The sequence below is a fragment of the Hydra viridissima genome, unplaced genomic scaffold (genome assembly GCF_058129835.1).
Source record: "Hydra viridissima isolate aposymbiotic clone 2 unplaced genomic scaffold, HvirCarnegie_v1 scaffold_7, whole genome shotgun sequence".
Lineage (NCBI taxonomy): Eukaryota > Metazoa > Cnidaria > Hydrozoa > Anthoathecata > Hydridae > Hydra > Hydra viridissima.
In genome coordinates, this window is record NW_028324306.1 from 18,445,700 (window position 1) to 18,589,878 (window position 144,179).

Genomic DNA, 144,179 nt, shown 5'->3' on the forward strand with positions numbered 1-144,179 from the left:
TAAAAAATAAAGAATTGCTTTTGCTGATATAAAGTATTCCCCATGAAATAGTGACCTACCAAAACATGTTAGATATGGACTTCTAGCTTTTTTCCATAAAAAGTCAGCAAAAAGAGGAAGTTAATTTAACAAAACAAACTGTTGAATAATTGATTAATTGAATAAATGGGTTCTTGTTAAATGCCAGTGCGGCAATTGATCAAATGTGGGTGAACATTTTATGTGCTAAAAGGCAGTGATATAGAAAATGTAGATATGTGCGTATCTGCGATTTACGGCACCGATTTTAAAGATAAAATCTGTGACCGTTTTTTCACCGCGTGCTCGAGGTAGGTGTCGTATGGATGGATTTTTCTCGTCTTTTTTTTAGAGTTTTATATTGACTTAGAAAATATTTTAAAACTAGAGTGCTGTAAGTTTACTGCAGTTTATTTTTTTCATTGCACTAACTAACTTTTATAGTGATTTCATTGCTATTGAAAACTTCATTCCTGTTCTGGAAGTGAATTGACATTGAAGGGATGATGGGTTTTTTTTCTAACTTTTGAATCAATTTTCTATATCTATTTTCTATGTACCTGCCAAATTTCATTAAAAATAATGACACGCTCATATTCTATTTTTGCACGCAGTAAAGGTACCAAATATTCTTCTGTTGTAGAGGTTGGGGGGGATTCACAATTATGAGCATTTTGTGTATTTGACTTTTTTATTCATTAAAAAATTGTTTTTATTTAGAAAAATGAAACTTTATTTAAAATATTGGTGATTTTTTAAAGTATTCAAAACGTGATTTACACACAAACACACAAAAAAAAACCACATTCTGTTATTAGTTGAATAAAAATATAACCGAGGCAAAGTAATGCGCTATAAACTAAACAATGAAGTTCAATTATAAAACCACCGTAAGCCGAACGCTAATTTTTTTGGTTTGTTGCAGTTTTCTTAAGCATTCCTTATAATGAATTTTTGTCACTTAAATGGGCATAACTTTTAGTAGAATCATTAGTTTTTTATGAAATTTTCACCATCGTAATACTGATTTAAAGCTCTTTATAAAGATGTATAATAATTAAATATTTGAATAGTTTAAAAATTTTGCACACATACCTAGAAAATGACAAACTCTTCGTTAAGTTGCAATTTTTGCAAAAATGTAAAAAAGATCATACTGCGAAAATATATTCGCGATTATAAAAGAAAATCGCAAATTCTTAACCGACACCTTTGATTTTTAGATAGTTGTTTAACAAATTTGTGTCAACTTTGATTTTATTTTGTGAATTACGAGAGAAATTTCTCGTAAACGAGTACGTATTTGTTTTATAACATCAACCTCTAGATATAAAAAAAATTCTAATAAAGTTATGCAAGCGCAAACCGTCCGCTTTTATTTAATTTTTTAGAAATTGATAAGTTTTCTTGAATAAAAGATTTTGCAGAAAACCCAGAAAAAACAACCTTTTATACAAATTGCGATCGACTAGAATGAATTCGTAAATGCAGAAGCGAAGCTATTAAAGGTAGAAACGAAGTATTCTCATATTCAATAGCATGTCATTAAAATGTCATTAAATTTTCTGAAATAACTAACAAAATACCACGTGAATATTTTTTACAGAACATGAAATCATATTCACCTCATGTTACTGAGACGAATATAAAAATTTTTTGAATTTGATAAGAAATACTGAGTTTTAAAAAGTAAGTATGTGTTTGATGCTCGTTTCGATTTCAACTATATAGCATTAAAGATTCAAATATGATTCCGGAATATTATTCAAATATGATTCCGAAATATGATTTAAATATGATTGCGAAAAGGTTTGGAAAAGAAAATACAATCGCGTTACGTTTTTTTTATGACGTTAAGTATTTTTTACTATAATTTATTAAGTATATTTTACGTATATTTTATTATTACGTATATTTTACTAAAATACATTACGTATTTTTTACTATAATTTCAGTATTTTTACTACAATTGCTTTCCTCAATCTCAATAGGAAAAAAAAAAAAGTCAAGTCATGTTTACAAGAAGTTGAAAAACGTTTAATAGTTATTTTTAAAAACACTTTGGTGAGCTTTCGGTGAGTTTTTTTTACATTTAATGTTAAATGCCGAGCACGTTCAAGCTACTCGAAGCCTCAAATGTTTCTTAATATCCCTAATCAAGCTTCTGATTGCTTATTTAAGGCTTTTAAAAGTCGAGGAAAATAAAATTTAAAGTTTTTTATTATTTAAACAAATCTATTTGATGCTCCTATTTATTCATTTTCAAGATATTATAAGGACTAGATTTAAGACTGCAAATTGCTTTAATCTGAAATGATTTTTCGATAAACAAAATTATTAGCAGTTGCAGATTTTATGTGGTATTTTAGGCAAGAAGTCGGTCGTTTTTATCTATTTATGGAAAAGAGTATTTCAAAGTTTTTTATTTAACGTTAATTTTGAAAAATAAAACATCAAAAAAAATCTTTATGGTTATGATAATTCTAATGGTTTTCATTGTTAGCTTTATTTTCAAGAATATTTTTCATCCGTCGTGTTTTCGTGTGTGTTATCGTGTTTTAGAAATGAAGCAGATTTAGGATTTCCGTTTTGAAATAACGATGCAAAAACTATTTTTCATTTTTTGTAGTTTGCAATCAACTATTGCATAAAATCTGTTATCACTGATTAATTTGATATTTATATAATAAATACTTTTACAAATTTATATGAACCATAGTCATCTTCAAAGTCCTATTAAACAAAAAAAAAATCCGCTTAAGGTCAATAAAATTTTTAAATACGTTTATCAAAAGTAACAAAAGTACATCTTAAGTACTGATCAACATGCGGTCGGAATTAGATGAAAATGACTCTTCAAAGAATTTTAAGTTAAAATACTTCTTGTCTTCAAAAATAAAATACTTCATGTCTCCAAAGTTTTGTTTCATTTGATCATTTGATCAGTTTGTTGTTTCATTTGATCAGTTTGTTCTTTAGTAAATAATTTGATCAGTTTGTTGTTTAATAAATCATTTGATCAGTTTGTTGTTTAATAAACATTTTCTTGTAAGCAAATCGCAAACGAAAGAAGCCATGTTAAAAGAAGGTCAAAAAGGTGGTCAGCGGCGTAGCTAGCTAAAGTTAAACAAATATGGAGTGTAGAGTTAGTTACAAGCTAAAATATATCCGTAAGTTTAAAGAAAAACCCATTAACACGAATTTTTACGAAAATTAAAATTTTACACAGGATTAATTATTTTGATGTCTAGCTCTTGAGGTCATTTGGTTAAATAACCAACCCTTGTTTGTTTTTTTTAAATAATTATATTTTCTCACTCAGTCAAAAGATGTAGCTAAACTAATGTTTGTTAAAACATCTATTCATTTCAGAAATGTATTGCTAACATCAAAATGAAATTCAAACATTTGTATCATTTTGTCTGCTTAAAACAAAAAGACAGCAAAAATAGAAACAAACAAACCAGCTTAAAATTGATTACAATTTCGAAATCCATGTTATGTCAAAACAGATATTTTTGACTTAATGAGTTACCGCCAAGGCATATTACGTTTTGTTACAACACTCCGTCTCAGATAACCTTTTAGTTATGCCATTGAAGGTTGAAACGCTTTCTCATATTTTGCCGTGTTAATTACACGTATAATTTGAGTACCTTACTCTAGCCTAATCGCGACCCCAACCCCAAGTTAAACAAAATATTTTACTTTAAATCGCTAAAAACATTTTACTTTAAATCGTTTTATTTACACTGTAATAAATTACATTGACAATTTATAGTAAAGGTCCTTCTTCGGAAATGATGAAAGGGTCTGTTAACTATTCGTAAGTTCTGGATAGAGCATCCCGCCATCGGAAATTGCGTAAATGCGTAAATTCTGATGTGAGAAATAGTTTATAAAGGTGACATCGGAGTCACCTTTATAAACTATTTCTCACATCGGAATTTACGCATTTACGCAATTTCCTATCATTCCTTCAAATACAAATGCCGTTACGAAGACCGCTAAGATGGTCAACAATCTTGATATCATTTTGCTGCGTTTTATTTGATTTTATATAACGAGAGGTTTTCTTTATCTGTGAGTAATGTTATAAAGTTTTTCTTTAAAGATTACGTATTTAAACCATGAAAGTCCGAGACGTGATCAAAAAGCTGTTCTACAGCGAAGGATCGACTCCATTGCCGATAGGAATTTGTTTAATTTTGTTTATTCTTAATGTAAGTGCCTTTTTATTTGAAAATGTTAGCTATGCAATAGATGTTTACTTGTCTACTCGATTTCTTTTAGTATAGAATAACTTTTTTTGTAAAGTAAAAACAAATGACGTCAAGTTTGAATAAATTATAAGATTGAATACCAAGTTTCAATGGCTTTCATCATGGACGTGTAAGAGATGGACGTGCAACTCATTGTTTTTTCATCAAAGAGGCCGCAGAAATCAGCGAGCCATGCGAATTTCCAACAAACTCTAAGGGTGGAATGCGAAAACCGTACTTGATTCAAGTTCGACTTGAAATCTCAAGTTCGACTTTGTCAAGCGAGACTTGAAAAATTGACTTGAGCGAATGTGTAAACGAGACTTGAAAATTTCAAGTTCGTGCTTGAGAAAGTTGAACTTAAAAAATAGTCGAGGCGTTTAATTCAGGGCGCTTATCGGAAAATATACTTTGCATCCAATAGCGATAATGCATTTTTTTTTACGGGAATAACCTTTTACTGAAACAAATTCGCAGGAACGGATCCAGGGTATTTTGCCACTTTGTCCGGATTTTAAAGACATGCCTTTCAAAATCTACATAATAAATACTCTAATATTCATAAAGAATTTGCTTGAGAGCCGCGACATTGAACCTTGAGTCTCTTTAGCCCACAGCGTCCTTCAACAAAACTCCTTTAATTATTTAGGTAGCACACTTATTAAAAAATTATTTGCACTCAAAAACTCATTTCAAATTTAATCTATTGATAAACCTTATTCATTAAAAATCAATAAATCAATAAACACTCCCAATTTTATGCCAAAATTTTAAAACATCTTAATCATTGGGAGGAAAGAGGAGGGGGGAGGGGAATCAAGTATTAGCACAAGCTTATTGTAAACACTCGTATATTGAAAATATTCCCGAACGTCTACCTCATTACTTTAATCTAATGCTATTTTTTCATCTAACTTTTCGAAAAAATCCAAACTTTGCGCTTATTTTAAAGAACAGATATTTTTCATTGCTGTTATAATTCTCAGCACTGATTTTTCATATCTTTGTTTAAGGAGTGTTACGCTTATGTAACTAAGAATAGATATAGGGTAAAGTAGGGTAAATTCGGCAAAGAGATAATTTCGACACCCCTTCAAAAGACACCTAAAAGTATTTATTTATTGGAATACTAGAATTATAGTTGGGTATTGTAGCAAGATAAACAATTTTCCTAAAAATATTCGTTTAAACTTTTATTTTTACATTACAGATACGTTAATTTATGATATAATATAAATGTAAATATATAAATCAAATGCTGTTTTCTTGTTTTACCAAGAAAAATGAGTCTAACGACAGTAGATGTTACAAAACAAAACAGTCTTTTTTCATTAAAGTTTTAGTTTGTTTTTAAAATTATTTACAGAAGTTGCATTAATAACATCTTGATCTAGGATATTCCAAGCTTCTACAACACGGTTGGTGAAGAAATTATGCCTAGAAAGTGAGTGTCTTACATATTGTCTTCTTAATTTCTGATCATGCCCTCTCGTAGTATTAGTTATTCTTTCAGGTTCGCTACGCCAGTTTATAATATTGTTCTAAACATCTAATTAATTAAATCTAAACATCTGAATTAGATCACCTCGTAACCTTCTATTAAGCAATTTTGAAAGTTCCATATTTTGTAACCTTTGTTCATAGTTTATATCTTTTGGGAAACAAATTTTATTTGCTCGTTTTTGGACTCTTTCTTTAAGATTAATATCTTTAGCATGGGTTCCATATTTGAAATGCATACTCTATTTGAGGTCATACGAGTGATATGTATAATAGTTTCATAGTATTTTTGTCGTTATAGTTGAACGCGTGTTTTCAACTTACTATTAGCTTTGTTAACAATATACTCAATGTAATTGTTCCCAATATAAATCATTTGAAATATATACACCTAAGTCTGGTTCTAAAGATGTCTCTTTAAGAATTTTTCTAGAGGTTCCTAATTCTTCAATATTGCATTTTAATGTGTATTTGTTTTTTGGGTTATCATGACTTATGTGCATTATCTTGCATTTATCACTATTAAAGCTTACATTATTATAGCTTGATTATTAACTTTTTCTTAAAATTTTTACCTTTTTGAAAATGTGGGATAAATGATTTTTTCTCGGAAAATTTTACCAAAAGTTGTTATTTATTTTATTCAAAAATATAAACTAAATAAAATGTGAGCAACAATAAGATGAAACTCAAAGTATGTTACAAGATATAAAAGTTTCCCCAAGGAATGCTCTGAAGAGATAATTTCGGTTGATAGTTTTTAATTTCGGCAGTGCCGAATTTGCCGACCTTTGCTTTCTCTGAAACCAAAATGGAAATAAACGTTTGAAATGTTATGTGTAGAAAAAGTTGATTTTGGTAATTCAGATAGTTATAAAATAATAGTGACTCTGTGAAACTTAAAAAAATAATTGTTCCCCACAATATAAATTAAATTTATGTCATATATGTGTGTGCGTGTGTGTGTGTGTGTGTGTGTGTGTGTGTGTGTGTGTGTGTGTGTGTGTGCATCATATAATGGGTCCAAAATGTGTAAAATATGGTAATTGGTCAAATAAATAGTTTAAACTAGCAGTAAATGCAGTTTTGATGGTTACTCAAAATATTCTGCTGCTAAACAATAACAAATACCAAGGCAAGCACTACATGACTATATAAAACGAGCGTCTGTTGATAACTCTGTTAAAAAGTTAAGTGCAGGACACCCAACAACACTCTCAGCTTTTCAAAAAAAAGAGCTTGTAGAAGTTCTTCTGACCATGTCACAGAAATTATTTGGTCTGTCTCCAAAAGATGTGAAACAAATGGGTTCCAGTATTGTGAAGAAAATGGGGTTATTCACAAGTTTAGTTGTCCAACTAAGTCAGCAGGAAAAGAATGGTTTAGGGCTTTTTTAAAATGTCATGATAAACTCTCTGTGAGAGTTGCTGAATCAACCTCATTGCATCGAGCCATTGGTTTTAATAGAGTAAAAGTTAATCATTTTTATGATGAACTAGAAAAAATAATGTTCAACATAGACGAATCTGGATTGTCTATATGCCATAAACCAGGAAAGTTGTTACCCTTAAGGGAAAACATAGTGTTGGTGGCTTAACATGCTCCGAAAGAGGAAATACAATCGCAGTAGTTTGTTTTCGATCAGCAAGAGGTTTTTTTGTCCCTCCAATATTAATTTATCCACGTATTCGAGTGAGACCTGAATTTTTAGATAAGGTTCCAATCGGTTCTATTTCTGGTGGCAGCAAAAATGGGTGGATAACAACTGATTTGTTTGAAAAATGGTTTGTCAAGAAACCAACCGGTGCTTCTAATTTTAGATGGACATTCAAGTTATAAAAAAAAACTTAGTGTTATTATAAAAGCTCGCGAGACAAATGTTGTTATATTATTACTTCCGTCCTACTGCACGTACACACTGCAACCACTTGATGTTTCACTTTTTAAAAGCAACAAATTATTCTATGATCAAGAAGTTAGTACTTAGCTTCGTCACCATCAGTTACAGGTTGTCCTGTAACTAAATTAGAGTGTTTGAGTTTTTTAGAGAGTTAGTGAATTATTTGGAATAGCTTATGGCAAAGCTGCAACTGTTCAGTTAGTGAATTATTTGGAATAGCTTATGGCAAAGCTGCAACAGGGTATAAAAAATTTGGAAATATTTCCATTTGATAGAAATGTGTTTTCTAAAGAAGACTTAGCTGCAGCTAAGACTACTGATTACTTGTATGGTGTATCAAAAATTTCAAAACCAAATATTACCTCTGAAATGCACCCTATTCTCCACAATGGGTCAGACTCTGCAAAAGATTCAGATCATATTGATTTTGTCACAGAATGTGTAATTGCTTCTCAGAAAGGTAAATCACTTTAAAAGATGTATTATTTTTTACCATCTTCCACCATTTACTTAAAAGACAAACGCTATTTTTTTAAATTCAAGCAAAATTATAACTTATCTGTTGCTTTATTAATCTAAAAAAAAGTTTCTTAGAAAAATAGTTCAAATTTTTTTAAAACATTTTAACAATTTACATGTTGCCTAATTTTATTCACCTTATTTAGTGAAATATTTTTATTTAGAATCTGCTTCACCAAATTCATCATTTACACTTCAGAAGTCATTAGAATTAGCCACCTCAGATGAAACCTCAAAACCTCATGGTCTTTCATTTAGATCACTAGCTGGACTTGATATTAAAAATACAAAACGAACAAGTATAAATAGGAGGGTAAATCATGCTGAAAAAATTTCTGGATCACCATATAAATCTCAGCTAGAGGAATCTTTAACTTTGAAGTATAAGAACAGGCAGCCACGCTAAAGCTGCATTTAAAAAAATATATGTACACATCAAAAGACGTGTTTAAATAACCTTGATGCTAAAGGTGCGATTGATAAACAACATTGTGCAATGTGTCAATACAGTTAATGTAATCCTATCGATCTGTATTTAAAGGATAATTGGGATAAATGCCAATAATGCTGTAGATGGTGGCATGAAACATGTGCTGTTATATGTGGTGTTTATGCTAAATGAGTATTTACTTGTGATGATTGTAAGAAACACTGATTCTTTAAAAAAAAGTTATATGTCATATATTGATAAACCGTTTTTTAACTTTCTTCAATAAATCTCTTTTTATAAAGTTTTGTTTGAATTCTGTATTTAAATTTTTTATGTATAACTATTGAAGTTACGTAAACTATTATTTTATGAACTACTTATGAGCTTATAAACATGAATTCTTATTTAAACAGAATTTAGAAATAATCATCGAAATCACAGAAATTACTAATCATTTTATTTACAATTTTACTTAGAAAGCACATTTTTCTAAAAAGGTTTCTGTTTTGAGTGATATATTCATATTTTACTAAACTTGGTGGTTCAAAAATTGTTAATCTTTGCAATTGCAAAGCTCTTAATTAAATGCCAAAAAGGTGTCACAAATTCCATTTAAGAGAAAATTAATTTATAAAATGCAGATTTACAGCTGTTTATAATATTTCAATTATATTAATGCGTTTTTACCGAACGTCTTAATTTTCTTAAGTATGCCGAATTTACCGTATCATTGTGCCGAAATTACCATACTAGGTCGCTAATTTTATCATTTTTGAGTATTTTGTAAAACAAATTTTACATTAAAACTTTGTAAGTTTGAAACAATTTTATAACTATTATTTAATAGATATATATGCAGGACATCGATATGCATGATATTTTCACGTTATTCAAGTAACCATTGTTTATAAAGAACAAAATTGCTTAATACGCCGAAATTACCCTAATTTACCCTACTTAAGCTTGTACTTAAGATTGTACATTGAAAGAGGAAATTGTTTGCGAGAGAATGTTTAACGGAACTTATCTTTGCAAATAAATGTTTGCTTAAGTCTACTTTTATCGAGGTTTGCAGAAAAATGTAATGCTTTGAAATATATTTTTATGCATACAAGTACATTCTTGTTAACTCCTATAATAAGACTACACCCACCCAACATAACATGTCTTTAAGACGACTTTAAGACGTCTGGACGACTTAAAGATAAGTTAAACACGTATTAAAAGTCGTCATTTGTTGGGTGGGTAATAATTATATAGTTTAATTGACAAAAAAATTTCAATGTAATATAGAATAACATTTAGGCCAAGTATCACCTATCAATTAAGAAAATAAGTTGTCAAAAATGGAAATCATAATGGTTTTATATATCTACTCTTCCAGGATGCGAAGGTTGTTTTCAAAGTTGCATCTTTTCTCGAACAAATGATTTCTTTGTAATTGAACTTTTTTTTTTCTTTAACTGCTGATAATTTGATCTGAGGAACAAAGAAGTCTTTTATTAACACATCCATGTTAGTTTTTGCTCATGAACATTTACCTTAAAATATCATCAAAGTTTCTTGAAATCCTTGTAACAAGATTCTTGAGGGTCATTTTTATTAGATGACTGTTTCTAAATAGATTGATCTTCTGCTTCATCAAAACCAATTGTATAGCGCACTTTTTTTTTATAGACTTTTGCCGGTTAAAGAGGATAAACAGAATATTAGGCATGGTGCGATAAAAAATTAGGTATGTCTTTTGGCTCGTATAGATGATTAATAGAAGATGACACCAGATGATTCAAAATCAAATTTATATTGTTAAAATACATATTGACATAGGTACTCCTGAAGTCAAAGTATGGGATCAATTTGAACCAAAAAAGTATTCAATTATATATATAAAATTTTATTCAAAAATTTTATCTTAAATACATCATCATTTAAAATTTATCTATGTGACTTAATTTACTTGCAAAAAAGTGTTGCAATGGCTCATTTAAAAGATAATAGCTATTTTAGTAATCTATAAAATACTCATAAATGACTTATTGGTAACGTAAAAAATGTTCTTAAGTTAAAAGTAGTAAAGAAAAAGCTATTTCAAAAATAGACTTTTATCAACAACTTGCTATATGAGCGACACAATATACATGAGATAATGTGGATTTTTTCTAAAAGCTAGATTTTCTTTTGATTTTTGTCCAGCTGCTGGTTGACTGTGCAAATTTCAAAGCACCCACAACAAGGTATATGGCATAATAATGATATAAATATTTTATTAAGACACCATTAGAAACATGAAAAACCCCTATGTTTGTGAAATTAGAAAACTCACCAAATAAAATATTCATCATTTGCACATTATTAGTGACCTTTACATGTAAAACAATAATTATCACCAAGATAAATAAAAGAAAAAAAAGTTAGTGATAATTTTACTTACCAAACGTCTCACAAACTTAGCTTATATTGCCAGTTACTGTGAAACAAAGCTTATATATGCAGAACTTGTGGGTTCCAAAAAAGTTTTATTTAAAAACACTGCACAGCTTCATTCACTGAAAAATTTACTAAACTTATGACAGCTAGTTTAGCTCTATTAGCAAAGCTCTTTTGGTTGTTAGTAATTGCACTTCTTGGCGGTTTCTTTAGATACAGCAGACAAATAATTTTTAAACGGAATGAGTTTACACCGTTTCAAAAGACTATAAACAGAACTCTTAGCTCTTTGTAAAAAAAATTGCAAGTAATATCAGGAGCTCATATATAAAAAAGAAAATGAAAAACCATTAACAATTCTGTAAATCATTCTTTACTCTGTACAGAACTATGGAAAATTTATTGGCATTTTTTAAAAACACAAAATTCAGATTCATTTTTAAGGGATAGACTGTAAGAATAAATGAAAGTGATTTTACAAACTCATTTTTTGAATTTGCTAACTCACTTTGATTTATTTCTACAGTCTATCCCATATCGCTTGGTCTTTTTTTAAAACTAAAATTTCTCAGGCAAGTTGTTTATATTATAATATATTAATTGTGCTTTATTGTTTTTTAAATTTTGAATAAAATATCACTATCAACAAAGTTTGTAACATTGAAAGTGAATTTTTTTTTTTAGTTTTTTAATGCTGTGGTAATGACATCAGTTTTTTCATATGTTCCTCATCTTGTCAAGGTATTTTAAATTTATTTATATTTTTTTGTACAAATATATTCACACATGTATTCATATGCCAAGCACATTCATTTTTATCTAAGTTGGTAATGTGATAAATAAAATTGTTAGGTTATATATTTATCCTAAAAATAGGGGTTCAAGATCAGTTACGTTCATTTTTGTTATTAAAATTGTCAATCAAAAACAATGATCAATTCTGAGACAAAAAAATTGTTAAAATTAAATAGTCGCTTACAGCAAGTTTTCTAATTTTGTAATTTGACTAAATCAACTTATAAATGTATTATTTAAAATCACAATAAAAAAAAAAAGGGCTGGACCAGTGTTCAATTGCAACTCTTAATTTCCATAATGATTCTACTCGCATGTCTGTGTTGATAGTAATTTAATATTACGATTTTATTTGTAAAAAGAGGGTTTGACAAAATGGGGTACCATTTAATTAGGTCAAACATAATAAATCAAAGATCAAGATCAGTATTTAAACTCACAAGGTAATAATCAGTGGTTAAGATTTAAGGAATAAGATCAAAGTTGTTTATTTAGTTTCTTGTAATGCCCATTCTACAACATGGGCAATATTCTATATATTATATACTTGGACACTATCCCGAATGAAAACAATACTGGAATCAGCATCATTTCCTAGTAAAGTTTCTTATTGAAATTGAATTAATGAGATTCATTATGTTTAATTGATTACTGGCATTTTTTTGTCCTATGATAATAATGAAAAAGATTTATGTCTTTAATAAAGTTCTTGTAAGGTTAATCTTTTTGCTAGGTGTTTTAATGTATTTTTAAAGTAAAAGTCAGTGATGTATTTTAAGTATTATCTGTAATGTTATTGCTGATGCTATTGATTGAGTTTTATACTGTTGTAACTTGTGGTTAATGTTATCATTTTTATTGATACTATTTTCATGCTGATTTTATCAAGTTTACTTTAACTAAATGATAATTAGAACTAAAATTACTTCTCATGGAAACTCCGTTAACATTTTTTGCTGTTTTAATATTATGAGTATTATCTTATTATTGCTCTGTATCTTCTTATTATTCTGTATTTAAGTGATATGAAACAAGGTTGTTATTTTCAGGACTATGGAACCACTGAAGTGGATACTGGTAAAGGGGTTTGAAAATAACTTCATTTCTTGTTAGCTAGTGAAATTTTCTATCACATTATTTAAAGAATTTTACTGTTGACTAAGATTTTTTTCTATTTATAATTTGCATGCAGTGAAACTATTTTTTTTTTTGTAAATAAATACAACTCTGATAATTTATAAAATAGATTTTAAAAATAAATTGTTTTTGGTTTTAGGAAGAAAGACAGGAATACTTGCATCAGCCATGTTTGTTGCCAGAATATTCAGCAGGTAATTTTTTTTAAAGGTTTTTAAAAACTTTTGAAAATTGGAAAAAATATTTTAACTACCCACCAAACTATAAGTAATAAATTTAAAGTAATTTGCAAAAAAAAAAAAAAGATTGCAATTACTAAGAAAATGCAAAATATTTTTTCTTTTAAATAGATGCATTTTTATTTACAAATCAAATTATAGTAATTGTAACATTCATTTGAATTTCTTCAACTCTCAGTTTTGTGCAGTTAATCCATATTCGAATGCATTAACTGCTGAAAAACAGGAAATGTGTACTGTTTACCCTCTAAAAGACTTTAAATGGTCATACCTTTTAAACAAGAAAATTTTTTGAAATAAAATTTGCAATCTTTCAATGAATTTTGATCTAGTTTGATGTAACAAATTAAAATTGAAAAGAACTCATTAGAAACAACATCCAATGGGTGACTATCAGAGTCTAAGTAGGGTTTGGTATAATCTTTTTCACATTGTAAAAATGACTTGCTGGTTTTTATAATTAGATTATTATTACTGAAATTTTATAATACAAATGTAAAACTTCAATTATAATAATCTTTTCATAAAATTAAAGTTTGTTCAATAATAATAATCTTATCATAAAATTTAAAGTTTGTTCATAGGGGGTTTAATATTTAGTTTTTACAGTTACTTTAGAGCATACAAAGTGTGGACTTCGCATTCATATATACATGCACACCCATATTCATACATTCATAAACATACACACATACATACATATATAAAAAGAGCTTTCTGAGTTTTATTATAAGATTATTATTATTGAAATTTTACATAGCTTCAGTTTCCAACTCATTCGCCAAAATTGATTGAAGTCCTGATAAATGTATTTCAGAGCTTGTTTAATCCAGTAACATAAGCCTAAAGAATATAAATAGTAAAAAAGAAGTTCCAATCTATTTTAAGAAAAGTTATTGAAGTTTATTCCAGTTTCATAGATTTACTGAAATAGGCTTTGATGATGCAGTTTGTTTTCAAACCATATGAAACAAAATCTTTTGATCTTCAGATACTGTTTAATCTAATTTGGAATAAATTGAACATTTTTTTAATACTTCTTTAGTAAAGTCAAAAGGGCCATTACAATAGTTTTGTGGATGCTAGAATCTTTGAACTTTTTTCATACATCTGTCATCCTTGCTCAATTTCTGTGGAAATTTTTTTAACTCAGGTCTTGGAGTAATTGTGAGCAACTTTAAGAACCACTTTCTTCCAGCTGCATTTAGTTTTATATCAGGCTCATTTGTTTCTTGATTTTTTTAATGAAGCACCATTGTTTCAAACTCTTCAATGTCATCGCACTACATAATAGGAGTATCTTTTTCTGTCCACAATGCATACATAAAAAATGAAAATGAATGATACATAATGCAATTTAGTTATCTAAACAAATTTCGAGCAAAAGGTTACTTACCTCATAACTTATTTCATTTAGTTCTAATAGCAATGGAAATTCTTCAATATTGAAGAATTTTCCAATCACCTTGTTGCTGTCAATCAGTTTAACGTTGAAACCAGATTTCATATTTCCAACTTCCTTCACTTCTCAGAAATTGTGCAACTTTAATTCTATTGAGATTACTTATAACTAATTACAAAATTGTAAATTGTCTTTAAACTTGTTAGAAGATTATTTTTTAACTATTATTTTGCAGCAAAATATTACCTGATGTGTAGTTTTAATTAAAGTTCGTTCAATATATCCAAAGAAAAGAAAAGTTTCTTAAACTAATTATGGCAATAAGTTGCTTCGGACCAAAAGTTTTTAAAGCTAAGCTGTGCTCTATTCATATTTGCTCAAATATTTGATAGAAGTGGACAGAACTTTTCCTTAGATTATTGGTTTTACAATGGCTTAATTGTTTGTTTTAAAACTTTACGCAGGAATGTTGAGTTCTTTGTCCTGTTTGAGCAATCTTAACATTTATGGTTTTCTGAAAGTTTTCTTGAAACATCTTCAACTTTTAAACTTTAAATGGTCATAAATGGTCTAAGATTTTTTGATTAAATTTAAAATATGTTAGTGAACTTTAATCAAAGTTGATTGAACAAAAAAACAAAGTTATACGATTTTAGGTGAAATACTAGGAAGGGTTTGGTTAGTTCTAACTACGCTAACATTTTGCAACTTATCTTCATTTGGCACCGTTACCAACATACAAGATATTGTTCCATGCCTTTTAGTTACCTATTTTAAACAAAAAAAGTTGTGATTTACAAAATATGTGAGTTCTCTCCAGGTGCATATTGAAATAAATTGGTTTTAACATTTTTGAAATGATAAAAAGTTTTCTGATGATAATAGTAATATAAAAAAATTTTAGTAATTTGTTACAAGTTCTTAGAGCATGTTTCTAATCATATTGTCTTATATGCTATTAGGATTGTCTTATTTCACTTCTTATTTGCTTTTTAATGATTTTAAACATTACTGATAAAATGGTGTTAAACATTATTGATAAAATGGTGTTACTGATAAAATGGTGTAATACTGATTCAACTGATAAAATGGTGTTAAAAGTATTACTTAAGTATAAACTCTGCTAAAACTTGATGCGTTGTCTCAATTGAGACTAACAAAAAAAATTGTCTTGTAGTTTGTTTTGTAGGGTGCTGTGGAGTAGCATAACAGTAGGGCTACCACCACTTGTGTCAGATGTCATCTAATCCAATCAAGGCTCACCGTTCACTGAATGAGAAAGAAGTTTCTACTGGCACCCTAATGTCTCCAGGTGATCAAAGATCATCTATATTATACTGCTGCTGATTATAGAAAAATGATATGTGTGACATAAGTCATAGTTTTTACTGTTACTATTATTTTTTTGGTCAAAAATAATGAAACCTGACTCAATCAGATAGCGCCTGACTTAACTGTTAAAAACCTTGATATTATCCTGTGATATATAAACCTTGATATAAAACTGTTTGACTCTTTTGCTTATTGTTCAGTAGCAGTTTTTGCTGCATTCCACAAACAAAACTCTATTGGTATAAAAAAATACAGAACCAAATTTCTGTTTTTCATAATACAATTAGCTATTCTGAGATGATGTCAGTCCCATAAAAAAAATTATTTAAAGATTTAGAATGGAACATTTAAAAGGTAAATGTCATAAAACTGCAAGGTATACAAATACTGTCCTATTGTAGAAAAAATAACTCTGCAAACAAAAATAAAACATATTACAATGGTGTATCTTCAGACTTTCAACACATTTGTACAGTAGATAGAAAAACAGACCAACTTTCCTTAAAATCTCAAAACCTTTGCTAAATTGGTTAAAATAGCAAAGTTTTTATAATTTTCTACAAATACAAACATACATTAGCTAACTAAATACTGTTGCTAACTTGATCTAAATGAAAATTTAAAAATAACATCATGCATCAACCAAGGAAATCAATCAAATTTAAAGGTGATTCTAATATTTTTCTTACGACTGTACAAATGTAAAAAAATTTTTAAAACAACATAATCTGAACAAAATGTAAAATAAGTATTTTTAAAAAAATTTCATTGCTTGACTGTTTTTTTTTTAATCACTATTTTTTTCTGTAGTTTTACATGGGGATATATTAGTGATAAATGTGGAAGAAAGTTATCTCTCCTATTGGCCGGAAGTTGTCTTGCAGTTACAACACTGATGTTTGCTTTTTCTTTCAATTACACCTGGGCTGTGGTGACAAGATTTTTGCAGGGTTTGAGCATGGGTGACAAAATATTACTAGTTATTTTAGCAAATATCCCATTGCTTGGTTTTGGAAAGACTATATTTATTTTTAAACTGAAATGTTATTTGTTTCTGTCTGATACTCTTTATCTGCTTTGTCATTATGATATAGGTAATTGTATCAGAATTAGGAAAAAGAGTAATTCTTTTTATATCCTAATTGATATAAAAACTGAATATACATTCTTTGAAGAAATTATAATTTGTGTAAGAAATGCTAAAGTGACAAAATCAAGATTCTGTTAAAAATATTTTTATTCAAATTTTGCATTTCCTCTTATTTCACAAGAATGATTTTTATAGTAGCTTTTCCATGAATATCATAAAAATCCATTATTTTTATAAAGCATTAAGTGTTCAAAATAATTTTAAAGAATATTTAAAAGCATTTTAAAGTTGAAACAAAATTTAAATACAAAAAAGAGTTCCAAATATAATATGTTGTTGTTCTAAAAATAAATTTAAAACAGATAGAGATTCAATGAAGAGCAATAACTCTAAGTAAATTAATATAATATAAAAACTCTTCTTTAAACATAGGATTATAAAATTTTTCTTTTTTTCAGCTGTTTCTTTTAATCTAATTTTTCAGAGTGTGAAAAATGTAAACATTTTCTTATTCTCAATTCATTCCTTTATGGTACGTGGCTGAAATTTTAAATGGTGCATTTCTTTTCAGGAGTTCTTGTGATTGCAAAAGCTTACATGTCAGATATTGCTGATGACACAAACCTTGCAACTGGAATTGGTTTAATATTTTCAGGATACAATATTGGGTTAATTGTTGGTCCCAGTATGGCTGGTAAGAATGTTTACAGTTTTAATTGCGTTTTTAAAACTTAAAAACTACATTTACAGGCTTTATCTACAGATTGTATTTACAGATTATAAAAAAAAACTTTACTATGTTCAAAAAAATTGAAGAGTGTCCATTTCATATCATTGAAGATGCAATTATGATGACTTTGAAACTATACTTTTTGAGGCATAGATTGCATTTGACTGGTTGTATTGTATAATCTGATTGCATACAATGTAATCTGATTACAAAATACAAGCATTTATATGCAATCTTTCTAAAAACAGCATAAAATTTTAGGAGAAGTTAAAAAGTTTTTTATAAAATTGTTTTAAATTATTCTTTCAGGATTTCTAGCCTTCCCTGCTGAGCAATACCAAAAGGTTTTTAGGAAAGGTAAAATTTTTATTATCTTTTTAAGATAAATGAATACTAGTTTAATAAAAGATTGAAAAGGACTTTTTTTGATATCTTTTTTATTATCATTTTAAAAAACTTTAACCTATTTAAAAAGTCTATAAAAACACCACATTCATTTAATTATCTCAGCATATTTTATTTTAAATGAAAATGCATTAAAGCTTGATAAAACTTTTAGTTATCAGATGCTTCACTAAAATTTTTTAAATTTGGTTGTTTTAAAAAGTTATAAGGAAAGTTATTTTATCCAGTTGAAAATAACTACAACATTTTAGATCGTTGTATCAGATCCTGATGTTTTTAGGAGGTTTTTAGATTTGGAGTCAGTAAAAATGTACTGACTCCAATTTTGAGGTAGATGCTTATGCTTAGCATTCATTTTTGATATTGCAGCAATTTTTAGCAATTTAAACAATTTTCAGTTAAATTAAAGGCAAATTTGTCATCTTAATTGTGTATTTATTTTACTATGACTTGTATCTACAAAAATAGGCTTGCTTTCTAACTTAATTAAGGCTACCTAGGCATGTCTCATTTGAAAAAGTTACTGTGACATACGGCACAACAATGTGGTATTGTCTTAATCAATTAATGCAATGAGGTGGAATTTCATTCATTCTTCAGTCAACGATTTGAATAATATAGCTTTTTTTGAATATCTATGCTTTCCAACTTGATGATCTAGCGTTTTCCATAAGTGCTCTATTGGGTTCCAGTCCAGCGACTGACATTACCAGCTTAAAACTCTGGCATTTAAAGCAGAAAAGCATTATTTTAATAACTTGGATGTGTGTTTGGGCCGATTATCAAGCTGAAATCTCCAAAATTTTGCAATTGTTTTTCCAGCATATGATAGCAAATTGTTTTCTAAAATTTCCTCGTAAATAACATTCAACAAATAGACTGACTACTTGTGCAGAGATAGTCCCCAAACCACGCTTCTTTTTTGGAATTTGGAATTTGGTGCCAAATTTCATTTCTTATTCCAATAGGTTGTCGTAGAAGTTATTTATCTTTAAAAATTAAATTTGTTTGATAAAGCTACTTTTTTTCAATCTTTCCAATTTTGTCAAATATATACAATCAATGAAAGCCATTTAGTAAAAAATATTCAAATTGAAATGAGAAGTAAATTTAATTTTTAGGAGTTTTATTGATTTTAGGATGACATCATTATAACATCTCTTAAAATTCTCTGAAGTTAACACATAGTTATGTGCGAAGAATGAAAATTAGTTTATGTTTTTTTTATTTTTCAGATCTTACCTGCAAGTCTATGAGCTTTTTTAGTATTTCATGTAACACTTTCTGTTTACCCTTCTACAACTTAGATAATTTTTAATAAGTTTTTCTTATTCCTTTTTATGAATTTTTTTAATATTTATACAACTAAAAAATCCCATTTCATTAAGTCTTTTTGTCACTTTACTGCGAATAAAATAGCTAGGTGTCCATCCTTTTTGCTTGAACGCAATATTGGCAGCAGTTTTTTTGACATGTATTTACATCAATATTTTTCACAATTCGTTTATCTATCTGTAGTAGTGAAGCAGTTTCAAAAGATTTTTCTTTTTTTTTTAAAATTATTTTACTCTAACATGAATTTCAATATGCATATGTCAGTCTATGTTTACTCTCTCATGACCTTTCATGAACTAAATGTAAGTATTTGATATGTTTTTATTTGTATTTGAACATTCTATTGTGTCAATGTATTTGATTTGGTTGGAAACATTTGCACATATATTGATATACTTTTTGTTGCAATGGTTATATTGTTAAACATAACCATTGCAACAACAAATATGTTAACAAACGTAAATAATACATATTTTCTCCGTACTATTTTTTATTTCTATATCTCATACAAACATCTCATAAAACTATAACCCCTTTTTGTAAAAATGATAGAATACAGAATGTCACTGACTAGAAAATTTTTCATGCCAGTTTATGTGATGACTATAACTGTTATACTTTATAAATCCCTTCATTTTTTCATATTCTTGAAATGTTCTTCATATTCTTTATGTTCATCTTATTCTTCACATGAATTTTCTTCATACATTCTTCGTATTTTTCACAAACTTATATCCTTCATATATAATCTTCATGTCTTGCACTATACAATGTTTTAAGTCGAAATATTTTAGCATTTAAATACTGTAAAATGTAATATTTTCATTCTTACATAAAAAGTTTTTCTAACAAAAATGTGTTTCTTATGTAATGCATAAGTTTGAAAGTTTTAATCTAAATTTTATTTAAATTTAAAAACAGGTTTATTTAGAATAAAAAGTTAGACAATTTTATTTAACTTTGTATTTACTTTTGTTTGTGTTTCATCTCTACAAACTATAATCTGATTTTAGGCTCATTCTTTGACCATTTCAAAATATTTATCCCAAACATAGTTATAGTTGTTGGGACAACATTGGGATTGTTTAGTGCTTTCTTTGTTCTTCCAAAGAGGTAAAAATTTATTTTCTATGAACTTTTTTTGCCTGAACATTTAAACTTAAATATTCACACACAAAAAAACCATAACAAGCAAATAAAATAATTTCAATTTTTTTTCAAAAATTTTACATTTTTAGTGAAGAAAAAGTGGTAAAAAGTATTTTTTCAGTTTATTCTTTTATCTTTTCAATTATTTTTTCAGTTTATTCTTCTATCTTTCCAATTATTTTTTCAGTTTATTCTTCTATCTTTCCAATTATTTTTTCAGTTTATTCTTCTATCTTTCCAATTATTTTTAAAAGTAATGCCAACTCAAATATTTTCTATTTCAGATTATTTTTAATGGAATATTTAGAAATTTATGCAACAACTCCTAAATAAAAAAAAATTGAGATAAATGTTTGTACTTCACCAAAGATGTTGTACCTGGGATTTTTGTGTGCATTTCACATTTTTCCCTAATTCCGATTCAGAAAATGTTGAATTTTTTTAAATGGTTGACTTACTAAAAGTCGCACTCTTTTAAAAGTTTAAACTTGGTGTTTTTGAAAAAAACTAAGTATTTGCTTTCAAATGGTAATTTAAAATATCAAAATGTCATTTTTTGAAAAGAAGTCAATCTTTTTTAAAACACAACCTCTAAAAATGTCCGACTTTTTCATGAGTCAATATAATATCTTTTAAAAAATTTTTTTTCCTAACTCTGACTTTGGATTTTTAGGAATGGTTGAACTTTTTAAAGTTTTGACTTACAAAAAGTTTTTATTTTAAAATAAACACTTTCGAAAAAAACTCTTTTAATATAAAATACATTTATATATAATTTAAAATACTCTAAGTTTTAAATAATAAAAAAAATCTTAAGGTTTGTTTTTCGGTTTTTAATAAATATTAATGAGTAATAATGAACTACTTCATCAGTCTTAAATAAACTGAATTTTTCCAAAACAGATTAAAATATAACTCAATATGCATTCAAAATGGCGAAGCATTTAGTGAGACAAGTTTATTATCATTACCTATGATTTTTATTATTTAAAACTGATAAAAATTAGTTTTTATTTAAATAACTTATAAAGTTAGGGATTTAATTGATTAGCAATTCTGTGAAATCTCTTGAAAAAAAATTAATGGCTTTTTAAAAAAGTGCAGCATTTAAAAACCTTTGGAAGTCAAAACTATAAAAAGATTAATCTTTTTCCAAAAACATGACATCAAAGTTTGAGTTCTTTTTAAGGGAAAACCTTTTTTAAAATAAATAACTAAAAAAATTGTTTATGGCAGTAATTTCAATAATTGTCCAATGTTTATTGATTACTTTTTACTGTTACTTATTAAAGATTTTTAATTTTATTTCTGACCAGACAATCTGTTTAATGTCTCTTTAAAAACATCAGCTTTATTTTCCAAAATGTTCTTTTAATTGATTCATATTCAGAAATACTTTTGGTTTAGTAAATAAAGTTGTGCTTGTATGTTTTGTTTTTATAAATGAATTTGCTTATAGATTTAGGTTAAGTTAATCATTTTTTGTAATACTTTGGCATGGAGTAGCACTGATATTTTAATTGATCAGATATTTGGGGTTTAGTTATCTATGTAAAAGAATTAAATGTTTAGTTTTATTGTAAAAAGAATTACTTAAACTCAGTTGAGATCAGCAATTTAATTAATCATATTAGCTGGCAAGAGTATTTTGTATCATTTTTTGGACAATATTTTATAAACAGAAAATGTCCACCATTTTTTTAACGGTAAACCATTTTTTTGTTTGTGAAATGCACATCCATGTTTCGATTGGTAGATGTTCTTATGTTTTGTAAATAACTGCTAACAATTCGTAATTTTTTTTATTTTTAAAAAAAGATATCAAAATTAATATAAATCTTAAAATTTTAATTATTTTTGTAAGTCTTTTTCATTTACATACAATTTCTTTATACAAACTAACTAAGGATACTGATTCAACCTCTAGAAAGGCTATGTCACCAAATGCTGATTAAGATAATTATAAACTTCATAAATTTTCTTTACTATCTTCATTTTTTCATTTTTTTTAAAAATATTTTTGAATGTAAAACACATTTAAGCTTGAAAATTTTGTTTGGTCATATTCTTGAAACTAAAAAGGGTTGAAAATCAAAATGCAAAATAATAAGATGTTTTAAGTTAAAACAGTAAAGTTGTTAAATTTTATGACCTGAAAATTTTTATTTGGTCCTAGAAAGCCTCGTGTATCAGTTAAGTTGATAAATTTTATTGTTTGTTTACAGAGTTTCCCATGATGAGGTATCATTAATTATTCAAGACAAAAAAGAAAGTTTTGAGGACACTATGGATTTGGATGCTTATCTTAATTGTTCTATTGATAGTACATTGCTTAGAAAAAATAATCAACAAATCTCTGAATTATCAAGCTTGATTGATCCCAAGCCATCAAAAGTTAAAGCATACTGGATATGGTTGCAGAATAGCAGCTTTGGAAAACTTTTAAGGTATTAGTGCAATAAAAAAGAAATTATGTATAAAAAAAAAAGTAAATGTAAACTTAAAAAAAAATCCATAGCTTTAGAAGTTGCATCAAAAAATTGAGTTGTCCAATAAAGTAGTTGAATTTTATTTTTGATGTCTTATCAAGTATAGTTTTAAGAATTTGTGTGTTGGTGAATAAATTGCTTGTCAAACCTATTGAATTTTAGACAATAGATCAAATGATGCTTAAAATTGACTGCATTAGTTATACACTACAATAAAATAGTTTTACAATGCAGTTATACACTTATGCAATTTAATTAATGAATTATATAAATTAGATCAAAAGATTTTTGAAAGTTTTTTGCAATAAACATAAAAATATATTCATATAGGGAATTTATGGTAGAACAGTTTATAAAAATAATATAAAAAAAGTGCTTAAAAGTATTTTCAAAATCTAGTATAAATTCGTATTATCTATAAATTTTACTTTTAAGAAAATTTGTGAAACTACATTTATGAAAATTTGTAAGCAATCAGTGTTTCTGTCTAAGATTATTCTAAAATCTTAAATTGTTTTTACAACTAAATATTTTCTTATTTCAATATACAGTTCTGTAAAAACTAACAACTATTACAATTAGATATTTTGTGTAAACGGAGAAAATTAAACAATCAAACTTGAAACAAAACTGAAAATAAAAAAAAAAAAGTTTCATTCTTTCCATTAACAAAGCCTCACTGTTGATTTGAAAAATCAAAGAAAATCATACCATCATATCCTAAATGACAGGAACTATTCTTACCAAAGCATTCTAAATTACTACAAACTTTTGTCTGATTTCAAAAAATTGGATTGGAAATAATAAAATTTTAACAGCTACAGAAGCTTTTAAAGTTAAGAAAGATTCCAACATCACAGTGACACCTCAAACAATCAGAATTCATTTCAGAGAAAAAATTTGTAGAGATATAGTAAGTTGAAAGAAACCTTTCTTAACTGCAAAAGAAATGACACATCAATTGGAATTTGCAAAGAAGTACAAAAAAGCCCTGGTATCATATTGAAAAAAAGATTTGTAGTCAAAATACAACCTTTTCTCATGAGATGGAGTCTAGAAAATGTGCTGAAAAAAAGGAGATGCATATAAATTGAGTTATTTGCAAGGTAATTTAAAACAGCAGGAGAAGATGTGATGATTTGGAGTAGTATGAGTTGGAAAAAAGTGGGAAAATTGACATTTATTGATGACAAATTGGTTGTTTCAGTTTAGTGTGAAACTCTTAAGGCCAACTTGCAACCATCTACTAAAAAATTGAGAATGGAGAACAATTTCATATTCCAGCAGGATAATAATCCAAAGCATAAGAAAATGAAGTTATACTTTGATACAAACAATCTCAAAGTCTTGACAGATAATTTATGGTATATTTTGGACAAAAACATTTGCGACCTGAAAGAAGCTATAATGAGTGCATTGGATAATACAACAACAGAAAAGACTCAAAATTTGGTTAAGTTGATCTCAATAGGTTTAGCTGAGTTCATCATGGCTAAAGACAACCCCAATTTTCAAAGTTAGGTAATTTTCATAAATTCTGACTGGTACCAATATTTTTTTCATAAAAACAAAAGTTAAGACTTTAGTGGACAGTTTTTTAATTTAAGTATAGGCCTTTTTTAAGATTACTAAATAAATTTGATGGTAAAGCATTAGTTTGTTAATGTAATAACTACGTACAGGTCCTGTGTTACAGATAATATTATCCTGCTAACATATTTATAGATGTTAATCAACGCAAGACATCAAATAGAATTCTATACTTAAAGTTTTTTTTATTCACATCTTTTGGCTATTTCAAAATGTTTATTGTTTGTTTGTTGTGACAGAATTTACTGATTACTTCTTTGGATAATTTTTCTTATTTTTTGTTATGTTTTTTTATTGACTTTTTTCTAATTTTTTATTTTAACTTTAGAAATAAAGACTTTCTAATTTCTGCTTTTCTGTATGGTTTATACACTGTGTTTACCATTGGTCATGAAGAACTGTTCCCTGTATTTGCTGCTACTTCAGTTCAGTATGGTAAGTCTTTCTAGTCGCTATACATGTTTTCATATACTATTTGATTGTTCACTCTTTGGATAAGTTTTTGTTTGAATTTGGCTTTGATTGTTTTCATTTATTTCAGGGGGTTTTGGAATGTCACCATCTGAAATTGGTTTACTGTATCTACTCGTTTCAATTGCTATGTTTATTGCTCAAATTGTTTTAATCAACAAGGTAAGATCTTCTTGATGTTTAAACTTTGAAAAATGAAATGTTTGCTGAACATTGCGAAGTTGGTAAAGATTTTCCAAAAAAGTTCTAAATACTTGTTCACTGTTAATAACTATTATTTAATGCTAAATTACGGGATCCTAATTACAACCAATTTATATTCAAATTCATATACAAATGCATATACAAATATATATATTCCGGTATAAATACAAGTATTTAAATGCTAAAAAAAAAAAAAGCAAAAAAAAAAAAAATGCTGTAGTATCCTGTTAAAAAATTTTGTCTGCAGTATAAAAAATATGTAAAAAGTAAATAAAAAATTTGTTTAATTTCATTTTTAATTAATATTTAATCATTTTTAAAATTTATTTTGTTCAATTTTTCAATTTATTTCTGCTTTAGATTTTGTTAAATAAAAAAGGAATTGAATATGCATACAGCATTTGGTAGTTTTAACGTTATAAACATGCAATACTCTTTAACTGGGTATTTGTATGTGTATGAGTGTGTGTGTGTAACACTGGGTATTTAGTATTGTACAGATAATGTTGTACTGTTATCCTTTTTTCTAAAACTATAAACAGTAAAAAGTAAAACAGTTTATGGTTTGAATAACAATCGGGATTGAAAATTATGAACTTGAACTTTGATTGTAGGTTTCATTCCCAAAGTTTATGTTGTGTTTTCACTAAAACAAATATTCAAAAACTTATTTATGATATTGTTAGTTTTATTGTTAAAAATATTATTTATCAATCATCATTGTTAATAACTTTAAAGTTGCTACAAATGCAATTCTCTATTCTTTATTGCAGTTGATGCATTGGTGCGTATATGCTATAGATTTTTATGTGATTATAGATGATTGACCGGTTTGGTTCAAAAAAGGTAAGTTATTTAAGAACTTCAAAGATTTCAAATGTAATACATTTCCGCCTCTTGCTAAGATATCTAAACCTTTTTATGTCTGCAGATACTATTGGCGTCGTCTTTACTTTTTGGTGCATTAATGCCATCGATACCTTTAATTGGTCTCATAAAAAAAAAGTAAGTAATGGGTAATTCCACATCAAATCACCCAGTCCATTGAACCATGTGTCTTCCTTTTGTGTTACATTTTGACACATTATTCCTTATTATAAAAAAATATTACATGCAAAATTTCAGCTAAAAATGTTGAGCGGTTGACAAGATACTGCAATTTTAATATTGACCTGGATTCCCAAAATGACCCGGTTTTCATAACATTCTGAAAAAACATTTTTCTTATAAAAATAAGAAATAAAAATGGCAAAAATATGAAAATAAACATATATAATGTTTTTTTGATGCTGAATTCAATAAAAGTACTTAAAATGCTCAAATATAAAAGGAACATGCTTAAAAGTTAATAAAACAACTAGTTACTATAAACCAACTTTAGGGCCCAATATCTCAAAACACCCCCGTAAATTTTTTTTTTTTTGGCTGTTAATATTTTCAACTGCTCATAATCTTACTAGGCACAAAAAATATAACTGGAAAAACAACTGAAACATAAGGAACTTCAATTTCAAAGATCTATTACTTTTTCAAGAAATTCCCAAAAAATATTTGTAAATAAAATAAAAATAAGTTAATCGTAATTTAAACAGTCACTTAAATATACAAGATTTTTAAAGGTATCGAAGATGTAAGTTGTTTTGACTGTGTTTGTAATAGTTTACAATATTGTTCCCATTTTACTTGTACTTCCTCTATTTCAGCATTTTCAAACACATAGTTTCTACCGGAACTAGAGCAAGCTTGTGGAACAGTTTTTTCAATATGTTGGTGTTGGGAATAAAACAGTAGTCGTCTCTTTCAGGCCAGTTAAAACAGATTTATAGACCATTTGGGTGAAGAAATTTATCTTTAGCATCAACTTCTTCTATGTTGGTTTTAGTTATAATGCCGATCCACCACTTATCATCACAGACTACAGCTACATAACAACCTAAAGCAACAGTATCAAGTTGAAATATATCTTGTTTCTTTTTAAGAATGTGGATTATTGAATAAATAATGTCCGTACTACACCTCTTTGCCCCAACCCTGTTATCTCCAAGATGTATAAATTGATGAAAGCTACCAGTACCAGGTAGAGCTGTTACATCAGTGTACCTTTCTTTTTGCTCTTCATGTTGCAATTGTAAGTCCAATCCCTTTATGTAAATGAAGTTAACAACCTTGATTTTCTCAATACATAGCTTCTTACATAGATTTCTTCATACATAGCTTCTGATGTGAGAATTTGGTTTCTGTATGGTCGTTTTAAACTTTTTTGTGCTGTTAACCCTTTTACAGACCGCCAATCTCATTGCATGGTGGCTTTCCATGGGACGTGGCAAAAAAGTTCCATTCAACTTTAAGGTCAAATTCACTTTCTAGTTGGCATAGATTGTAAAAGCTTTTACAATTTTTGTTCTGCCCTGCGCAACCATCAGTGAATATATGTAATTTAGACAGTTTGGAAAACTTTTTAGATATAGAAATAATTCAAACCTTGTCAAAATTTTAAAAACAAATGCACATCAATATCACACTTATTCAGTTTTTATATAAAAACAAAACAGGATGTTTTTTTCAGTTGTTAAGATCAAGTTAAGACTTCTTTAAATATAACAAAATTGTTTTTTTATTTTTTTTAAGGAGTCTATAAACTAAATATAATATTTTACAGATTTCTATTTGCAACTTTTTAAAAATAATTTCTTGAAAAAGTAATACATCTTTGAAATTAAAGTTCCACATGTTTCAGTTATTTTTCCAGTTAGATTTTTTGTGCCTAGTAAGATTATAAGCAGTTGAAAATATTAACAGCCAAAAAAAAAAAAAAAATTTACGGGGGTGTTTTGAGATATTGGGCCCTAAAGTTGGTTTATAGAAACTAATTGTTTTGTTAGCTTTTAAGCATGTTCCTTTTGTATTTGAGCATTTTAAGTGCTTTTATTGAATTCAGCATCAAAAAAACATTATATACGCTTATTTTCATATTTTTGCCATTTTTATTTCTTATTTTTATAAGAAAAATGTTTTTTCTGAATGTTATGAAAACCGGGTCATTTTGGGAAACCAGGTCAATATTAAAATTGCAGTATCTTATCAACCGCTCAACATTTTTAGCTGAAATTTTATGTGTTAACTTTTCTTTTTAAGATGCAACAGCCAAAGAAGTTTTTAAAAAGTTTGAGGACCCATGTTTCAAAATTTTCTAAATTTTGGGTGATTTGATGCGGAATCACCCTAATTTGTTCCACTTTTATTGCTCAATAAGGGAAAACTGGTACTAGTTGGCTAAAGTTTCTTTATTTTCAGAGATTTCAGCCAGAGAGCATCAATTTATTTGAGAGGTTATCAATTCATTACTTCAGATCAGTTCGAGTTTTTACATAATATCTATTGTGGTTAATGTATTTTTTTTACTAAGATATTTTTTATATAACACAAATGTTACGTTTGGAAAAAATCTGTTGAATTAGATATATTCTATTGTCTAAAACTTGTGACCATCTTTAATAGGATAATAAAAAAAAAGATTTGTACTTAAACTTGACTCTGATTGATGATACCGTTAATGATGATACTCTTAATGATTATACTTTAAATGGTGTACCCTCTTGCTTTTTCTGTTGTATTTTATTCTTTTTTTGATATCATCCGCTTGTAAATGAGTTAGAGATACAAAGCCTTAACATCTAGTCATACTCACCAAATACTTCCAAAAATTGTTGTCTTAGGTTTTCAAAAACATCAATTATTTTCAAGATTCAAAAACAAAAACTAAAACTACAGCCAACTTGCACAGTTTCTCCTACTCGCTGTTTCATTTACAATAAATGAAAAATATTTTATTTAGAATAAATTAAATTTAAAAATATAAAAATCTTTATGTTCTTGTAAATTAAGTCACTGTTAGTTAAGAGAGGTTCACTTTAAATGTCAAATTGCGATTGATTCTTTTAGGCATCATTATATAAAGAACTCCGATTAAATAAAAATAATATTTTTTAAAGAATGTTTAAAGTTTTTGCCATTTAAAATGTAGGTGTATGACAAGAAGCTTTTATTTGACAAAGTTTATTTAAGATTTTTTCTGTTTTTATTCTTTAGAACTGTTCTTTGGGTTGTTTTGTGGCTTAACCAAGTTATTGTGCGCATTGCTATGATGGCAGGCTTTGTTGCTATAAATGTATTTATTAATAACTCTGTTGAATCAGACTTGCTGGGCATAGCTAATGGGATTGGGATGTCTGTGTCTTCTGTTGGAAGGTGAAGAACTAGTTTTTATATTTATGAGGGTAATTTTGAAAGTTCGTGAACTAACATAAGTTGCTGCATATTAAACATTTGCATTGGATTGCAAAACCACACCTAACAAACCTCGGCTTAAAACTCTACAAATAATTTCTTAATCATTTCATTCAAACCGTCACTTTCAATTTAGATCCATTGGGGCTGTAGGTTTTGGCAGCGCTTTCACCTGGTCTTTGGGAGACCAGAACAGGTCGTTTCCGTTCAACGAATACTTTACGTTTATTTTAATTGCGATTGTTTCTGTAATCGTGTCGTTGGTCACCTTTCGTGTTCCAGAAAGCTTAAACAGAAAGAAAATTGAATCATGTGGACAAAAGCCAACATTAACAATTCAAACCAGTGTATTTAAGTTATTTCAATAAAAATTTCTAAAATGAATTACTAAGATTGAAACTATTTGTTATGACCTTATATGGTGGATGTTATGATAAATTACATGGTAGAAATGATGATAAATTTCTCTCCTTAAATGGTCGTTTATAGAATGATTTGTAAAAAGCTTCTTTACTCCATGGTGCTCAATAACCCAGTGGCAAGAACTACTACATTGAAAATACAGCGGAGGATGAGAACTTTGCTGTTACTTAAAGTTTCAAGTCGGCGCGCCGGCATTTTCAATCATATTTCAATTAAACCGTTGAAATAGAAAACATTAAAGAAAAAGAAATATTCTTTAAAAAATGAACTGTTTTTATAAATAGCTTCTTATAAATGTTCTTATAAATGTCTTTGCTGTCAAATGCCACAAGCATAATTTTGTTCACACTTGCTCATCAGTTCTTGTTTCTTGTTTAATACGTTTGCACCCCTAAGATATGTCTACACTTGCTCATCAGTTCTTGTTTCTTATTTAATACGTTTGCACCCCTAAAGATAGCAACTTTTATTTTTTGATTTAAGCAAAAGGCCTATGTTCTTGTTGTCGGTTGGTAAAGCTGACCTTTTCTGATAATACTTCTTTTCATTGATGGTTTTTCGTTTTTTCCTTTATGCTTTCGTTTATGCTGTTCAGAGTCATTTTTGACTCTGTTGCAGGATTTCTTTTTTGGATCAGCAACTTCGTTAATGTTTTGTGGTTATCTTAGATTTTAATTTCGGCATGCATCTGTAGCTAACTTTTAAAGTGTTTTAATTGAATATTTTTTTCAAAGTATGCTTAACTTAAAAATGCTTGTCCACTAAATTTATTAATAATTTGCCAACTTTTGTGATCTCGTTTTCGCTAAAAGGTGTGTTGAAAGATAATATTGGTGGCTAGCATTTTGAGAATTTTCTACAATTTGTAAATAATATGCAATATTTTTTGATTATAAAAAAATATGTAAAATATATAAATATGTAAAAAATGAAAAAAAAAAAAAATAAATAAAACTTTTCAATGTTTCTAAAACAAAATCTATTTTTATAAAAATAAAAATCGTTTAGTTATTCCCCAGGGGAAAATTAAACTAATTCAGTTTTAATAACAATTAAGATATAAAGAAAATCAAGCAAAATTGATTAATTAAAATTAATTATACAAAAAAGTTATGTATTTATCGATTAAATTTCATTTGTTTCATGGTCAGAAGACTCGTGGCATTTTTTCATGCTAACAAATGTCTCAACCTATTTTGTATTTTTTTGGTAAAAAACATTGACGAAAAAACTTGCATTTAGAAGCTTTACATTGGTAACACGTTTTAATTTGAGTTAGCAATTGTTTTTCCCAATAATTATAGCTTGCAATGATCCCAGCTGCAGAATTAGATCCTGGAGTAGGATTCTGATCTTAAAACACTACAATTACTTTTGTAAATGCTTTGATGATGACAACAAAACCAACAACAACAATGTCAATGACCCCCAAAATCGAAGAAGCTCTAGCGTGTTTCTTTTTTAAATAAATTGGCATACTGTTTTGACCTTTCTAAGTAGAGAATTCTAACGTTGTTCCATGGTTCCCTAGAGGAGCTAAACGAAGTCTTTTAACTCATGAACAGTATTCATCCCAATATAAAATTCACTTTCAATCAGTCAGCCTCATCCATTATTTTCACGGACCTTACCATATATAAGAACTACAAAAGAAATTATAACTATTAACCGAAAACCGACAGACACGATGTAAAACGCTAAGATGAAACAAAATAACTTTAGAAAAGAAAGACTTAACTAAAGAATTAAAGACATTAGTTCGTGCGTTGGTGATTAGAGGATATTCTTTGATGATAATTAACAAACAAGTAAAAACACCAAACGTGAACTTATTGAAAAATCTAAAAGAATTAGAAAAAATGAAACAACAACACTAACATAAACTCATAGTGAAGTTGGGAAACAAATTAGCAGAGTAATTCAAAAACACTGGCACTTAAAAAAAGAGGACGATAAAGTAACGAAACTATGGCCGTCACCACTCATTATAACCTACCGTAATACCAAATCGATCGGAGATTCACAACTGTACTCATAGTTATTGTAATTATCATTTGTATTATTATAATTACTGTTATATTTTTATCACTATTATTATTATTTTCATTACAGCTAGAATTAGTATTATAATGTTTATAGCTATCATAATGATTATTGTTAGAAGGAGTACATGGGGTAAGATGACGTACGTTTTAAAAAGCATTTATATTTTAGTAAATAATTATTCCAATAAGATTAGCATTATCAAGAAGTTATAAAAAATTTTATGCGTCATTAATGTTTCAAAAAAAGCAAATAAAAACTGAAATTAGCCGGGAAAAAAACTCTAATCGTCATCTTGCTCCGTATGCGGGGTACAATAGCGACTTTTAAAAAAAAGTAAATTCCGTAATACCATTACCGTCTCGAGTAAAACGGAATCAAAAATTTTAGTTTATAAAATAAGTAATATAAATGGTAGTGGAATTTTTAAAACAATTAAATTATATATTTGTATTGGGCTATGCAATAAACCTACCGACCAATCACAGATAATTCAAGTACAAAAATATCTTAATTGTCAAGCAAAATATTAATGCATAATGAAACATTTTAATAAAAACTGAGCTAGTACTTGAAACAACATAATAATGACGGAGCAAGTAGTAAGCGTCAACTATTTGCTGCAGTTTTTAAAAATGTTTTAGAAACTTATGAAAATGCCAAAAAATTTTGAGATTAAATGAGATAACTGCAATACCTTACTTTGTTGCATGCGACATAAAGTTAGCCAATATCATCTGTGGTATTCAGTATCACTCAAATAAACAACCTTGCTGCTGGTGGGATTTAAAACCTAACGAATTTATATTTTATATTACAAGATCAGGGAACTCCAAAAAACTTTAAATCTTTTAGAATATAATACTATGCATTTATTGAAAATGAAAAGGAAAAAAAATTTGGAAAGGATTTTTTTAAATGCAGTTCATGACCCATTTTTTTATCAAAATGATGGCATATAAGTAAATGAGTTTATTTTGTAATTGTGAATCATCTTTACAAATCAATGCTAAAAATGTGACAAAAGTAGCCATTATGTCTCAAAATGAAGTTACAATTTCATCATAGTAGAGAGTTTGTTAGGAATAGTTGTCATAAGCTTTTAAAGAACATGCATGGAGGCAAACTATATACTTGGGTTTAAAAAAACCCTAACGAAATGATATTAAATACTATAAATGTTCAACATATCAAAGACTTTAAAAATTCATACCTTCAGCTATCAAATTAGGCCATCACAAAAGGTGTTCTACCATGTTCCTAAATTCGTTGCTCCTAATGGTACAGATTTGGGCATTTTTGGTGTGCAATCTACAGAAGCCTTGCATTTAATCATTAATGCTTAATATAACAGATACATAAAAAAACTCTTTATCACCCTGATTATAGAGGTTTGTTACTGAAATATTTGATTGGCTGCAACTGTCATTTTTAAATTGAATTTTGTTTAGAATTTATTTTATCTTGTGTACAGTTTGCATGATTTAAAGAACTTTTATTCTAGAAATATTTGAAGTTTCATAATTGTTGATAAGGATATTGTTAACTCTATTACCAATACACTACTCCTTTCTTTGAATAAAAGAGGAATGAGAAAATAAAGCTTTGTCTGAATTTTTTGTTGATATTACAAACTATCTTCATTTTTTTAACTTTTCAAAAAATTATTCAGAAGTATAATTCCTAATATGAAAGTACTAAATAAAAAAGTTGAACATCAACAGAAGTTTGAAGAAAAAAGTAAAAAGCACCATATCACCACCACAAAAGAGTTTTTAAATTTTTTTAAAAAAGAAATCATTTCATATTTGAATGTATGTATTTTTTCAATTGGATTTCAGTAAAGATATATTACTTATTTAAATATAAAAAAGTTTTCATCCTTTTGTGTATTTCCAAATCTTTGAACAATTAGAAAAAATGTCGCTTACTTGGATTTTCAATCCAAGTTGTATATACACTCTAGTTTCCATGATATAAGCAATCACCTTATGAATTTAGTATTATAACATGCACTTAGACATTACAATATGTTATATAGACTCTAGTTTCCATGATTTCTATTAAAAGTTAGAAATTATAAAAAGTTCGAAAACCAGAGGAAAATTAGAAATCATTTCTAAAACTTTAAAAAAAAAAATCCTAATCTTTTTTTTTTATATCATTTATATATAATAGAAATACTTTTGATTTTAGAAAAAAAATGTTTCAATTTGAATTCGTCGACATAAAACCTGGCGATCTCATTGGTATCTAATCGATAGGGCATGAATGTTTGTGTCTGAATGTCTGAATGTACAAATCAACGGTCTGTCTTGTTAGCTTGTTGCTGTTAGTAATATTAATGCTGGTTGAATTTAGCTTCCTAATCTAGCCTACACATTTTTTCCGCAGCCAATCAGAGCCGCGTAAGTAACTGACTTTTTGTAAGAATATTACTTTTTCACAAAAATCTCCAAAGTAAGTTTTTTGGTTTGATTGAAGCGCGCTTACCATTTTCAATTCTGTTTTAAAAAATAATTTTTTTTTTAAAGAAAAAAAAAAGATTTTTACAGAAATTTTTATTTCAGGGAAAAATTTATCTTTAGCGGCCGAATCCAGTTGGAACGCAGAAGCCACTGGAAGCAGCCTTTAAATCTTCATGACTACAAAATATCTTTTGACAGCGGTGAATTCCGCCTCCCGATTGACTGTAGTCTTCAAAATACTCTTATTTCTGAGGGCGAAGAAATTCTTGGAAAACGGCCTCCAACGGTATACGCCTCCAAAAACAGTAGGCCTTAACGTATAACGTTTCTTTGCCGCCGCTAGACATAAAATAATGTGGTTTAAGCGCTGGCCTTGTTTTGCATTCCTGGCCATTATTTGATTGGGTTCCGGGCTAGCCCGTTTGCCGAGCTAGCCCGCAAAACGAGCCAGTTTTCCGGGCTAACTCGGCAAACGGGCTAGCCCGGAAACCAATCAAATAATAGCCGAAATAAATAATGATATCGAGGTCAGCCTGGTATTTTCTAGCAGGGCTGGCCTCTTTATCGGTAAAATAATAACTTTAAAGATGGCGGCTAGCGACAAAAAAACACATTGCATTTTAAGTACACGGAAGTTGCCAGTTTTGTTATCAAATTTATTATTTTATGCGGAAACTTTCAAATTTAAAAAATGTAAGAATTTGTACGCATGCGTACAAATTTATATAAGAAATTAACTAGCCCGTTTGCCGAGATCTCGGCTAAAAATAGTGAGATCTTGCTATCCGGGCTAGCTCGTTCGTTCATATAAACGCAAAATAGAATTAAGTTAAAATATTGATGAAGTCGATATCTCGGCAAACGGGCTGGCTCGGCAAACTAGCCAGCTCGCATTCCATATAAACAGGCCCTGAGAAAAAAAACAATTTTTGCTGCGCATTATTAAAACTTCATATTGATTTTCGTAGATTCACTCTAACAATCAAAAATCCTAACCCCAACCTGTTTTTACCAACACCTAGATTTTTTATCATATCTACATTTTACGTTCTCCAGAATCTATATATCTTTTACGGAGCATACCATCAGAGCTAACCAAGTTCCTGATAAACATACAATTTTTAATTATTTTTGATGTTAAATAGTGTTGTTATCGACTTCGACTAAATTGACCAAAAGTCGAAAAGTCAAAAGTCAATATAAGTCAGTTTTGAAAAATCGAAAAGTCGATTTAATCAACTATGGATTTCCAACTAACCGACTTGGTCGGGTAATCATCCTAATATCCTTATTTCAATTTTTTCACTTGATTTACTTTTATCAATCTTTAATTACGATGCTAAACAATTAGTAAAGAGATGTATTTATAAATAGTTTATCTTGTAAAGATAAATTATTTTTAACTATTAAGCCATGCGTAAAAATTTCATTCATAGCGGTTTTTAATTCAACTAAAATATCTGAACATTGAACAAAATTTGCTCTATCACATAAGCTTAACTCTTAGCTTACTGTATGTAGCACCACTTCCTTAATAATTCCTTTTTCTCATTATAGTAACCAGTTGATGTTTTTTAAACCAAAATGTTAAGAAATGTGTTATGGTACTCAATTAAGGATGCGAAAATATTTTATAAATCTGCCACCCTATAAAAAGTTTAAGCGCCCCGTCTGCCCTTACCTATCTATACCACCGTTTTCTTTTTAATTATATTTTCTATTAATTTTTTGCTTTAATTGCTGTGAAAAATGATATAAAATGCCTATCTGTATTTTTTTTCTTTACTTTGCGATAGCAGTCTTCTGTAGTGGTTCATATATGTATTATCAGTGCCATATATGTACCATCAGTACCTTTAAAAAAGTTGAAATCTTTATTGTTATATAATAGAGTATTTTTTTTCAATAAATATTGTATATTTTGAGCAAAACATAACTAATTGACTTAAACAAAAATGAACGAACATACATATTACAAAATATTTTAAATATGATAGGCTGAAATACATTTTGAAGATAATGGAAGATCATATTCTAGACAAATTGTTTTTGTCCGTTTTGTGTTTGGTTTTCCGCACATCTACATCTACATCTAGGTGTTCCTTCCTCAGGAAGATATTGAGTTACATTTTTCAGTCGCAGCTTTTTAATATGTTCTCCCTCTTGACAATAAACGTTGCACAGCTGCAGTTTTTTTTTACTCATCATTTCCTCTGCCAGGGGAACAAATAATTGCTTCCGAAGAATTTTATTACTTGTGGCCTCCTTATGTTTTATTCGAGCATTTACGAGGGACATCATAATGTGAGGGCGGTGGATTTTATTTATTTTTACTCTATTGTTTTAAAGATGTTATGATTAAATGTGACAAAGGTGTTTGGTTCTATGTAAGTGTAATGGTAGCGCAAATATAGAGAGTGATAGAATGTGAGGTAGGACTACCAGTATGTAACGCAGATTTGATAAAAGCGCGATAGGAGCATCAGACTTTTTTAATAACAATATTTAATGCATAAAGCAATAATCAAATTTATAATAATGATATTGCTTTAATTAATATACAAATTAAAATACTTACGAATAATCTGAATTATTTCTCATCAATATATATATTTTCTTAATGTTAACTCATACATATAACAATACATTAATACTCATAATAACGCATATTGAAAGTTACTCAAATATTTTCTTACCAACTCTTCTCATAAAGTTCTCTTTTAAATTCTCAATTAATTCTTCTCATAAGTTTCTCGTTAAATTTTCCATAAATTCTTTTCATAAGTTTCTCATTAAATCTTTAAAACTCTTTTTCTCTGAAAATCCTTTTTAATATCTCTTAAAATTATTTTCTCATCAAATTCTAAGGAGAATTTCACAAAATCTCTTTAAACTCTCTTCTCTTAAAATCTTCTTCTCCTCCTTCTCCTTCTCGTCCTCTCTTTTTCCTTCTCCTTCTCGTCCTCTCTTTCTCCTCCTCCTTCTCGTCCTCTCTTTCTCTTTCTCCTACTCCTTCTCGTCCTCTCTTTCTCTTTCTCCTACTCCTTCTCGTCCTCTCTTTCTCCTTCTTATTCTCGTCCTCTCTTTCTCCTTCTCGTATCGTTCTCTTCTGTCTCCCATCTTTTTATACATTTTGGTTGTTTATCGCTGCCTTACTCATTCATCATTTATTTAATGCTCCAGATTATATAATCTGAATCTTCTTCACTTAAATTAGAGATTAAAAAACATTTAGTACAATCATACCCAAGCTTTCTATCTTACTTTAAAGGTACTAATCTTCTTCCAGCACAGAATTTTTGGACTTTTTCTTGTATGCTTATTTGAAGAATCATGACAGGTTGAATTAGTCTCCAAATATACGTCTTTTGTTGTTATTGTTAACTTTTCATCTTTTTCGCTTAATCATTTATTTATGACAGGTTTTTACAAGTTTTCTTTTTATAAGTCTTTTTCTCAGAAAGGTTACAGATCTTTCGAGAACTAATTAAATTAATATCATTGTATTTCTAACAGTTTTAACCATTAATGATGCGACTCACTCATTGAACATGTGTATCCACCAGGTATTTTGGTTGACTCATTCTTTTCTTCGTTCAAATGTTATATGCTTCAGTCGGGTGAAAACTTAAGGATAATTTTTACAGTTTTCTCGTTTTCCTTCCTCACAATAAGTAAGCGATGAAACGCTTTCTTCAACCATTAATTCGTTTTACGATCCAGTTCATGTAGTCCTGCCATTTTTTCCGCTAAGTCCACCCCTCCCATTATTTCCCGATGAAATGCAATCATCTCTGCGCTAGAAACGCTACATCTTAAGCCGTCTTTCAAAGTTTTCGTCACGTCTGTAACACCAGGTTTATGAAAATTACTCAACATAAAGAGATCTTCAGTGTCTTGCAATTTCACAAATAGCAGTCCGTCTTTACTGCACTGAAACACATACTCACCTATTTTCAGTTTTTTATTGATTTTAGATAAATATTTTCTATTTTTTTGCACGTTCCTAAAACGTCATCAACAAATAAAGTTATATGCATTTCAAGCGAATTTTACTCACCAAAGACGTCTAGATAAGCTATGTAATTTAGTGGCACATATATGTACCCAAAGTCTCGAAAGGGTTAAAGTATATGATTATGATAAAAATTTTATTCAAATATTTTGACTAAATCAACTTTTAAAATGTATTAAGTAGATTTTCGTTAACTTTAAAAAATATATTTATCGATTTAGTCGACAGTCGAGTAATTTCAAAGTCGTAGCAACACTAGTTTTAAAGCCATGGCTTAATCACACGTATTAGCCGTTAAACTACAGTACATCATACAAAAATTTTAGTTTTAGAAATAAAATCAGTTTTTTATATTCTTATTGTACTTTTTTAAAAGTTTCAGAATGATAGAATTGCAAAATACTCTAAGTACTCTTTTAAGGAAAACAATATCCCGTTTTATCTCCATGGTAACCATCAGAACATCAATGTAAAGGAAAAGTTCTGTAAGAATTTTTTTAATTTTCTTGAACTTCGCTCTAAATGGATTAAAAGATCTAAGTGGATTAAAAGCGGGTAACAAAAATTGCTTCTGTCTAAACTTTAAATGGCATTATATAAAGTTGTTGGTTGTAAATTGAGGATAATATTGTTTTGAAAATTAGGTAAAAACTTTTTTTTCGTTTTGTTTATTAACTTCTTTTTTTAAGGTTGATTAGTTTTAATTTTAAGGAGTGGTTGAACTGAGCGCATCGTGCTTTTTCTTTTTAAAAATATTTAGTTGGATACCTTTATAACAGTTGCAGTTCTCGATGAAATCGACTTTACAAAAGTGTAAATAGATTTTTGAAATAATTTTCAACTGAATCTCAACTCATCTCTTTTGAATACCAATTAGACACTTAGTTAATTAATGCCTTAATAAAAAACAAAAACTTGTGCAAGAAAACATTGACGACATAAAATTAAAGCAGCAATTTATAAAACAATAATATTGTGTGGTGGCGGTTGAATGAGTAATTACAAAACTTCTGAAGTGCTTAATGATTCGTTGCGAGTGATTTTGATTTACGCAATGATAAAATAACAGAGTCACTGAAAACAAGGAGTCTATTGATAAGATAAGCATTTGTTGCTCTTTTAGATATTTTTCGTATTAATTTTTAGTAATAGTTTTTAAAGTCTTTGTTTCATGCCACTCGAGCTTCTTTACACAAAGTCGCATTGGTAATATCTTTCGTTGAACTGAGTCATGTTCATGTATTAGTACTTTGTGGGCAGACTGATTATTGATTTGACTGCAGAATAGTAAGTATGTATACTTTATCCATGTAAATATGGGTAAAGTAATAAATACTTACTATCCGTTTCTTATATTTGTGGTGCATTTACTGCATCTCTTTACCAAGCATTTTTTTGAGCAGGTTCAGCAGTTAGTATGAACTGACATTTAGAATAATGTTAACATTAATAGTCTAATTAACATTAATAATCTAATTTGACATTGAGTTACACAGAAAAATAATTAAAACTATAAAAAAGATTTAAATAACTCTGCTTAAGTAAAATGTTAAAATGAGGTTTTAGAAAGCATCGCTGTTGGATGATCAACATCTTTTGAGGTCACTTTGTAAAAAAGTAACTTCTTTACAACATCGTAAATCTTTAATTTTATTTACCGATAACAGGTTTAAGACTTTTTGTAATTTAAACCAATACTATAACAAGCATTAAAAGTAGAATAATAATATTAATCTGTTTGATTATTTGTATTCACATATAAATTTAATTTTTATCTGCTGTACAGATAAAAGTTGTAAGAAACAATTTCTTTTTTTTATTTTTATGTTTAAATAAAACTACTCGTGTTGCAGAAATTTTGAAAACTATTTTGCATGAGCTCGTATTGACTCTAAAACGAACTATCGATTTCAAAATGGATTTGCATTTGTAGTTCAAACTTTTAATTGCTAAAGAGTAAAACAATCTTTGTCATATCGTCGAGCAAAGTTTTCATTAAATGTGCAAATTTTCCAACGTTTGTGAAAGAAGCCATGTTGAAAGAATGTCAGAAAGATGGTCAGCGGCTTAGCTAGAGGAAATTAAACACGAGTATGGAGTGCAGAGTTATTTACCAGTTAAAATTTATCAGTGAGCTTAGTGAAAAACTCATTAAGTGGAATTTATACGAAAATTAAATTATTACCCAGAAATAATTATTTTGATGTCTACTTTCTTATGGTCATATGGATAAATAACCAATCCTTGCTTGCTTTTTTTTTTTTAATAATTATATCTTTTCTTATCAGTCAAAAGTTGTAGTTTGTATACTCTGTAAAAACGTGATAAAGCTGCTCTCTTTAAGTTAAACCACGTTTGGTTAAAACATTTTTTTCAAAAATGTACAGCAAAAAAAAAAAAAATCTAGAAGTAATTCAATTAATAGCTACATTTTGTCTGCTTAAAATATAAGATAGCAAAAATAAAAAATAAAAAAAGAAACAGTAAATCGCTTGTAACGTAATTGATATTATCTTAAAAAAGACATTTTTGTGAAAATGAGTTATCCACGAAGGCATAATATACTATGTTACAAAGCTCCATCTCAAATATAGCACATCAACTAAGGATTTAAAGTTTTTAATGCTTTCACATATTTTAACATGTGATGTAAACTTGTCATTTGAGTACCAAACTAACAGTCTAATCGTAACCTCAAACTCAAACCAAACAGTATGGGATATTCTTTCTAGGCGGATTATTACTTTGTGCTAAAAATATTTCACTTAAAATCGGTTTGTTTAAATTGTAATAAACTACTTTGACAATAAGTAGTTTAGGTCCTTCATCAAAGATGATGAAAGGTCTATTAACTACTCGTAAGTTCTCGATATAACTAGCCAAAACAAAACACTCTGTGACAAATTTTGAAACTTCAGATAAGGATGCAATATGAAGAGCGCTAAGAAGATGGCAATAATCTTGATACCTTTTTTGCTATACTTAATTCATTTTTATGTAGAGAGAAGTTTCCTTAATCTGTGAGTTAATTATAAAGTTTCTCTCTTAAGATTACGTTTATAACCATGAAAGTGCAAGATGCAATTAGAAAGCTGTTCTACAGCGAAGGATCGACTCCATTGCCCATAGGAATTTGTTTGATTTTGTCTATTCTTAATGTAAGTGCTATTTTATTGAAATTATTAGCTATAAAGTAGATATGTTCACTTTTTGTAATTTTAGTTGATGTTGAAACAATTTTTTCGTTCCATTAAGAAAGCTTCAAAAAACTGTCGTAAAAAATTGTTTTTATTTCCGATCACCAGTATTGCGAATATCAAAAAAAAATTTTTGGTGATCTTATTAGCTTAAGCCTGCTCATTTTCTTTTAGCATAGAATTAAATTTTTTAAAGTTGAAACAAATGACGTCAAGTTTGAATAAATTATAAGATTGAATACCAAATTTCAAATCGTTTCATATATCCAATAAAAAAATTCAAGTTCAATAAGACTTCTTAAATCATCCTCGATATGGACTAAAGAGACCGCCAGGGGGTATGCCATCTAACCAAACTTTTTTTTTGAAGTCTTTCTGAATTTAAAATGCATTGTTATTAGGGTGACACAAATTAGGGTCGAAAAATGATATTTTTAGAAAATCAAACACCGCAGTTGCTTAACCTGTTCTACAACATTCAGTCTAAATTTTATTTATTTTTCTTAGTTGGAAGTGCTACATGTAATTTTTCAAATACTTAAGTTTGGGTGAACTTTATGTTATTTTTACGGGTTAAAATGTGTTTATAACTAAATTCTTGTTTGATCTTTGATCTAAGAAGAAAAAAAAAACGCTGTTTGTAGTATCATACAGTTAAATATCATTTTACATTAATTTTCCAACTCTCAGGGCCAGCAACACAGGGTGTTGTCGGACCTGAGAGTTGGAAAAATAATGTAAAATGTGATTTAATAATTACAGGGGGGGGGGGGGGCACACGCCCTCATACCCCGCTTTAAGAATTGAGACTTTTTTTTTAAGATGACGATTTTTATAAGAAATTGAGGTTAAAATATGTTTATAACTATAGTTTTGTTTCATCAAAGAAAAAATAAAACACTGTTTATAGATATTATTTTACATTATAAAAAAATAAGGTCTTGCTCAGGTAATCGTTGAACTTTTCTACAGCACTACCGGCTGAAACTTTTAGATAAAACTCTGTTATCTATTTCTGCTTAAAATCTTTTAGCAGCTTATTTGCAGGGGTTTTAAATGTTTCTTTTGAAGTTGCATTAAAAGCCCAAGTAATATTTATCTCGGCAATATGGTGTCAACACAATAACCAAAGAAATGGTTTACCAAGAAATCTTGCCATAATAGTTGTTGCACCAGATTTCCATCCAGTGTTACTTACTGTGGTGTCAGAATAGAATCCTATAATATAGTCACAAATTTCAAAATATTCTAGGAGATTCATAATACTTATAGCCATATAGATTCCCTTACCTCTCTCAGTTGACACAACACCAAGTAAGAGATCATCTTTTGTTACAAACTCTGGGCTAGTTACAGATACCGATAGTCTATCTGTAGTAAAAGCCTGTCTAGTGTTCTCCTCAATATGCTTTAACATTTTATCATCAAAATGTAAAACTAACATCTTATTAGCCATTAAATCAATATATTCATTACGTATCTGGCCTCCTTCCTCTTCTAAAAATCTGAAACATCGCCTTCTGACAGATTCTCTGCTTAATTTTAATTGTTTAACATCTTCTTTTAAATAGTTTACTACACTTGCAACAAAAAAAAGGTTTGATCTCGAACGCTGAGACCGGCACTTATACTGGTGGAAGTTTTTGCTGCAATGTGACCCTCACTGGTAACCTCTTTTTCTACTCTGAAGTATGCTGGTCTAAACTGATGCCTACTTTTTGAGATTGCTTCGTAAAAGTTAACATTTTTATTTGGGACAAGAACTTCCGACTCAACAATTACACTTCCAGCATCTAAATTAATATAAAGATTTTTAACTCAGTTATACATTTACTTCAAAAACTGAATGGTTTTACTTAAAATGCTCGTGCTTTATCAGGAAAAATTGTTTATATTCTCCCTTTTGATTTAAGGTGGCTTCACAGGAAATGCTTTTTTTTTAGTAAAATAACTAAAATCTGTTCTAAAATCAGTTTTATAAATTCAATTTAATGAAAATAACAATAAAATATAAATGCTTATTGAAAAAAAAAAAAAAAGAGGACTTTATTTATAAAAAACGCATAAAAAAGCATATATTTATTTATTTTTCAAAACACGATTAAACCAGAATGGCTAATTAAAACAACTCGCAACTTTGCAATATTATTATCTGATATATGAGGTAGAGGATGAACTAAGATCAATATATAAAAACAAAAACATTTCTTTTAAGTCCCTAAAAACTGAAAATTGACTAATTTTTAGGGGGTAGGGTTCAAAAAAAGACTTAGCAATCAATAAATATTCATTCAATTATCAAGATTCTAGTTCATTCTCTACATATATATGTATTGGACAATTAGGGAAAATTTGAAGGTCTAAGCATTTTTTAATGTTGAGATATCGTGTTTTGAGTTTATAAATTATGTTAAAATGCTTTTTTCCGTTGCTATAGGCGTTGCTAAGGAAGCTGCTTTATATCATACCTGCAAAATGCAAAATTGTTGCTTAAAAAATTAAAATTATTAAAAAATAATTGTACCATCATTTTCAGCATTGTTAAAAGTCTCAAAAATCATGTTTTTCAATTTTTTTTTTTTTTTTTTGATTTTACACCTTTTATTTCCTGTGAAGCCACCTTAATCAGAATTTGAAATGAATATTTTTAAGTGTTAAGCAAAGTATACTTTGATGTTACATAATTGTGATTCAGCTCTTGTTTTTTTAGGTTCTGTAGGTTCCTCATCTGCTAAATTGAAATCTATATCATTGTTAGAAAAAAAAAAAAGGTTCAATTGCCTTTTTTCACCAATTTCCTCTTTGTTATCACGAGTTATTGAATCGCTATTCTTCTGTACTTGATCTTTTCTCTTGCATCTATCGACCTTTCTCTGAAACCTTGCTACAAGCTCCTTGTCAATTTTAGAAGATATGATTATATTTCTGTTAGTTCTGTGCAAAAAGTTGTTAAAACACTCAGCATAAGATAAATTTAAATAAAAAAACCAAATTTCTCCAAAAATTATTCTTTACGTTTAGGAAAAATAAGTACAAAAAATACCTTTGAAAAAAAAAACCTCATCTAAAAAGGCCTTTGAAAAAATACCTTTGAAAAAAAATACCTCATCTAAAAAGGCCAAATCTTCTTTTATAGCAGAAATATCACGAGGCATTGATTCATCGTGTCTCAACTTCTTCTCAAAGTCTTTCGTACTGATGTCAAACAATTCCTCTATCATATTGTAAAATTCATTTGTGTGGCTGTAATATCGAAGAACACTTCGGTTCAATGGAAGTTGGTTTGTAGGTAAATAGTTTGTAGGTAAATAACCACATTTGTGGTTATTGTAAATAACCACAAATGTTTTAGAAACATCTTAAGTTTTTGACACATGTTTTCAAAACTTTCTGAATGATCTGAAGATAATAAAATAAAGTGAAGATATAAAAAATGCCTCCTGATCATTTAGGAACCTGAAATTTTTTTTTGTAGAGTCTCTAAGTTTGATAGAACCGGAAAATGTTTTGCGTTTTTTTTTTTTTTTTTAAACATATTGTGTCATCCTAATTGTTATAATATTTATTTAAGATACAAATGATTTCTAAATCTAAAGGAAAAACTAATAAGTTTCCACTGGCTTTGGAAATGTATTATTTTTAGCATTTGAAACTACAATTAGTAGTTCTAAATTCCAGGTTTCTTGTTGCTTTGTTAGTATCAAGTAATTCTCTTAACTAAATATAAATTCTACAATTTGTTGCTGCTGAGAAAAGCACGTTGAAATATCAAATTCATTTTAAAAAATAAATAAAAACTTACAAGGACTATGTCAACTGTTTATCTTTCCTGGATATCCAATTTAAACGACAAATGCTAGCCATGAGTTATTTTTCTTGTTAACAGAAAAAGTCTGTATAAATTCCTGAAAAGTGAGACTCTCCTCGTGGGGAATTAGAAGCTGAATTAAGTCTAGGGTCATTTAATGATTTTCACATCCCATTTTCATTACTTTTACTTTATTACATTTACTCTTAAATTAACTTTTAATTCTAATCGATGAAATTCGGTCCAATGGAAGATATTCCTGAATCGAATTATAATTTTAGGCATATTACAGAAAGTTGGCTTTACAAGATGTTAGTTAACACGTTGTTTTCGATTTAAAACGTAAGAATGCGATATTTAGTTCATCTGAGCATTCTGGGAAAAGAGCTTCCAACGAGATTTTCAAGAAATATATTATGTTTTCAAGAAAAATATTATGTTTTCAAGAAAAATATTATGTTTTCAAGAAAAATATTATGTTTTCAAGAAAAATATTATGTTTTCAAGAAAAATATTATGTTTTCAAGAAAAATATTATGTTTTCAAGAAAAATATTATGTTTTCAAGAAAAATATTATGTTTTCAAGAAAAATATTATGTTTTCAAGAAAAATATTATGTTTTCAAGAAAAATATTATGTTTTCAAGAAAAATATTATGTTTTCAAGAAAAATATTATGTTTTCAAGAAAAATATTATGTTTTCAAGAAAAATATTATGTTTTCAAGAAAAATATTGTGTTTTCAAGAAGAATATTAAAAAACTTGGTTACTCTTGAAAAAAATAAGTCAGAACCATGGTTTAATTTCAAGTGCTGAGTGTTTAGGAGGCTTTTAAAGTGTCAAAAGTTTTTTTTTTCTGGCAAATTTTAGTTTGGTTTTAAAGAAGCAATAACAAATCTAAAGAAGTCGTTTATTTCAGCGCAAGAGGTTGCAGGAAAATCAGATTAAAAAGAATTAATAGATCATGAAAAGTCCACATTCCGCAGTGTCACGTACACCTGTTTGATGACCACCAAAACAAAGGATCGGGTAACTGCCGAAGAATCCGGAAAAAAGATTTCAGGCAAAGTTTAAACTAACATGGGCAAAGTTTAAGAAGCAAAAGGAACATCCTGATCATTGGGAAAGACTACTATCAGCAGCTGTTGACTTAGGAGCAAAAAGAATTTGCTTTTGTTTTTATAAGTTTAAATCTTTATTTTCTTAAATTTTAATTAAAAGATGTAATTTTAAAATTGTTTTTTAAACATTTAAATCCTTTTATGGACAAAGTAGAAAGAAGGATAAAAATTATTATGCGACAAACTTACAGATAAACGATATTATAAGTTAAATAAAAAAAACTTCGAAAAAAAATGTCCCCAAAAGTTTTAAACGAGTTTTGCTCCTCTAAAACTTACCCATTCAACCCATTTTTGACTCTTAACACTTTTTTTGGATAATAAAGGCATGTTTTTCTAAACCTGCATGATGAATACTCTAATATTCAAAAGGCTTTTTTTATGAGTGCCTTGGCATTGAACCTGTGGGTCTCTTTAGCCCAACTGTTCTCAACTCAAAGCTTTAATTATTTAGATAATTGATTTATTTAGAAAATATTTGCTCTGAAAACTCATTTCAAGTTTAACTCCATGATAGACTTAATACATTAAAAATCAATAAACAGATAAACGCTTTTTATTTTCGCAATTTTATACAAAAATTTAAAAACGTCTGGGGCGTTGGAAGGAAAGAAGGAGTTCAGATGTTAGAAGGAGCTCTAGACAGTAAATCGTATATTTTAAATATTCCCGAACGCCTATTTCATTACTTTAACCTAATGTTATTTTTTTCCTCTATGTTTTTGAAAAAATTCCAACTGCGCTTACGGTAAAGAACATATATTTTTCTGTACAATTTACAAGTTATATATCTATTATATTCTATTATTCTAATTTGCTATTATAAATTCTCAGCACTGATTCTTCAGATCTTTGTCTTCACTAAATTTTAACAAAAATTTATTGATGCAGTCAAGTTTATTGAAATGCTGTTGAGTAAAAGCAGTTTCTTGGTTGAAACAAGATATCTTTATTTTTACTAATTATAAAAGCAATAAAAGAAACATAGTAATATCAAAATATCAAAGTAATTAAAAACTAAAAATTAACATTTAATTTTTTAAACTTAAATGCCTGACCAAACGGCAATAGTCAATTATAAATATTATTGGATGGATTTTTTTCAGTTAGCTTTTTTTCTAAGTAGAGCATGTATGAGGAGCGAGAGAAGGATGTAACTTAAAGGAGAAGAAGAAGAGGATGTAACTTAAAGGAGAATACTGTTTGTGAGAAAATGCTTTGAGGGAATTACTTTTGCGGAGTGGTAAAATATTATTTTGCGGAATGTTTGCTTCTTTTTTCGAAGTTTGCGGAAATCATTTTTGCGAATGCTAATTTACAACAGAATGTAAATTTATGGCGTATGAAATGAATTATGGCGAAGCATTTTTTTTTCTTCACACAGCAAAACACTTCGATGCAGCAAAACACTACGATACTTAAAAAATTAACAAATTTTTATCTACAGCCCTGGGCGCTACTCAACTTTCTTCCCCCCCCCCCCCTCCCCTAATTTTATAATTAATTCTGACAGAGAATTTTATGCTGATTAAGAATCGTATAAAAACATCGGTATCAAAATCAATGAAAAGTTTAAGAAATAATTTAGTTTTTTCAACTTCTAACTGCAGTTCAAAGTACTAAATTACTAAATTATACGACAAATCCCTCATATTCATCTTGAATAGTGATATATTTTTTGTCTAAAAGTTATCTTTTCAAAGTATTCAAAGCCTAGTTTTTAATTTATCATAATGAAGGCTTCGAATAATAGAACATGAGAATTCATTCAAGTTTAAATTATCACGGAAACGTGGTTTAACTGGGATTCTTACTTTGTCTAGAAAACCTTTTAAAGTTTTTATGGAATAAGTTAAAAAATTCTGTTATTGACTATATACTAAAATAAATTTTAAAACAATTAAAATTGTTTATTAGCAAAGTATATATATAAAACTATAGACTTTTTTTTAATACTTCAAGTTAACCCATTTATCAACATGTTATAGGTCTTCAAAAACCGACAAACAAACGCAATAGCCCATTTGCCTTGGATCTTGCTAATTAAAAACTGCTCATTTCAAGGTAATGAGCAGTTTTTAATTAGCAAGAACCAAGGATGGGGGGGGGGGGGGGGGAAACAAAGTCGAGTAGTACCATAGCGCTGTATAAGTGCTATTTGTTTTTACTGAGTTCAGTCGAGATAGTAACAGTATTTGTTACTATCTCGACTGCTGTTGTTTAAATGTTGGTAAAATTTTTGATGTCTGGTCACTATATATATCTTTTTTGCATAGGAATAATAATAATATAGTTAGGTTGACAACAAGATAATTCAATGTTGTATGAAAGAACATGTAAGCCAAGTAGGACCTATCAATTACAACAATAAATTCTCAGAAATGAAAATCAAAATGATTTCACAGATCCACTTTACCAGGAATGAAAAGGTGGTTTTCAAGGTTGCATCACTTCTGGATCAAATAGTTTCTTTGTAATTGAACTTTTTTTTCTGTAGCTACTAATAAGTGGATCTGAGGAACAAAGAAGCCTTTTTCACACATTCATATTAGTTTTTGTTCGTGAGCGTTGGCGTGAAAAGTGTTCTCAAAACGTTTTGAAATCCTTTTTACAAGATTTATGAAGTTTATTCTCATTTGATGATCGCTCCTAAATATACCTGTTGCTAAATCAAAGCCAATTTTTCGACGCAATCTAAATTTTAATGTAAAGTTTCTGAAGTAACTAGTCTTTCTACAAATTAAGTAGGCAAGCAGTAGAATGGTCCTATAAATTATGAAGATTATCGGAAGCTGAGTAATCAGTTACACTTATGCTGTCTCTAATATTTGAGATACACTGGTTTTTTGCTTCTTGAACAGTGTTGTAAGGTGAATACAGTTTACAACCTACTTTAATTTCATCAAGATAAATCTCCTGATATGAATCCTTAGACAGCCCACAATCAAGAATCAAAGCTAATGCTCTTTCTAGTGTATAACGCACAAAAGAAGCAGATGGCTAATGATAATCTGCTAACTTAAAAACAATTTTAGCTTCTTTTTTCTAGTATCTTGGGGCAAATTATAAGCTGCTGCAAACAATAGTTCTGAAGATGATAAAGATGCCACTAATGGGGTTAATCTTATTTTCTTTGTTTTACTAGATGCATTATTAAGTTTCACTGGGGTTCTGCCCCATAGTTTGGGTATAATTGAACATGATCATCTTCATTGAGAACAAGTAGTAGAAACTTTTCGTTTTTCAGCCATTCTTTGTTTTTTTCTTTAAAACAAACTTTGGATTTCGTACATATTTGCCATCTTCGATGAAGATGTTGTATTAAAGTTGATAATTTATCATTGACAGTTAAGCTCACGCCATTTGCAACTGCATTCAAAATTTTTGGATCTTGCAAAGTAAATGAATTACTATCTATATGTTTCATGGTCTAACTACAATATATATATATAAAATAGTTTTCTGTACATTTTTGCAGGTTACTAAAAGTTAATCATGTTTTAAGATGATAATATGTAACGTTTTTAACACTAATCAAAGTCTTACTGAAACCTAAATAATACAGTACCAGTTAGTCAGAAGAAAATAAATAGAATATTGTCCATGCCGCTATAAAAAAATTAGGTATATCATTTGGCTTGTAAAGATGATTATTAAAGGATGATATCTGATGATGCTCAATCAAGCGTAAATTGTTAATATATATATATATATATATATATATATTGACATGGGATTTCTGGTGTCAAATTATTAGACCACCTTAAACCAAAAAAGAATTCAGTTATATAAGTAAACTTTTTGTTGATTTTTGTCCACCTGTTGGTTGACAGTGCAGCTGTATGTAAGTCAAACTGGAGTAAATTTCGAAGCACCCCATCAGCATATATATGTTAAAATAAGAGACAAAAAAAAAATTGTAAGAGATATCAGGAGCTCGGATCTAACAAAAAAACTGCTAAAACTGTTTACAATTTTGTAAACTATTCCTTACTCTATGGTACAGATTAATGTGAAATATATTTGGTATTTTATAAAAAAATGAAATTCAGATCATTTTGCTAAATTATTTGCAAACTCACTTTGATTTATTTTTACCGCGTTTCCCTTGCTCTCTTTTTTAATGCATAAGTTTCTTATAGAAGTTATTTTTATTAGCTAAATATATAAATTGTGCTTTATTTTTTTTTAAATTAAGAACAATATTATCATCTCTACCAACAAAAAAAGTTGCATAGTAAAATAATTTTGTTTAGTTTTTTAATGCTGTGGTGTTGACATCAGTTTTCTCATATACACCTCATCTTGTTAAGGTATTTCTAGTTTATTTTTATATTTGTTGCACAAATACATTTTCTTGTATTTTCAGGAGTTTTTCGTAGGTTCTTTATTTAAGTGATTTTTACATAAAATTTTGTACAAATTTAAATTAATTTTTCTCTTTCTAATAAACAGTTTTAAAACTTTTGAAGCAAAACTTTAAAACCAACTTATTTCCCTGGAGGAAAAAGATGTATTTCAAAATTGCCACTACAGGATGTGGGACTACTTGAGCACTATCCCAAAAAAAAATTAACTGTGAGCAACAATGTCGTTTTCTAGGAAAGTTTCCTATTGAAATTGAGTTCATGAGATTCATTGATATTTAATTGATAATTGTCTTTTTTTTAAAAAAAAAAAAAAAAGGTATATATTTAATAAAGTTTGTGCAGAGTTAATCTTCTTGTTAGATATTTAAATGCATTTTCAAAGTCAAAATAAGTGAAGTGTGTTGAGTATTATCTCTATTTTTATTATAATTGCTGATGTTATTCATTTTGTTTTATACTGCTGTTATTTTTGTTATTAATGTTACTAAAATTTTTATTGTTATTATTTTTGTACTTCTTACATCAAATTTACTTTTATTAATTATTGATTGAAAAGGATATTACTAATCATTAAAACGCTTTTCTTTACTTGATACTTTTTACTGTTTTACTATTATGATTATCTTATTATTACTCTGTATCTTATCATTCTGTATTTAAATGATATGAAATAAGATTGTTATTTTAGGTCTTTGGAGCAACTGAAGTGGATGCTGGTAAGGCAATTTGAAAATGTTATTTATTATTAGCTGTTGTTATTTATTATTAGCTGTTGTTATTTATTATTAGCTGTTGTTATTTATTATTAGCTGTTGTTATTTATTATTAGCTGTTGTTATTTATTATTAGCTGTTGATATTTTCTGTCACTAAGCTTAAAGAACTTTACTGTTGTAAAGTGTTTTTATATATTTACAATTCATGTGTTGCAAAATTCTTTTTTTTTTAAATACAACTCCAGAAATTTGTAAAAGTAAATATTAAAAAACAAATTATTTTTGGTTTTAGGAAGAAAAGCAGGAATACTTGCATCAGTCATGTTTGTTGCCAGAATATTCAGCAGGTAATTTTGTTTTTGTTTTTTAAAACCATTTGAAAATTGGAAAAAAAGCTTTAACCCCTCACAAAATTAAAAATAGTAAGTTTACTGTAATTTTTAAAAATAATAATTGCAATTACCAATAATCTGCAAAATATTATTTCTTTAAAATAGATGCATTTTTATTTACGAATCAAATTAGAATAACTGTAATATTTAAATTTTTTCAACTTAAACTAATCTGCAGTAAATCCATATTCGAATGCATTAACTGCAGGAAAATATGCAATGTTTAGTGTGTGTATTCCTTAAAAACTTTAATTGGCCATTAACTCTAAACAAGAAAGTTTTTGGAAAATGAATTTTGTACTCTCGAATTGAATTTTGTTCTAGGTTAATTTCTAGGTTCTATTTTTTCATCCAGATATAGTCAGTAAAAATTTTTTATTTGCCAAAGTCAATTTTAATTCATGAAAAAATTTATATTATTTTTCTTTTTAAACCAGTTTATAAAAATGTTTTTAATTTAAAGGTGAGTTAGTGTGGTTTTCTTTCTTTCGTACGAATGTGCTGTCTGTCTGAAGATACACTATTCTAATTTTTTCTTATTTAAAAAAATATTTTTTTTTGGTTTGGAATAATATTTGCATACCTAGCAGCTTCATTTTTGGTCTTTAAGTAGTTTTTTTTTTCTGTGATATTTAGCAATAAGAATCGGAGACTCAAATCCAAAAAAGGAAATTAAGTATAAACCCTGCTGAAACTTGATACATTCTCCCAAAAGAGACTGTCAAAAACAATAATCTTGGTCAGAATACAATTTATTCCAGCAAGTGAAGGTTTAATGTAGAAGCGAAATTATTTCTGAAACGCTAGACCTGTGGTCAAAATGCACCAATTAATATTTAGTAGTGAAGTGCAGTATAAATAGGTAAATAACTAGCGAGCAATTTTAGGGTAGAGTGGAGTAGGATGATTTTAGGACTACCACCATTTGTGTCAGATATAAAATCTGGTCCATTCAAGATTCGCTATTCACTGACTGAGGAAGAAGTCCTTACTGGAATTCATACGTCTATAGAGGATCAAGGATCACCAACACTGGATAGCTGCTGATTAGAGCAAAGTAAATTTAATGACATAAGTCTGTTTTATAACTTCATATTGGATTATTTTACTTTTTTTACATACAGCTTTTAATGTTATTGTTTTTTTTTTGATCAGCAATTAAGGAAAACTGACTCGATGAGATATTGCCGACTCAACTGAAAGAAACCTTGATACTATATTGCTTCTATGCGCATTGAAACAGCTCGACTCTTTGTTAATTTTTGAGCAGCCATTTTTCTGGTATTACACCTCTTGAAAATCAGTTGGTACAAATATTATGCAACCAAATTTCTGACTCGAGGTCCAGCTTTTCTGAGTATAAGTCAGTCACAAATCAAGTTCTCTCTTGAACAGTATGAGTTGCTCTCTGACGAAAACCAACTTTCTTTACAATCTCCATTTAAGTGAATGCATTATATTTTAGTAAGACTTCTAGCCTCTTTTTCTTGAGCTTGGGTCTGTGAGCATCAGAAAAGCAAAAAAAATTATTTTAAAATTAAGAATAAAACATAGAAAAGTTAATGTCATAAAGCGGCTAGGTATACAAATAATGTCCCAAAGTAAAAAAAGCAACATTAAAAACAGTAATAAAACATCATAGAATGTTGTGTCTCAAGACAGCCAGCACTTTGTGTAGATATAAAAACAGAAACTTATCTCAAAATTTCAAAACCTTAGATTAAGTTATTGAAATTTCAAAGTTTTTTTATTTTTCAACAACTAAAAATCAACATTTGTTGACTAACTACATTTCTATCTTGATCTAAATGCAAAACTAAAAATCCAATGCTTCAGCCTGAAAAGTCAATAAAATTTAAAGTTGATTCTAATATTTCTCTTACCACTGAACATCCGTAATACATTTTTAAATAATATAATTTGGACAAAATGTTAAATAGCTATTTTCATCAAAATGTTTAAATGCTTGAGTATTTTTTTTTTTTTAATTACTTTATTTCTTGTAGCTTTACATGGGGATATATTAGCGATAAATGTGGAAGAAAGTTATCTCTTCTTGTGGCTGGAAGTTGTCTTGCAGTTACAACACTGATGTTTGCTTTTTCTTTCAACTATACATGGGCCGTGGAGACAAGATTTTTGCAGGGTTTGAGCATGGGTGATAAAACATTACTATTTATATTTGCAAAAATTTTATTGCATGGTTTTGTATATGTCATAACTATTTTTTAACTAAAATATTTTTTGCTTCATATTTATAATCTATGTGCTGTTTCATTTGATATATGATCTCATTTAAAATAAGAAAAAAAATGGTTACTGTAAGTGAATGAGAACTAGTCAACTGAATCAGAATTGAGAAAAAAAGTAAATCTATTTAGAGAATATATATTTCTTGAAGCAAATATAACGGCTTTAAGCAAAGTTATAATATAAAAACTCTTCTTAAAACAAAAGGATCATAAAAGTTTTTCAATTTTTCACCGGTTTCTTTCAATATAAATTTTCAGAATGTGTATTTTCACATTCTCTATTCAGTCATTAATGTTATGTAGTTGCAATTTTAAATGATGTTTTTCTTTAAAGGAGTTCTTGTGATTGCAAAGGCTTATATCTCAGATATTTCTGATGACACAAACCTTGCAACTGGTATTGGTTTAATATTCTCTGGATACAATATTGGGTTAATTGTTGGTCCCAGTATGGCTGGTAAGAATGTTTACAGTTTTCTCCCATATTTTAATCCTTAAAAGCTAGATTTACAGGCTGCACCTACAGATTGTATTAGCAGATTTTAAGAAATAACCTTTTGATGAAAAATAATAAATTGAAGTGCCCATTTAACCTTTTTGAGGATGTATCTGTTACAACTTTGAATTTATGCTTTCTGATGCATAGATTGCATTTGACTATTTGTATTGTATAATCTGATTGCATAAAATGCAATATAATAAATAAAACACCAGCAACCAAATGCAATGTTTCTAAAAGCAGCATAAGATTTCAGCAGAAATTAAAATGTTTTTAAACTATTTTTTAACTTCCAGGATATCTAGCCTTCCCTTCTGAGCAATATCCAAAGACTTTTAAAAAAGGTGAAATTTATTTTTGTTTTTCAAAGACAAATGATTATTAAGTTTGTAATAGACTTAGAAGTTTTTAACTATATGTTTTTTTGATGTCTTTTTTTATTTACATGTTAAAGTACATTAACTTATTCAAAATAATATAAAAATTCAACATATTTTTTTAAGCTGAAAATGCATTAAATTCTATAAACTTAGTAGTTATTACATATTTCTCTTACTAAAACATTTTCGATACAACTTTTTTTAATTAGCTTGTCTTAAAAAATTGTAAGGAAAAAGTTTTTGTCCAGTTAAAAGTAATTCCAACATTCAGTTTTAAGCTGGCCAGTGAAGGCTGAGTTGCAGAGTCAGAGAAAAATAACTCTCTTTGTAGTAAGAGAAAAATAATTTTTTGATATTAATAATAAAGTGAATTAGTAAATATGCAAAAACACTTTATGATTTATTTATGATGTGAGTCCAATTTATTATTTGTATATTATCAAAGAGTAATTCTCATACAAAAATAGTTTAAATTTGTATTTAGCTACTGGCTCTTGTCCAAGGCTGGTAGCAACAGCCTACAGGTTAATGTATCAAATGATTTAATTCTGGTTGAATTGACAACAATTTACCTCAATCATTGTTGGATCAATATTTAAAATATAAAAAATGACAATTATATGGGGTACTAACTACAGGTTATGGTGTATTTATGTTAGTATGATTTGTATCTACAAAACAACTTTGGTTACTAACTTACTATAGGTTACATGAGCAAACCTAACTACAAGTTTTGGTCTAAGAAAGTTTAAGAAATATTTTTTTAACTTATACACGTGATGCAAATAGCTATCTATCTTTTTTATTTAGTAATATATACCATAAATTTTTACAAAAGCAAAGTCAGGAAAACATAGTTTTAATAACTTAGATGAGTGTTTGGGCTCATTATCCATCTGAAATTTTTATAACTAAGGGATTGTTTTTTCAGCATATGATAGCAAATTGTTTTCTAAAACATCCTTGTAAATAACGTTCATATTTCAGTTGATCTTGACAAATGGTCTGACTCCTTGTGAAAAGAAAGCTCCTCAAACCAAGCCTCTTTTTTGGAATATGGATTTTTGGTGCCAAATACCATTTGTTGTGCCAAAATGTTGTCATGCATGTTTTTTATCATCATTTCCAAAAAGGTTAAGTTTGTCTGAGAAAGCTACTTTTTTTGAACCTTTAATTGTCCGATTTTGGCAAATAAATATAAGTAATAAAAACCAATTAGTAAAAAGCATTTAAATCAAAACGAGCCGTAAATTTAGGTTTCTGGAGACATTTTGATATGTTTTTTTCTTTTCAGTATGACCTCCAAACAAACCTGGGAAATATGAAATGCTGTAGAAAAGACTTTAACAATAATGATTTTAAAGTTGTTCCAAACACATTAATTGAAAAAGCTGAGCTTTAATATAAAACGATCGTCACTTATTCTAGCGTCTTTATAATCAAACGAATTTTATTATAACGCCTCTTAACGTCCTCTAAAGTTGACACAAAGTTAAGTGCAAAGAACTCTTAAGAGTTCCACCAGGCGTTAGTCTTTTTTTTTAAAAAAATACGAAATATTATGGCCTTTTTTTAAAAAGAGTATGAAATGTTACTGCTTAAAACTTTTGCACAAGACTGTATTTGATGTATTTTGCACAAGACTGTATTTGATCTGTTATACTCTATAAATTTTTAATTTTCTTTGTTTTTTCAAACTCTTGATATGATCTTCATATTCTTAAATACATTTTTTTCATATTTACTTATCATCTTTCATAATTTACGTCTTTCAAATATATTCTTCTTATCTTGCACTTTATAGCGTTTTAAGTCGAAATATTTTAATATTTTACTTAAAACACTGGTTAATGGAATAGTTGTATTCTTAAAAACAGGTTTTTCTAACAAAAAGTGTTTCCTTTGCAATGCATAAGTATCCAAAATTTTAACCAAAATTTTAATTAAATTTAAAAACAATTTTATTTAGAGTTAAAAGTTAGACAATTTTATAATTTTTGTATTTATTTTGTAACTATAATCTAATTTTAGGTTCATTCTTTGACCATTTCAAAATATTTATTCCAAACGTAATTATTGTTGCTGGAACAACATTGGCATTGTTTAGCGCTGTCTTCGTTCTTCCGAATAGGTAAAAATATCTTTTACAAATATATATATATATATATATATATATATATATATATATATATATATATATATATATATATATATATATATATTTGCCTGATTGCTTATACTTAAATGCTCACGCAAAAAAAAAAAAATTGAAAAAAGTAACAATTCAACAACAATATGATTGCTGGGATTTTTGTGTGTGTTTTACACTTTTCCTAATCCTTGACTAAAGAAATATCGAACTTTTTAAAGTTCTGACTCTTTCAAAAATATAACATAGCTTAAGACAAAAAGCGAAGCACTGCCTTTCAATTAGCAATTTTTAAAAGTCAAAACGTCCTTTTTTTAAAAACGTGAACCTTTTTAAAGCACAACCTTTGAAAATGTCCAACTTTTTCAAAATTCAAAATAACATTTTTTAAGAAAACTAAGTTTATTTGAAGTTCCATCTTTCAAATAGTCTTAGTTCATAAAATCTAGTACCTTGTCTTTGAAAAAAGTTTTGCTTTTTAATTGCTTAAAAAATTTTTTTAACTATTTTGTTATCTGCTCATTAGAAAAAAAAAGAAACGCTATGTTATAAATTGTAAATAAAAAGCATTGAGGTTTGGTTTTTTAGTACAAATAATAAACAAATAATAAAAGAAATTACGAACTTCTTTTTTAAACAGATTGAAATATAAATATATGCATTTAAAATGGCAAACATTTAGTGAGACAAGGTTATTATCATTATCTATGATTTTTTTTACTTAAAAAATATAAAAACAACAACTGAACAAGTTATTAAAAGAAAAGTTTTAACAGATTAGCAATTCTGTGCAATCTCTTGAAAGGATGAAACAAATTCACATGGAGCAGAGTCAAGCTTTTTAAAAATGTGCTGCTTCTAAAAAGCTTAGCTTTTTTCCAGAAACATGGAGGTCGAGTTTTAGCTTTTTTTGAGGTAAAACTTTTTAAAAATACGAAGTTTTTATAGCTTTTCCAGATCTGATACAACTAAAGTTATTTGTTTCAGTAATTTCAGTTATAGCCTAATGTTTATTGTATACTTTTCAATGTTTTAAAAAAAACTGTTTATTGACTTGTTAAAGATTTTTAAATTTATTTCCATCAAGACAATCTATTTACTTTCTCATTCTTTAAAAGCATAAGCTTCGATTTTAGAGAAATATGTTTAAGTTATTCAATTTCAGAAATATTTTGAATTTTGTAAACAAACTTTTGTTTGAAGGTTTTTGTTCCACTTTTTCATAAAGAAATGTGCACAAATATTTAGGTTGATATCAACAATGCCATTACTTACAGTAGTGGTCAAAAATATTTTTTCTATCGTTTTTTTAAACCTTTTAAGAGAAAATGTCTAAACCATTCTTTGTTTTGTGAAATGCTTACCCAAGCAAATATATTTTTGATTGGTTCTAAGTTATTTAGTTTTAATAAATACCTGCATTCAATTTGTGTTTTTTTAAAAAAAGGTGAACCTAAAAGTAATTTCACTCTTTATTTTTCAATTAGTTTTTTGAAATTCTTTAATTTGCATAGAATTTTTTTAAGCGAATTTTATTGAAAAATATAGCTTAAATAAATTTTCGAAAGAGTATTTATACTAAAATAAACGAAATTAAAGTAAAGTTTTGATCTAACAGGTATGCTATGCATCAGAAAAGCAAATGAAAAGATCCCTGAAATGCTGTACCAACTGTTGAACACACAGATGGTAGTGCCATGCAGTGGCGGATTAAGACTTTTTGGGGCCCGGGGCTATTTAAAAGTAGGAGGCCCCGTTCCACTAACAACGACAAAAATTAGTAAAACTAAGACTTTCTTTAAAACGCTATCACGGATATTTATTTATATACAAATTTTATATTTATTTTATTGAACTAAGTTGAGTGATTTTTTTCTGCTTTTCTTCCCCGCAAAATCTGCAATCACATCGCTGAAATCCAAAGTTTCTAATAATTTTGACTCAATAGTTAATCTTGCTATATTACTTAAACGACTATGGACCATTGTTGATCGGTGCATGTTCTTAACTCTTTTAAGAGTAGAGAATGATCTCTCAGCCTCGCAATTTTTTATGGGAATAGTTAGAAACAAGCGATATGCTATATAAACATTTGGAAATACATCAATAATATCGGTTTCAACAATCCAATTTAAAACATGCAGAGGAATCAAAGTGTTTTCAGTCTCAGATTTCGTTTTTATGCGAAAAAAAACCCCGGAGGCTGCAACTTTAATTATGTTACAAATTGTTTTATTTCAAATATGAAACTATCTTCTAAATCATTTGAGTACACGTCTACAATTTTTTTCGCGCTAACTTGCAATTCCATGGTACTAATAGTTAACAGCTTCGGTAGAAATCCAAATAACTTATTTACGTGGTTGTAACCATCACTTCTTATAGTTAATTGTGTCACAGGTTTGTCAATAATGACAAAAAATGTATTCACTCGAAACTTGTCGGATACGCTTAAAGAATCAACTTGGTTTTCTCCGTTGCTCAATTTTTTAATTACCTTTCTTTTGTTCTTATCCGAATAGTCTTTTTCAATAAACGAGCTAAGTTTTTTTTGTAGAAGTAGTTGCGCTCCTTCGTTGTCAAAGACCGGAAAAAAATATATAATGCAGCGTTTTTGTTGATAGTTATTTTATTTTTGTGCTTTTGTTTTCAGACAGTTTAGTAAATTTAACTTTGGCTCTTTTAAGTTAATAAAACATTTAATTTTCAGAGTTAATAAAAAATTATTTACTTTGAATCGGGGCCCCTAAAATTGTGGGGCCCGGGGCTATAGCCCCCCCTAGCCCCCCCCCTTGATCCGCCACTGGTGCCATGTGATGATGTTTTGCTTATAGTTATGTATAACTATTTATTCAAGTTGAGGGCATCATGGATGCCAAATTCTATGCTCATTTCATGAAAAGATATATGCTACTATTTGTGGAAGCAAAAATGGGTCAATAAAAGTGTTTCCAGCAAGATAAAGACCCTAAAAACACTAGAAAGGCAGAGAAAAATTGGATCACATCTAATAAAGTCTGTGCTTTAAACTGGTCTAAACAAAATTCTTGATGTAAACCCCTTTTTTCCCCCAATTGCAGCTTCACACCAAAAATGGAGAAGGTTTTTGACTCAATGCATCAAAAATTTTTCTGCTGTGATTGGCTCAATAGACTATGCCACCAAATACTGATTTGCATAGTTATAGACTTCATAAAATTTTACTGCTATCTCCTTTTCTCACTTTTTTTTACAAATATTATTGAAAATAAAAATATATCTGACCTGAAAATTTTTGTTTGATCCTAGAAAGCCTCGTGTATCAGTTAAGTTGATAAATTTTATTGTTTGTTTACAGAGTATCCCATGATGTCATATCAATAACTGTTGAAGAGAAGAAAGAAAGCTGTGCGGACACTATGGATATTGATGCTTATCTTAATTGTTCTGTTGATAGTACACTGCTTAGAAAAAATAATCAACAAAGCTCTGAATTATCAAGATTGATTGATCCCGAGCCATCAAAACTTGAAACATACTGGATATGGTTGAAGAATAGCAGCTTTGGAAAACTTTTAAGGTACTAGTGCAATAGAATAGAAATTGTATACAAAAAAATAATATTAAACTTAAAAAAATCCATAGTTTTATAAATTGCATAAAAAAATTGAGTTGTCAATTAAAATAGTTGAATTTTGTTTTTAATTTCTTATCAAGTATAGTTTTAAGAATCTGTTTGTGTGTTGGTGAATAAATTGTTTGTCAAATCTATTGAATTTAAGCCAATAGATCAAATGATGCTTAAAATTGACTGCAATAAAAAAAGTTATACAATAACAAATTAGGCCATTGTTTTTGTGTAATTGGAGCAAATTAAGCAATCAAATTTGTAAATAAAGTTGAAAATAGGTAATAAAAACATTTCTGTTCATGAAATAAAATAAACTATAATTTTTTTGGGGGGCTGCTGCTAATGTGGTTAGCACAGGACAAAAACGCAAAGCGATTAGTGCATCTAATTGAAACATCCTAATGCAGAGAAAATTAGATTCCTTTTGACAGCTTAGCAAGCTTTTATAGTGAAAAAAGACTAGGACGTAAATGTCACACCCCAAACCTTAATTTATTTTGAAACTTTTACAGGCCCACCTGCGACCATCTACTACAAAATTAAGAATTTGAAAGGGTTTCATATTCCAGCAGGATAATGATTCAAAATATACAGCAATCAAAATGTAGCTATACTTTGATACAAATAACCACAATGTTTTGAAATGGCTGTATTAAAATTGAACATTTATGGTGAACTTTGAATAATATAAAAACTTAATAAACACAAAACTTTGTCAGCACAATGGTAAATAATCTAGATGAGTTCATCAAGGCCAAGGGAGTGCTCAACCAACTTTTCATAAAATTTGGCAATTTTCATGAAGTCTTGTTAGTGCAAATGTTTTGGTCATATAAAAAAGATATGATTTTTTTCAAGTGGATAAATTTTTTAATTTAAACATAAGCCCGTTTTTTTTTATAAGTTGCTGCTTGAATTTTTTAGCATAATATTAGTTTTTTAATGAAATAACTATGTACAGGTCCTGAGTTACAGAATATATTCTATGTTCAGGTCTGAGATGCAAATATGTTACCCTTTAGACACCCACCCAACTTAAGACGTCTTTAAGACAAGTTTAACTCATATTTAAGTTGTCTAGACGTCTTAAGTTGTCTTTAAGACGTCTTTTATTGCATGGGCATTTTTTATGGATGTTAATTACCACAAGGAATCAATTAAAGTTCTATGCTTAAAGAAAAATTTTGGTTATACCATTGAAAAAAAAAAAATTTTTTTTACATCTTTTGACTGTTTCAAAATATTCATCTGAAGTGAAATTTCTTTCACTTCAGATGAATATTTTTTTTAATTTTTTTTTGTTTATCATTTTCCTTTTCTTTTTTCCCTTTTTCTCTTTTTAAATTTAGAAATAGAGACTTTCTACTTTCTGCTTTACTCTATGGCTTATATTCTGTTTTTACCATTGGTTTCGAAGAACTGTTCCCTGTATTTGCTGCTACTTCAGTTCAGTATGGTAAGTCTATCTAGTCGCTTTATATGTTTGCAGATACATTTTGATCATTTACTCTTCGGATAAGTTTTATCCTTTGTTTGAATTTGGCTTTGATTGTTTTTCTTTATTACAGGGGGTCCTGGAATGTCAACATCTGAACTTGGTTTACTGTATCTACTTGTTTCAATTGCAATGTTTATTGCTCAAATTGTTTTAGTCAATAAGGTAAGATCTTCTTGATGTTTAAAGTTTGAAAAATGGAATGTTTGCTGAAAGTTGCGAAGTTGGTAAAGATTTTCCAACAAGTTCAAAGTACTTTTTTACTATGAGTAACTTTTTTATTAAATTATAGGAATCTAATTACACCAATATATATACAATATGTATACCAATATATACAAGATATATACAAGATATACATGCTAAATAAAAGAAAAAATAAAAAAATTCTGAAAACTTCTGTAAAAGAGTTTTTTTCTGGGGTATAAAAAATATGTGAAAAAATTTGAAAAAATTACCATTTTTTATGAAAAATAAATCTTTTAATAAAAATATGTCATTTAACTCACTAATTACCATTTTAATAAAAATTGAACTAAACTTCACCAAGTGATTAATTTTTGCTGTTTCATGGAAAAAACCATATATATTAAAAAAATCAGCAAGTGCTTACAATCATTACGTCACTTAGTGATTATTTTTATATCTTTTATGATATCAAAAACTTGTAAGCGTTTATAATTATGCCTGAAGCATTCAAATAAGAAACAAATTTCATTATGTAGAATATAAAATCCTTTTTTTTCTCAATAACATATAAAACCTTGCTTTCTCCAAAACTTATTCTGAGCTTTACCGTTAAATTGGCAATTTAATTAATATATAAAGAACTGCTTTTGTTTTTTTCTTAGCAGTTAAATACTAGAAGTTGCTGATTTGTATTTTCATTTAACAGAAACTTAGATAAAATTGAAGCTGAACATGTATGAATCTTTGGTAGTTACTTTTTGACGTTTTAAACATGCTACATTCTGAAACGTCTAATTTGGTTTTTTCTATGACTATTGCATTGTTTAATCTTTTTTTTAAAACTAAACAGTTATAAATAAAACAGTTTATGGTTTGAATTTTAATGTTCTGAATTGAAAATCATGAACTTGAACTTTGATTGAAGCTTTTTATTCAGAATATTTTGTTGTGTTTTCACTAAAACAAATATTCAAAAACTTATTAATGAAACTGTTAGTTTTATTTTTAAAAATATTATTTATCAACTTATCGTTTTTAATATCTTTAAAGTTGCTATAAATGTAATCTATACTTTTTCATATGATTCTAGGTGATTTTCATGTTATTATAGGTGATTGATCGATTTGGTTCAAAAAAGGTAAACTATTTGTAAACTTTAAAGAGTGTTAATGTAATTCAGTTCTGCTAAGATGTCTGACCTTCAGCTCTTGCTTAGATGTCTGACCCTTTTTATGTCTGCAGATATTTTTGGCGTCGTCTCTGCTATTTGGTGCATTAATGCCATCGATCCCTTTAATTGGTCTCATAAAAAAAAAGTAAGTAATTTGTTCTGCTCCTATTTCTCAATAGGGAAAACTGGGGCTAGTTGGCTACAGGGGCAAGTACAATTGATTTAATTTCAGAGATTTCCACCAGAGAGCACCATTTCATTTGCCACTCTTACTTCAGATCAGTTCGTGTTTTTACATAATAGTTATGTGATATGTGTTTATTTTTACTAAGATATTTTGAACATAATACAATTATTAAGATAAATTAAAGATATCAAATAAATCTTTAATTTTATATAAAATATATGAATTAGAATATTTTTGATATAGTAAGATATTTTTGTCATAATACTAATGTTAAGATGAGTTTGAAAAAGGTCTGTTGAATTAGGATTATTCTTTTTTCTAAAACTTGTTAACATCTTTAATAGGATTATAATAAAATAGACTTGTACTTAAATTTGACCCTGAAGGATGATACCGTTAATGATGATACTCTTAATGATTATACTTTAAATGGTGTACCCTCTTGCCTTTTCTGGTGTTTAATTCTTTTTTAAGATCGTCCGCTTGTAAATGCGGTAGAGATACGAAGCCTTAACAACTTTCTACCAAATACTTCAATATTTTTGTTTTAGGCTTTTAAAAATTTTAAATATTTACAAGATTCAAAAACTAAAACCATTGCCGATTAGCACTGTCTCTCTTATTCGCTTTTTCATTAACAATAAGCGAATATTTAACTGCTTCATTAACAATTGGCGAATATTTAGGTGTTATTTTGATTTAACTAAATTTAGATTAAAAAAAAAGTAATATAACTTCAATTTTCTTGTAAAATTTTCATGTCTCATATAAGTCACTATTACTAAAAGAGGTTGGCTTTAAATGTCAAGTTGCAATTGATGCTCTTAGGGATTATTTTCTAAATACCTTCGATTTAATAAGAGTAATATTTTTAAAGGGCGTTTAAATATATATACTGATATGTAGTTGAATGACAAGAAGTTTTTATTTTACAAAAAATAATTTTTTCTGTTTATATCATTTAGAACAGTTCTTTGGTTTGTTTTGTGGTTTAACCAAGTTATTGTGCAAATAGCTATAACGTCAGGCTTTGTTGCTATAAATGTATTTATAAATAACTCTGTTGAATCAGAATTGGTGGGCTTAGCTAATGGCATTGGGTTGTCTGTGTCTTCTTTTGGAAGGTAAAGAAGTAGTTTTTATATTTACGAGAGTAATTTTGAATATTCGACATAAGTTGTGGTTTATTAAAAACTTGGCCTAAAAGTCTAAAAATAATTTTTATATTTTTAAATTTGTTTCATCCAAAACCTTTAAATTAAAATTGTTTAGTTAATTTGAAGCGTTATTTAGGGTTATTAAAAGGATTAATGTCTATGATTGTGTGTTTTTGGAGAGGGGCAAGGCGAAACTATTACGCCCTACTCATTTTCACTGAGTACAACAATAACTTGAAAGTCCTATTATCAGCTTTTCGATTGACTTGATCAATTCGTTAAAAAACAAATAATTTATAAAAGAAACTAAAAAATCTTTCATTGTTATATTCTTCTTGCACCCATGCAACAATCCATAGCAAAACTTGCCAAACGTAATATTTAAAAAAAAAATTCTCTTTTTATTTGTACGAAATTGTTGACAAAGCTTTTATTTTATTTAAAAAATGAAACTTTCAATTTAGATCCATTGGGGCTGTAGGTTTTGGCAGCGCTTTCACCTGGTCTTTGGGAGACAAGAATAGGTCGTTTCCGTTCAACCAATACTTTGCGTTTATTTTAGCAGCGGTTGTTACTGTAATCGTGTCGTTGATCACCCTTCGTGTTCCAGAAAGCTTAAACAGAAAGAAAGTTGACAAAAGCCAACAGTAACAGTTTAAAAAAATATATTTAAGTTAATTCAATGAAAGTTTCCTTGTTGTTATAAGACATGTGAAGAAGAATTAACTTAATTGAAATTATTAGTTTTGCTTATAGATTATAGCATGATAGACTTTGGTCTGATTTATGTTAGAATAATAACAATAATAGCGACAACAATATAGACACACACACACACATAGATAAATTGAAATAAAATCCATTTTTAAGAAAAAAAAATTGCTTACTTTTTTCCTTATTGAGAAAAAATTTTGAGAAAAACAAAATTGATTAAAAAGAAAATGAAAGCTAGCTGTTTTAGAAACGAAATGTAGAAAAAAAAAATCTAATAGCTGATTAAGTCTCAGTTGTTTCATGGTCAGAAGCAGATGCGCGGTATTTTTTCATGCCAAAAAAACCTTACCATGTTTGTGTTTTTCAGGTGAACACGATTGACAAACCCGAGCTTGAAAATAAAAGATTTACATTGGTATCACAAACTGTTTTGAGTTAGCAATTGCTTTTCATACACTGTATCACTTTTTGCGTCTCTCGAAGTCTTTTTATCGTCTCCGTTTTTTTGAATACAACGTTTCTTTAGTTTCATCTGAAGCGTTACTAAAGTCAATATTACATTTCTTTACTTGCTTTGACTTTATGGTTTTGTTGCCTTATTTAGGTTCTCGAGCACTTCAGATGAACTTAGATACTGGCCTTCAATTTTCGGAATTTCGAATTTTTTTATATATAATGCGAAGACTAATTTATTTATTTGCATGATAATTGAATATTAATCTTTAACTAATTTACGCACGTTCATTTTAATTACCTCGTAAACCGTAATCGAAAGGGTGTTTACTTTTTCCACAATAAGCATTTCCGAGGTTTTCATTCTATACATGTTCTTTCGTGCGTTTACACTGAGCTTTCTGCATTCATCTAATAAAATGAAGTATTTTTCAACTTTCTTTAAGTTAAGTGAGCAAACAAACATAAACAAAAAGTTGTCTTTTTGTCTATCGTACATTTTGCAATAGCATTAAGTGCAAGCTAAAACCAAACCGCTTTGAAAACCATTCGACTATTGCAGTACTTTTCGCAAAACATTTATTGAAAAGAAACACCTACAAACAAAGCAACATACCAAAACTATACAGACCCACGCTTGACTGGCAGAAAAACTCCTTTCTAACTTCTAGCGCATCGCATTAATATTAGGGGTGGGAGTTAAGGTTAGTTTTAGTCTAACTAAATTTAGTCGAATAATTTTTAGTCTAACTAAATTAAGTCGACTAACTTTTTAGCGTAACTAAAATTAGTCGACTAATTTTTAGTCTAACTAAAATTAGTCGACTAACTTTTTAGTCTAACTAAAATTAGTCGACTAACTTTTTAGCGTAACTAAAATTAGTCGACTAACTTTTTAGCGTAACTAAAATTAGTAGAATAATTTTTAGTCTAACTAAGTTTAGTCGAATAATTTTTAGTCTAACTAAGTTTAGTCGAACAACTTTTTAGTCTAACTAAGTTTAGTCGACTAATTTTTAGTTTAACAAAAATTAGTCGACTAACTTTTTAGCGTAACTAAAATTAGTCGACTAATTTTTAGTCTAACTAAAATTAGTCGACTAACTTTTTAGTCTAACTAAAATTAGTCGACTAATTTTTAGTCTAACTAAATTTAGTCGACTAACTTTTTAGTCTAACTAAATTTAGTCGACTAACTTTTTAGTCTAACTAAAATTAGTCGACTAACTTTTTAGCGTAACTAAAATTAGTCGACTAACTTTTTAGTCTAACTAAAATTAGTCGACTAACTTTTAAGCGTAACTAAAATTAGTCGACTAATTTTTAGTCTAACTAAATTTAGTCGACTAACTTTTTAGTCTTACTAAAATTAATCGACTAACTTTTTAGTCTAACTAAATTTAGTCGAATAATTTTTAGTCTAACTAAATTTAGTCGACTAACTTTTTAGTCTAACTAAAATTAGTCGACTAACTTTTTAGCGTAACTAAAATTAGTCGACTAACTTTTTAGTCTAACTAAAATTAGTCGACTAATTTTTAGTCTAACTAAATTTAGTCGACTAACTTTTTAGTCTAACTAAATTTAGTCGACTAACTTTTTAGTCTAACTAAAATTAGTCGACTAACTTTTTAGCGTAACTAAAATTAGTCGACTAACTTTTTAGTCTAACTAAAATTAGTCGACTAACTTTTAAGCGTAACTAAAATTAGTCGACTAATTTTTAGTCTAACTAAATTTAGTCGACTAACTTTTTAGTCTTACTAAAATTAATCGACTAACTTTTTAGTCTAACTAAATTTAGTCGAATAATTTTTAGTCTAACTAAATTTAGTCGACTAACTTTTTAGTCTAACTAAAATTAGTCGACTAACTTTTTAGCGTAACTAAAATTAGTCGACTAACTTTTTAGTCTAACTAAAATTAGTCGACTAACTTTTAAGCGTAACTAAAATTAGTCGACTAATTTTTAGTCTAACTAAATTTAGTCGACTAACTTTTTAGTCTTACTAAAATTAATCGACTAACTTTTTAGTCTAACTAAATTTAGTCGAATAATTTTTAGTCTAACTAAATTTAGTCGACTAACTTTTTAGTCTTACTAAAATTAATCGACTAACTTTTTAGTCTAACTAAAATTAGTCGACTAACTTTTTAGTCTAACTAAAATTAGTCGACTAACTTTTTAGCGTAACTAAAATTAGTCGACTAATTTTTAGTCTAACTAAAATTCGTCGACTAATTTTTAGTCTAACTAAAATTAGTCGACTAACTTTTTAGTCTAACTAAAATTAGTCGACTAATTTTTAGTCTAACTAAAATTAGTCGAACAACATTTTAGTCTAACTAAAATTAGTCGACTAACTTTTTAGTCCAACTAAAACTAGTCGATTAAAACAAGATTTAGTACTATAAACTGAACAACCTTTACCATGAAATTTTCACACACGATGGCTTATTATTGAGGCGGTTGAATGTCTCAATAATTGTTCATAGGTGCCAGTCAAATCAAATTCGTAACGTATTAAAACAAGTTTGATTATTAGAATTTTTTTTCCAGCTCTGAAACAACTACTAATGCGGTTGTTGCAACTGTTTATAAACACCCAATCTAAAAAAGGCACCCTTTAGACGTTTAATTAACATTCCGGAGTTTAATTGAACGTCTAACTCGGGGTTGGGAAAGCGAACTTGTTGGGGTATTTTTATTCTCACGATTTAACCACCGCGATTTTTTTTGAGAAACATTTTCATTTGACTTAACAACATTCTTGAGTTTGGAGTTCGTACAATGCCTAAAAGTGTCATACCTGAAGCATCAAAAAATCCTGCCCACGCCGCTGGTAAAGCTATATACGAAAAATAAAATTTTCGCAAGAATGACAAGCGAAAAGAAACTTGCTAATCGACAGTAGTATATATTTGCGGGTTCTAGCTCATTGATACCGTTATATATTGGGGGTGTTGATGTTTTTATCCAAGATGGCAGCTTTTTAAAATTCTTATCAAGAAGAAGTATAAAAATATTTATATTTGACGTCTTTTTTCTTACCTTTTTATTCAATTTTCTTACGGTCCCTTGTTTTTTAGTGACCGATGGCTAGCGTGTGAATTCCGTCTTTTAAGATAATTCCTTTGTCGTCGTTAGCGCTGAGTGCGACTTTGTTAATTTCTTCTGTGTAAACATCATGGAGATGAGATCGTATGACGTTCATGGTTGCAAGTTTTTCTTTCTTATCCATTAAGCAGTCTTTATAATGTTGATGCTTGATGTGATTTTTAACAACGTTATTTTGTATACCTTTACATTTTTTGTGTTCTTCTTTATGGATGTAGTAAGAGTAGAGCTTGGGTCGAAGTCCAACAAACTCTTTAATTTGTTTACCAGCAGCCTCATCTTTGAACATGCCAATAACCGTTTTATTTTCACCCACTTTGAATCCAACGTTTTGATTGGCAGGATGGTCTTTTGGAAATTCGCTCGTGTCAAATTTGCTTTTAACATCATTGACAATGTCTTTGTAAAAATCTTCCGTTTCGATTTAGTAAAAGAGCGAGTCAGTGTCTGTCATGAGTAATTTTGCGCGATCACCGTATTTTGGTTTCATGTAGTCATAGTGGTGCTCAAACATGAGAGTCTTGCTGATGTCAAGGATGCTCATTCCTAAGTAAACAGGTTTGTTGTAAACCAACTTTTTTCTCTTCATGTGAACCGCGATTAATTTTTCATCAAAAATGGTGAAGCTTTCGAATTGAGGTTTTTTGGATAATTTTAAGGCTTCTTTTTTAGTGGTGACAAGTCTAACGTCAACATGATTTTCGATGTTTTCCATGGTTTTTCCAAAGACAGAGTTGTTCATGAGTTTGAAAAATTCCTTATCAGATTCGAAGGGTGTTTCTGTTCTTTTTTCGGTGTTGAAACCGATGTATGGTTTCATCCAAGGTTCTTCTCTAAAGGTGAAACCTCGATGAATTTTGGTGATGACTAGACCTAGTCGTTCATAGAGTTTTAGGCTTTCATGGTGGACGACGTATTTTACATTGTTGTTTAAATTGGGAACCAGCTTTTCTACTTTTCCAATGGTTAATCTTTCAGGAGCCAAAGGGTAGTCATTGTGTAAATCGTGAAACTCTTCAGGATAGCTCAAATCGACTTCGAGAATGCATGGCATGCTGCGCCAATTTTGAAGATCAGTCATTCATTTGAATCCTCCAACGGGAAGAGGTTTGCTCATGGCCCATCCATAAAGATTGTTGGCGTCTAAATACTGGAGGAATTTCGATGATTGTGAAGGATCATAGTCTTGCATGTATTTGTTATTGGCAGTTCCAAGTCGGTTGGAGATCATGCTGATTCCACCGCGTATTCCTTTTTGTGTCATGCGAAGCATATCAGGATCGCTAAAAAGTTCTATTTTAGCTTCAGTCTTTTTATAACAAGCTTGCATAGCGAGTCCAGGGCAGGTGTAATACCATGTGGGATCTTGTTCGTAACTTTCTATACACACGTTTCTAAAATTTTCAATAACGTCTGTTTGAATGAGCATGTCTGAGATGTTGTACAGCTCGTGGTAATCTTTAAACGTTTTGCATCCAAATACGTTCCAAACGTTATGCGCATGCGCGTATTCTTCATCGCTGATGTGTTTATCGTTTAGTCTGGAATAAAAGGCTTCTTTGGGTGGCAATTGCGTTTTGGAAAACTTTTCAATGGAGTCTACCCAATCATAGGGGTAAATGCCTTTTTTTCTTATCAAGTTGAACTGTTTATCTTCAGGATAATATTCTCTAACGTTTATGCATTGTTCATCGGTTAGATTTTTAGTTAGTTTGTCGAAACCGAAGGGTAAGAATCTGTAGCTGTCAAGAAACCTCATTTCTTTCTTTACTTTTTTTGGTTTGCCTTTCTCATCAATATAGTCTCTCACTTTGATTATTTTCGAGAAGCTGATGTATTTTTCTTCATTGTTAGGTATGCAATTGAGTTTACCGTCTTTTCCAGCTAATTTCTTGATAAACAAGTGACTGTCGTAACCGGATAAATTGTGTAAAAAAATGGGTATGAAACTTGGGATTTGATAATCAATGTTGCATTGTTTGTGAGCAGCACCACGGTACTTTCCAGTCAAATGACAATGATCCCATACTTTATCACCGTTAAGATCCTTTTTGCAAATGTGGCACTCGGTTGCATCTTTAAACTTCTTCTTATCCTCATCAGTCTTGAGTTTCTTTTCCTTCCACTGTTTTTGTCGTAAATCGCAATCGTTCCAAATCTCTGTAAGGTCTGCTTCAAGCATGGTGACAAACTTTTGAGCAACGTCATCCTCTTCGCTTTCTGCTGTGTACATGACTGGCTTTCCCTTGTAAATGGTTTCGTCGAAGCATTTGATGAAGTAGCTAAACGAGCTTGGAACATGCTTTTGATACTGTTTGGTGTATGACTGTTTCGACTCAGGGGTACAAGTGTTGACAGGTTTGGTGAAACTTTCAAAGTCGGCATTGACCACAAACGGAACTCTCATGGACATGTTGTAGTTTTTAAACTGAATGCTTGTTCCTTCTTTAGGAAGTTCAATTCTAACCGAGATGTGTTTATAGCTGTCTTCTTGATGTTTTTGAAGCTTTTCTTCTTGGTAATAAGCTTGCATACAATTTCTGCATATGTGTTGTTTTCTTTTTCCTTTTGTTACTGAAGAACCAACCAATCGACCTAAGTTTTTAATGAGGCAGTAATGGTTAGTGTCTTTATTTGAAATGAGCAGCAAATCGATATTATGCTTTCGATCTAAAATTTTGGATATTCGTAAAGGATGGATTATTTTTTCTTCATACCCAAAAATGTTGATGCTAATATCTGGATTGTTCGCTTCAAACTTGTTGATACCTTTAGTAATGGAAACAGGAAATTCCATTCCGTTCCAATTGAGCTCTTTAGATTTTAGAATCAAGTCTTCATTAATTCTCTCACCGTTTTTTTTCTTTCATGTTAAGCGCCCTGGTGACACTCCACATAAAGCATTGATTGTCATCGTTTTTCATGTTGATGATCGCCTTTTTACTTTTTAAGATAGGAGATAGCTCAATGTAGGAATAACCTCTGAAAGGTATCCAATCAATCATGTTAACTTCTACTTTTAAAATTTTGTTAACTCTCCAATTGGATCCTTCCTTGTTGTAGTTGGACATGTTTTTAAGAATTCTTTCTTTCCATGTTTTAAAGCTTTCTCTTTTGTCTGTTGATTCGAGAATAATTTCATATATAGACGGGAAGACCATAGTGCGAAGATTTTCTTCTCCAGTAGCAATATTCTCACGCGTCATTTCGCAGATTAAAACAAGGTTTGTTTTTGTGTTTTTTTTAATGACTTTGATGGCAGCCTCTTTAACCATGTTTAAAAAGGCTTCAGGGTCTTCATATCGAACAGAGGGGGTGTAAGTAAATTGCTCAGTGACGTGTTTTAGCGCATGATTAGTCAATACAAACTTTATCTTTGCAGGTTTTGGAGCACCAAATACGACGTCTTTGAGAGAATGGATGGTTTCTTCCACGCCATTTCTCACGCTGCTCACTGCATTTTTCACCGCAGATGGAACGTAGGGATCAACGAGAGCATTTATTTTGTTGAAACCGTTGTAGGCAGTCGTTGCAATTCTTGAAAGCCAACCAGGTCTAGGAGCAGGAACAGGTTTGGGTGCAATAACGTTTGTTGAATCAACAACAGGTGTGTCAAGGATGGATGGTTCAGTTCTTGTCACTCGATTTTGCAAGAGAGCAGGTCCGAATGAAATCAAGTCATTGGAAACGGGACGAGGCAACGGTCTTGCCTCAGTCGTGCGTCTACGAGCTACATGTTGAGGAGCAGGACCATTCCCAATGATGGGCTTTGTATTTTGTATAGCTTTAATGAGCTCGGCTTTTCTCATTCTTGTGATGCCTTTGACGCCTCGGTCATTAGCCATCTCTTTTAACGCTTTCATATTTAGTTTGTCCATTTTATATAGGAGAAAAAAAATCTTTAACCCATTTTCAATTTCTGCCGTGATCAAAAATTTTAATTTTCAGCAAATTAAAATTTCGTTACGACTTAATCACTTTTATTTGATAACCGTGTTTATTGTCAAAGTATTTCCAGTAGTGACCCGTTTCTTTTCTTAATTGGTAATGAGACTTGTATTCAGTCACCTCACCCGTTTTCACATGAGTTATTTTATAAGTGAAGGGTTGGTTTCTAATTTCAACAAGCCTTGCCCATTTAGGATCGACAGGCTTTTTCTCCTTTTTTTCATGCTTTCTCGGTCTTCCCACAGGTTTCCTTTCTTTCACCTTTTTCATAAATTCTTCTTTATCGAGCAAATTGTTTTCATACGCGATCAGTGTCAAAGCCAACAAATTGTTTGATGTTTGCATAACACCATTTTCCCTCAGCAACTCTCTCAATTCCTTTTTTGTGTAATGCATTTTTATTACTGAAAGATTTTATTCATCTTAATTCAATTTTTTTAATTCTTTAAAAAGAATTAAAAATCGCAGATTTCCAGTGATCTAAAAGATCTTAAAAAATTCAGAGAATTTTCCAGTGATCATGAAATGATCTTAAAAATCACTTGTGATTTCCATGGATCTTAAAGATCTTAATAATCTTATAAATTTTTATACCAGTTTTCAAAAAATTCCTTACTACATTTACCTTCCAAATAATATATTTCAGCACACAATTTGACTCTCTCTCGTTCCATATCACTTATTTTGCCATGCAGCATTTTTATTTCTTCTTTCACCTTTTTTATTTTCATCGAGAGCTCTCTACCTCTTTCTAAAATTATTTCTTTCTCAGCTTTCATCTCTTCACTCATTAGAGTTTTTCTTTTCTCTTTTATCTCTTTTATTTTTTGAGCCACCTTTTTTTTCTCTTCGGGCGAACTTGCTTTTTTCTTCGACTCAGACAATTCAAGATCTTCCAAAATCTCTTTTTTTCCTTCATCCCAAGTTTTGATTTTGTACGGGAATTTTATTTTTCTTTCCGCTGACACCTCCTTTCTTTTTTGAACCAGTTCTATTTTCTCACCTTCTAACGCGTATATCTCCTCTCTAGTAGACTCTTTTCTTTCTTCCAACTCGTTTATTCTTTCTTCTAGTTCATTAATATCCATCTTTTTTAATCGCTGTTAATTATTTAACTCAAATTCAATTTTTTTTCAGCAAACTTTTTTAATTCTTCAAAAGAATCAAAAATTCAAAGATCTTAAGCAGCAGGAGCGCAATCAGGTTCTTCCCACTCTTCTGCAATTAACTCTCTTTCCAGCAATCTTCCCATTTCTTCAGCCTCATCAGACGAATCATCTGACGAATCATCATCTTCAAACTGTCTTCTTATCTCTTCAAACTGTCTGTCCATCTTTTTTAATCGCTGCAAATCTCGAGTTCAATTTTCAATTCTTAAAAAAGAATTAAAAATTCAGAGAGGATCTTATTGTCTATTCTTATAATCTGGTAACACAAGTTCTGCCAACTTACCTTCTTTATTTATATAATATTTTATTTTAAGTATGTTTGCCGTTACCCTATTTTTTGTAATTTCTACTTATTCATCACCCGGCTTGTATAATTCATATCCACCAAAATATTTATCTTTTGAAAATTTGCTTTGATTATTACCCATCTTTTTTAATCTCTGTCAATGATCTTACTCGAATTCAATTTTTTTCAGCAAATGGAAAATATTCGTATTTTTGAAGCATCGTGTCCATTTTCAGTTTTGCCGACATTTTTTTCTTTTCTTCCCAATCACAGTCCAATTCAAGAACGCGTCTATCGATCGCTCTCAGCATTTCTTGCTTTTTCAAATGGATCCACTCTCTGTTGCGCTCTTTGATTTTTTTCTCCATCCTCGAAAAGTCATCCTCTTTTTCTTCCCACAACATCGCGTAAAGCTCGTCTCTTTTTTCATCGCTGTACATTTCAGGAATTTTGAACGGGACATCCTTGAACGCAAGAGCCTCGAGCTGTCTTTTCTTTTTTTGCATCAGGCACTCTTTGGCTACACTCCAGAAAAAACGGGTGAAACGTCATTTTATTTAATGATCTCAATCTTTAATTCCTTTTTCATCTATTTTTCCGTTTCGCTTCTCAAAATAATTGTTGCCGTGTCCCGTCTCTTTCATCGCTTTGTAAAGAGAGCCGTATTCGATCACTTCTCCTGTTTCAGCGTGCGTCATTTTTACAGCCACGGGATTGTTTCGGATCAAACGAAGTCTTTCGTATTTGGAATCTATCGGCTTGACATCCTCCATCATCGCATTTTTGTCGATCAGATGGTTCTCCAGCGCAATCATCGCCAAACCCATTTTGCTTTTCGACGTTTTGGAAACGCCGTTTTCGATAAGTAAATTTTTCAAATCCTTTTTCGTATAAATCATCCTTTTATTAAGGATTTATTTTTTTATCTTGAGACATCAATAAATTCGAAGACTCTGCACCTAATACACAACGTTCATTTTGTTTCCGTCGGATTTGATTCTGAGCAGCTTGTCAGAGATCACCACGGCAAAGGCTTGAGTGTCTGCAGGAACGTTTGCGTTAAAGGTGGCTTTAATTAGCACGTCCAACACGGTCAATTTTAACCTCTCAGCCTGCTTGCTCACGTCAAAAACGAAAATAGGGCAAATGTGTCTGTAGTTCAGCGCTGTTATATTCGGGCGACAATTTCGCTTATTCCAAAAATCTTGTTGTCAAACTTGCATGCGTCTCTGTAAGCCCTTGAAAATTTGTTGTTTGTAAAGGCCAAGTCGTAATCCACAGCAGGATACCTTTCGCTGTTTAAGGTCACATACATGTTTTTCAAATCGCAGTGGTTGAACACGGAAGGGTTCAGATCTTAAATCTGCCGTCTTTATTGGTCTGAAATCCAACAATGATGTACCTCGGCCGTTCACTGGCTGATCTAGCACTTAACCTCCAACTGAACGTATTGGACACTGGCACGGCAATGGTGTCGCACTGTCTGGATCTAAACGTCAACGGAACGTCCACTTTGGACACGATGAGTTTGTAAAGACGGTTGTTTGCCATAACAGAGGGAGTGACATGAGGCATAAACAAAGACAGTTTGCTCTAGGTTACTTTTCCTGCAGCTGTTGCCTCGCTCTTAAAAATCGCATCAACGTCGCTCTTTCTTACAAGGGTTATCGTGTGCTTGAATCCGTAAAGAACTTTTTCGTAATCTTCACATAAACCAAAAATGTGCTTCAAAGGAATGCAGAATGAAAAGCTCCCTTTATCAGCAGGCTGCTTAATGATGAAATCTTGTCTTGCGGTAAAACCACTATTGTTTGCAAGATCGGCAAGGGCAGTGCTGTCTCTTTGCCACAGCTGATTCATTCCTTCCGACACTTGGAACTCTACAGGATATTTCAGGAAACCCAGCAAGTTAGTGGCTTGACCTGGACTGTATATGGTCTCAATCTCTTGATTCGACAACTGATAAGAAATCTGACTGAACAGGTGCATGATGCCGTTGTTAACAAGAGTAACCACATCCGCATCCGCATAGGAAGTACCGTCTGCTTTTGTCAGTCTTCCTTCCACCAAAAGGTAAGCATCACAGGGACGCGTGAACAAACCTTGCTGCTCAATGTTGATTCTTATCTCACCGGACGTGTTTAAATTGGTGCTAACCGGTTCATATTCGTGAAATTCATATCTCTCAATATCTTCATCAATGATGATTTCTTCTGTAATGTCTAAAACATCTGAATTTGCCATTTTTCTATACCAAAGAAAAAAAATTTTCAAGATTCGCTTTCGAATTTTCAAGATCCTTTGGATCCGTGGTGACAATATCGCATTATGCGATCTTTAGTCCTCTTCCCAGTTTTACCAGGTCTTGGATTTGGATGGCGTTTTTCATGGACAGAGACCCTCCAAGAGAGGAATAATCGCTGCTCACCTTTGGAGCTGACGGCCCGACCATTCCGGAAATAATGTCTTTGCTTTTTTGAGTAAGCGGAACTTTTGAAACCTTTTGAGGATTAGATCCTTCAGATTCATGGAAATTCGAAGAATTTTTAGGAGTTCCAGTCTTGGCATACACCTTTTCTAGCGCCTTTTTGTCTTGGTCAATAGCCACATCTTTCGCTGTCGCAATCGCCGAAGAAGTCAACTCTCTCCCTGCAGATTTTGCAGCTGTAATCGCCTCTCTTACCAACTCGCTTTTTGCAATCTTGCCAGCCAAATTAGACGCTGCTCTTGACGCGCCCGATGCTGCTGCTCTTTTTAAAAAATGACGCAACGTGTCCATGATTCTACTTCCTCCAACAACGTGTTTCTTAACATATCTGTTTCTGTAAATGATCATTTTTAAATACGAGAAAAAAAATTACATTACCTCGATGACCTTCATTATCGATTTGTACTGGTTTTTGCTAATCACCTTTTGCCTCAACAGCTCATCGCAAATGCTCACAGCTTCATTTCTCGATCCCGTATTCCCAGCATGACAAGAAGCCACGCTCAATTCAAGCTTTTCCACCAACGCATTCGGATCGCTAGGAAGAACGATCACTCCTAAACCTTTCTTTCTCCTGTCATAAGCTTTTTTGATGCGATCCTTATAATTATTATATTCTTCAACGCTCATCGTATCTTTACCTTTTTCAATGCGTGCTAAACCTTTACGGTACTCCTTTTTTAACTGTTCCTTCCTATTTTCTTTTTCAGCAAGATTTTGATCAAGCATTTGAAGATCGTGACTAGTAGGAACTGAAACAGGATCTTCTCTACTTTCAGTTTTGTGAGATTTCAGCTCATTTTCAATAGGGATGATGAATTGATTGTATTTTTCAATCTCTGAAGCTCTGGGTTTGTTATACCTCGCATCCGACTTTACAGCCTCACTCTCTACTAAAATTTTCGAGTAATTAGCCACATCTTCTGCAGTCACGTTCTTTGAAACGTTTGGGTTGGTCATGAGATCCCAAAGACCTTTTGTTCCTTCATACTTTTCGCCTCCAACAATCATATCGTTACCTTCAAACATCACTCCCATTTTTCCAATCGTATACTGACCATCGCTTTTGCTCAATTCAAACTTGTTCTTAAAGCTTCTTTTAAATTTTGCTCTTGTGTCCAGATCAAACAAACTTTTTATAAATTGGTCACCCTAAGGAAAAATAGATCCTGTTGATTCTAAAAAAGGCTCGGGTTTAACCTCCTCGTTTTTAACCTCGTTTTTAACCTCGGATTTTATCTTTTTGAGCGTCTTTTCGTTGCTTTGAATAAGAGGTTTAAACAGCTTTCCCACATCCGTCTGAAAATTTGCATCTAAAATGTTGTCGTTGATGCTGTTCTGATAAATCCTCTTTCTTCTGTCATTAATCTCTCTCACAATTTCATCTCTTTTGTTTGGGTCTTGTATTTTAAAAAAAGACATGGTTTTTAAAAATACGATAGAAATTGTTTTTCAAGTTTCTTTTAATCCGTGGAAAAAATCCTTAATTTTTTTTATAAAAATTGTTAAACGCTTGAATCGCGTCATCTCGACCTTTTTGGATCAAGTTCTCTTTAGCCAATTCATCTATTCCGTTTTTGGTTTTGGTTCGTATTTCCTCCGTCAACGCTTTAAACTTTTGGAGCTCACCAAGAATCAACTGAAACTCTGAATCGCTTATTTTGTTATCCATCAACGCTTTGGAAATGTGCTCGCTGATCGTGTTCAATTTTGACTCTGCCAGCACTTTTTTCTTTTCATGCTTTTCCGCTTTCAAAGCCATTCTTTTGTTCACTTAAACTCCGACAATCGATAAAAAACCCATTCCAATAGCTACCCCTTCACACGCAATCGCTGCTGGACTTGCAATAATCGTAGACAAAAGTCCTATTCCAGTCGCACCCAATGCTATGCACAATCCCTGCATCGTATTGTCCACATTCGAAATGATCCTGAAAACGCGATGGTACTTTTTGCTGAGATGAACTCTCTTCTTCCTCTCGTTGTCAATCTCTTTTTGGATTTCGCTTATTTTTTGAAGACGGTAAACGTGCCCATCATCCACTGGAGCCGTTGGAAGAGTGGGGTATATTTCTTTATAACTGTTATATTCCATTTTTTATTAAGGAGAAATAAAAAATTTTCTTCCCTCAGATTCCACGGATTCGTAAGTGAATCTAAAAAATCGTAGATTTTCCATGCTATCAAAGAAACTAAAAGAAATTCACGATGCAAAGACTCTCTCCCTTTTTAATCACAACGTCCTTGTCACTTCTGCTATAAATTTCCATGAAGATGTTCTCTACAGACTCTGAAAAAAGCAAAAAGTTGCTGAAATAATTCAGCTTTAAATTTAGCTCATGCCTCAAATTCACCAAAGCAACACCTCTATCCACTTTAACCCCGAACATAAAAACAATCGTCTGTTTGGATAAACGGTTCAACTTAATGTCTCTTTGAGCAAATATTTCACATCTGGAACGTCGACAAAGCCGTCTAGGAGGATGATCCAAATGATCGTTAAAATAAACGTTGCCTTTCAACTTATTCTCGTCAATACAAATGATTCTTCTCATCTTTTTAACAGTAAAGGAAACTTTTTTATCAATCTTTCTCTTCTCTCTTTTGCGATGTCCTCCTCTTCTTTTTTACATTCATGAATATACTCTTTAATTTCTGCTATTTGCAAAAGTTTATCGCAGGTTCTTAATATCCTTTTTGGATCCTCAGACGTTTTCATTTGTGTTGAAATTTATTTATTTTATTTTGCATAATATTTTTTATGGCTCAACTAAACCTATGTCTGGAAAATCTACGATTTTTTAAGCATAATAATAGGCTTGTCCGAGAAGAAGGTAAAAGCTTCCGGATTGTCCGACTTGCGCGTCGCCAGAGTTGAGAGTGACGACGAGTCTTCTGCCGGCTGCGACGCTGGGAATGGAATCTGCCTCTCCAAAATGTCTGTAAAAGTAAATGGTGGTGGTGGAACCGATGGAAGCAGTGGATTGGTATACTAGACCTGAAGACTTGTTGTTGAACGAGGTTAAGTTTATCCCATTCCACGACGAAAAGTAAAAATCTTCTAATCCAGATGAGGAAAAGAAGCATGTGCTGTCACCGTCGTATCAAGGAAAGTAAGTGTAATTGTTGGTGTTGTATAGTGTCCAAGGAGTGAGAACGGTTCCGTTTCCATGAGGCAAATTCCCATCATACATTCTGACTCTGGATTCCCACCAGTTTCCAGAAGAGCCAATGATGTGCATCTTGATGTATTTGAGAAAGACTCCGTTTCCTTTCCCGTTGGTGTTCATCAAAACATATTCGCTGCCATACGTTGTGTTTAAATATCGGAACGTGCTGCTGTGCAGCTTGTAAAGAGGGATGGAGGCAGGAATGGAAGCAAGAGTGGAAATGAACGGTTGAATCCAATACGTGATGGCTGAGGCATTTTTGTTGACCAGTTGAATGGAGACGTCGTTTCTGAAAGACATGTCCAACGTGAAATATCCTCCCAAAGAACTGGAGCTAAAAGCGTTGCATCCTTGCAAAGAGTTGACGTAAAACGATCCTCCGAGAGGGGAAAAAAGCAAATCAGTGGCAAGACCGGTAGCGTCTACTCCAATTCCGTCAGTCACTTCTGCATAATTCCCCACATTGATTTCTCCGTCTGTAAAGATTCGAATAAAAACTTGACCAGGAACATTTGTGCCAGAGATGCTGTATAAAGCCAGCCACAATCTTCTCAGCACTCCAGATTTTCCCGAAAACGAAAACACAGGAGCAGTCGTTACCGCTGCCAACGTCTGAGACTTAAGGCCCAAACTTGTAAAACTGGATCCTGGGACGACACTGGTCAAACTCGATTTTTGCAACAATAAGTCGACGTAACTTTTTGTCGCAGCGTCTTGCGCGTTTGAATGATCAGGCACATTGATCAGTTTGTGAGAATTCAAATCCAAGTCCGCGGTTCCCACAGTAGTTCCACCGGCGTGCGTGTCTACGTAATTTTTGGTGGCTGAATCTGAGGATGAAATGGGTTCCGACAGATTGGTCAATTTGTGTTGAGTCATGTTGACGTCTGTGTACAAAATATTGTTATAAGACACTTTGGTGTCAACGTACACTTTTGTCGCAGCATCGTGAGAAGTGGTCGGATCTTTCACATTGAGTAATTTATGGTTGTTTAAATCCATGTCAGCAGTGATGGTGCTAGTTCCATCTGTTTTAACGCACATGCTTGAGCTGACGTCGACGTAATTTTTAGTGGCAGCGTCGTGAAGATTGGTCGGCTCGTTCAAGTTGAACGCTTTGTGAAAATTCAAATCCAAGTCCGCGGTTCCCACAGTAGTTCCTCCACCTGACGCATGCGTGTCCACGTAATTTTTGGTTGCAGCATCGTGCGAAGTGGTTGGTTCTGCCAGGTTGATGATTTTGTGAGAGTTGAAATCCAAATCTGCAATGATGGTGCTGTTTCCATCTTTCCTGACATACAGATCGCTTGAAAGAGAGGTTGAATAAGGGTTGTATAAATAACGACCCAATTCTGATCTACCAAATTTCTCAATCATTTTTATATGTCTCAGATTTTATTTTTGGCTTCTGATTCTTGGAATTCATGGAAAATCTTTGATTTCTACCACAAGGTATTAATAATGCTTTGAAAGTCGTTTCCTTCATCCCATTTTTTCAGGACGTAAAGACACAAGTGACCGCAATAAGAGGTATTACCAAACTGCACTCTTTTGCTATTGTAATTAACAGGACTCTTCAAGTATTTTACCAATTCAACAAGAGGAGGTTGACCGTAAGAATCAAAGCTGCATTTCTTATCACCGTCTTTGTACCAGCACACCCAATGAAATCCTCCAGTGCCAGAGTCTCCCGTATTCACAATGCCACATTCTTTTCTTCTCGGTTTTTTCGGCAATGTGTCTCTTTCAAAAACACCTCGAAATTTTTTTATTTTTAGCTTTTTAGCAGCTTTTTCCAATTGAAAGTTGGTCAAGCCTCATTTGGCAAATTTATTCCTTCGACGTTGATCATTTTTAAATTCGTGCAAAATTAAAAAATTTCCAGTGATCCAAAAGATCTTAAAAAATTCAAAGAATCTACATGACATCGGCTCCGTTTTCAATTAAAATTTTTATAACTTCGCTATCAAGTCTTTTAAATGCCAAATTCAACGGTTTCCGATTTTCTTTATCTTGCGCGTTAACATCGGCTCCGGTTTTCAACAGCAATTCGACCACTTCAAGAGGACCTTTTAGAGAAGCTTCGTGCAGCGGCGTCGATTGATTTTCATCTCGCGCGTTAACATCGGCTCCGTTTTGCAACAGCAATTCAACAGCTTTGTGATTACCTTTTTTAGCTGCCAAATGTAAAGGCGTTTGACCGTTAATATCTCGCGCGTCGACATCGTCTCCGTATTCAAATAAAATTTTTACGATATTCATTTTATATGAAAAAAGAATTTCTTTAAATCATTTTATTTTTCTTCATCAGATTCCATTTCACCTAAATCCAAATCGCTCATAATGCTTTGGACCAAAACAGGAGCATTTTTAGTGATAAAGACTTCTGGAAGCTTGACTTGAATCGACTCTACCTGTGATCCAATGAAAACGCCTTCAATTTTTAAAGACGCAATGGCAAAACATCTTTGACGAATATACTCCAATGGATCTGCCTTTACCATCTTTTTGTTCTCCCTTTTACTAAACAAGGAAGTAATGTTCTTTTCTTTTCTATACAGCTTTCCGAAAAAAATGGAAGATGAACTTTCTGACTTTTTCATAAAAATGGATAAATCCTCAGCCATTTTTTTTTTTGTTCTTCCTCCTTTTTTCAACAAGGCTGTCTTAAGAATGACTTGCTCGCGAAGAAATTTTGTTATTTTTTCAGTCACCTCCATAAACTTTTCTTCTTCTGAACTCTTTTTATCGTCATGAGCAACAAAAGACATAGAATATCCAGTCAGCTCTTTTGTCTTTGGATCAAAACTCTCAAACACACCCAAAGAATACAAAATGGGGGTTCTTAAAATAAAAGGACCTTTTCCATTGTCATACTCGTAATACAAAGGAATCTTTTGATACTGAATTGGTCTTGTGGCTGCGTAAATCTCACCAGCTATTAATTTTCTCTTGTCAAAATTCTCAATCGTCACGAAATTCCTCTTTTTTAATGGAAAAGAAATTTTTTTTAGATCATTTTATGATCCGACACTTTGACTTGCTTCTTGACTTTATTTATTTTTCTTCTAGCATATTCAAACATATCCTCCAGCCGCATGCCACTTTTTTCAAAACGAATCCCTCCACACTTTATTTTCAACTCAAATTCTTCACATCAACGAATAATGGTGAAATCCAAATCATTTTCAAAGCTGTAAATCTTGTAATGGTACTTTTCTTCATAAGGCGAATGATAATACGACTCCTCCTAATCCTCCGTCTTAAGGTACTCATCTATAAAGGGCTCAAACAAAACCATCATCTTGCTCATTTTTTAATGAACCTGAAAATTTTTTTTGGAAAGGAAATGACCAATGTGGCTCGAAAGCAAACTGATCAATTCTTTATTGTCTACCCACGAATTAAACGAGTCTGGATACCCCAACCATTTCACCAATGATCTGCTCTTGGTTTTGCAAACGATTTTTTCAATCCTGAATATATCCTGATGCGTCTGTCGCATCTCCTGCTCGTAAAAAGTGCCTTGAATTTCTTCACCGTTAGCATCAGCGATTTTATACGTGGGAGGATCCGTATACTGAACTTTTGACACGGTAAAAACCTCTTCAGTCCATCTCGGTGTATACCCCTTTTCAAAATGAGACTGCTTTTTTGTGATTCGCACTTTGTCACCCATAGAAAATTTCGGTTTTGCTCTTTCTCTCTGTTTACCATTCAGGTTCATCCAGACCTTATTTTTATTCTTTTCATCACTAGCTTCCACTGGAGTCATTTTAATGGAAGAGTGCTTTGTGCAGTTGTAATTTTTCACCATCTTATCTAATACGTCAATGTATTTATTAATATTGTTGGCTGAAAAATATTTAAACATTCTCTCTTTCATCGTTCTGTTCCATCGCTCAACGACACAGCTTTTTTCCTCGTTTTCAATGGAATACAATTGCACACCCAACGCTCTCACGTGCTTGTTGTAAAATTCTTTTCCTTTATCCACCCACAATTTGACGCATTTTCTTTCACCGAAAATCTTTTTCAACGCTTCAGCTACTTCAAAGCCTGTTTTGCTTTTTAACGGAACGATCCATCCATACTTTGAAAACACATCAATCACCATGAGCAAATATTTTATGCCGTTGTTGAATTTTGAAAACGATTGCATGTCTACCAAATCTGCAGCCCATATCTCATCAATGTCGTTCACAATCACCCTTCTTCTTTTAAAATGACGAATAACCGGTTTATGAAGCTCCTCTGCAAGCTGATCCGTCCATTTCAGAGGCATTTTTTTTTTTTAGATCTTTTAGATCTTACACCCAATCCAAATTTAGCTTTGGCTTTAATCACCGGCGTAATAAGCTTTCTCTCATTAATCTCTCTTTGAGTGGGGTTTGGAATGGAGTTCATCTCCTCAAGTATCATATGATCTGCCACATTCCTGTTTTGTCGGTCGTTAAAATATTTATAAGCCAAATCATGGTGATACGCTGCATTGTCCACTCTGTCTACTGGCTTGCTCCAATCTTGATACATGTCCGTAGAAGTCAACCTCTTATCGAGGTTTGTTCCAGGCCCTGCAATGTTCATCCCAGGAATGTGCATTTCTCCTGGAAATTTTGCCCATGGAAGCTTCACTTTGCTCGACAGCTTATTGATTGATTCCACCAAATCACCTCCTTTTGTTTCTTTAGCAATAAACTTGCATTTGGTCGTTCCGCAAGAGTCAAAAGTCCCTTTTAACATAGGTCTATTGTTTTTTGTCAACTCCTTTTTCAAGTGAATGGTTTCAGTTTCTCTTTTGCATTTAACGCAGTACATTTTAAATACAAGAAAAATATTTTTTTAACTGTAAAAAATGGAAGTCATTGATTTGTCATGGAATATCGGAAAAACCAAAAGATACAACAACAAGCTTTTGCCAAGAAGCATTCGAGGAATCATTGTCGGAAAGTCTGGTTGCGGAAAAACAACCTTGCTGCTCAAGTTTCTACTCCAACCTGGATGGCTGGATTATAACCACTTGCAAGTCTTTGGCAAATCCCTTTTCCAACCCGAATGCAAAATACTCAAAAAAGCCTTTGAGAAGAAACTACCAAAAGAACTCATTCTACAATTATTTAACATTCAAAGCCAAATTGAAAAGCTAAACTCCAGTCCTGAAGCCGTCATTGAAGAAATATCAAAAGAATGGGACGGAGAAACAGACATGGAATGTCAATTTTTCGAAAGTGAAGAAGACGTTCCTGAACCTGAATCCTTAGACTCGACCAAAAAAAATTTGATGATCTTTGACGATTTGCAACTCACCAAACAAAACAAATGCGAAAAATATTACATCCGAGGAAGACACTCCAACGTTGACTGCTTTTACCTCTCTCAAAACTATTTCTTACTCCCAAGACAAACCAGTAGAGAAAATGCTAATTTATTTGCCTCTTTCCTCAGGACGATAAAAATATCAACCACATTTATCAAGATCACGTTTCCAGCGACATGAAAAAAGAAGAATTTAAAAGGTTTTGCAAGTATTGCTGGTCTCAACCCCACGGGTTTGCTGTCATTGATTTGTCCTCTAAAAAAGACCATGGAAAATACAGAAGCGGGTTGGACAATTTTTATTTTCCAAACGTATAAAAAACATGTCTGGATTTTATTTGCTTGCTAAATCTAAAAAAGATCTTCCCACCGTATCAAACAGCTCCATCAAAACATACTTTGAAAGACCTATCGAGCTGGATTTAAACAATCAGTACGAAATGGCTCTTGTGGGACTCGAAACCTATCGAAGCTATCCCAACATCACCTTTAAAAATAACGTTTTCAGATACAGCCCAAACGCTGGATCGAACAGCTATACCATCTACATTCAAGAAGGATCCTACGAAATCAACCAGCTCAACGAATACCTTCAAAATGAAATACAAAAACAAACAGGAAGCTTGTACAGAGTAGACGGAGTCACCATTACAGCAAACGAGTCTTCGTTAAAAGCTGTATTAAAATTTGGAAAGCCTACAGCAACGACAAGATACTAGGTTGATTTCAACGTCAATAACAGCATAGGATCGCTCCTCGGATTCGATAGAAACGAATACACCTACGTCGAAAAAAAAGAAGACCCTGTTGACCCTAATAAAGTCACAAGCGTCATCGACACTTACGAGTCTGAAAATATCGTGAGAATTGAAGAAACTGCAGTGATCCGAGTCACCAACGACATTATCGGCTCGTCTTACTTAGACGGAAGAACAACAAACGACATTTACTCCTTTGCCCCACAAGTTGAACCCGGCACCAAAATTGTTGAAAAACCTTTTCACTTGATTTACCTTCCCATCGTTGTCAGCAAAATTTCAAGAATGGAAACACAAATCGTTGATCAAGATGATCACTTGATCGATTTTAGAGGAGAAGACATCATTGTCAGATACCACATCAGAGAAAAAAATCTCATCCAATCTACACGATCTTTTCTCCGGAAGCGCTTTCAGTCGGTAAATCTCAAAGAATCTGAAAAAAAAATTTCCTACTCTATTAAAAATGTACCAAAAGATTAAGCTCAACATTTCAAAAGGACAAGCTGAAAAAATTAAAAAAGCGTTGCATGATAAAACTGCAACCAGCATAAAACTCACTCATCAAGACTTGAACGGTGAACATGTTCTCGCTGTCACTAAAACCCAATTGAACAAAATTGCAAAAGCATACGACCACGGAAAAGGCGTCACGCTCAAACTCAGCAAAAAACAACTCATGCACAACGAAAATGTTGAAGGAGGATTCATCGGTGCCCTTTTACCTTTACTAGGAATGATCGGAAGTACCATTGCCACAAAAGTCGTCCCTGCTCTTGCCACTGGATTACTCTCTGGTGTTGGAGCCTCTGCCGGTTCTGCCATGGTCGACAAAATCGCTGGACGCGGAATAGTTTACTTAAGAAAAGACGGAAAAGGACTAAAAATATCCAGATTAGGATCCGGTATATACCTAAACCATTGGGCTGGAAATACTCAAGGCGATGGTCTTTACATTAAAAATTCGAAGAATTTCCAGGATTCTAAAGAATCTAAAAATAAAAAAGCATACGATCGTATTGGCTCTGGAGAAGAAGAACAATTCTCAGGTCTTGGTTTACTTCTCGGTCCCAATTCACCCTTCAATAGCATACCCATTTTAGGCTCCATTTTCTAAAAGAATTTCCACGGTTTCGAAGAAACTAAAAGATTTTCCATGAATGCGACATTGTCGTCAAAATTTTTTATCCAACAAGAATAAAAGATTTCTTTGGGATCATAGAAAATACACCTTTATCATTCCTATTTCTCCTGTAGACGAAATCATTAACGTCTCACCCACATACACATCCAACACGCTCGAAAAAGAAACGATTTTTGAAACCCGATACAGCTGATCAGACTTACGCACCAAATCAAATTTCTTAATATCACTCTCTTCTCCAAACTTAAAACTCTCACTAAAAACACCGCTTGTCTCCATTGAAAATATCAACATCCCTTTCTCTAAAAACACTCTAAATTCCGATGTCGGCTTTATCATCTTACACATTTCACTAAACCTACTAGCCGAAACTCTTCTCTTTGACCAAAAAGAATAGCGCTCACTCAAACTCACGTTTTGAACGCTTTCCGTCATCACCTTAATATTATACGCAAACTGGTCTAAAGATTTCACGGCGATTTCTAAACTTCCCGCATTCAAAATCGACAGTCAACTCGCTACCCATTTTAACCGTTTTAAACACCTTGCTCACATAACTCTCAACACCCACATTCAACGATTCCTCAAATTCAAACACGTACTCATCAAAACGATCTGCAAAAAGATCCACCTCAAACATTAAATTTATCGTTGTTTTTGTTCGCACACTAATCCCTTCTTTACTTATTCGCAAACACACCATCCTCATATTTTTGAACAAAAGATCAAACAACGCTTTCACTTCACCTGCACGCTTTGTTCTCGCTATAAACATTTTTTTAAGAAGAAAATATTTTTAAATCATTGCACATGTTAAGAAAATTGAATAAAAAGGTAAGAAAAAAGACGTCAAATGTAGATTTTTTTCTTATGATAAGAATTTTAAAAAGCTGCCATCTTGGATAAAAACATCAATACCCCCAATATATAACGGTATCAATGAGCTAGAACCCGCAAATATATACTACTATCGACTCATTTCGAAAGAAGATTTTCGGAACCTACAGAAAGGACTCAGTTAAAAGAAAATATCAGTTAAATCTTCATAAAAATTTGCATGCGCGATAATTGACACTTATGAGTAATGAGCATTTAATTACTTAGTTCATTGAACGGATTTATTTAATGGAACATTTCAATCTTGTTTTTATGACGACGAATTTTAAAAGTTTTCTTCCGTAAGTGACCTTTCGTCAAGTGGATTTATCGAAAATTTTCCTTTCGAAATAAATTTTTTGATCATTGTTTGAAAAAACAAACTAGTAAAATTTTAATGTTGCTATACTGAAAATAAAATTTCATTACAAACAGTTTGATATATACAGATATTTTATTTTGACATTTCTTGCAGTTAGGCGAATAAACTTCCTTCATAGATTTCGAAACTTAGTTATCAAAAGCGCTCATTTCTCAATTGCTATTTCCGAAAGCGAAACTTTTGGAAATTTTGGAATAGTGAACAATAAAGGTTTAAATTGTAACAAACATAACCTAAAAACGCCAACCAATTTAAGCGCAATTCCGTACTTGTTTGTCCGTACGTTGAAAAAATGAGAAACTGATAAAGCTTTAATTATGAATGTAATGATAGTGTTGCATTTCGCGAGGTTAGAATTATTTTGTTCTATCTCCAATTTTAAAAGTTGGGAGAAAGTGAGTTATTAATTTTAGTTAGTAATAATAACTTTTAAAATACGCATTATTAATTTTCTAATTTTTTTTTAAATAATTTGCTTAAACATAAATTATTTAAAGCATAAGTTATTATTTTTTTAAAAATTAAAACTAAAACTTTAAACAATTTTTATTTTTAGAAAATATTAAAAACTTTCTCCCAACATTTAAACTTAAAGATAGAACAAAATAATTCTAACCTCGCGATATGTAAGTTTCACATTAAATAACAAGTTTTTTGAGAAAAATGATGGAAGTTTGTGTTAATAAGTTGGCACTTCTTATCGCTGATATGAAATTAAATATTTAGAGACTAAGTATATTCGCTAGTACACATTCCCAGGGGGAGGTGGTAAGTTGAAAACTGCCGTAAGAATATTTGCCGATTAAAAATTATACTTGCTGTGTATAAAAAAATATAACTCGATTGCTGAGATTTGCTACCCGAGAAAAAAAAACCGGCTAATCCTGTTAAGTACTTAATAAGTTTCCTTCTAAAACTTAGTACGTTCCTAACGAGAACTTACTAGGAACTTAGTAGGATTAGCAAGTTTTAGTATGAAACTTAGTAGGATTAGCAAGTTTTAGTAGGAAACTTAGTAGGATTAGCAAGTTTTAGTATACTAAAACTTGCTAATCCTACTAAGTTACCAACTAAAACTTGCTAATCCTAATATGAAATTAACTAAAAAAAACTATTAACTTAACTAGTAACTAAAACTATAGTTAATAGTTTTTTCAGTTAATTTCATATTTTATTTAGGTTTTATTGAATTATTTGAGTAAAGATTTCATATTTATATTAGCAGGGTTATTTTTCAAGAAATATGTATGTTTAAGTAAAAATGTAAAAATAATTATTTTTCAAATTTTACTTAAACATAGATAATTCTTGAAAAAATAACCCAACAAATCTAATTTAACTAGTTGCCTTAGCAATGAGGACGCTTATTTATAAAACAACAATAAAAATAACAAATAATAAAGTGTTAGGTTGTTTTACTTGAACATTTAGAAAAATACAATAAATAGCAATGGTCATTTCTTTTGGTAATTTCGCAGGTGCCAGTGGAATAATTGTACCCATAAGATTTGTCTTGATCTTTTATAACTGTATCTATAACGAAATTTAAAAAAATATTAATGTAATTCAACAATTTAATAACATATATTTTCCTATAAAAACGCATTTTTTACTCACCATAATTTTAGAATGATGAAAAGGTTTCATTATCATTTCTCCATAGCTATAAAAATTAAAAATGTAAGTGTATACACACACACACACACACACACACACACACACATACACACGCACACACACACACACACACACACACACACACATTATATTTGGGTTTTAACATTACATAATTACATTGTTAGGGTTGCTTTTTTAAAAAATTTTATGTAAGTGAAAATTGCAGTAGACACTTATTTGAAAACCAGTTTTAACAAATTACAAAAAAAAAGTTGTTAGGTTATTTACCTATCTTTTAAAAAAGTAAAATTAACAATGGTCATGACCAAAGAATAACTTACTACATAACTGTAGGTATGAAATTTTTTACAGGGGCCAATTAAATTCCACTCAGAATTTGTCAACTGTCTTCGTCTTTTATTCGACCATATCTATATTTATAATGAAATATTTAAAAAAATTATTGTAACTTGATATAATTGTAATAAAATATATTTTATAATAAAAGAACTTATTTAACCTAATTTTGGAATTTTGAATAGCTTTTCATTATCTTTTCTTTATTTAATAATATTTAAATCACAAAATTTAAATGCTATTAAAAAACAAAAATGTTTAAAATAAAAATTCATGTTTGAATTATGAACTTTTTCAATCAATTTAATTAAAAAAAAAGGAAAATTTTATTTACAATTATCCAAAAACATTTAATAATTGTATCAAAAATAAAAATATTTATGTATATGTATATTAGGGTGTCCCAAAAATATGAAAAAAAAAAAAAAAAGTTGTACACACCAAACTCTTTGTCTATACACTTATAGAAGACCACTAGTATTGAAAAAAGGTTTTTAAGATCACTTCAAGTGCTTACTGTAGAAATTTGAAAAAAGGGATTTTATTAAATATACTGATTTTTTTTAAACTCAAATATTTCCGCTTCTTCTAAATAAAAACTTACTCTTTTAACAATTCTAATAACTGTAGTTTTTTATAGTTTAAACATCTGTAATCATTAAAAAAAATATTGGTAGCTTTGTAGTAGGATATGGTGGCAACTCAATAACTTAGTATTATCACACTTTTCTTGATCACTGTTCTAAATATTAAGAACTTTTAAAAACAATATGTATATATATATATATATATATATATATATATATATATATATATATATATATATATATATATATATATATATATATATATATATATATATATATATATATATATATATATATATATATATATATATATATATATATATATATACTGATATGTTTTTAATACAATAATTATTTGAGTATTATTTTTGTACTTTTTTGACAATTAGTTGTTTTCTTTGCAATTATTGATTTTGATTAAACCAACTTTATCTTATTTAAAATATCGACTTGTGAATACACCAATTCACAAGTCGATATTTTAAATAAGATAAAGTTGGTTTAATCAAAATCAATAATTGCAAAGAAAACAACTAATTTGAAAGCCGCAATCTTGATTAAATAAGGTAAACAAACTTAAGCCAATCGTTTTTTTCTGATAAAAAAAACAACGAATCAAACTGTTACTCTTTACAAAAGAATATTTTGCGTAGTTTATTATTACAAATTAAATATTGATAAAAATTAATTATAAAAAAATTAAAATATACTTATGTTATGGCGAAAAGAAAGAAGACTGCTAAAATAAAAAAATCCAACTTTAATGTTAATTTAAACCCGCGTCGACCACTTTACATTCTCAGAAGTCCAATTTCTGTTTTTCCCATACATCAACTACCAATAAATGGAACAGTTCTACGATATTATCAGTATGTCATTACAGAAAAAAGTAAAAGGTTCAAGTCTACTCAAGAAAATTTCTCTTGCAAAACAAAGAGTGGGAGTAGGGATATGGTTTGCCATGACAAAGATTTTTGTTATGAAAGTATGGAGATATGAGTGATAAATATGACATTGATATGCAGCAAAGAGTTGAAAGGAGAATTAAAAGGTATGAAAGAATGAGATCTTATGAAGAAAAATGTAGAGTTAATGAATATTTTGGATTGGATAGAAAAGTTGATTTTGAAATGGATGAAGTGATCTCTCATAACTGAGATGAATTTGAGGCATCAGGTAAATGATATCTCAAATTTTAACTTTAATTGAAAACTTTTAAATAATTATTCTTAATAATGGTTTAATTAAAATTTATATTTGCTTTATAAAGTAATTACTGCTTTTTGTTACTTAGGTTCTGCTGCTCACCAATCTTCAGTTTCTAGTGATAGTGATTTAGATTTTCAAGAAAGGGGTGAAACCCAGCTTCAAACACACACAAAGCTAAAGCGTCAAAAACACTCTAAGTTGGGCTGTTCAGAAATTGCAATAGAGTTTGACAGAGACAATCTTATATTAGCTACAACACCTGTTAGTGTTAGATGCAGAATCAGCATTCGCTCACAAACAATGTTTCTAGGAGCTGTTATTAAAGCTTTAGGCGGAAATGTCAATGACTTAAATATATCTAGAAGCTCAGTAGCTAGAAGTAGATTCAAGTATATTGAAGATTTAGGTAGATTTGTTTACATTCAAAATATTTATATTCAGGGTGTTAGCTAGCCCAAAGGTGTATATTGGGGAATTCACAATGGTTTCAAAATTCCTAAAAATCAATGACTTTTTTTTTTGATTCTTATTTTGAGTTTTTTAGGACAATTTCTTGAAAATTTCCAATATTTTCCTGAACAACAACAATAAATATTCCCAATACAGCAAAAACGTAATATAATGTTTAATTTTGGCTAACACCCTGATATTAAAACAATCAATAGTAATTATAAAGAGAAATAAATTCTTTTTAATTTAGGTACCACCATCAGATCAAGCTATTACGAAGAAATGGCAGGAAAGAATTTGATCTTGCACTTTGACAGTAAGTTGATAAAAGAAATAGAGGAAAAGTTAAAAATTACTGTTAAGAAGGAAATGGTTGCTATATCTGTTACCAGTCCTGAATTTACTACAAAAGACGATCGCCTACTTGGAATTATACCTGTAGAGAGCACTAAAGGAAAAAATCAAGCCATTGTTATTCAAAACATTTTAGAGTACTTTGAAATAGCGGATAATATAATTGGAGTCTGTACTGATACTACATCATGTAATACAGGTAGACTAAACGGAGCTATAATAATAATAAGTAGAATTCTTAATAAATGTTTGTTTTGGTTTATGTGTCGTCACCACATAAATGAACTTCATATAAATCATGCAATACAGGCTATCACTAAAGTTAAATCTAAGGGTCCAAGTAAATCTATGTACTTGGCTTTTCAAAGAAACTGGGAAATTTCTCATGAATCTGTGAATTCAAGAGTTCCAGAACTGAAAAAATTTGATTGGAACAAGCTCGAAATAGGTAGCAAGCTTTACATCTTGGCGCTAGCAGCTAAAGATTATGCAAAGTATTCATTAGAGAATAAAATTTTTCCAAGAAATGACTATAATCACCTTGTAAAATATTTGGCTTTTTATCTTGGCGTCGAATCTGATAAGCTTAAAGAATTTAAAATTCATCAACCTGGAGCTTGTCACGAAGCAAGATTTATGGCGGATGCTTTGTATATTCTTTCACTAGAGATGACATCCACTGTTATAAGCTTTTTACCTGATGAAAATAAAAAAGAAATAGAAACATGTGCCTGTATTGTTGCTGTTTGTTATGCCCCATGGTACCTTAAATCTAGATGCGCTCAACACGCTGTACTTAATGATTTTAATGTTTTTAAAGCAGCATATGTTATCAAGGATGAATTTAATGCTGATATTGGTAATGCTTTGATTAAAAGTTTTCATAAACATTCGTGGTATCTTTCTCCAGCAATAGTTGTGTTTTCACTCGTTGATTCTCACTTGGAAATGTCTGTTAAGTATCAGATTTTGAATTCGTTAATTTCTTTTCCAGTTCCAGAGCAAAAAAAATAAATATGGAAAAACCTAATCCAGTTTAAATCTTACCAAACAGCAAGCTTTCAGAACTTGTTACTGCTGATAGCTGGCTTATATTTTTACGCCTTGGAATCACAAATCAAGTTAAAGATTGGGTTTCTTCTCATCCCAACTTTTCAAAAACTGAATCATATGGTGTTTTTGAAGTTTTTGTTAAAGGACTTAGTGTAACTAATGACTGCGCTGAAAGAAACATTGGCTTAATAAACGACTTTTTTAAATATTCTCAAAAGGAAGAACAGTGCCAAAATATACTATTGATAGCAAGAGAGGAGAGAAAAAAAGTAACAAAGAATGTAACTCAAAAAGAACATATAAATATTTAAAGCTCTCTATATGATAATATTAATATATATTAGTGGACAAAATAATCACACTGTTATTTATTTTATTTTGATATTTTGAAAAGCTAAAAAATAGAGATTTTGGAATTTTACAGTAAGCACTTAAAATGATCTGAGAGTAATTTTTTAGCATGTATTTGTCTTCTGCCTTAGTATAGACAAGGAATTTTGGGTGTACAAGAGGAGTTTTAAAAAAAAGTGTTTTTTTGTATAATTTTGGGACACCCTAATGTATATACATACACTCAAAACATTATTTACATATATATATGAGTGTATGTATATACATATATTTGTGTCATGTATATACATACACTCATATATATATATGTATATGCATATACATACACTCAAAACATTATTAGTTCCTCATTTAAATTCAATATGATTATTGAATAATTATGCATAAGTACATTAGATACAGTATGCGACAAAAGTGTTTACATGTTTTTAAAAAATATTCTTTTTCAAAATAAATGATTGAAATACATGTTTATATATAAATATATATATACCAAAATAAAGGTAATTCATTGTAGTTTCATGTTTTGAGCCTGAATTTAAATGAATGAGAAGTGTTTATAGCAAATTATTTATTGAAACAAAATGTCAGATGTAAACAGTTTTGTCGCGATTTATGCTATTATTAATTTTAATGCGATATTAATACTTTGTGTAGCCTCCACGACTTCTAATGACTGCAATTCTCGCAGGCATGCTACCAATCAACTTCTTGCATTCTTCAACAGTTATCGAACTCCAAAAATACTCAATTCGTTCCCATAATTCTTGTCGACTGGCTGCTCTTGTTTCATAATTATAAACTCGATTCTTCACAATAGACCAAAGATTCTCGATCGGGTTAAGATCGGGACTTTGCGCAGGCCACTCTAGAATCTTAAATTTCTTCGAATTTAGGAATTCTAATGTAATTTTTGCCTTGTGCTTTGAATCATTGTCTTGCATAAAGTGTCGAACGAATTTTCTTTCGCCATCCTCGTAAACTAGGCAAATAGCCATTGTTTAAAATGTCAATATAATGTTTCGCGTCCATTATTTCATCAATTTTTACGATTTTACCAACACCAGACGAAGAGAAACATCCCCAAAACAACAACTTTCCGCCGCCATATTTTACTGTTGGAATAAAGTCACGATCAGAAATTCCTTCTCCAGCTTTTTTCCATAATATCGAATGCCATCAGAGCCAATCAAGTTAATCTTGCTTTCGTCTGTCTAAATCACCTTACTCCACTCAGCAAAAGTCCAGTTTTCATACTTCTTTGCAAATTCCAATCGTTGTTTACGATGTTTCGGTGTTAGTAGTGGTTTCTTGATCTTCTTTTTTGCCTTGAGTCCAATTCTCTTGAGTTCTCTCTGCACTGTTCGAGTACTTACCACTGTACCTTGAGCATTATTTAATTGTTTCTTTACATCGTGTGCTGATTTTGCTTTATTTGTCATGATTAATCTAGAAATTGTTCTCTGATCTCGAGTAGTGAAAATTTTCTTGCGTCCATTTTTGTTGCATTTCTCCTCTATATCGTTTCGCTTCTTAATTTTATAGACTAAACAATAAGATATATTAAGTTCTCGTCCTGTCTCACGAAGAGACAATCCTGATTTAAGCTTCTGAACAGCTAAATTTTCTATTTCTTTCGACACTTTCTTCATTCTTTCAATTATAATTTTTCTGTTGTTTACATTACGAATTTTAAGTTCAAATAAACCGTTTATTACTAATTGAGATATGTTTTATTTAAACAAATTAAAAATATAGCCACAAAGTATTAATTTCGCATTAAAATTAATAATAGCATAAATCGCGACAAAACTGTTTACATCTGACATTTTGTTTCAATAAATAATTTGCTATAAACACTTCTCATTCATTTAAATTCAGGCTCAAAACATGAAACTACAATGAATTACCTTTATTTTGGTATATATATATTGATATATAAACATGTATTTCAATCATTTATTTTAAAAAAGAATATTTTTCAAAAACATGTAAACACTTTTGTCGCATACTGTATAAAGAAACAGAAAAAAAAAATAGTTACCTGAAATTGGTTGATTGTACGTGGTTTGAGAACTAAACATAATGTAAATATGTGTGTGTGTGTATATATATATATATATATATATATATATATATATATATATATATATATATATATATATATATATATATATATATAAGAGCAGTTTACGTCTACACGAAATGTGAAAGTTTACTATATTAGGTATACATATAACTAAGGGCGACATATTTCGTGTAGACCTTAATTCAAGCATAATTTTTCTGACTAATTTTTTTTAGCTGATACATTTTTCACAACCCGTGTGGTTTTCTTTGATAATTTGTTTCCATTTAACATTTTTGTTTTTTATTTAAAATTTCGCTAAAAACCAGCGTTTTATTATTAAGCATGTATATCGTACAAATCCGTAAAAGTGAATATTAGGCCTACACGAATATTTATAACAATTATTTATGTTATTTAAGTCTATATCAAAAATATAAAAACTGTTTAATAAAGACTTTTAGAATACTTATTTAAAAAAAATTTTGTTTTGTCTTGAAAACGAGTGTGCATCGAAATAAACAAGATATACATTTTTCTTACGCCAAAAAAAAATTCAATTTGGCACGGAATCAAAGTTACGTCATTTTATAATTTAAAAGTGATGCGTAGATTTTTAAGTAATGAAAATCTTTTTTAAATTAGTTTTTTTAAACAATATTATGTTATATCAATGTAAACAATATTAGTTATACCAATTTAATAAATATCAAGGTTTTTATATAAATCTATCCACATCATCATAGTTTCTTTACATTTTTACCGCGCTTCACAAGAAATGATGCTTGCAATGGACACTTCCTTGTATACTAACAAAACTTGTTTAAGTTAACACCAACCTATTATTTCTCAACAAACTAATGCAATAACTTCATCCAATGCTACATATTTGTTCTATTGTACTTCAATAGGAATATAAAGCTGCGATATTGATAATATATTGCAATGATATCGCCTTAAACTGCATATAATTTTGAATACTTCAAATTTGAGATTAGGCTACTAATATACATTCGATTAGATTGTTGAAGTTTTTGATGAATGAAAAGTAATATATAAATAAAACATGATGAATAATAGATAAATTACAATAGGAATAAATAATAAATATAGAATAAATATATTGAATATACTATATAAAAATAAATGCACAATATGCAAAATGGTAAGAAGTATAAATTTATAAAATACGATATATGTATGCAAACCATAATGAATACATGATGTATATCGTCAATACAAATCAAATAAATATATATATTACGAATATAAAACAATTTAAAAAAAAAATGTTTAAAATTGGAGATTAGGTCGACACGGAACTAACAATATTTTACAGCGTGTCGCCTTAAACTGCATATATACTAAGCATCTGCGTATCGTTATCGAAATATCGAAACTAACCGATATTTTTTACGATAATGGGTTTCGATATGAATTGGTATATCCGATATGTTACGATATGATTCCGATAAAATATCGTTTGGGTTTCGATATGCACGATATCATTATCGCTTTTAGCGATAAATATCGCATAATTTATCGATAAAAGTTGAATAACGATATTTTTGAGTTTCGATATGTACGATACGTTCCGATAAAATATCGTTTGGTTTTCAAAACTTTTCAATATTTTACAAAATTTTGTATTAGATATAACTAAATGTTAAGTTGTTTTATATCAGATATTTTACAATATTTTGTATTAGATTTAACTAAATGTTAAGTTAAAATATTTTGGAATATATTTTCTCAATTTATTGATTAAAATATTGATAAAAAATAATAATCGCCTAGTTTTTAACGCCGTTTTTTAGATTAAGTTGTTAAAAACGGCTCGGGCAGTTAGGAGAACAATCCAACTGTTTATTTTTTTAAATAAAAACATACCGTGGTGTGACCTAACAAAGTCCTATACTTTAAGAAAGTCCTAAATTAAAATTGACAAATTTCGTATATATAAAAGAATCATTTGCGGAAAATAATTCTGTTGTTTAAACTAGATATCTAGTTAGATAAAATAACTAATTTTTTTTCTTTAAATGTTTATTTTATGTATACGAAACTTGTCATTTCTTAAATTAGGACTTTCTTAAAGCATAGGACTTTGTTAGGTCACACCACGGTAAGCGCTCCAAAATATTTTTATTTTTTTAAAAAAGAAAAAGTTATTCTTTAAATATTCGTAACAATTGTGGTTTATTCGATTGAAACTCATTATTAAAGTCCGCTTTTTTGATAATAAAAAATACTTATGTGATTAAAATATCGCCTAGCTGAAATGTTGCCGCTAATTGTAGCGAATGGAAACTTTCGCTACCGGTTTCGGCCGAAACCGAATTCAAAATTTCTGCTTCGACAACCTTTTACTTATTCTGTTTCGTGCAAAATTACGGTTCAAACTACTACTGTAATGAACCAAAACTTTTTATAGGGAGGTTTTTTCTTTAAGTTTAGAAAACTTGTTTTTATTTAGTGTGGGATCATGATGATTTCCTAATTATATTGATGTTTTAATCGTTTGTGGGTAAATCAATTATCAATTACAAAAATTGAAGTAATTATTAATTGAAATCACGTGACAATTGAATCAAGTTACTATTCTCAAATCATTCTTTAAGCGATCATCAAATATTAAAATATTTTCACATGTTCTATTTTTTATCAAATCATGTTACATACTGATCGTTTAAATGCCTTATGTCCCATAAATCATTACAAAAACAAATCTATTTTATTTTTTCAAATACTTATTCAAACAAATTTGAATGATAAAAAAATGTCATAGTTATGGAGTTTTTGAAGATTTTTGTTATTATTATCAATATATATATATATATATATATATATATATATATATATATATATATATATATATATATATATATATATATATAATCCATATAATTATATATATATATATAATCCATATAATTATATATATATATATAATCCATATAATTATAGCATTTTATTAAAAGGGGTACCGACTTCTAAAAACTATGAGAAAACTGTTCAAAATTTTGGGGATCAGGAAAGTAAGTTTTTGGATAAACTATTTGTTTGTTGTTTTTTTTTTTTGTTTTACTACTTGTTACACATTGTATATGTGCTACGCATACATACATTGATTATTATGCTGACATGTATTGACAAAAGAAAACTATTTATATTTTTTTTTAAAAAAAAAAATTTATGTTTTAATTAAAGTCATAAATGGATGAAGGCTTTAAAGAAATACATATTTCATGTTACAAAAATACACATTTCTACTTTGTTATGCAGATAAAGGTTTTAAATAACGCTCTTTCCCGTGACCTTAATAACACAACACAAAAATGTGCTAGAATACCATTTTTACAGCAATCAATTTACCTACAGGGATAAATAACATGAATGTTTAAAACTTTTACTCCAATTATTTGAGTTCCACAACACCTTCATCCATGCATGTCTTCAATTTAATAACTAGATTGTGTTTTGTGAAACTACAAGGTGTATACTTAGTTTCTGACCCCCCACATGTTACAAACACAAGATTTTGAGTTGCTCTCTTAAATGCTACTTACCCAATGCATAGAACGTGCAGCTGATGATAAGACCATCTTTCCTGTGAGAAATAAAGTTATTCTGATGCAAGATGGAGCAACTTGCCACACGGCAAGAGCAACAATTAATGTGATCAACAGAGACTTTCCAGCAGTGTGGACCGACTGGCCTGGCAACTCGCCCGACTTTAATGTCATCGAACATATTTGTTCAAGACTCCAGGACAGTGTTTTACACAATCCTCGACCTCGTAATCGTGAACAGTTGATCAGACGTGTTGAACAGGATTGGGCTGCCATTACGCAAGAAGAGTGTTTTCGCCTAGTAGAAAGCCTGCCAAGGAGAATTACCCAATGCATAGAAAGAAATGGACAAAATACTGATTACTGACTATTAACATATATTCTTTGTCTAATTAAATTGATATGACAGTAATAAAATGGTATGTGTTGAAATACCGTATTCTTAAACCGATATATAGGGGGTCAGAAATTAAGTATACACCCTGTAGTTTTCTAATAAGATTCAAATGCAATGAAGTATTAATTAATTATTTATGTATGTTTATAGAGAAGTTAGCAGCTTTCGAGTTAAGATTAACAGAACTAAAGCAAAAAAATAAGTTTTTAGAGGTTCAAAGTTTTTTGGATAATGAAGACATAGTTGTTCCCCCTGGCCTTCCAATGGAAAGTAAGGAAGATTTGGAGAGGATTAACCTTATGCTACAGATGAAATCTGAGATGGCTCTCTATGTTATTTGAAATTATTTTCTATATTATAATGTTTGTAGCAGCCTACAGTTGTGTTTAAACTAGTAATTATTATTTTATAAGATCAAAGATAGGTTTTTTTATAAGTCTTATAATTGTAATTTATCAAAGGTAATTTAATACCTTAGTTATATTATACCGCATTACATTTTCATTTACCTTTGAAAAAACAATTTCAATAAAAAAAGCTGTAATATGTAGCATTATTTGTTTTTAGGTCGAATATCTGCGTTCTATTGGCGGTAGAGTTGAACGTCCAAAATACATACGATGTGTGTTGGGAGCCATGTGTTAAAGTGCTTACTATGTAAGTATTACTAGTTATGTAAATTTTTAGTCTATTAAAGTCAACCGAATTATTATATTTACAAAAATATGTTTACAACACTAAGAATGAATAAAGTATGTTAGTACTTATGACAATTACCAGTGTTGTCATTAGTTGTGAATTTGTAAGATATCATATTCTCTCTCGGTGACTTGAACTTATCAATACCGTATTTTATTGTTAACTAGAGATCTTAATTGCCAATGTAAACCATAATTTATTAGTATTCAACTATATGATTCTTAAAGATCATATAGAAGTTTTTCTTGAACCTATAAGCTAATTGCTCTCGGTTATCATACGGATATATTTTTAAAACTGCTAACCAGTTAATGTAATTCTCGATTTGCAAAGTATACATATAAGAACTTAAAAATAGCTTATAAATAATTTATATTTAAACAAAAAATGAATTGAGTTTTTAAAATTATTTTCATTTTATTATTTTAGCAACAGTAAGAATTCAGTATCTTAATTCCAATGATAAAGATGGTTTTAGGGCGCAATTGATCAAGGAGATGGGCGAATAAATAGACAGACGAAAAGCAAGGTTATAAAAAATCAGTTTCAGTTAATCAATGAAAAGAATATTTAGTTATTATTTTCTTTTCAAATTTATAAAAATTTATTTATCTTGATTTTATTTATAATTCTAATTTTTCTTAATTATTATTAATAGTTATCTAATAAATCGCCACGTTTTTAAATTCTAGTGTTTTAAAATATTGTTTTTAATTAAAGCTGCCAATATTAATTTCAAACCTTTAATAACATTAACTACAATAATAGAATATTTGTTTTTTATAAATATAAATATTGTAAATATTTTTCTTTAATGGTCTGGAAATAAAAGTGTAATGATAAAAAATTTGTTCATTTTGTGTATTCAACTAAGTTATCTATAAATAATACAATATTTTGTGTGGACAGTAGTACTGTTTGGCTGGTATAATCTGATATAAAAACAACCACTATTAAATAGAAAATTAAATATTAAAAAGCAAAGCTATACTTTGTTATTAAGCAATATTCAAAACATGGTTTATAACTTTTGCACTTTCAATTTAAGCGCAAAAGCGAATTTAAAAAATCGCGAAAAAAAATCATATAGTTGGGCCGGTAATGGTACCAACTGTTAGCCAACTGTTTATTACTGTTGGGCCGTTAACGGCAACCAATAGCTTAAAAACAGTTGGCTAAGTGTTAGTAAAGGCGTTACGTTTTTTTCACGGTACCAACTAAATAGCCGACTGTTGGCCCAACTGTAGCTAATTGTTGGTTATTAGGATCGGGCCAACTATTTACAATCTGTTCGATGTTTACTGGGTAGTGTATGAAATTGCATGACGCTCTAACTAATGCTGATTTCGATAATATATGTTAACGGCAACTTAACACATATCCCTGTAAGAAACCAGGGATAGTTGGACGGTGTTACGCAAAACTAGACCACATGCATTTTTCGCATTTCGTAAGAAATGCACCAGGAATTTCAAAATAGTTTTGAAAAACTGATGATGCTTTGGAGGAAATTTTGTGAAAAAAAATCTTGAAAGTGTAAAACGTTGAAAAGTACACTAAATCTCACTAAAAGAACACTAAATTTCACTAAACCTTAAATTAAAAAAAATAATAAACAAAATGATTTTTGGTTTTGATTTACAAATTAAATTTATTTATTTTTTTCTGATTTTGTGAACCTGTTAGATTTCAAATTTAGCAATATACTCTTTTGAGCATTGAAACTGTTAACTTTTTACCTTTCATCTGCTCCTTTATTGCAAAATGTAGAACTCATGAAAAGTAATAAGATAACATAAACAACTTAACGGGGTAAAGAAAGAAGTTAAAAGAAATGAAAAGAAACTTAAACCTTATCACAAACCAGGAATATTTAATCCACTTAAAGTAAGTGCCATAGGTAAGATGCATGTTGCTGCGCTTCTTTGTATTTAAAATATGATCGGCATGCAGAAGCATTAAATATTTCAAATCCGGTATATCTAATGTCAAACAAGCAATGCCTAAATATAACTTTTTTATAATACATAAATTTTTATAAAACTTTGTACATAAAAATTTGACAAACTTGCGAGTCATGAGCGTCTTAGCATCGCCGGCTATTTTTATAAACCATTAACACATAATCATGTTACGAAACTCCGATGGATGTTTTTTTTAAACTTTCTAGAACCACTAGATGCCTTTGAACCATTGTGATATAAATACAAAAAACAACTTTCGAGATAATTACCATCTTCATGAGCCCTGCTTTGTTCTCCTGATTTAAATTACGAACATTTGAATCAATTGGTTAAAAATGTAAAACGTCACGAAGTGAGTTCAGTAGAAATATTTTACTTTAATGCGTGTTCGGGTTTTCCAAACATTTAGAAATCTAAGAAATTGTTTAGAGAATGCAAATATTCCTATACCCATAGTTTATTTGGCAACTTTGCCATCGAAGAATCTCCCTTCAATAATATCCCATGCTATTATGTAGTTAAGTGTAAACGAGACAAAATTACGTCAGAATTACTTGTTTTCACAAATATAAAGGCAACAAAAGGTTTAGTGGTGATAAGATACCTACAAATACCCTACCGGGGGTGATCCAATCTTTTTCTAACTGCGGAAATAAAAAAATAGTTCACTTTTTTTTGCTGTATTTTCATAGACCTGATACTGAAAACCTTTTAAAAAATTCTTCTAGTATATTGCTGCCTCAGAACAACCTGTTTTTCCATAGTTGCTTCACATCAAAACAGAGTATTTCGAGTAATTCTTTCTTTAAACAACCATTCAAACAACATAAAACCGTATTTTTATCTTAAGTCAAAGACTCTCTTTCTAAAGTCACTCCGCTTTTGCCTAAAAAACTAAGCTTAGCATCGTTCTAAACGTCATACTTTTTAAGGCTTTCATTTTTGAAAGCATTTACTTAATTAGTCCAGTGGATAGAAATAGAAATGATTGAATGCCAAAGAATTATATCAGTATTTGTTGCTTTTTATGAAGGTCTTCTTGTTTCAAATTCTATTTAATGAGAAGTGTTTGGGAATTATTATACTGCTTTATCTACATGGTTTATTTCTATATATATTTAGACAGGTTTGCTCAACTAGATAAGCTGTTGATATGGAATAGAGATCTTAACACTCACTAAGCTTTTTCATTATAATCTTTATCATCTAGCGCATTCGCAATGAAAAATATCGTCTTTAAGCTATTTTAGTGTCATATTAAAGTATAAAAAGGTTATTTAGTTTCACAAGTTACAGATAATATTTTGAGTTTCCATTGCGTCGGTATTTGAAAAGATATTTTTTGAACAAAAATCAAATATTACGAGTAAAAAAAAACCGTGTAAATGTTGTTAACAACGTTAAAATGTTGCGGGTTTTTTATACGAACGCTGATAATTTCATTTGCTGAAAAAGCTTGGGTAGACTGCGTTAGTTGATTCTTTTCGAAACTCATCATAGTTCTCCTCGTTTACCTCCTTGAAGTCTTTCTTGTTAAAGTGTTGAAGATTTCTTTTTGATTGTACATCTGGAGCTCTTGTTCCTCGGAGTGTGTAACCTATAAAGATCGTTTTTTTTCGATATACATCATTACTCTCCTCATTTCTCTTCAAGAAGTCCTTCTTTTCTAAGGGTTGAAAGATTCTCTTTGATGGCACATCTGGAGCTAGTGGTCTTGGAGGTGGAAAACCTATGTAGGTCGATTTTTTTCGAAACACATTATTTTTGTCCTCATTTTCCTTCATGAAGTCTTTCTTTTTAAAGGGTTGAAAGTTTCTCTTTGATGGCATATCATGAACTACATATCCAAGAGGTGGAAGTCCTATGTAGGTCGATTCTTTTCGAAACACATCATCGTTCTCCTCATTTTCCTCCAAGAAGTCCTTCTTGTTAAAGGGTTGAAAAACTCCTTTCGGAGAGTTGTAACTTATGTGGGGCGATTCTTTTTGGAGTACAATTTCACTCAAAAAAAATTAAAAAGTTTGCAATTTATTGTCATGAGCGAAAGAGGTAAAAGAGAAATCTCACAAAAAATGTTTTAAAAACTTCATAATATTATGAATAACTGAAGCAATTGATTGTCTTGTTGAAATGAATCTGCTTTAAAGAACATGTTGATCTTTCTTAAGATTAAATTTAAGATAAAGATCCTGAGGTTTAGTTGAAAATGCCTAAGTTTACTTATTTGTAAATATAAAAATGCGTATGTTTATATAATCAGTTTCTCAATGATAAATAATTTACCTTTCAGAGTCATCTATATTCTGATTGTAATCCTCTTCGTAAAGCGGTTTTGCAATAACCTTATAATAAAGAAATTTACCTATAAACTAATGGGTTTCTGTAAGAGTAAAGTTTTTAAAAAGAAACTCACCAACGAAAAGCAAATTCCAAATAAAAACAATGTCCAAGACATTTTTATTGTCAAAGAGTTGCTGTAATATATAAACATTTCTTGTCGGCACGTAACGCATTAACCAGTTGCTTACTCTTTTATACCATTGGATATTACACATTGATCTGATTAGAAACCGGATTAGTTTATACTATTTTGATTCGTTCAATAAAAACATTTTTCTTCTCATAACTTTATTTTTTTTAAGTCTTTTTTTTACAACAATCAAAGTTTCCATTAAATTCAATAAAAACATAATTGCATTCTTGCAAACGCGGGCCTTTTTTTTCAAAAGAATATTTTGCTAATCTTGACTGAAGAATAATTACACAAAGCTTACCTTATCATGTTATAAAGTATTGTGTTTTATCCGCGGTGAATAATTTGACTACAAACTGATTGTCTGAAAACTTATTTGTCTAATCAAATATAATTTAATTCTTAACATTCAGTTCACATTTAAATACTGCTCGCTATGCCATCGTAAAATATAAACGATTTCACTGTACACTTTGTTCACAATGTAAAACTAATAAACTTTTGACAGTCATCTTCTCTATACTATTAATTAAATATTTTGCTAAACCCTTTATTACTTCTAAAAACTCCTTTAAAAATTCAATGTAAAGATATAATCATAACGTAAATAGTTTTTAAAAATGAATTAATATTTGAAGCCATTTTTTGTTTGTTTGTTTTCAATGTTTTGATGAACCAAGTAAATAGGGTACCAAGTTTGAAACCCATTTCTTATGGCTTAGGGTTAGGGTTACGGTTAGGGTTAGGGTTAGGGCCCACGAGGGGCGTCCTTCAATTGTAAAATGCCTTTAGACGCACGTGTCTAGTCGTCTAGTTGCATCGACCTAGAGGAGTTTTCTGATAGATCTTGCGCTTTAGGCTCAGTTAATCGGTCTGTATCCATTGTAAACACAGTCTCTGCCGTTAGAAAATCGTTAACCAGGCGTTTGTGAGCTTTAACAACCATCCTCTTGAGTTTAAAACGAACGTTTCTTTAAAAGCCACTCGAGATGGAGGTACTCACGGAGGTTTGTTACGGTAACAACCCTGTGGTTTGCCGTCTTCTTTCTTTCCGCAGCGTCGCAAACGCATCGGCCGGTCTCTTTGGTCACGAAAAAACGTCTGATCTCTTGACTGGAATGCTTAACGTACTAAGATTAGTAGATTTAGTACTGAGAGTTGCATCTGGCCGCCGTAATTTTCTTCGATGATGTCTTGAAAATTTCGTGGCGTCGTTTTCAAAACTTTAGGGTCGATTTTAACCTTCGACCTTAAAGTCGATTTTAGCCTTCGGTGGTGGCTCTGTACAACTTTTGCGGTGAAAAAGCTTGCGCGGAGTCTACAGTTGTATTTAGCCGACAGACGCTGGCAACGCAGAAACAGAACGAGCGCTCAGCAAATTTCTAGCATTTTACGTCAAAGCGGACAATCTGCACGACAAATAAAGCTAACTTTCTCGTTGCAACAGTTAGTCACTGGACGTTGGACGAGTGTGTACAGCTGTTTTGCGTCGAAGGCCGACCGGTGGTCGGATGCGACTCTTCTTTCCACTCGAAAATCAGAACCTGGCCATCAGTCGTGTATCACCATCGAATGCTTAATGTAGTGATTTCTCGAAATGACAAAAGCTTGTAGACGCTTAGAGTGCACATTCGAAAGAAGAAAATCCGTTTAAAAATGATTTCTTTTAATTTGATGAGACTACGCAGTTAAAATACAAACCTTGAAAACACACCAGATAAATAAAACCTAAAACAAACAGCTTCGCTGTACTGTTACCTAATATGTTAACGGATGGCCAGGAACAACCTTGGTCTGTAATGAATGAGTTCGTTTTTCCATTCGAGGCACTAATTACTGCAGTTTTAAAAGTCACCTAAAGTACAAGCTCATCTCTCCATTTAAGAAAAACAAGCATCAGAGTTTCGGAAAGTTTGCATGCACGACACCACCATCGATGATACTTAAACAAACAGAAAATGAATTGCAAAACAGAACCACTGAATTGCAAAACATAACAACGGACAGCTTGTAAAAAGCATGGTGATGAGCTTCTTCAATCCAATCAAGGAACCAAACATGACAGTTTCGGCAATGGTGCATGTGCAAATCAGCAAACTGTGATACTTAATCAAACAACTTTACTAATTTGCTTAGTTTGAGAACGGATGGCTAAGAACAACCTCGTTAGTGAGTATGAAGTCGTCTCTTCATTCAAGGAATTAATAATCAGAGTTTTAGAAGTCTCTTACGTGCGATACTACTATCAACGGTACTTATTCAAACAGCCTCTCAAAATGGCATAGTTTGAGAACGGAAGGCTAGGAACAACCTTAGTAGTGGGTCATCAGTTCAACTTTTCATTCAAGGAATTAAGCATCTGAAAAATAAAAAGAAGAGCTCTTTGTTAGAAGTTCTTACTTTTATTTTTCCTCAACTCCTCTTTCTTTTCTTTTTGACTTTTTTTTTTAAATGATAGTTTTTCTTTTTTTTTTATCTATTTTGTTCGTTTAAATTAATATAACAGGCGTTTTAGGTCGTTTCTGTAACATTATTTAACACTTTAAATTGTAATAAATATTTGAACAGAAGAAAATCCTTTTCGTAACGTTAAAATGTCATAAGAACATTTCATCTTTACCAAATACGCTTGTAAAAATAGTTTCACCTTTAACGTTTGTTGTGTATGTCTTTTAATTTAGTAAATCGCAATTTGGATTTTCTTAGGCGCACATCTACTTCAGTTGCTTTTTCTTAAAGAAAAGTCACCAGAGTTTTTTTACACAGCTCCTGCAGCATAATCTTTAACAAAATACTCTTTTGAAAAGTTTTACATTGAAATAAACAAAAGCCATTTGCGTAAATAAAGATAAATTAGAGAATAAAAAGTGCATAAACGTCTCGCTACTTTGATGAAGAAGAAACGGATGACTAGATGCAACTTTTTAATTTCGTGTGATATCTCTTTCAATTAAGGTACTTTTTGAATATTTTTTCAAAGAAATGTTAGCGTAGTTTTCCTTTTTTAAATTTAAATCATGTTTAAAGGTAGTTTTTAAATGTTTTTTCAAAGAAATGTTAGCGTAGTTTTCCTTTTTTAAATTTAAATCATGTTTAAAGGTAGTTTTTGAATGTTTTTTCAAAGAAATGTTAGCGTAGTTTTCATCTATTAAATCTAAATCATGTTTAAAGATAGTTTTTGAATATTTTTTCAAAGAAAAGTTAGCGTAGTTTTCCTTTTTTAAATTTAAATCATGTTTAAAGGTAGTTTTTGAATGTTTTTTCAAAGAAATGTTAGCTTAGTTTTCATCTATTAAATCTAAATCATATTTAAAGGTAGTTTTCGAATATTTTTTCAAAGAAAAGTTAGCGTAGTTTTCCTCTTTTAGATCTAGCTTTTGTTTAAGTTAGTTTTTGAGTATTTTTTCAAAGAAAAGTTAGCGAAATTTTCCTCTTTTAGATCTAGGTTATGATTAAGGTAGTCTTTAAATATTTTTTTAAAGAAAAGTTAGCGTAGTTTTCCTCTTTTAGATCTAGCTTATAATTCAGGTGTTTTTGAATATTTTTTCAAATAAAAATTAGCAAAGTTTAGATCATTTAGCATGACATCACAAAGTACAAAACTCAAAGAGGCAAGATAAAGTATGAGATAAACGTAAAATAAGATATAGATGAAACAAATGTTAGGCTGCATAAAATCAAAAACTGCATTGCCTATCATAAACACAAATGCCTAGTGAGAGCTTTTAAAGTTCGTTCTTTTCGTCTTTTAATTTGGTAAATCGCGATTTGAATTTTCTAAGACGCACATGTCTCTCAGTTGCTTTTTTCTTAAGGAAAGGTCACCAGAGTTTTTTTACGCAGCTCCTGCAGCATAATCTTTAACAAAATACTCTTTTGTATATCATTACATAGAAATAAACAAAAACCATTTGCGTAAACAGAGATAAATTAGAACGCAAAAGTGCATAAAAAGCCTCCCTACTTTGTTTTAGAAACTTTGTAAATTCGTGTACTATCTCAATGGATTAAGGTATTTTTCGAAAGTTTTTTAAAAGCATAAATAGCGTAGTCTTCCTCTTTTAAATCTAGCTTATGTCTAAGGCAGTTTTTGAATAGATTTTCAAAGAAAGGTTAGCGTAGTTTTCCACTTTTAAGTTTAGCTTATGTACCTTGACAAAAAAACACACAAAAAGACAAGATAAAATATCAGATAAACGTAAAATAAAATATAAATGAAACTAAAGTTAGGCTGCAGAAAACACCAACAACTTAATAATCTACTAGGCATGTTTAAGTTGAATTAAGTAAAGTCCTTTGCGCAAATTTGGGTAAAAAAGAGAGTAAAAATCCATAAAAAGCCTCGATACTTTGCTGAATAAGAAGATGACTATATGCAACTTTTTAAAATCGTGAGCTATCTACATCGATTTAGATCCTTTTTGAGTACTTTTTCAAAGAAAGGTTAGCGTAGCTTTCCTCTTTTAACATTAGCTTATGTAGCTTGACATCACAGAACACAAAACTAACAAAGGCAAGATAAAATATAAGGTAAACGCAATATAAAATAAATATGAAACTAAAGTTAGGCTGCATAAAATAAACGGGTAACAATACTCTTCTATGTATGTTTACATTGAGTTAAATAAAATCCTTTGCGCAAATATAGGTATGTTAGAGAATAAAAGTGCATAAAAAGCCTCAGTACTTTGCTGTAGAAGAAGTGGATGAGTAGATACAATTTTTTAAATTTGTGTGCTATCTCTACCGAATAAGGTAGTTTTCGAGAGTTTTTTCAAAGCAAAATTAGCGTAGTGTTCCTCTTTTAAATCTAGATTATCTCAAAAATAGATTTCGAATAGTTTTTCAAAGAAAGGTTAGCGCAGCTATCCTCTTTTAACATTAGCTTATGTAGCTTGACTTCACAGAACACAAAAAGATAAAATAAAATATAAGACTAACGTAAAATGAAAAATAGATGTAGCTAAAGTTAGGCTGCATAAAAAGCCAACAACATAATAATCTACTAGGCATGTTTACATTAAATTAAATAAAATCCTATGCGCAAATATAGGTATGTTAGAGAGAAAAAGCCTCGCTACTTTGTTAAAGGTAGTTTTTGAATAGTTTTTCAAAGAAAGGTTAGCGTAGTTTTCCTCTTTAAAGTTTAGTTTATGTAGCTTGATATCACAAAACACAAAACTCAAAAAAGAAAGGTAAGGTAAAAGTTAATCGTAAAATAAAATATAGGTGAAATAATTGTTAGGCTGCATAAAAGAAAAAAAAAATCATAGCATAATAATCTTCTATATATGCTTGGATTGAATTAAATGAATTCCTTTGCGTAAAGATAAGCAAACTAGTGAGAAAAAGTGCATAAAAAGCATCGCTACTTTGCTGCAGAAGAAGTGGATGACTATATGCAACTTTTTAAAATTGTGTGCTATCTCTATCGATTAAGGTGGTTTTCGAAAGTTTTTTCAAAGCAAAAATAGCGTAGTTTTCCTCTTTTAAATCTAGCTTTTGTCTAGGGTAGTTTTTGAATAGATTTTTAAAGAAAAGTTAGCGTAGCATTCCTCTTTTAAGTTTAGCTTAAAATTCTTGGCATCACAAAACACAAAATTCAAATAGATAAGATAAAATATAAGATAAACCTAAAACATAATATAAATGAAACTAAAGATAATCTGCATAAAAAACTAACAACATAATAATCTACTAGGCATGTTTAAATTGAATTATATAAAATCCTTTGCGTAAATATAGGTATGTTAGTAAAAAAGCATTAAAAGCCTCGCAACTTTGTTAAAGGTAGTTTTTGAATAGTTTTTCAAAGAAAGTTTAGCGTAGTTTTCCTCTTTTATGTTTAGATTATGTAGCTTGACATCACAAAACAAAAAGCTCAAAAAGACAAAATAAAATATAAGATAAACGTAAAATATAGTTGAAACAAAGCTTACACTGCATAATAAACAAACAACATAATTATCTACTAGGCATGTTTAAGTTGAACTAAATAAATTCCTTTGCGCAAATATGGGAAAGTTAGACAGTAAAAATCCATAAAAAGCCTCGATACTTTGCTGAAGAAGATGACTATATGCAACTTTTTAAAATCGTGAGCTATCTATATCGATTTAGGTCCTTTTTGAGTACTTTTTCAATGAAAAGTTAGCGCAGTTTTCCTCTTTTAAGATTAGATTAATTATTAGACATAATAAAACACAAAACTAACAAAGACAAGATAAAATATAAGGTAGTTTTCGAAAGTTTTTTCAAAGCAAAATTAGCGTAGTGTTCCTCTTTTAAATCTAGATTATCTCAAAGGTAGATTTTGAATAGTTTTTCAAAGAAAAGTTAGCGTAGCTTTCCTCTTTTAACATTAGCTTATGTAGCTTGACATCACAGAACACAAAAACATAAAATAAAATATAAGACAAATAGATGTAGCTAAAGTTAGGCTGCATAAAAAACCAACAACATAAAATATCTACTAGGCATGTTTAAATTGAATTAAATAAAATCCTTTGCACAAAAATAGAGAGTAAAATGCATAATGTTAGAGAGTAAAAGTGCATAGAAAGCCTCGCTACTTTGCTGTAGAAGAAGTGGATGACTAGATACACTTTTTTAAATTTGTGTGCTATCTCTATCGAATAAGGTAGTTTTCGAGAGTTTTTTCAAAGCAAAATTAGCGTAGTGCTCCTCTTTTAAATCTAGATTATCTCAAAAATAGATTTCGAACAGTTTTTCAAAGAAAGGTTAGCGTAGCTTTCCTCTTTTAACATTAGCTTATGTAGCTTGACATCACAGAACACAAAAAGATAAAATAAAATATAAGACAAACGTAAAATGAAAAATAGATGTAGCTTAAATTAGACTGCATAAAAAACCAACAACATAATAATCTAACAGGTATGTTTAAGTTGAATTAAATAAAACCCTCTGCGCAAATATAGGTATGCTAGAGAGTAAAAAGGCATAAAAAGCCTCGCTACTTTGTTAAAGGTAGTTTTTGAATAGTTTTTCAAAGACAGGTTAGCGTAAATTTCCTCTTTAAAGTTTAGGTTATGTAGTTTGACATCACAAAATATAAAACTCAAAAAGACAAGATAAAATATAAGATAAACGCAAAATAAAATATAGATGAAACTAAAGTTAGGCTGCATAAAAAACCAACAACATAATAATCTACTAGGCATGTTTAAATTGAATTAAATAAAATCCTTTGCGCAAAAATAGCTATGTTAGAGAGTAAAAGTGCATAGAAAGCCTTGCTACTTTGGTGTAAAAGAAGTGGATGACTAGATACAACATTTTAAAATCGTGTGCTATCTCTATCGATTAAGGTAGTTTTCGAAAGTTTTTTCAAAGCAAAAATAGCGTAGTCTTCCTCTTTTAAATCTAGATTATGTTAAGGTAGTTTTTGAACAGTTTTTCAAAGAAAGATTAGCGTAGCTTTCCTCTTTTAACATTAGCTTATGTAGCTTGACATCACAAAACACAAAACTCAAAAAGACAAAATAAAATATAAGATAAACGTAAAATAAAATGTAGATGAAGCTAAAGTTAGGCTGCATAAAATAAACGGGTAAAAATATTTTTCTATGTATATTTACATTGAGTGAAATAAAATCCTCTGCGCAAATATAGGTATGTTAGAGAGTAAAAGTGCATAAAAAGCCTCGCTACTTTGTTAAAGGTTGTTTTTGAATAGTTTTTCAAAAAAAGGTTAGCGTAGTTTTCCTTTTTTAACATTAGCTTATGTAGCTTGACATCACAAAACACAAAACTCAAAAAGACAAAATAAAATATAAGATAAACGTAAAATAAAATACAGATGAAGCTAAAGTTAGGCTGCATAAAATAAACGGGTAACAATATTTTTCTATGTATGTTTACATTGAGTTAAATAAAATCCTCTGCGCAAATATAGGTATGTTAGAGAGTAAAAGTGCATAAAAAGCCTCGCTACCCAGTAAACATCGAACAATTGGTAAGTAGTTGGCCCGATCCTAATAACCAACTATTAGCTACAGTTGGGCCAACAGTCGGCTATTTAGTTGGTACCGTGAAAAAAACGTAACGCTTTTACCAACACTTAGCCAACTGTTTATAAACAATTGTTTGCCGTTAACGGCCCAACAGTAATAAAACAGTTGGCTAACAGTTGGCACCATTACCGGCCCAACTATATGATTTTTTTTCGCGATTTTTTAAATTCGCTTTTGCGCTTAAATTGAAAGTGCAAAAGTTATAAACCATGTTTTGAATATTGCTTAATAACAAAGTATAACTTTGCTTTTTAATATTTAATTTTCTATTTAATAGTGATTGTTTGTATATCATATTTTACCAGTCAAACAGTACCACTTTCCACACAAAATATTGTATTATTTATAGATAACTTAGTTGAATACACAAAATGAACAAATTTTTTATCATTACACTTTTATTTCCAGACCATTAAAGAAAAATATTTACAATATTTATATTTATAAAAAACAAATATTCTATTATTGTAGTTAATGTTATTAAAGGTTTGAAATTAATATTGGCAGCTTTAATTAAAAACAATATTTTAAAACACTAGTATTTAAAAACATGGCGATTTCTTAGATAATTATTAATAATAATTAAGAAAAATTAGAATTATAAATAAAATCAAGATAAATAAACTTTTATAAATTTGCAAAATAAAATGATAGCTAAATATTCTTTTCATTGATTAACAGCAACTGATCTTTTATAACCTTGCTTTTCGTATGTCTATTTATTCGCCCATCTCCTTGATCAATTGCGCCCTGAAACCATCTTGAAATGATCGGGTAAATATCTTTATCCTTGGAATTAAGATACTGAATTCTTACTGTTGCTAAAAGAATAAAATGAAAATAAATTTTAAAACTTAATTTAGTTTTTGTTTAAATATAAATTATTTTTAAGTTGTTTTTAAGCTCTTATACGTATACTTTGCAAATCGAGAATTACATTAACTGGTTAGCAGTTTTAAAAATATGTGCATATGATAACCGAGAGCAATTAGCTTATAGGTTCAAGAAAAACTTCTATATGTTCTTTAAGAATCATATAGTTGAATACAAATAAATCATGGTTTATATTGGCAATTAACGTCTCTAGTTAAAAATAAAGTACGGCATTGATAAGTTCAAGTCACCAAGGGAGAATATAATATCTTACAAACTTACAACTAATGACAACACTGGTAATTGTCATAAGTACTAGCATATTATATTCTTTCTTAGTGTTGTAAACATATTTTTGTAAATATAATAATACAGTTGACTTTAATAGACTAAAAATTTACATAACTAGTAATACTTACATAGTAACCACTTTAACACAAAATGATAACATCGCAACTTAATCTTGCCCATTCCAGTAGCTATCATCTTACTTGAAGATCCGTTTAGATTACATAAAATGCTAAAATTTTTAGAAAACATGGCTCCCAACACACATCGTATGTATTTTGGACGTTCAACTTAACCGCCAATAGAACGCAGATATTCGACCTAAAAACAAATAATGCTACATATTACAAATTTTTTTATTTAAATTATTTTTTCAAAGGTAAATGAAAATGTAATGCGGTATAATATAACTAAGATATTATTAAATTACCTTTGATAAATTACAATTATAAGACTTATAAAAAAACTTATCTTTGATCTTATAAAATAATAATTACTAGTTTAAACTCAACCTGTAGACTGCTACAAACATTATAATATAGAAAATAATTTCAAATTACATAGAGAGCCAGCTCAGATTTCATCTGTAGCATAAGGTTAATCCTTTCCAAATCTTCCTTACTTTCCATTGGAAGGCCAGGGGGAACAACAATGTCTTCCTTAATCCAAAAAACTTTCAACCTCTAAAAACTTTTTTTTTTGCTCCAGTTCTGTTAATCTTAACTCCAAAGCTGCTAACTTCTCTATAAAATACTTAAATAATTAAATAATATTTCATTGCATTTGAATCTTATTGGAAAACTGGTTTCAAAAACACAATCTAGTTATTAACTTGAAGACATACATGTATGAAGGTGTTATGGAACTCAAATATTTGGAGTTAAAGTTTTAAATATTTATGTTATTTATCCCTGTAGGTAAATTGATTGCTGTAAAAATGGTATTCTAGCACATTTTTGTGTTGTGTTATTAAGGTCACGGGAAAGAGCATTATTTAAAACCTTTATCTGCATTACAAAGTAGAAATGTGTATTTTTGTAACATGAAATATGTATTTTTTTAAAGCCTTCATCCATATATGACTTTAATTAAAACACAATTTTTTTTTTTACAAAAAATATAAATAGTTTTCTTTTGTCAATACATGTCAGCATCATAATCAATGTATGTATGCGTAACACATATACAATGTATAACAAGTAGTAAAACAAAAAAAAACAACAAACAAATAGTTTATTCGAAACCTTTCTTTACTGATCCCCAAAATTTTGAATAGTTTTCTCATAGTTTTTAGAAGTCGGTGTCCCTTTTAATAAAATGCTACAATTATATGCATTATATGAATATGTATATATATACACACACATACACACACACACACACACACACACACACACACACACACACACACACACACATTAGAATATAACAACTTTTACACATGCATGTTATATACAGGATGTCTGCCAATATTTTAAGGTGGATTTCCCTGACTTTTCCCTCATATTTTCCTGATCTTCTACCTGTTTTCCTTGATTTAATTTAAAGTTACCCAAATTCAACTTCACAAAAATTGACCTAGAGTTGTTTAGAAAAATGCTCTTCAACTGCAAAAATGTAAACAATAATACAACCCACAATAAATGTATCAAGTATTGATACTTTTAATATGGGTTGTATTATTGTTTACATTTTTGCATGTGAAGATTCAAGATTCGCTTGATGCAAGAGAAGTTCATAAAACTATTTGCCAAATAAACTTTTATATTACATGTACTATATACAACTTATTTAAGTTATGTAAGTTTGATGAAGAGCCATTTTCCCTGATTTCTCCCTGATTTTTCTAAAATTCAACCTAATTTCCTAGATTTTTTGCAGATATCTGATTTCCCTGACTTTTCCCTGATTTTACCTGATCTGGCAGACACCCTGTGTGTGTGTGTGTGTGTGTGTGTGTGTGTGTGTGTGTGTCTATATATATATATATATATATATATATATATATATATATATATATATATATATATATATATATATATATATATATATATATATATATACATATACATATATATGTATATTTTTTTTTTTTTTTTTTTTTTTATTTTTTATTTTTTTTATTTTTTTGTTCTTTAATCTTTATAAACTCGTAATATATAATACAATCTTTACAGTTTAAGTATAGTTAAAAAAGAGAAAAAAATCACAAGATTACGTTATAACAAATATTATATGAAATAAAACTGTAAAGTGTTAGAGATTACTTCAAAGAACGCGGGAAACTTGCAGAAGACCGATGGTCTTGTCATCAAGAAACCGCTTTGCGTTATTAATATTTTTGGATACTTCAATTTAAAATAAATTTTTATTTAAAAAATTATGTCATCAGTTTCGACAGAATGAAAGTAAAAATGCAAAAAACAAAGAATGCAGACAAAACAAAAAAAAAAAAAGAAAAAAAAAAAAAAAACAAAAAAAAAATTTTTTTTTTTTTTTTTTTTTTTTTTAATTTTTTAATTTTATTACAATACACATAAATATAAGTAGGTACACGATTTGCTAAATAGGTAATATAAAGTCGTTTTTTAATATATAGTGTTGATAAATAAAAATTTATTTATTTATTAGTGTTGATAAATAATATAATTTATTACTGTTGTTGTTGTTGTTTGTTTTTGAGTTATTTACAGTTTTTAGAGTTATTAGAGTTGATATTGGTTTCGGAACAAAGTTAGTTTTATATATAGTTTTGAATGTTTTAGGCTTAATAAAAGTTCATAAAGTTGTTAGTGTTTAAAATAAGATCTTTTAATAATGTTTTCAGAGTATTTAAGTTATTCGATTTTTCCAGTTGGGTATTTTTGGATACTAATTTGTTATATAGACAAGGACCACGGTACGAAATAGAAAAGCGCGAGAGATTAGTTTTTTTGAAAGGTACTTTGAAGTTTCCCGTTCCTCTGGTATGGTATCTATTGTTGCTATTTTGAAAGAAACTCTTTGAAAAGTGAGAAGGAACAAGTCCAAGTTTATATTTGAGCATAAATAACAAATTTTGGAATATATTGATTTGATATACATTTAATGCTTTCAAATTTTTTAATAGTGGCTCAGCATGCGAGAGTCTATCCTTATTAAAAACTATTCTTGCAGCATGTTTTTGTTTTCGATATAATGTGGTTAGTTTGGATCTATGTGTACTCGCCCATGCAACATTAGCGTATATGTAGTAGCTTTGTATGAACGAGAAGTATAAGAACTTTAAATTATCAGGAGACAGTATAGAACTTGCTTTGTAAAGGATACCAATGTTTTTTGATATTTTAGTATTTAAAATATCTATATGTGATTTCCAAGAGATGTTCTCATCAATAAGTATCCCTAGAAATTTAGTTGCTCGGGTTCTCTCTATTTCTTTATTATCTATATTTAACGAAGGTAAATCGGAAGGTATTTTTATAAAGTTAGGATGAAAAAGAATGTATTTGGTTTTTTCTGTGTTTAGCGATAATTTGTTAGATTTTAACCAACTGTTTATTTTTTCAAGTTCAGTATTTGTAGTTTCATAAAGTTCTGTAATAGATGAGGATGCATAAAATAAATTAGTGTCGTCTGCGAACATTATGACATCCAATTTACTCGAGGCTTTAGGAAGATCGTTTATGTATATTAAAAACAAAAGAGGTGCAAGAATGGAACCTTGGGGGACACCGTATTTTATTTTGAGTAATTTTGAAGCTTTTTTTTTATGAGCAATAACGCATTGTTTTCTGTCTAGTAAAAAATTTTTGAACCAGTTTAGTGCAACACCTTTTATCCCATATTTTTCCATTTTCCTAATTAAAATAGCGTGATCTACTGTGTCAAACGCCTTAGATAAATCAACAAAGACTCCAAGGACGTATTTTTTGTTTTCAAAGGAGTTATTTATATTATTAATAAGATCTAGAATTGCGTGTTCGGTTGAATGTTGCTTTTGGAAGCCAAACTGTTTTTCATTTAGGATTTTGTTATTTGTTAGATATTTATACAGTTTATTGTATATTACTCTCTCCAAAAGTTTTGAAAATACAGGTAGAACTGAGATTGGTCTGTAGTTATTTAGTGTAAATGAATCTCCGGTTTTTAATATTGGTATTACCTTAGCTATTTTTAATTTATTCGGTACAGATCCTGTAATAATTGAAGATTTAAATATTTCATATATTGGTTGTTTTATCACTGAAAACACATTTACAACTATATAGCTACAAATGTCGTCTATCCCAGGAGCCTTATACGTCTTAAGTGAGTTTTTTGCAATTTCTAGTTCTTCATGGTTTAGTCCAGAGAAAATATTTAAACAGAGATGTTGGTTTGTGATATAGGTTTCGAAGGAAATATCAGGGCATTGAATTTTTGAAGCCATGTTAGGGCCTATGTTTGCAAAAAAGCTATTAAAGTTTTCAGCGATAGAATTTTTGTCGATATATTCAGTTTCATTAACGATAATTTTATCAGGTAAATCATTTGATTTTGTATGGTTTTTACCTATTATTTCTTTCAATATGTTCCAGGTTTTTTTAATATCACCTTTGCTTTTTTGTAGTTGTTTTGAATAATATATTTTTTTAGAATTCTTTCTGATTTTTTCAAACAGATTTTTGTATTCCTTGTATGTAGTTAAGTTAGTTTCATTTCTGTTTTTTAAAAACTTGATATATAATTTTTGTTTTGTTTTTGATGATTTTCTAATCCCGTTAGTTATCCATGGGCAGTTTAAATGTTTTAACTTTATTTCTTTCTCTTCAACAGGGAAATGTTTAATGTAGTGGTCTAGAAAAATATTAATAAACAAATTGTATGCGGAGTTTGTGTGTCCAAGGTTACATTCTTGATATACATACATACATACATACATACATACATACATACATACATACATACATACATACATACATACATACATACATACATACATACATACATACATACATACATACATACATACATACATACATACATACATACATACATACATACATACATACATACATACATACATACATACATACATACATACATACATACATACATACATACATACATACATACATACATACATACATACATACATACATACATACATACCTACGTACGTACGTACGTACGTACGTACGTACGTACGTACGTACGTACGTACATACATACATACATACATACATACATACATACATACATACATACATACATACATACATACATACATACATACATACATACATACATACATACATACATACATACATACATACATACATATATACATATACATACAGAAAAATACACACATAAACATACTACTATACACGCACATATACATTTTAGCTGTATTTTAACTTTTAATAATAGTTAAAATAGAGCTAAAATGTTTAATACAAATACAACAATGGTGTCATCATAAAAATAAATTAAAAACTCAACCAATGTCAAAAATTATATCTGAATATGTAACTAATGGATAAATGTAAAATATTTGTACTTACCAGCGTAACGGTTATATTAAGAGGTGTAGGAGAGTTTGAGTTTAAAAGTTTAATTAAGGGGTAAAAAAAGCGTTTGAAAGAAAAGATATGATAAAAAGCTTCACTTTGACCATGCGACTAATTATTAAAATACATTTATAAAACTTACGGTAAACTTTTACGATTCAAAAACACGCGGTACACAGTCGGTTAATGGTTGGCAAGAAATGCCAACAGTTAGCCAACTATAGCCAATACTGGCCCGTCAGTTGGACCAACTAAAGCGTGTTTACTGGGTACTTTGTTAAAGGTAGTTTTTGAATAGTTTTTCAAAAATAGGTTAGCGTAGTTTTCCTCTTTAAAGTTTAGCTTATGTATCTTGACATCACAAAATACAAAACTCAAAAAGACAAGATAAAATATAAGATAAACGCAAAATAAAATATAGATGAAACTAAAGTTAGGCTGCATAAAAAACTAACAACATAATATTCTACTAGCCTAGTTTCCTCTTTTAAGTTTAGATTATGTAGCTTGACATCACAAAACACAAAAAGGCAAGACAAAATACAAGGTAAACGTAAAATAAAGTAGAAGTGAAACAAAAATTAGGTTGCATAAATACAAAAACTGCATTTCCAAAAATAGAATTTGTTGTCTAGAAATACCTTTTAAAGTTTGTTTCTTTCGTCTATTGACTTAGTGAATCGCGATCTGGTTTTTCTTAGGCGCGCTTGTTTCTTAGTTGTTTTTTTTTGTAAAGAAACTTTATTCAGACGTTTTTTTTACGCAACTCCTTTAACATTATTTTTAACAAAGTATTCTTTTATACGTGTTTACATTGAAATAAAACCCTTTGCGTAAATAGAGATAAATTAGAGAGCAAAAGCCTCACTACTTTGCAGAAGAAGAATTGGATGGCAAGATACAACTTTTTAAATTCGTGTGCTTTCTCTTTTAAAGTACTTTTTGAATATTTTTTCAAAGAAAAGTTAGCGTAGTTTTCCTCTTTTAAGTTTAGCTTACGGAGCTTGACATCACAAAACGCAAAAACCAATAAGGCATGATAAAATACAAGATAAACGTAAAATAAAATAGAAGTGAAACAAAAGTTAGACTGCATAAAAAACAAACAAACAAAAAAAAACATAATATACTTCTACGTATGTTTACATTGAACTAAATAAAATCCTTTGTGTAAATATATGAAAAAATAGAGAGTAAGAGTTCATAAAAAAAGCCTCGCTATTTTGCTGAAGAAGAAATGGATGTCTAGATCTTTTAAAATAAGGAACTTTTTGATTTCTTTTTCCGAAAAATGGTTGGAGCAGTTTTCCTTTTTTAAATTTCACTTATGCAGTTTAACATCACAGAAAATATTAATTTGCTTTTTAACAAACTCTTAAAAACATCAGAAATAATTCTAAATGCAACTCTATTAAAAGTGTTAACAGAATAACAAGACGACTTTTTTTTTTTTTAAAGATAAAAAAAGTTTGAACTATCTTTAACTAAGAAATGTGAGAACAGTTTAACAGAACTTCTTGTTTATTATGTATTTAGCGAAACAGATAAATATATTTGCAAAAGCATAGAGAAAACAAACTACACAAAAGGCCCATCTTTATTGCCAAACTGAACAAACTTTTCTAAACTACATAAATGGTCTCACTATATTGCCATATTGAACAAACTTTTCTAAACTACCCTCTTTTTGAATTTTTAGCTTCATGTTTTTAATTTTGTCTTTAATATGGCTTCGGTAGGAGTACTTTTGCAAGACATGAATAAGCTTGTCACTGCTATGATTTGCCAAGATGCCAAGGTAATCTTTGTACGAGCAACTTGAGCTTACATCTGTAAACACGTCTTGCAAGATGTATGCCAACACCAAAGCTGCACATCGAGGAAAACTTCTGGTGTTGAACCATTCGTTGTGGCCAGGGCAAGCATTCAGCTTTTCAACTATTTCATCTAAAATTTTACAAACTCAAATCATAACACAAAGAGATTAAATCGAATATTCATTTGGTTCTGAAGCATGACAAGATTTATTTTGTTTTTTTATTTGTTTTTTTTGTTGACCTTATTGTTTGCACTGATAGCAACAACTGGTTTTTGAAAGATTACCTAATTGGCATTGGCTAACTTCTGCTTTGTTTTCCTTTGTTCTTGGCTGAGTTGATCCTGAAATAAAATAAAACCATGTTCATTTTTCTAATTCATAAAAACCATCAACAGTTTCTAAGTGTTAGAGATGATAACAAGCTGTGCATGATTTCTAACGGTGATGTTTCTAACTTCATCATTAGAAATCGGGTAGACACAACTTTCTAAAAGTGCACTTAGCAATTATGGCTAGTTTTTATTAACAGTTAACCATCTGAAATTGTGCAAGAAGAGGTTTGTGTTTATATATGTTTGTATAAATTAGGTTTTACATTACCGATGTGTTCTTGAGTGAAAGATGGCATTTCCAACTTGATTTTTTTTCTTCTTGGATCTTTTACTTCTAAAACATAATCAGTTTTAGTATCATTCACTTGTATAAACATTTCAGCAATCACAGAATTAGTCCTGCAACAAATACATACACACTTCTGTGTTGTTTATTTTTTTTTGTTTGTTTTTTTGATTGTTTTTTTTTTTTTTTTTTTTTTTTACAGCTTTAACAATAACAATAGGGCAAGGAGTTAATTTGGGCATTTTCATTTTTTGAAAGCGTGTTGAGATTTGCATAAAAATCAAAAATCAAAAAGAATTTACCTCTGGATGTACAAGCAAGACTTTGGCTAAATAGACTACCAACAGATTGAACAGCACCAGGTGAGGGCTGTTTTTCAAGAACAGTACCAGCATGTTGGACTGGAACAGCTGAAAGAAACAAACTGGGTTTGGCCATCGTTTGCTGACGAGCAACAAGATTAGGAGCCAGAGGAACAGAAAAGACCTCTTTTGAAGGATTAAAAACAACTTGCAGAGAAGGAGAAACAGGAACAGGTTTGGCAACCACTTGCTTATGAGCAGGTTCAAGAAGAGCAGGTTCAAGAAGAGCAGCTTCAGGAGGAGCATGGAAAACACGTGTGACAGCCATAAGATTATCTTGCTGTGAAGCAACATTAGACACTGTTTCCTGCAGAACAGAAAAGACCTCTTTTGAAGGACAGAAAGCGACTTGCTGAGAAGGAGAAGCAGAAACAGGTTTGGCAACCACTTGCTCATTAAAGTAAACTGGAGAAAGTTTTGCATGGTGTTCAATAAAATCCGGTACAGCAGGAAAAAATGTTAATGCAAGAGGAGAACAAGCTGTGCCAACAGGAACAGCTAGAGTCTGATCTACATCCATACAAACAGCTTGTTCATTAGGAACTAGTTGTGCAAGAGCAGGGGATAGTTCAAGAACTGGACCAGCGATTGTTTGTTCAGATGGAACAGACGAAACAGGAGTTGAGGTAGGTTCACACAAGAAATCTACGGCATGGTCGTTGCTATCCTCTAAAGGAACATTGTTTTCTACAGCTGGAGCAAACGGAACCACTGTGGTACAGCTGAAAGTAGCAGCACATTCTTCAGAGTCAGAACCGGAGTCTAAATCTTCCTGAAAGATGTCCTCAACCTCATGAAAACCGTACTCCTCTGCATTAGTTTGGAGCCAGTCCATCACATCCTTCTCCTTCTTTGGTGGTCTCTCAGACTTTTCAACAGTCAAAGACTCTATGACTCCGAAGGACTGTCCGATGCCCAGGGCAAAGCGCAACTCCTCTGCAGCGTTCCACTGGGACACATAAAAGCTATCCATTGTGTTCCTGCTGTGCTTCATGTAGAGTGTAGCAAACCGCTCGCGGTCTTCTTTGCTGTTGTTGGCAAAGTAAGTGGCTATCGAACCGCGAATGCAAGTGGGAGTAAGACGCTTCATGGGAATGTTTACTTGGCTTTTTCTGAAGCAGGACGTCAGGCAAGAGGTGATAGCAGAGGAACCCATTTGGTAAACAGGCACTCTAGTTGCACCGAGTGTCACACATTCGTCTTTGTTGGGTCTCATCGATGGAAAAAGGGGCCTGTAGCAGTCGCTCAACTCCAAAACAGTCTTGGTGTCTGCAGCCATGTAGTGAGAGTCGTTGACAAGAAGGTCTCTGTATCTCAGCAAATAAATATCGATCAACACTTTCAAGTCGTTCGGCACTAGAATGTTTTTGGCTCCGTACTTGTATGCTGTTTTGTAGCGCTCTTGCACAATGCAATATCCACACTCACTCTTCTCAGCAGCCATGTAGTCTCTAATGTTTAAAAGAGCAATGTTAGATTTTCTTAAACTGTTAATTACAGTGACAGAGAGCAGAAGATGGTTTCGTAGAGACACAGCATTGTCTCTAGTCGGTGTAAGAGACGGCTTTCTAATCGATTCCACCAACTCTCTTACGTATGCAGACTTGCCATATTCGGTCAGCAAACTGACATTGATGATGTTGATGCATTTTTTGCTTTTCACAAGGCTCCTCCTCAAAGAACGAAAGGGCCTCAGCACTTTTTGTAACTCCTCCACCTTGCAGCGCAAACGTCGGATGGCCTCATGAGAAAGTTCGAAATAGACGTTCCTGGCTTCACTGAAACGAAACAGGAGACAAAGGTAGACGAGGCGGTTGTACAACGTGTGACAAGACATGGCTTTTGTTTGGTCAAGTTCACTCAGCTTGGAATTGAGCTGAATGTTTTTAAAGTGCATGGAAAAGTATCTATCCTCCGAAATGTTGGAATTGGTGAGAGCGTTCGGGTGCAGCGTCAGCGTGCTGTCACAACATGTCAATATTTCAACAACTGCATTTTTGTAGATCTTTGCTTTTGACAAAGTGTTGTTGTTGGCTACCACAAGCCACTTTTCAAAATCTCTGAAGAGCTCATCTGCTGACTGGTAATAAAAGTGAAAAGCATCTTTGTCCAGCTGAAACAAAAGTCTCTTATCTTCTGTCAAGACGGAGGAGTTGGAAACCAAGTGCTTTAAGGAATTAAAATCAGAGTCTAGGACGGATTCGGTTTTCAGCTCTTTGTTTTCTACAGAGGTGCAGTGGTTTGCAGAAGGAGCCTCGGACGAACCAGCAACTGATGAGGGCAAGCTTAAAAGAGGATCAGAGGAAAGAACCGGAGAAGAAAAAGAGGAGGAAGACCCAGGAGCAGAGGATGCAGAGCCTGATGCAGACGCTTGTTCAGCTACTGGCTTAATACCAAAGAAGGCAGGTCGAATAAATTGGGGGACATAGAGCTTCTCGTTGTCGTACCGCTTTGCCTCTGCAATCTTTTGTTTGATCATCTTGGAATCGTAGAAATGAGTCTCTTTCAAGTGTATGTCCAGTCGGTCGTAATATTTCCAACATTGCAAACAGGGGTAAGGTTTTGGACAGCCGGACTTGCGTTCGAGACGAGCATGCTGAAACTTCCTGACCATTGCAGAGTAAAAGATGGAAGCTTCATCCAAAGTCCAAGAATGATCTTTTTTAGTCAAGTGTCTTTTAATGCTTGTGGACGAATGTTTGCACAAAGGCATCGGACAGCTAACAGCGTACCTCTTCTTGGTACCATAGAAAGGTACAACCCTGTTTACGGACCCACACGCTGCAACTATTGCGGCCCTGACTTTGTTTTTGAGCTTTAAGTCTCTCTGCTCTTGTGACTGCTTTCTTTTCTTTTTTTTCGCTTTAGAGTTCAGAGAAGGGGCAACAACAGTGTTGTTTTCTTGTGAAGAAGACATGTTCAGGTGTTTGTTTGCAACGGTTTAAGCTAAAAAAAGAAAACAGTTAGTGAGAGTTTTTTTCTTCTGCCTGCATCCCATCCTGGAATGTTCACAACTGCAGGGAAAAGCTGTGTTTTTTCGAATCATCTGCAAAAGAGAAAGAAGAAAGAAAAGAGAGCGACAAGAAGAAACAAAGTTTCCACTAGCAAATGAAGAAGAATGAGAGCAACTAGCATTAAATGCATGGTGGCAGCAGTGATTGCTATTATGAGAAGGAGAATGAGAAAAAAAAAAGGAAAGAAACATATAAATAAAGAGATGGAGTTTGAGAGGATCTCACAACCATATGACTCAAAGAAAGAAACTGTGTTGAAAAAAGGCAAGAGAGGGCAAATAGAACTTGCTAACCAGGACAAATGACAGACAAAACTACAACAGTAACAACTCTCATTCCAAGCATAATAACAACAGCATCAGCATCACTGACTCAGAGAGTGTTGACAAAACAAAACAGATTAAAAAAACAAGCAATGTGGCTGAACAGTAACAACAATCATTGCAAGCATAACAACAACAACAGCATCAGCATCAGCATCACTGACTCAGAGAGTGTTGGCAAAACAAAACAGATTAAAAAAACAAGCAATGTGGCTGAACAGTAACAACAATCATTGCATGTATAACAACAACAACAACAAAATCAGCAACAGCATCACTGACTCAGAGGGTATTGATAAAAAAACAAACAAAACCAAAAACAAAAAAAAAACAAATAAAAAAACAAATGAAAAAACAAATCAAGCAAAGTGGGTGAACAGAAACAACTCTTATTGCAAGCATAATAACAACAACAGCATCAGCATCAGCACCACTGACTCAGAGAGTGTTGACAAAATAAAATAGGTAATAAACAAGCATATTGGGTGAACAGTAACAACTCTCATTGCAAGCATAATAACAACAACAGCATCAGCATCAGCATCACTGACTCAAAGAGTATTAATAAAATAAAATAGATTATAAACAAACAAAGTGGGTGAACAGTAACAGCTCTCATTGAAAGCATAATAACAACAACAGCATCAGCACCAGCATCACTGACTCAGAGGATATTGATAAAACAAACAAACAAACAAACAAAAAAAAAACAAACAAAACAAGCAAAGTGGCTGAACAGTAACAGCTATCATTGCAAGTAAAATAACAACAACAGCATCAGCAACATCATCACTGACTCAGAGAGTGGTGATAAAATAAAACAGATTAAAAAACAAGCAAAGTGGCTGAACAGTAACAACTATAAATACAAGTAAAATAACAAAAGCAGCAACAGCATCACTAACTCACAGGGTGTTGATAAAAAAAAACAAAAAAACAACAAACAAACAAACAAAGCAAGCAAGCAAAGTGGGTGAACATTAACACTCATTGCAACTATGATAACACCAACAGCAACAGCATCAGTGACTCAAAGGGTGTTGATAAACAAAAACAAAAGCACAAACAAAACAAGCAAAGTGGGTGAACATTAACAACACTTATTGCAAGCATAATAACAACAACAGCATCAGCATCACTGACTCAGAGAGTGTTGATAAAACAAAATAGATTATAAACAAGCCAAGTTGGTGAACATTAACAAACACTCATTGCAACTATAATAAGAACAACAGCAACAGCATCACTGACACAAAGGGTGTTGATAAACAAAAACAAAAGCACAAGCAAAACAAGCAAAGTGGGTGAACATTAACAAACACTCATTGCAACTATAACAACAACAACAGCAACAGCATCACTGGCTCAAAGGGTGTTGATAAAATAAAGAAATAAAAACAAAACAAGCAAAGTGGGTGAACAGTAACAACTCCCATTGCAAGCATAATAACGACAACAGCAACAGCAACACCATCACTGACTCAGAGAGTGTTGATAAAATAAAATAGATTATAAACATGCCAAGTTGGTGAACATTAACAAACACTCATTGCATCTATAACAACGACTACAGCAACAGCATTACTTACTCAGAGAGTGTTGAGAAAAAAAAAAAACAAAAAAAAAAACAAAACATAACAGAAAACAAAAATACAAGCCAAGTGGGGGAACATTAAGGTGGTAGTACACCAATAAAAGTGAAAAAAAAATTTTTTTTTTACTTTTATAATTTAACCAATATAATCATCGTAGATTTCGAATTTTTATTTGATTTAGTTAAATAAAAAAAGCTTCACAAGTTAAAACTTGTTTATAATATATCGGTATAAAATATTTTTTATTTTCCACCTAGCAACGCTTTGTTTATTCCGTTGTTATGCGCTTCAGAAACAAGTTAAACCATAAAAAAAGCCATAAAATACTTACCTTGTCAACTCTTTTAAGTGCAAAGTTGTAGACTGCAACGACTTCTTGCTAATTAGTTTAGTATGATGGCTTTATTGACGTAATTCGCTTGTTGTTTCAAGCTACATTCAAACTTTATTATTTATGCTATGGTATATCTTTTATCTTTTTAAAGTAAAAATAATATGGGTGAATCAAAGAAAAAACAATTATCAAACAGAATATACAATATTAAAAAAGCAAAATTTCGTGGAAACATATATACAAAGATTTCTTCTTCAGAAACGAAAACTTTATCTTTTGTTAAATCTGCTACACATTCTGCTTCTTCAAAAAAGTTAAATATTGCTTCTTCAAAAAAGTTAAATATTGCTGATTTTCAAAGTACAGATTTTAACTTTGTTATGAACTTTAGTCTGTTGGAAAACGTTATATCGCTACTGAAATGCCCGAATTTATGTGAAGATAATGTTTATTTAATGTTTGATTCCTCCTAAAAGTATGGGTTAAGTATTGGTTTAAAAAAATGTTGTAACAGTTGCAATTGGAAAACTGAGTTTTTTTCATCTGCTACATTTTGTAAAATAAATTTAATTGAACAATAAGAGCCTAGTAAAAGCATATGTAGTGGACAAAAACCATTTGATATTAACACACGTGTCATTGTGGCTTTTCGTGAAATGGGTAAAGGGTTATCATCATCAGAAAAATTTTGTTGAATAATGAATATGAAGCCACCTATGAACAAAAAAAGCTACAATAAAACTTTATATAAACTTTTAGATGTTTATCAGGGTTTAGTTGACCAGAACATGAAAAATGCTGCTAATGAATTAATCCCTGCAGGTGAAACATCAAGAGACATTATGTGTAGCTTTGATGGTTCATGGCAAAAGCGCGGTTTTACTTCAAATAATCGAGTTGTTTCTGCAATTTCAGTTTAAAGTGGTTAATGTATTGACTTTCAAATAGAAACAAAAACATGCAAATTATGTTAATTGATAAGCTTAAAACAGTAGGTTGCAATCTACATAACTTTTGTCTTATAAATGACTCAAAGCGCATTTCTAAAGCAGAAAAACAATGTACAAGTATAGTGTAATAAGGATGCAAGAAACTAGGAGCTATACAAAAAGGTTTTTGTGATCAAAGCGAAACATTAGAAGGTGCAGTTTATGGAAGTGGGGAGTTTTGAACAATTTTTTTTTTGTTTTTATTTTTAAATTGAGTTTTTCTCAAAATCATCTTTTATAGCCTGGCGACGGAGATATTTTTAAAACCGATAACCGATTTGATCTGAAATTTGGCATACTTGTTTGTAACACATGTATTTGCAACCTCTACTAGAATTATGTTTACAGCTAATTGTGTTCTGCTTTTGTGAGTGATTTTGTGTTCTCAAATATCACCAAAACTTCCAAATATGACTAAAATGCATATATTTTGACTTTTTTTGCTCAAAATCCAAAACTTTTAGTGTATGTTGTAATTGCATAAGTAAAGGATCACAAGCCAAAATTTCAGTCCAAATTTATTTACGGTTGCTGAAAAAACCCTGTCGCCAGTTATTCATTTTTAGGCTTTTGTCTATCAATAATTATGCGCATAATTAATTTTTTTAAATTTTAAAGTTTTTACTTTTATTTTAATCATATTATATATGTTATGTACTATTATAGATTGAAAAAAAAGTTGAAATACAAGATTTTTTTTTAATGGTATACTACCACCTTAACAAACACTCATTGCAACTATAACAACAACAACAGCAACACCATCACTTACTCAGAGAGTGTTTATAAATAAAACAAAAAAACAAAAAACAAAAAACAAAAATACAAGCCAAGTGGGTGATTACTAACAGCAGCAACAAAAGTGTCTTTAGAAACAACAAACAAGTACAACAGCAACAACTGCTTTTACAGAGTATAACAACAACAACAACATGGCACTAACGACAACAAAAGGGTTGGAATAAAAACCTGTAGGCAAAAGGAGAGCTGCATTCAGACAAGATCGATTACAAAGAGGCTCTTCTTTGGGACAGAGGAGAAACTGCTTTTGAGGGACAGAGGGACTTTTGTTGTTGTTGTTGTTGTTGTTGTTGTTGTTGTTGTTGTTGTGCAGAAACCAACAAACTTTTATTGAACCGAATATAACCGAATATAACCGAAAGTCTTGTTTGCTTCTGTTTTGTGCCATCAAGAAGGGAAAACAAAACATCACAAAACAAACGAAGCAAACGAAACAAACAAACAAACAAACGAACGAAACAAACAAAAAAAAAAAAATTAAAAAAGTTAACAAACAAACAAACAAAAAAGCAAACAAACAAAAACAAATAAGAAAAACAGAAAACGCAGTACCGAAACCTCGCCATTTTTTATCCTTCCTCAAGCTTTCTCTGGGCGCCAAAGACCGAGAAAGTTGAGCAAACGTGACGTTGAGGGGGGGGAGGGGGTACTTAAGGACAGCAGACCGACCAATGGCACGCTTAGGAGAGACCCACGTGAATGCTACTTTTTCTTTCTATGTACGCTGGATCCGCTCAATGTCTGGAATTTCCAGCATTCACGTGTCATCACTCCAGCCACCAGATTGGCCCACACTTTGCACACTTTCAAGACTAGAAACTCACTTGTGCTCAATTTGAGCAAAAAAAAAAGCTAAGTCTCGCATGGCACGACAACTTTTAGAAAAGCAAACAAAGGCAAACGAAGAAAAAACAAAAACAAATAAACAAAAACAAAACCGAAAAGGGAGAGAGAGAGTGAGTCGACTCATTTCTCTCGACTGCCTTAAACGAGAAGTCTAAAACGTTTAAAAGTTGAAAACTAAGATTTTTAAATGAACTGCACCGAAAAAACTTTACGACAGTTTAGCTGGTTAAAAACGCAGAGGAAAACATTTTATAAAACTTAGGCGTTCTAGAGATGTCCTTTTTTGTTTTTGTTTTGTTCTTTTTTTATATTTTGGTTCGTTTCTGGTTTGTTTATTTTTTTTAAATTCTAGCGATCGAGCATGTTTGAACGGTTTCATCAACCATTTGGCGCACGTGCTCGAAAGCTAGAACTTTGATTGCTTTTGTTGTTGAGAATTGAGAATGTCCGAGCAGGTTTTTTTTATCGATTTCATCGCTTGTGGCGAGGCAAAATCAAAGCGCTTTTTGGACGAAAGAAAAAAGATTAAAGGAAAAAGTGAAGAAAAAAAATAATAAATAAATAAAATAATAAAAACAAAAACAAAACAAGAGGTTATGTGTCATAAACATTTTTTTTCTCACGCGATGACGTCTAGTTTTGTTACAGTAATTAAAATATGGTATCAAGTTTGTAATTTCTATCTTATTTTTAGTTACGGATAATTGCCAATTATGTCACGTTTAGGATACACAACGCTGTTTTCTTAATAGCAATATGATACAAGCAAGTTATAAAAAAAAATAATGTACACAAAAGTGGCACTAACAAATGAAAATGTAAAAAAAATTGTTTACCTTGATGCCAGACTCGCAGAGATGTTGTCGCTCGTTGCTATCGACTGCGAACAGCTTTGTTGTTTTTCGAAGTCCCTCTTTATTCTACTTATAGCCGAAGTTTTGGCTTCGAAAAAAAAATACGAACGTTGTTAAGCTCAACGAGCTGCTTTAATTGTTGTTCGTGCGAAAACGAAATGCTTAAAACGGATAAAAGTGTTGGCGTAATTACACTTTTCGACCGCGATGCAGTTTGTCAACTCCAGCGTACTTTTTTGGCTCGTGGAGCAAAAGCCTCATGATAATAGCAAAGGCTTAAAATGTCTTAACATGTCAGCAAACGTTTATGACTTCTCGTCTAAGGCAGTTTAGCAAAATCAGTCGACTCACTCTTTCTCCCTTTTCTGTTTTGTTTTTGTTTTTGTTTTTGTTTTTGTTTTTGTTTTTGTTTTTGTTTTTGTTTTTGTTTTTGTTTTTGTTTTTGTTTTTGTTTGTGTTTTTGTTTTTCTTTGTTCGTCTTAGTTTAAAATATAAAGAATTCGAAAGGAAGATTGTTGCTTTGTTTGCTTATTGAAAGTTGTCGCCAGTTGTGAGACTTAGTTTTGTATTTGTTTACTTTTTAAAATATCGAGGAAAATATTTTAGGACATCGCATTCTAAAGGTGCCTTTTTAATAAAACATCTAACGATTTAGCTTTTAACGTTATGCTCAAAAGAATGCCCGTTTCGGTTTCTTCTTCTTTTTTTTTTTTCCTTTGTTTCAGTTGGGCAGAGTGCTCATTTGAGCAGCCCGCCCATGATCCAAAATTAGGAACTCTGTACAAGGTACTTTTCATGGACTGTAGAAATTTCAGGAAATCAAACCTTTATTCACGGTAGAGCGGACCTGTTCGAGTGCTCGAACATTGGGTCACGTCTGAAGAGTGAGAATGCTAGAGTGCGTTTTACTAACAATTTTATCGCTTGTGGCCAGGAAAGCAAAACTTTCCGTTTTTCTCTTTTGCATTCTAAAAGAGCCTTTTTAATAAACCTCTAACGATTTAGCTTTTAACGTTATGCTCAAAAGAATGCCCGTTTCGGTTTCTTTTTTTTTTTTTTCTCTTTGTTTTTGTTTTTGTTTTTTTTTTCAATTCGGCATTCTAAGGGTGTCTTTATAACAACATCTAACGATTAAGCGTTTAATGTTGTGCTCAAAATAAAAAAAGTGCTTTTTATATCTCTCAATGGTCTCCAACCATAAAACTGCCGACCAATCGCAACGATTAAACAGCCGACCAATGGCAGCTCAATAGTCTCCAAACATGAAACTGCCGACCAATGGCAGCTCAGTGGTTTGAGAAGTGAGATCATTCGATTTCGTTTTATTATCTCCAGTTTGAACTAGTGCTTGGCTTGTGGTGCAGAAACTAAAACTTCCCGCTTTTGTATTCTGTTTTGAATTTCTTTGCTTAGAGATTTTTAATCGATCGATAGCTTTAGGAGAAAAGAAGAAACCCCTCTGACGAAGTCTTGGCTTTTTTAAAAACGCTCAAATTTTGGCAAATAAATCTCATACAAAACGCTACTTTGATGTCAAGCTTTCGTTACTCCCTACTCCCTTCTAGCGGAGGGCGTCAAAAAGGTATTGCATCCTAGAGCTAAAAGGGAGGAGGGAAGCAAGTTTTTTTTTCGTTTTGTTTGCTTTTTTATGTTTTTTGTTTTTTTGAGGGGGGAGAGTTAGTGGGTAAGGGGGTTACGATTAGAGGGGGTTGGGGTAACGGTTTGGAAACCTGGGGACGAGGATATCAAGCAGGAGTTTAGTGTCCACGAGGGGCGTCCTTCGGTTGTAACGTGCCGCTAGGTGCACGCGTCTAGTAGTTTCGTTGCATCGACCTAGAGGAGTTCTCCGAAAGGTCTTGCGCTTTGGGCTCGGGCAAACGGCCTGCATCCATTGTAAACACGGTCTCTGCCGTTAGAAAATTGTTAACCAGGCGTTTGTGAGCTTTAACAACCATCCCTTTGAGTTTAAAACGAACGTTTCCCCAAAAGCCACTCGAGATGGAAGTACTCACGGAGGTTTGTTACGGTAACAACCCTGTGGTTTGCCATCTTCTTTCTTTCCGCAGCGTCGCAAACGGATCGGCCGGTCTCTTAAGTGACGAAAAAACGTCTGATCTTTCGACTGGAATGCTTAACGTACTAAGATTAGTAGAGTTAGTACTAAGAGTCGCATCTGGCCGCCGTAATTTTCTTCGATGATCTCTTGCAAATTTCGTGACGTCGCTTTCAAAGCTCTAGGGTCGATTTTAGCCTTCGACCTTAGAGTCGATTTTAGCCTTCGGTGTGGCTCTGTACAACTTTTGCGGTGAAAAAGGTTGCGCGGAGTTCTACAGTTGTATTTAGCCGACAGACGCTGGCAACGCAGAAACAGAATGACTCTTGGGCGGCGCAAACCGAGCGTTCAGCAAACTTGTCGCATTTTACGTCAAAGCGGACAATCTGCACGACAAATAAAGCTAACTTTCTCGTTGCAACAGGTAGTCACTGGACGTTGGACGAGTGTGTACAGCTGTTTTGCGTCGAAAGCCGACCGGTGGCCGGATGCGACTCTTCTTTTCACTCGAAAATCAGAACCTGGCCAGGAACAACCTTGGTCTGTAATGAATGAGTTCGTATTTCCATTCGAGGCACTAATTACTGCAGTTTTAAAAGTCACCTAAAGTTTAAGCTCATCTCTCCATTCAAGAAAAACAAGCATCAGAGTTTCGGAAAGTTTGCATGCACGACACCACCATCGATGATACTTAAACAAACAGAAAATGAATTGCAAAACAGAACCACTGAATTGCAAAACATAACAACGGACAGCTTGTAAAAAGCATGGTGATGAGCTTCTTCAATCCAATCAAGGAACCAAGCATCACAGTTTCGCCAATGGTGCACGTGCAAATCAGCAAACTACGATACTTAATCAAACAACTTCACTGTTTTGCTTAGTTTGAAAACGGATGGCTAAGAACAACCTCGTTAGTGAGTATGAAGTCATCTCTTCATTCAAGGAATTAATAATCAGAGTTTTAGAAGTCTCTTACGTGCGATACTACTATCAACGGTACTTAATCAAACAGCCTCTCAGAATGGCCTAGTTTGAGAACGGAAGGCTAGGAACAACCTTAGTAGTGGGTCAGTTCAACTTTTCATTCAAGGAATTAAGCATCTAAAATCTGAAAAATAAAAAGAAGAGCTCTTTCTTAGAAGTTCTTGTTTTTATTTTTCCTCAATTTCTATTTCTTTTTTTATCTATTTTGTTCGTTTAACTTAATATAACAGGCGTTTTAGGTCGTTTCTGTAACTAACTCTGAAATATTATTTAACACTTTAAATTGTAATAAATATTTGAACTGAAGAAAATCCTTTTCGTAACGTTAAAATGTAATAAGAACATTTCATCTTTACAAAATACACTTGTAAAAATGGTTTCACTTTTAAAGTTTGTTGTTTTTGTCTTTTAATTTAGTGAATCGCAATTTGGATTTTCTTAGGCGCACATCTATTTTAGTTGCTTTTTCTTAAGGAAAGGTCACCAGAGTTTTTTTACACAGCTCCTGCAGCATAATCTTTAACAAAATACTCTTTTGAAAATTTTTACATTGAAATAAACAAAAGCCATTTGCGTAAGTAGAGATAAATTAGAGAACAAAAAGTGCATAAACGCCTCGCTATTTTGATGAAGAAGAAACGGATGACTAGATGCAACTTTTTAAATTCGTGTGCTATCTCTTTCGATTAAGGTACTTTTTGAATATTTTTTCAAAGAGATGTTAGCGTAGTTTTCCTTTTTTAAATTTAAATCATGTTTAAAGGTAGTTTTTCAATATTTTTTCAAAGAAAAGTTAGCGTAGTTTTCCTCTTTTAGATCTAGCTTATGTTTAAGGTAGTTTTAGAATATTTTTTCAAAGAGATGTTAGCGTAGTTTTCCTTTTTTAAATTTAAATTATGTTTAAAGGTAGTTTTTGAATGTTTTTTCAAAGAAATGTTAGCGTAGTTTTCATCTTTTAAATCTAAATCATGTTTAAAGGTAGTTTTTGAATAATTTTTCAAAGAAAAGTTAACGTAGTTTTCCTCTTTTAGATCTAGCTTATGTTTAAGGTAGGTTTTGAATATTTTTTCAAAGAAATGTTAGCGTAGTTTTCCTTTTTTAAATTAAAATTTTTGAAAGTTTTCGAATATTTTTTCAAAGAAAAGTTAGCGTAGTTTTCCTCTTTTAGATCTAGCTTATGTTTAAGGTAGTTTTTGAATAATTTTTCAAATAAAAATTAGCAAAGTTTAGCTTATTTAGCATGACATCACAAAATACTAAACTCAAGATAAAGTATAAGATAAACGTAAAATAAGATATAGATGAAACAAGTGTTAGGCTGCATAAAATCAAAAACTGCATTGCCTATCATAAACACTAATGTCTAGTGAGAGCTTTTAAAGTTCGTTCTTTTCGTCTTTTAATTTGGTAAATCGCGATTTGAATTTTCTAAGACGCACATGTCTCTCAGTTGCTTTTTTCTTAAGGAAAGGTCACCAGAGTTTTTTTACGCAGCTCCTGCAGCATAATCTTTAACAAAATACTCTTTTGTATATCATTACATAGAAATAAACAAAAACCATTTGCGTAAACAGAGATAAGTTAGAACGCAAAAGTGCATAAAAAGCCTCGCTACTTTGCTATAGAAGAAGTGAATGACTAAATACAACTTTGTAAATTCGTGCACTATCTCAATGGATTAAGGTATTTTTCGAAAGTTTTTTTAAAGCAAAAATAGCGTAGTCTTCCTCTTTTAAATCTAGATTATCTCAAAGGTAGATTTTGAATAGTTTTTCAAAGAAAGGTTAGCGTAGCTTTCCTCTTTTAACATTCGCTTATGTAGCTTGACATCACAGAACACAAAAACATAAAATAAAATATAAGACAATCGTAAAATGAAAAATAGATGTAGCTAAAGTTAAGCTGCATAAAAAACCAACATAATAATCTACTAGGCATGTTTAAATTGAATTTAAAAAAATCCTTTGAGCAAATGTAGGTAAGTTAGACAGTAAAAGTGCATTAAAAGCCTCGCTACTTTGTTAAAGGTAGCTTTTGAATAGTTTTTTAAAGAAAGGTTAGCGTAGCATTCCTCTTTTAAGTTTAGCTTAAAATTCTCGGCATCACAAAACACAAAACTCAAAAAGATAAGATAAAATATAAGATAAACCTAAAACATAATATAGATGAGACTAAAGTTAGGCTGCATAAAAAACTAACAACATAATAATCTACTAGGCATGTTTAAATTGAATTAAATAAAATCCTTTGAGCAAATGTAGGTACGTTAGACAGTAAAAGTGCGTAGAAAGCCTCGCTACTTTGTTAAAGGTAGTTTTTGAATAGTTTTTCAAAGAAAGGTTAGCGTAGCATTCCTCTTTTAAGTTTAGCTTAAAATTCTCGGCATCACAAAACACAAAACTCAAAAAGATAAGATAAAATATAAGATAAACCTAAAACATAATATAGATGAGACTAAAGTTAGGCTGCATAAAAAACTAACAACATAATAATCTACTAGGCATGTTTATATTGAATTAAATAAAATCCTTTGGGCAAATGTAGGTAAGTTAGAGAGTAAAAGTGCATAAAAAGCTTCGCTACTTTGTTAAAGGTAGTTTTTGAATAGTTTTTCAAAAATAGGTTAGCGTAGTTTTCCTCTTTGAAGTTTAGCTTATGTAGCTTGACATCACAAAATACAAAACTCAAAAAGACAAGATAAAATATAAGATAAACGCAAAATAAAATATAGATGAAACTAAAGTTAGGCTGCATAAAAAACTAACAACATAATATTCTACTAGCCTAGTTTCCTCTTTTAAGTTTAGATTACGTAGCTTGACATCACAAAACACAAAAAGGCAAGACAAAATACAAGGTAAACGTAAAATAAAGTAGAAGTGAAACAAAAATTAGGTTGCATAAATACAAAAACTGCATTTCCAAAAATAGAATTTGTTGTCTAGAAATACCTTTTAAAGTTTGTTTCTTTCGTCTATTGACTTAGTGAATCGCGATCTGGTTTTTCTTAGGCGCGCTTGTTTCTTAGTTGTTTGTTTTTTTTTTGCAAAGAAAGTTTATTCAGACGTTTTTTTTACGCAACACCTTTAACATTATTTTTAACAAAGTATTCTTTTATACGTGTCTACATTGAAATAAAACCCTTTGCGTAAATAGAGTTAAGTTAGAGAGCAAAAGTGCATAAAAAGCCTCGCTACTTTGCAGAAGAAGAATGGGATGGCAAGATACAATTTTTTAAATTCGTGTGCTTTCTCTTTTGTTTAAGGTACTTTTTGAATATTTTTTCAAAGAAAAGTTAGCGTAGTTTTCCTCTTTTAAGTTTAGCTTACGCAGCTTGACATCACAAAACGCAAAAACCAATAAGGCATGGTAAAATACAAGATAAACGTAAAATAAAATAGAAGTGAAACAAAAGTTAGACTGCATAAAAAACAAACAAACAAAAAAAAACATAATATACTTCTACGTATGTTTACATTGAACTAAATAAAATCCTTTGTGTAAATATACGAAAAAATAGAGAGTAAGAGTTCATAAAAAAGCCTCGCTATTTTGCTGAAGAAGAAATGGATGTCTAGATCTTTTAAAATAAGGAACTTTTTGATTTCTTTTTCCGAAAAATGGTTGGAGCAGTTTTCCTTTTTTAAATTTCACTTATGCAGTTTAACATCACAGGAAATATTATTTTGCTTTTTAACAAACTCTTAAAAACATCAGAAGTAATTCTAAATGCAACTCTATTAAAAGTTTTAACAGAATAACAAAACGACTTCTGTTTTTTTTTTTAAAAGATAAAAAGAAGTTTGAACTATCTTTAAATAAAAAATGTGAGAACAGTTTAACAGAACTTCTTGTTTATTATGTATTTAGCGAAACAGATAAATATATTTGCAAAAGCATAGAGAAAACAAACTACACAAAAGGCCCATCTTTATTGCCAAACTGAACAAACTTTTCTAAACTACATAAATGGTCTCACTATATTGCCATATTGAACAAACTTTTCTAAACTACCCTCTTTTTGAATTTTTAGCTTCATGTTTTTAATTTTGTCTTTAATATGGCTTCGGTAGGAGTACTTTTGCAAGACATGAATAAGCTTGTCACTGCTATGATTTGCCAAGATGCCAAGGTAATCTTTGTACGAGCAACTTGAGCTTACATCTGTAAACACGTCTTGCAAGATGTATGCCAACACCAAAGCTGCACATCGAGGAAAACTTCTGGTGTTGAACCATTCGTTGTGGCCAGGGCAAGCATTCAGCTTTTCAACTATTTCATCTAAAATTTTACAAACTCAAGTCATAACACAAAGAGATTAAATCGAATATTCATTTGGTTCTGAAGCATGACAAGATTTATTTTGTTTTTTTATTTGTTTTTTTTGTTGACCTTATTGTTTGCACTGATAGCAACAACTGGTTTTTGAAAGATTACCTAATTGGCATTGGCTAACTTCTGCTTTGTTTTCCTTTGTTCTTGGCTGAGTTGATCCTGAAATAAAATAAAACCATGTTCATTTTTCTAATTCATAAAAACCATCAACAGTTTCTAAGTGTTAGAGATGATAACAAGCTGTGCATGATTTCTAACGGTGATGTTTCTAACTTCATCATTAGAAATCGGGTAGACACAACTTTCTAAAAGTGCACTTAGCAATTATGGCTAGTTTTTATTAACAGTTAACCATCTGAAATTGTGCAAGAAGAGGTTTGTGTTTATATATGTTTGTATAAATTAGGTTTTACATTACCGATGTGTTCTTGAGTGAAAGATGGCATTTCCAACTTGATTTTTTTTCTTCTTGGATCTTTTACTTCTAAAACATAATCAGTTTTAGTATCATTCACTTGTATAAACATTTCAGCAATCACAGAATTAGTCCTGCAACAAATACATACACACTTCTGTGTTGTTTATTTTTTTTTGTTTGTTTTTTTGATTGTTTTTTTTTTTTTTTTTTTTTTTTACAGCTTTAACAATAACAATAGGGCAAGGAGTTAATTTGGGCATTTTCATTTTTTGAAAGCGTGTTGAGATTTGCATAAAAATCAAAAATCAAAAAGAATTTACCTCTGGATGTACAAGCAAGACTTTGGCTAAATAGACTACCAACAGATTGAACAGCACCAGGTGAGGGCTGTTTTTCAAGAACAGTACCAGCATGTTGGACTGGAACAGCTGAAAGAAACAAACTGGGTTTGGCCATCGTTTGCTGACGAGCAACAAGATTAGGAGCCAGAGGAACAGAAAAGACCTCTTTTGAAGGATTAAAAACAACTTGCAGAGAAGGAGAAACAGGAACAGGTTTGGCAACCACTTGCTTATGAGCAGGTTCAAGAAGAGCAGGTTCAAGAAGAGCAGCTTCAGGAGGAGCATGGAAAACACGTGTGACAGCCATAAGATTATCTTGCTGTGAAGCAACATTAGACACTGTTTCCTGCAGAACAGAAAAGACCTCTTTTGAAGGACAGAAAGCGACTTGCTGAGAAGGAGAAGCAGAAACAGGTTTGGCAACCACTTGCTCATTAAAGTAAACTGGAGAAAGTTTTGCATGGTGTTCAATAAAATCCGGTACAGCAGGAAAAAATGTTAATGCAAGAGGAGAACAAGCTGTGCCAACAGGAACAGCTAGAGTCTGATCTACATCCATACAAACAGCTTGTTCATTAGGAACTAGTTGTGCAAGAGCAGGGGATAGTTCAAGAACTGGACCAGCGATTGTTTGTTCAGATGGAACAGACGAAACAGGAGTTGAGGTAGGTTCACACAAGAAATCTACGGCATGGTCGTTGCTATCCTCTAAAGGAACATTGTTTTCTACAGCTGGAGCAAACGGAACCACTGTGGTACAGCTGAAAGTAGCAGCACATTCTTCAGAGTCAGAACCGGAGTCTAAATCTTCCTGAAAGATGTCCTCAACCTCATGAAAACCGTACTCCTCTGCATTAGTTTGGAGCCAGTCCATCACATCCTTCTCCTTCTTTGGTGGTCTCTCAGACTTTTCAACAGTCAAAGACTCTATGACTCCGAAGGACTGTCCGATGCCCAGGGCAAAGCGCAACTCCTCTGCAGCGTTCCACTGGGACACATAAAAGCTATCCATTGTGTTCCTGCTGTGCTTCATGTAGAGTGTAGCAAACCGCTCGCGGTCTTCTTTGCTGTTGTTGGCAAAGTAAGTGGCTATCGAACCGCGAATGCAAGTGGGAGTAAGACGCTTCATGGGAATGTTTACTTGGCTTTTTCTGAAGCAGGACGTCAGGCAAGAGGTGATAGCAGAGGAACCCATTTGGTAAACAGGCACTCTAGTTGCACCGAGTGTCACACATTCGTCTTTGTTGGGTCTCATCGATGGAAAAAGGGGCCTGTAGCAGTCGCTCAACTCCAAAACAGTCTTGGTGTCTGCAGCCATGTAGTGAGAGTCGTTGACAAGAAGGTCTCTGTATCTCAGCAAATAAATATCGATCAACACTTTCAAGTCGTTCGGCACTAGAATGTTTTTGGCTCCGTACTTGTATGCTGTTTTGTAGCGCTCTTGCACAATGCAATATCCACACTCACTCTTCTCAGCAGCCATGTAGTCTCTAATGTTTAAAAGAGCAATGTTAGATTTTCTTAAACTGTTAATTACAGTGACAGAGAGCAGAAGATGGTTTCGTAGAGACACAGCATTGTCTCTAGTCGGTGTAAGAGACGGCTTTCTAATCGATTCCACCAACTCTCTTACGTATGCAGACTTGCCATATTCGGTCAGCAAACTGACATTGATGATGTTGATGCATTTTTTGCTTTTCACAAGGCTCCTCCTCAAAGAACGAAAGGGCCTCAGCACTTTTTGTAACTCCTCCACCTTGCAGCGCAAACGTCGGATGGCCTCATGAGAAAGTTCGAAATAGACGTTCCTGGCTTCACTGAAACGAAACAGGAGACAAAGGTAGACGAGGCGGTTGTACAACGTGTGACAAGACATGGCTTTTGTTTGGTCAAGTTCACTCAGCTTGGAATTGAGCTGAATTTTCTTAAAGTGCAAGGAGAAGTATCTATCCTCCAAAACATTGGAATTGGTGAGGGCGTTTGGGTGCAGCGTCAACGTGCTGTCACAACAAGTCAATATTTCCGCAACTGCATTTTTGTAGATCTTTGCTTGTGACAAAGTGTTGTGGTTGGCTACCACAAGCCACTTTTCAAAGTCTCTAAAGAGCTCATCTGCTGACTGGTAATAAAAGTGAAAAGCATCTTTGTCCAACTAAAACAAGAGTCTCTTTTCTTCGGTCAAGACATAGGAGCTGGAAACCAAGTGCTCTAAGGAATCGAAATCAGAGTCAAGGACGGATTCGGTTTTCAGCTCTTTGTTTTCTACAGAGGTGCATTGGTTTGCAGAAGGAGCCTCGGACGAACCAGCAACTGGTGAGGGCAAGCTTAAAAGAGGATCAGAGGAAAGAACCGGAGAAGAAAAAGAGGAGGAAGACCCAGGAGCAGAGGATGCAGAGCCTGATGCAGACGCTTGTTCAGCTACTGGCTTAATACCAAAGAAGGCAGGTCGAATAAATTGGGGGACATAGAGCTTCTCGTTGTCGTACCGCTTTGCCTCTGCAATCTTTTGTTTGATCATCTTGGAATCGTAGAAATGAGTCTCTTTCAAGTGTATGTCCAGTCGGTCGTAATATTTCCAACATTGCAAACAGGGGTAAGGTTTTGGACAGCCGGACTTGCGTTCGAGACGAGCATGCTGAAACTTCCTGACCATTGCAGAGTAAAAGATGGAAGCTTCATCCAAAGTCCAAGAATGATCTTTTTTAGTCAAGTGTCTTTTAATGCTTGTGGACGAATGTTTGCACAAAGGCATCGGACAGCTAACAGCGTACCTCTTCTTGGTACCATAGAAAGGTACAACCCTGTTTACGGACCCACACGCTGCAACTATTGCGGCCCTGACTTTGTTTTTGAGCTTTAAGCCTCTCTGTTCTTGTGACTGCTTTCTTTTCTTTTTTTTCGCTTTAGAGTTCGGAGAAGGGGCAACAACAGTGTTGTTTTCTTGTGAAGAAGACATGTTCAGGTGTTTGTTTGCAACGGTTTAAGCTAAAAAAAAGAAAACAGTTAGTGAGAGTTTTTTTCTTCTGCCTGCATCCAATCCTGGAATGTTTACAACTGCAGGGAAGAGCTGTGTTTTTTCGAATCCTCTGCAAAAGAGAAAAAAAGAAAGAAAAGAGAGCAACAAGAAGAAACAAAGTTTCCACTAGCAAATGAAAAAGAATGAGAGCAACTAGCATTAAATGCATGGTGGCAGCAGTGATTGCTATTATGAGAAGGAGAATGAGAAAAAAAAAAAAAAAAGGAAAAGAAACAAATAAATAACGAGATGGAGTTTGAGAGGATCTTGCAACCATATGACTCAAAGAAAGAAACTGTGTTGAAAAAAGGCAAGAAAGGGCAAATAGAACTTGCTAACAAGGACAAATGACAGACATAACTACAACAGTAACAACTCTCATTGCAAGCATAATAACAACAGCATCAGCATCACTGACTC

General features: G+C 30.7%; 7 protein-coding genes, 1 long non-coding RNA gene and 4 pseudogenes across 48 annotated transcripts; 5 read left to right on the top strand and 7 right to left on the bottom strand.

Annotated features, from left to right (window-relative positions):
* The first annotated feature begins 2,004 nt into the window (after positions 1 to 2,004).
* On the top strand, positions 2,005 to 34,585 carry LOC149886480 (uncharacterized). Of its 29 annotated transcripts, XM_090092698.1 has the most exons (17): positions 4,109 to 4,241; positions 10,307 to 10,364; positions 10,457 to 10,499; positions 11,741 to 11,797; positions 12,901 to 12,928; positions 13,128 to 13,182; positions 16,772 to 16,923; positions 17,623 to 17,745; positions 18,091 to 18,138; positions 20,535 to 20,634; positions 22,896 to 23,117; positions 25,078 to 25,184; positions 25,291 to 25,382; positions 26,244 to 26,270; positions 26,356 to 26,429; positions 29,514 to 29,672; positions 29,848 to 30,110. In XM_090092698.1, exons 4-17 carry the CDS (start codon positions 11,759 to 11,761, stop codon positions 30,077 to 30,079), a joined length of 1,458 nt encoding a protein of 485 aa, XP_089948824.1. In that variant the 5' UTR covers positions 4,109 to 4,241; positions 10,307 to 10,364; positions 10,457 to 10,499; positions 11,741 to 11,758; the 3' UTR covers positions 30,080 to 30,110. The 29 variants fall into 29 exon arrangements, 25 of the variants coding, with proteins under 25 accessions (XP_089948818.1, XP_089948837.1, XP_089948827.1 ...); XM_090092692.1 differs by lacking the exons at positions 10,307 to 10,364; positions 10,457 to 10,499 and adding an exon at positions 2,005 to 2,093 and having other exon boundaries at positions 4,133 to 4,241; XM_090092704.1 differs by having other exon boundaries at positions 10,307 to 10,499; positions 12,901 to 12,936.
* On the top strand, positions 6,295 to 8,605 carry LOC149886481 (uncharacterized). The gene is made up of 2 exons (XM_090093275.1): positions 6,295 to 8,140; positions 8,364 to 8,605. Exons 1-2 carry the CDS (start codon positions 7,903 to 7,905, stop codon positions 8,603 to 8,605), a joined length of 480 nt encoding a protein of 159 aa, XP_089949401.1. The 5' UTR covers positions 6,295 to 7,902.
* On the bottom strand, positions 27,021 to 28,365 carry LOC149886482 (uncharacterized; annotated as a pseudogene).
* A 4,566-nt stretch (positions 34,586 to 39,151) lies between the features above and the next one.
* On the top strand, positions 39,152 to 66,090 carry LOC149886483 (uncharacterized). 8 transcript variants are annotated; one of them, XM_090092719.1, is made up of 17 exons: positions 39,153 to 39,304; positions 41,711 to 41,818; positions 44,994 to 45,146; positions 51,044 to 51,100; positions 51,846 to 51,873; positions 52,165 to 52,219; positions 54,271 to 54,422; positions 54,851 to 54,973; positions 55,312 to 55,359; positions 57,427 to 57,526; positions 60,882 to 61,103; positions 62,504 to 62,610; positions 62,723 to 62,814; positions 63,950 to 63,976; positions 64,081 to 64,154; positions 65,162 to 65,320; positions 65,818 to 66,090. In XM_090092719.1, the coding sequence occupies exons 6-17, from the start codon at positions 52,194 to 52,196 to the stop codon at positions 66,002 to 66,004; spliced, it is 1,317 nt and encodes a 438-aa protein (XP_089948845.1). In that variant the 5' UTR covers positions 39,153 to 39,304; positions 41,711 to 41,818; positions 44,994 to 45,146; positions 51,044 to 51,100; positions 51,846 to 51,873; positions 52,165 to 52,193; the 3' UTR covers positions 66,005 to 66,090. The 8 variants fall into 8 exon arrangements, 7 of the variants coding, with proteins under 7 accessions (XP_089948847.1, XP_089948845.1, XP_089948843.1 ...); XM_090092720.1 differs by lacking the exon at positions 39,153 to 39,304 and adding an exon at positions 39,701 to 39,866 and having other exon boundaries at positions 44,997 to 45,146; XM_090092716.1 differs by lacking the exon at positions 44,994 to 45,146 and having other exon boundaries at positions 39,155 to 39,304.
* LOC149886484 (uncharacterized) lies at positions 42,771 to 46,084 on the bottom strand (annotated as a pseudogene). The gene is made up of 5 exons (XR_016454177.1): positions 45,660 to 46,084; positions 44,962 to 45,100; positions 44,917 to 44,921; positions 44,538 to 44,791; positions 42,771 to 43,650 (listed from the first exon to the last, which is right to left on the bottom strand). The product of XR_016454177.1 is annotated as an uncharacterized LOC149886484 (transcript).
* Positions 66,091 to 70,719: 4,629 nt separating the features above from the next.
* LOC149886485 (uncharacterized) lies at positions 70,720 to 72,435 on the bottom strand. The gene is made up of 2 exons (XM_090094405.1): positions 71,511 to 72,435; positions 70,720 to 71,408 (listed from the first exon to the last, which is right to left on the bottom strand). Exons 1-2 carry the CDS (start codon positions 72,433 to 72,435, stop codon positions 70,720 to 70,722), a joined length of 1,614 nt encoding a protein of 537 aa, XP_089950531.1.
* A 20,795-nt stretch (positions 72,436 to 93,230) lies between these two features.
* On the top strand, positions 93,231 to 95,346 carry LOC145198587 (uncharacterized; annotated as a pseudogene). Its single transcript, XR_016454304.1, has 2 exons — positions 93,231 to 93,351; positions 93,646 to 95,346. The product of XR_016454304.1 is annotated as an uncharacterized LOC145198587 (transcript).
* A 9,742-nt stretch (positions 95,347 to 105,088) lies between these two features.
* On the bottom strand, positions 105,089 to 106,519 carry LOC149886486 (uncharacterized). The gene is made up of 3 exons (XM_090093705.1): positions 106,267 to 106,519; positions 106,137 to 106,195; positions 105,089 to 105,854 (listed from the first exon to the last, which is right to left on the bottom strand). The coding sequence occupies exons 1-3, from the start codon at positions 106,342 to 106,344 to the stop codon at positions 105,293 to 105,295; spliced, it is 699 nt and encodes a 232-aa protein (XP_089949831.1). The 5' UTR covers positions 106,345 to 106,519; the 3' UTR covers positions 105,089 to 105,292.
* Positions 106,520 to 114,997: 8,478 nt separating this feature from the next.
* On the bottom strand, positions 114,998 to 121,344 carry LOC149886487 (uncharacterized). Of its 4 annotated transcripts, none has more exons than XR_016454404.1 (5): positions 121,197 to 121,334; positions 116,765 to 116,826; positions 116,081 to 116,263; positions 115,652 to 115,841; positions 115,004 to 115,180 (listed from the first exon to the last, which is right to left on the bottom strand). It is a non-coding gene; the product is annotated as an uncharacterized LOC149886487 (long non-coding RNA). The 4 variants fall into 4 exon arrangements; XR_016454402.1 differs by having other exon boundaries at positions 121,049 to 121,334; XR_016454403.1 differs by having other exon boundaries at positions 114,998 to 115,180; positions 116,081 to 116,826; positions 121,197 to 121,344.
* A 1,251-nt stretch (positions 121,345 to 122,595) lies between these two features.
* LOC149886488 (uncharacterized) lies at positions 122,596 to 131,508 on the bottom strand. Its single transcript, XM_090094078.1, has 5 exons — positions 131,462 to 131,508; positions 123,794 to 126,799; positions 123,474 to 123,539; positions 123,158 to 123,214; positions 122,596 to 123,001 (listed from the first exon to the last, which is right to left on the bottom strand). The coding sequence occupies exons 2-5, from the start codon at positions 126,768 to 126,770 to the stop codon at positions 122,682 to 122,684; spliced, it is 3,420 nt and encodes a 1,139-aa protein (XP_089950204.1). The 5' UTR covers positions 126,771 to 126,799; positions 131,462 to 131,508; the 3' UTR covers positions 122,596 to 122,681.
* On the top strand, positions 129,128 to 130,093 carry LOC149886489 (uncharacterized; annotated as a pseudogene).
* Positions 131,509 to 139,532: 8,024 nt separating the features above from the next.
* On the bottom strand, positions 139,533 to 142,619 carry LOC149886490 (uncharacterized). The gene is made up of 4 exons (XM_090094094.1): positions 140,723 to 142,619; positions 140,403 to 140,468; positions 140,087 to 140,143; positions 139,533 to 139,930 (listed from the first exon to the last, which is right to left on the bottom strand). Exons 1-4 carry the CDS (start codon positions 142,617 to 142,619, stop codon positions 139,611 to 139,613), a joined length of 2,340 nt encoding a protein of 779 aa, XP_089950220.1. The 3' UTR covers positions 139,533 to 139,610.
* Positions 142,620 to 144,179: the final 1,560 nt, after the last annotated feature.

Coding starts and splice junctions, on each gene's coding strand:
- LOC149886486 (XM_090093705.1), bottom strand. CDS start 106,344: ATGTTTATATATTACAGCAACTCTTTGACAATAAAAATGTCTTGGACA. Junction 106,196..106,266: donor TTGGAATTTGCTTTTCGTTG/GTGAGTTTCTTT, acceptor CTTTATTATAAG/GTTATTGCAAAACCGCTTTA. Junction 105,855..106,136: donor AATATAGATGACTCTGAAAG/GTAAATTATTTA, acceptor ATTTTTTTTGAG/TGAAATTGTACTCCAAAAAG.
- LOC149886488 (XM_090094078.1), bottom strand. CDS start 126,770: ATGTCTTCTTCACAAGAAAACAACACTGTTGTTGCCCCTTCTCTGAAC. Junction 123,215..123,473: donor TTTCACTCAAGAACACATCG/GTAATGTAAAAC, acceptor ATTTTATTTCAG/GATCAACTCAGCCAAGAACA. Junction 123,002..123,157: donor AGTTAGCCAATGCCAATTAG/GTAATCTTTCAA, acceptor GTAAAATTTTAG/ATGAAATAGTTGAAAAGCTG.
- LOC149886480 (XM_090092692.1), top strand. CDS start 4,149: ATGAAAGTCCGAGACGTGATCAAAAAGCTGTTCTACAGCGAAGGATCG. Junction 17,746..18,090: donor TGTTGGTCCCAGTATGGCTG/GTAAGAATGTTT, acceptor TTATTCTTTCAG/GATTTCTAGCCTTCCCTGCT. Junction 26,271..26,355: donor ACCGGTTTGGTTCAAAAAAG/GTAAGTTATTTA, acceptor TTATGTCTGCAG/ATACTATTGGCGTCGTCTTT.
- LOC149886490 (XM_090094094.1), bottom strand. CDS start 142,619: ATGTCTTGTCACACGTTGTACAACCGCCTCGTCTACCTTTGTCTCCTG. Junction 140,469..140,722: donor TCTTGCTTGTACATCCAGAG/GTAAATTCTTTT, acceptor ATTATGTTTTAG/AAGTAAAAGATCCAAGAAGA. Junction 140,144..140,402: donor TTTCACTCAAGAACACATCG/GTAATGTAAAAC, acceptor ATTTTATTTCAG/GATCAACTCAGCCAAGAACA.
- LOC149886485 (XM_090094405.1), bottom strand. CDS start 72,435: ATGGAATTTCCTGTTTCCATTACTAAAGGTATCAACAAGTTTGAAGCG. Junction 71,409..71,510: donor GAAATTAGCTGGAAAAGACG/GTAAACTCAATT, acceptor AACCAAAAAAAG/TAAAGAAAGAAATGAGGTTT.
- LOC149886483 (XM_090092716.1), top strand. CDS start 41,726: ATGAAAGTGCAAGATGCAATTAGAAAGCTGTTCTACAGCGAAGGATCG. Junction 51,101..51,845: donor ATACACCTCATCTTGTTAAG/GTATTTCTAGTT, acceptor TTGTTATTTTAG/GTCTTTGGAGCAACTGAAGT. Junction 55,360..57,426: donor TCCAAAGACTTTTAAAAAAG/GTGAAATTTATT, acceptor ATCTAATTTTAG/GTTCATTCTTTGACCATTTC.
- LOC149886481 (XM_090093275.1), top strand. CDS start 7,903: ATGGCAAAGCTGCAACAGGGTATAAAAAATTTGGAAATATTTCCATTT. Junction 8,141..8,363: donor TGTAATTGCTTCTCAGAAAG/GTAAATCACTTT, acceptor ATTTTTATTTAG/AATCTGCTTCACCAAATTCA.